The sequence below is a fragment of the Misgurnus anguillicaudatus genome, chromosome 18 (genome assembly GCF_027580225.2).
Source record: "Misgurnus anguillicaudatus chromosome 18, ASM2758022v2, whole genome shotgun sequence".
Taxonomy (NCBI): domain Eukaryota; kingdom Metazoa; phylum Chordata; class Actinopteri; order Cypriniformes; family Cobitidae; genus Misgurnus; species Misgurnus anguillicaudatus.
In genome coordinates, this window is record NC_073354.2 from 10,495,817 (window position 1) to 10,639,995 (window position 144,179).

At 37.2% G+C, this 144,179-nt stretch overlaps 5 protein-coding genes and 2 long non-coding RNA genes across 9 annotated transcripts in view; 3 read left to right on the forward strand and 4 right to left on the reverse strand.

The window, feature by feature from the left end:
* Positions 1–18,161: 18,161 nt before the first annotated feature.
* Positions 18,162–28,307, reverse strand: calm1b (calmodulin 1b). Its single transcript, XM_055186403.2, has 6 exons — positions 28,162–28,307; positions 24,077–24,107; positions 23,841–23,984; positions 22,181–22,287; positions 21,909–22,044; positions 18,162–19,101 (listed from the first exon to the last, which is right to left on the reverse strand). Exons 1-6 carry the CDS (start codon positions 28,162–28,164, stop codon positions 19,073–19,075), a joined length of 450 nt encoding a protein of 149 aa, XP_055042378.1. The 5' UTR covers positions 28,165–28,307; the 3' UTR covers positions 18,162–19,072.
* Positions 28,308–31,001: 2,694 nt separating this feature from the next.
* psmc1b (proteasome 26S subunit, ATPase 1b) lies at positions 31,002–36,114 on the reverse strand. 2 transcript variants are annotated; one of them, XM_055186789.2, is made up of 11 exons: positions 36,018–36,114; positions 35,010–35,063; positions 34,832–34,928; positions 34,548–34,672; positions 34,279–34,464; positions 34,069–34,197; positions 33,796–33,892; positions 32,638–32,827; positions 32,397–32,548; positions 31,533–31,687; positions 31,002–31,284 (listed from the first exon to the last, which is right to left on the reverse strand). In XM_055186789.2, exons 1-11 carry the CDS (start codon positions 36,018–36,020, stop codon positions 31,150–31,152), a joined length of 1,323 nt encoding a protein of 440 aa, XP_055042764.1. In that variant the 5' UTR covers positions 36,021–36,114; the 3' UTR covers positions 31,002–31,149. The 2 variants fall into 2 exon arrangements, with proteins under 2 accessions (XP_055042764.1, XP_055042763.1); XM_055186788.2 differs by lacking the exon at positions 36,018–36,114 and adding an exon at positions 35,821–35,844.
* A 1,834-nt stretch (positions 36,115–37,948) lies between these two features.
* kcnk13b (potassium channel, subfamily K, member 13b) lies at positions 37,949–44,311 on the reverse strand. The gene is made up of 2 exons (XM_055187291.2): positions 43,649–44,311; positions 37,949–40,902 (listed from the first exon to the last, which is right to left on the reverse strand). The coding sequence occupies exons 1-2, from the start codon at positions 43,986–43,988 to the stop codon at positions 40,007–40,009; spliced, it is 1,236 nt and encodes a 411-aa protein (XP_055043266.2). The 5' UTR covers positions 43,989–44,311; the 3' UTR covers positions 37,949–40,006.
* A 9,249-nt stretch (positions 44,312–53,560) lies between these two features.
* Positions 53,561–67,035, reverse strand: tmem30ab (transmembrane protein 30Ab). The gene is made up of 7 exons (XM_055186284.2): positions 66,571–67,035; positions 66,328–66,447; positions 59,915–60,022; positions 59,210–59,297; positions 57,452–57,598; positions 57,161–57,367; positions 53,561–54,694 (listed from the first exon to the last, which is right to left on the reverse strand). The coding sequence occupies exons 1-7, from the start codon at positions 66,814–66,816 to the stop codon at positions 54,501–54,503; spliced, it is 1,110 nt and encodes a 369-aa protein (XP_055042259.2). The 5' UTR covers positions 66,817–67,035; the 3' UTR covers positions 53,561–54,500.
* Positions 62,345–63,589, forward strand: LOC141350544 (uncharacterized). The gene is made up of 2 exons (XR_012358590.1): positions 62,345–63,047; positions 63,364–63,589. It is a non-coding gene; the product is annotated as an uncharacterized lncRNA (long non-coding RNA).
* Positions 67,036–83,140: 16,105 nt separating the features above from the next.
* On the forward strand, positions 83,141–87,073 carry LOC129429071 (uncharacterized). The gene is made up of 3 exons (XR_008639124.2): positions 83,141–83,198; positions 83,554–83,610; positions 86,645–87,073. It is a non-coding gene; the product is annotated as an uncharacterized lncRNA (long non-coding RNA).
* Positions 87,074–103,555: 16,482 nt separating this feature from the next.
* Positions 103,556–144,179, forward strand: part of ches1 (checkpoint suppressor 1) — a 48,800-nt gene continuing 8,176 nt past the window's right edge. The window contains exons 1-5 of one of the 2 annotated variants that reach the window (XM_055185904.2): positions 103,556–103,765; positions 104,432–104,554; positions 123,703–124,256; positions 135,048–135,196; positions 141,377–141,435. In XM_055185904.2, the coding sequence (XP_055041879.2) occupies positions 123,717–124,256; positions 135,048–135,196; positions 141,377–141,435 (748 nt within the window). In that variant the 5' untranslated portion in view covers positions 103,556–103,765; positions 104,432–104,554; positions 123,703–123,716. The remainder of the gene's footprint in view (positions 103,766–104,431; positions 104,555–123,702; positions 124,257–135,047; positions 135,197–141,376; positions 141,436–144,179) is intronic. The other variant, XM_055185903.2, reaches the window with a different exon arrangement.

The following is a 144,179-nucleotide window of genomic DNA, read 5'->3' on the forward strand; positions in this document are numbered from 1 at the left end:
GACATCATAGTTGCTCATAAGTTTGAAGTAATTTTACAAGAATCAAACTAAAAAAGACCAAAATGCAATGAACAAGACTTTTCAAATATATTAAAAAAAGACATTGCCCTTATAGGAAGTGCCCCTTACATCACTGCTCATATAATATTTAGAGACATGTCTTGTCTGTTCCAACAGACTTGAACTGTTTAGCAAGGAAGCATGTGATACTAAAATAGAGAGTTAATTAACATTTAATCTCTAGTTCAACCCTGGGTCAAACAGATAACCTAGATGAGGCGAGCCATGGCCGGTGAACAATACACAACATGTTGAAGCTGTTGAAACATAATCTTTCAGTCATGCTGATAGAGGGAGTACACTATGCACACCTTGGTGTTGGGACGGTCCCCCAGTCAGATGATACACAGGCGGATGACAAATCTTGCTGGGTTGTTTCAAGCATTAACAGGGACAAACCCACTTTAATAACTCTAAAGAGTTGTGTTAAAAACAACACAATTTGTAACTAGACACATCTCTGTGTTATTATTGGAATACAACACATTTTGTGTTACTTTCAACTTGTGTTGTCTCATTTTACACAAAATGACGGGTTAAAATGAGACATAGGGCAGTTTCCCAGACAGGGTTTAAATTAATCCAATACCCCCCCAATCAAGAAATCACTTAAATGGGACCTCCCTGACAAAGTGAAGTAGACCAAAAGATCCTTAAAAGCTGCACATCATGTTGACATCCAAAGAAATTCAGGAACAAATGAGAAAGTAATTGAGACTGAGAGTTTCAAGACGAAAACCGCTGCTAAGCAAAAAGAACATAAAGGCTCATCTCAGTTATACCAGAAAACATCTTGATGATCCCCAAGACTTTTGGGAAAATACTCTGTGGACTGATGAGGCAAAAGTTGATCTTTTTGAAAGGTGTGTGGCATAAAAGTAACACCGCATTTCAAAATCACTATACCAACAGTAAAATGTGGTGGTGGTAGTGTGATGGTATTGGGCTGTTTTGCTCACTTGCTGTGATAAATAGAAACATGAATACTGCTGTCTATCAAAAAATCCTGAAGGACAATGTCCGGCCATCTGTTCATGACCTTAAACTGAATTGAACTTGGATTCTGCAGCAGGACAATGATCCAAAACACATCAGCAAGTCCACCTCTGAATGGCTGAACTGAAGAAAAACAAAATGAAGACTTTGGTTTGACCAAGTCAAAGTCCTGACCTCAATCCTATTGAGATGCTGGGCCTTAAAAAGCGTGGTTCATGCTCGAAAACCCTCCAATGTGTTGATTTGCAAAAATGAGTAGACCAAAATTCCCTTTATAGCGCGGTAGCAGACTCATTGCAGGTTATTGCAAATGCTTAAATTGTAGTTGTTAAAGGTGGCCCAACCACTTATTAGGTTCAGGGGGCGAACACTTTATCACACAGGACCATGTGTGTTTGGATTTTGTTTTACCTTCATAATAAAAACCTTCATTTAAAAAATGCATGTTTAATATTTACATTTGTTTCATGATCTAGTACATTAAAGGCGGAGTCCACGATGTTTGAAAGCCAATGTTGATATTTGAAATCACCTAAACAAACACGCCCCTACCTCAATAGAATCTGGACCTTCTGTTGATAGACCCGCCCCACACATACGCAACCCGGCAAGGATGTCGGTTAGTAGACACGCTCCTTACTGCTGATTGGCTATAAGTGTGTTTTGGTAGTCGGCCCGTCTCCTTTTCCAAAGCGTTTTTCAAACATCGTGGACTCCGCCTTTAAATGTGACAAACATGTAAAAACAATTTTTGACAGATATGTCAATGCATATTTTTTTAAATGAAGGCAGCTCAAACATCCACTTTAGTCTGGGATTAGGATTAACACTGTCCTGACAATTGCTCCACAATGTGTTAAATAGCAGAATACAAACAAATAAAAATCGATGGCTTAAGTAAAGCACTTCTGTGATTTAAAGCAGTATTTGAAAAATGACATGCAAACCCATAAAACCTTATGCCATGTCATATCATCATGCCACATGCTATATGAATTATATGTTTTATTTTTAACAGTTTGTCGCTATGACTAAAGCTATAACTAAATTGTTTATATAAAGTATAGCTGTTGCCGAGCCTATTCCATACGGCCCACCGTAGCCTCGGGCAGCCTCCACATATCTTTGCTTGTGCTTCTGACTCTTACGTAATCCTGACAGAAAAGAAGAAAGAAAGAAAAAAACAGCATCCCTCTCCTTTTTCACCTGCTTGATTGAGGGTTGCCTGGCCCTCCAGGGCAGGAGGAAGTCCATAGACTTCTGTTGTTAAGCACCACTTAAAGATAGGCTGGATCTGAGCTTTGTGTTTACTTAAAATTGCAGTTGAATAGAGGAAAATGTCAAGCAGCCTTTTCGAATAGGAAATGCTTAGAAAAAGTGAATCCGGTGTGAATAATGCTTATGGGTTCCATTTTATAGCCTTACAAGAAGACACATCCTGATGTTTAAAGGCACATGGCTGAATTAAATGGATGCCAGTCTACTTTATCTCCACGAAGTGAATGCAAGTCTTTTATAGGCAGTTTGACAGATGCAGATAGTCACTGGTTTAAATGTATGAAAGGCAATGATGTCACCACCAACCTAAAGGATCCCATTGAGTCCAGATGTCATGTAGTTGCATGTATTTCATTTTTTTTTGAAAATATTTTACATATTAAGTTGTAAATATTAACAAAAACCATGCATTTTATACAAACATGAAACATATCAAGAAATTTATCAAAATGAATAAAGGCTGTCAAAAAAGATTTGATTATGATTGGTCAGTTGCAAAATTTCAAAGTCTGACCAATAATACATCTCTCATCTGGGTACTGTGAGTCATCTTGACCGGTACTTAAAAATTCAGTGAAGGTGACTTGACCTCTGCAAGTCATGAACACAAACACACATGCGGATGAGTGGGCAGCCATATGCCTGGGGCAGTTGGGGGAAATGTATCTTGCCCGAGGGCACCTCAGGCACATGTATCACTCCACACTAAAAATGCTGGGTTATTTTCAACCCAGTGTTGGGTCAAAAAGCGACAAACTCAGCCTGCTGGGTTGTAATTTAACCTATGCTGGGTTGTATTAACTCATTGTTGGGTCAACTATTTTCTGGGTTAATTTAACTCATCGGTTTGTCCCTTTCTGGTTGAAAATAACCCATCATTTTTTAGAGTGCAGTGTTCGTTTTCTCATGCCAGCAAAATATTTTAAAATCAACTTGTCTCCAATTATTTATTCATGTTGCAAGTGACCATTTAATCACTCTGTTCTTCGCCCTAGGGCAGGGGTCTTCAATGTTTTTTGGGTCGTGGACCCCTTAGATGAGAGAGGCATGGAGCAGCGACCCCCTGATACTAAATGTGTAGCCTTCGCGGCCACGCACGTGCACAACTTAAAGGGGACATGTAACCTTTTTTTGTACATATATTTTACGTTTTTAGCAAAAAAATAGCTTGTGGTCAAACATAATTTGGCGGCCCCCCTCCAGACCCCCGGTCGAAGACCCATGCACTAGGGTCCTTATCACCTGTCTTTTTAATTGCAACCAGCAGGTTGTTAACCCTTACTGTTACCATTACTGTAGACTTCCATTGTAAGTGTAAGAAGTCAAAAATATTTTGTGGTAATTAACAGAACCCTGCCAATGAAGCTAAAGTACTACTGAACCCAGAACAGTGTTTTAAAGGTCCCAGTCCTGCATTAAGAAATTGCATCAACAAGCTGCAGCATAAACTCTTAGGGGCGGTTTCCCGGACAGGGATTAGCTTAAGCCAGGACTAGACCTTAGTTTAATTAGGAAATATAACTAGTTTTATCAAACATGCATTACTAAAAACTTTACTTGTGTGCATTTTGAGGCAAAACAAAGGACACTGATGTATTTTAAGCTATATGTTTAACATTTCAGATCCAGTAACTCATTAGAAATTAAACTATTTAGTTATTACCCCCAACAGCAGGCTATAGCATGAAACAGTAACTTATCTATTTGTAACTTGTAAATTCTGAAACAATGGCTGAAGGAAATCTGACAAGCATCACTACAGCAGACATTTTAGACTGAGGTGTACATTTCAGACTGCTAGCTCGGGTTTTCCCTCGGTTGCTTGTCCCACCGTTACATTGAGTTCCTGTAGCATCATTTATTTATAAGCCAGAGACCATGTTACTTCTGAGAGCAGATGTGTCTCAGAGCTATTAAGCATAAAACAAAAGTCAAACACTTTGCAAATGGTCAGGATTAGTACAGAGTACATTTATCCGATATTATAAACATCTCCATGGAATATTTGGTTATTTAAATGTTAGTTAAACTGATGAATTAAAGGTGCATTGTGTAACCTTAAGGATATCTTGACAGAAATGCAATATAATATACATAACTATATTATCAGTGGTGTATAAAGAGATGTAACCCATGCTCCCATATGTTTGTGATGACAGTGGTTCACTGTATGAATTTAAATCCCCCCCAAAAAAATTTCATTAAGGGAAATCTAGTTGTACTGACACATGTTTACTTAATATTTTATAGACAGATCCATCTTTTCTATTTATTTTCCATTAAATTATATGATCTGATGAGTTTAAAGGTTCTTTTTTGTGTTTCTCCTACGATTGCGGTGAGCACAGGTGTCATGCAATTTTCTCCTGGGTCATAAAGTACACCCCATTTCTCACAACATACACGGATGGATGACTTGCTGATTTGTCCTGTGTTCAGTGGCCCCCGATGACTTCTCTTCCGAGGGGCGTGAATTCAAAATATGTGTTTGGAGTGTCATGTGTGTTCCTCGTCATGTCAAAATATGTGTTAGTTGCACCATGTGAACCATGTGCATCATGCGTCTTGTTCAAAAACGTGCCTGCTGCACACGCGTCGAAAGGATTTATGATAAAACACACACTCACGTTCACGAAATGCTCGGAAGACACTAACACTAAACTCTGATTACACATGAGATTAAGCGAGTATCTCTTTTATCATAAACCCCTTCAAAAAATGTTTAAATTCATCCATTCAAGGTGTTTTTAGTTGAATTTGATTGTTTTAACTCTTCTCTAAAATTGATAAAAATCAAAAAGTCATTAACATGTAAAGTAGTACTATGATATAATTTTTTCATTTAATATCATACTTTGTTTTGTCTATAATTGTATTATGTTATGCTCTGTTTGTTATATTTTCTAACCTTTGAAGGTGCAGCAGCCTCATATTTTGACATTACGCGTGAAGTTTACATGACGCGCAGAACACTTTTTTGAAATGACGAGCCACGTGACAGGGTACATACATGTTGTGATGAGCTTCGCATCGTGCACCCTCGAAAAGAAGCCACTGGCCGCCACTGCCTGTGTTTGTATGAAAATCTGATTTACTCACTTGTGTTTTATCTGAACTAGGTGAACATTTACCTCACGACCCCAAATGTGCCATTAATTTTTGTTAATGTTATTTATTTGATGTTGATGCAAAGAAAAGTGCACTGATTAAAAAATCTAATTTAAAGTTAGTTTGCATCAGTACTTTTTTTTACATTTCTAGTAATTGTTCACAAAATCATGATAATATTGATAATCGTGGTGATTTTGAAAAAAATACATGTTAACGTGTTACATAACATGTGAGCTCAAGGGCAGAGCAAATGCACAACTGCTCAGAGGTAACACCCAAAAACAGGAAGCATGTGGTGATTTGATTTGGGTCTTCTGGAGTGTCTGCTGAAAGCTTTTCACTTATAGTTGCGCCTAATGCTCACGCACATTAAAATACGTTTTACAAATAGCTCACACTGCATCAAAACTCTAATAAATTATGCTTTAATAAATACTGTATTACAGTGACAGTGGTCTGTTCCTCAATTTATTACTTATTTGTTGTGGCTGAATTTCACACAATGTGCAGAAAAAGTTGTACTTTTTTTTGGCAAATACGAATCCATTAAAAAAGAATTCACATATATGCATGATTGTTATTATTTTGATAACACTTTATAATAAAGTTGCATTGGTTAACTTTAGTTAATGCATTAGCTTAGCAGGATGGGTTTTATTATTTGCTAATCTGTTAGTTAGTTAGTTAATGCAAATACAATTTTTCAACTTTGAAAGTGTATTAGTAAATTCTGAATTTAACATGAATTAAGATTAATAAATGTTGTAGAAGTATTGCTCATTGTTAGTTCGTGAATGCATTAACATCTGTTAGCAAATACAACCTTATTGTAAAGTGTTATCATTATTTCATTGACTAATGCCACTTATAAATTAAAGCGATATCTGATTGCAGTTTAAAGTATTCAGCAAAATAATCCTAGTTTCAGTTTCCACTGTTTCCTGAAGAAATTAAGTCATCAAATCATTACATTTGCCTTTGCTACGTAGGAGAATTTGCCTTTCAAAACTTGTGTGCCCTCATTGTTTTCACAATGGACTAAAATGTCTCCATTGCAGTGTCATCGCTGCGTTTGCAATAGTGCATTATAGAATGTTGATGGGTTAAAACAAGGATTTATCAAGCAATGTGGTTAACATTGCTTGAAGAGAACTCATTTTGTTCTTTCATTTTTAAAAAATAATAGCCCCAATCTTTGATTATGATTGGTTGAGCTGCATTCAAAGCCGTAAATGACTCTAGAAACACACCCGTGCCTACATTACATCTGTATTGCTGCGACACTGGGTCTGTGTTACTGGCTGCATCTGAGTTACTTGGCAACCACTCTGTGGATTGTGAAGAACTACATTGCTCAGAAATCCCCAGTGTTAAATGAACTTTTTCCATGTTTAAGTCCTATAATTGGGTCCTCGGTGCTTCTATCAATCTAGAAAATGTGAAAAATAACAACCCACTAACTTCTCTGCAAGCATGTGAAAAATAGATCATTGAAATTTGGCTCCCCTTGTGATGTCAGGAGGGGATAATCCCACCCATTAATCTGCACTGTCCAACCACAGCACTGCCATTTAGTGCAGAGATCAGCTCATTTGCATTTTAAAGGACACACCCAAAAACTGCACAGTTTTAGCTATAATAAATTATTTATATGGTATTTTGAGCTTAAATTTCACATATGTACTCTGGGGACATCGACGTCTTATGCATGTTGAAATAAAGTGTTATTGTAAGTGTTAAATGTTTTTTCATGCATTTAATTCAAGATAAGAACAGGAGGAAACATATTAGTATTTTGCTATGTTTGTATTTGAAAGTTTTTGTTACATTAAGAGGTTATTGTGCAGAGAAGTAGAGCATTTAGGCTGGTAACTGGCTCTTTATGCTCTTGAATGTTGCTTTAATCAGAAGCCATTACCTTGATGATGATGATGTTATTATTGTCATTGCCTAATGTTCAATCATGAGAACTTTGATCATTGTTTAAAAATTAGGTGATACCAGTATAAGAAATAAAGTGAAGTTTATTTAACCCAGTTGAGGAGGAGCCTTGTCATGTAATCCATCCAATCAGCACAAGAGGTCTCTATACGTCTCTACAGTGGGGAAAATAAGTATTTGACACATCAACATTTTTATCAGTAAGGGGATTTCTAAGTGGGCTATTTCCACCAGATGTAGCCATCAAGCCAAATGTTGAATTCATACAAAGAAATCAGAACATTTAAGTATACAAGTTGAGTCATAATAAATAAAGTGAAATGACACAGGGAATAAGTATTGAACACACTTTATTAAATACTTTGTAGAAAAGCCTTTGGGTGATTACAGCTTCTAGACGCCTCTTGTATGGAGAGACCAGTTGTCTGCATTGCTCAGGAGTGATTCTGGCCCATTCTTCCACACAAATGGTCTTTAAATCTTGAAGGTTCCTTGGGCCTCTTTTATGAACCTTGAACTTCCGTTCTCTCCATAGATTTTCTATAAGATTTAGGTCAGGGGATTGACTGGGCCATTCAAGCAACTTGATTTTCTTTCTTTGAAACCACTTCATTGTTTCTTTGGCCTTGTGTTTGTCCACCCTCTTTTCATTTTCAGCTTTCTGGTAGATGGCAGCAGATTTTTATCCAGAATGTCCCGGTACATTTCTCCATTCATGCTGCCTTCAGTAATATGAAGTCTGCCAGTACCCCTTTCTGAAAAGCAGCCCCAAACCATGATGCTTATACCCCCAAACTTAACTGTTGGCATGGTGTTCTTGAGGTTTCTTCTCCAAACATGGTGTGTAATGACTGCCAAAAAGTTCAATTTTGCTTTCATCTGACCATACTATAGTCTCCCAATAATCCACAGGCTTCTCCAAATGCTCTTTTGCAAAATCTAACCAAGCCTCAACATGCTTTTTGTTCAGCAGTGGAGTCTTGCATAGTGAGCGTGCATGGATGCCATGGCAGTTCAGTGCATTGCTTATAGTTTTCTTTGAAACAACAGTACCTGCTGCTGCATGGTCTTCCTGAAGTTCTGTCCGAGTGGTTCTTGGCTCTTGGAGAACTCTCCTGATTATTCTTTGGACTCCTCGGACAGGGATCTTACGTGGAGCACCTGATCGTGGTGGGTGAATGGTGAAGTGATGCTCTTTTTCATTTCCGGATAATGGCCCCACAGTGCTCCCAGGAACATTCAGCATTCTGGAAATGCACTATAACCATTCCCATCAAAATGCTTTTCAATGATAAGATTACGAAAATCTTGAGAGAGTTCTTTGCTTTTAACCATGATGAAGTCTTTCCTGTGTGCCTCCTGGGTAATGAGAAGCCTTTATAGGCCATCATTTAGGACTAAAGCAGCTGAAATCAATTAGTACTGATAGGGGCAGGGTTTCTCTCTCACTACTGACAGATTTCAGGTGATCTCCTGGCTTTCTATGCCATTTTGCCCCATGTTCTCTTCATGTGTTCAATGCTTATTCCCTCTGTCAGTTCACTTTATTTGTTATGACTCAACTTGTATACTTAAATGTTCTGATTTCTTTGCATGAATTCACTATTTGGCTTGATGGCTACATCTGGTGGATATTTTGTGTCAATAGCCCACTTAGAAATACCCTTACTGATAAAAATGCTGACGTGTCAAATACTTATTTTCCCCACTGTATAGTCATCCCTCACCTCTGTCCCATGACAGTTTTTGCAGCATCCCTCCTCCACCCCATTGTATCACTCTCTGTTGGTCTATCGCAGTTAAAGAGGCGGGAGTACTCTGGGTTTGGGCTACTATTCTTGAACAGAACGCCATAGATGCTTTATCTCATTACCTTATTGATAACATGTCAATGCAAACTCGTGAATTTGACATCTGACAGGTAAAATAAATTGAGTTATGAACAATCTTCTCACTTATGGTCTGCACAATGTGTACAGCTGTATAGCTGCAGACACCACTGACAGTTGGATAAGGCTAAATCTGTCGTGTCTTTCACACTGCAGAATATTCATCAAGACTTCTTTCTAACCAAAAAAGCAGAGTCAGCACCATATGCCTTTAAAGATCTGCAGGCACCATCAAACTGAATAGGAAAGACAACTTTAAACCTTGATTGTTTGTAACTGAGCACAGAGAATCCATTATCAGCTCCTTTCACGAAAACATTTTCTTTTCTGATATTTTCTCAAGTCCTCCATTTAATTCACGTCATATGCAGACTGCTGCTGCTGATGTTAGTGTTTTATTACCACTGCAAAGCATCTGCCATACTGGCCGCCCTCTCCCTTCCAACAAATGTCCAAGGAATGCTGCAGTCATTTACGCATCATCTTCCCAGCATTCCCTGCTTTAGGTGGCATAAATCCAAGATTAAGAGTGCCTTGGGGAGGGGGGAGAGTACATCAGAGCGAGGAAATCCCTGGTAGGAAGATCCCAGCTCAGCATTTTCTCTCCAGCATGTGGTTTATTACAACCAGCCATGCTGACGCCGCTGTGATCCATCCTTCTCCCCTTCACAGCGGTCAATGCAGCAAGTGTAAGTGTTTGCATGTAAGAAGTATTCTTACTTGTGAGTTGACCAACGGTCAACCTGAAGCTTCGCTTGGCCTAATGGCACAGTTGAATCTTTCACATTTGTGTCAGCAATGTGTTTTTTGGGCGTAGCTGCCATCTCAGGCTTCTGCTTTTAAATTTTTAAAGTATGGATTTTTTTCAAATCATATTAAGGTTAGGGGCTGAGCCAACTTAAAAGCTTAATTATTGCTGGTGACAAAACTACAGTAGTCCAAGGGCTCAGAAGACACATTGTTGGGCACAGGATCACTGGATGGGAGAGCTTGTGTATGAAAGACCAAAAACATATCTTGTTCTGAATATAAGAGGAGGACAGACTAACGCCCACCCTGTGTTCACCCCAGCAACCTTATTTTCTCAAAAAATCATATTAATCCGCAGAAAATGAAAAAATTAAATCTTCAGGAGAACACCCGCATTAGAAGAAAGGGGGCGGTGCGGAGGGGAAACCATTGCAGTGCCGAATTGCTTAAACTGCTATGCGTATCTGGAGCGGACTGAGGATGATTTACAGACACAATTACTCTACTGAGTTGGTGCATTGCACACTGTGAGATGGACCAATCAGAAAAGGTCCATTAAACATATAAGTGTGGTAAAAAAGGGTATATTTTAAAAATCGCTCAGTGTACATTTCTGTTTGAGAAGATGATACAAAGATAGAGATACAAATAAAAAAAGGCTCTGAAACGAGGGTTTCCTCCGATGTGGAAAAGCCCGGGAACCCTCTGTAAACCGTTGCATCCCCCTCTTGTCTGCAATGCGCTCATCCTTTCATTTTATTCCCCTCTGTCGAGCCAACACTTCCCAAACCCCTCTCCCACACCCCTGCAGTTTTCCCGAGAAGGTTTTCATTTACTTATGCTCTGCATCATCAATAAGCAATGTTGTGCAGTTTCAGAACACACATACACACTTGAGAGTCATTTTTATTTATTTAGTATTCTACATAAAATCATCAAAATAATGTAAATAGCATTTTGTGAAAATATAACCTTGATCTCTTTTATATTGGTTTGAGAAGGCCATGTCAAATATTAAAATGAAAGTGATGTCAATAGCCTTTCACACATTAATTTAGGTAAATTGAACCATGAATTTACCAAAATGACTTTACCAGTAAACACAAAAATGTGCTATTCACACACGCAACGACGTTGCGCCTTTTTACCAGTAAGATATCATTCACACATCAGTACCAAACTGCCGGTAAACTCTGTCATGGGGTTTGAGGGATCAGATAACGAAGGTTTCCTCTAAACAGCCGCGTGGCGAGGTTGGTGTCGTCATGAAAAGAATGGTGGGTTATGATTTTATCTCCGCTGTCTGTATTTTCATTGTTTCTACATCTGTACAGTCATGATGCACAATTTAAAGGCACAACAGTCTGAACATAATGATTCATAGTCCCTTATACACAGTTAAGACTGTATGTGTAAAAGGGACTCAAGATTGAAATCAAAGTTTGATATTCTTAATCTCATAAATAGACTTTAGCCTGGATTTCACAGATACGGTCACATTTGTTTTTCTCTCATGGTGGAATTATTCTATTGACTTCTACTGAATTAATGGTATCCCCATCAACCTTACAGAAACATTTCACTGAGAGATTATTTAGTGTTTTTATTAAGATGATGTTCTCATGGGGACCGTTGACTTGTCCTCTCATAGATAATTTCAGGTTTAACTGTCCTCATGGGGGCTTTTGGTCTCTATATGAGCACACGCACACACAGGCACACATACACAATTTTTCATCCACAGACATGCTGAAGTGCTGCAGAGGATTCATGCTGCAAAGCTGGGATGTTTTTTTTATTTTTTCTCTTTTCACGCAGTGATAAATGCATTAATTATACACGGGATGTCTGTTCTGATGTGCTTGAGGGATGTTTTCCACTGCTTTTGTAATTTAAAGGTTTGTTTATTATGTCTGCTTCAATGCTGTTGGAGAAATGTAGGTCAGAAAGCTGCAGCACTCATCTTCACACACTATAGCACACACCAAGTGTCATGGCTATTGCACTTGATTTCGGGGTGGATTTTGATGCATTTTCCCCCCTAAAAAGTAAAAAATGAACTATTGTAACAATTTAGGTTAGTTTAAGCATAGGAACAATCTGCAATGTATGGAGGGATTCACATTAGAAGCATTATCTTCTCATGAATATTAATGAGGTGAGATAACATACAGTCCATGCTAAAGTAAATCAGTGCAGGGCACAGTGCAGTACATTAAAAGATAAGTCAGTTTTCTTAAAAAAAAAAAAAAAAGTACTTACCACCATGTCATCCAAAATGTTTTTTGAGGAAAACATTACAGAATTTTTCTCACTTTAATGGACCCCAACAGTTAACAGTTTTAATGCAGTTTAAAATTGCAGTTTCAACGCAGCTTCAAAGGACTCTAAATGATCCCAAACGAGGCATAAGTGTCTTATCTAGCGAAACGATTGTCATTTTTGACAAGAAAACTAAAAAATATGCACATTTAATCCACAACTTCTTTTCTTCCTCCGGCTGTGTGACGAGCCAGCGCGACCTCACGTAATTGCGTAGTGACGTGGAAAGGTCACGTGTTACATATATGAAACGCACATTTGCAGACCTTTTTAAACAATAAACTGCCACAAACACATTAATTATTATCATTCGACATACAACAACTTCGGACTGGTCCTCTTTCTCCACACTGTAAACACTGGGGTGTAGTTTCGATACGTCATCCATGACGTCTTGACGTGATGACGTATTACGTGAGGTCACGCTGGCGCGTCACAGGACCGGAGATAGACGAGAAGTTGTGGTTTAAAAGTGCATATTTTTTATTTCTTGCCAAAAATGAAAAATCTTTTCCCTAGATAAGACCCTTTTGCCTCGTTTGAGATCGTTTAGAGTCCTTTAAAACTGCAATTTTAAACTGCATTAAAACTGTTAAGTATTGGGGTCTATTAAAGTCCATTAAAATGAGAAAAATCCTGGAATGTTTTCCTCAAAACACATAATTTCTTCTCGACTGAACAAAGAAAGACATCAACATTTTGGATGACATGGTGGTGAGTAAATTATCTAGATTTTTTTTTTAAGAAAATTGCAATTGTTCAGTTTAGTAGTTGGTTCACAGTGATCTAAAATAAAAGAAACTCCTCGGTTTATCCTTGCCGGGCTGATGAAACTATGTGTCTTATGATGAAACCTATTACGAAATCTGTTCATAGTGTTTCGTTAATGTGTTACGGGGTGTCTGGCTGTTTTTTCATGTTACACTTTTCCATGCTGTATGCAAATATACACATACACACAGACATAGACTCACAGACACAACAAGCCATACTGCAGTCAGCAGTGTTATGTAAAAAAGCCTTCCGGCTCTGTAATGATTGTGCTGATGTAAGTGTCTGTGGGTTTCTTTATAACGCGTCTGCTTGTCCAGAAGCAATGTACTGATTCAAAACAAATACTATACAGCACTGTATACTCACACATGATCAAGCACACAATGTATGGGAAGAAACTGTGCCTCTATTGCGATTGTAAGTCTGATCTGAGCTCAGACTAAACAGAGAAGTTATTACCACAGGAAAAGATGTTAAAGGCTAAAGTGATGTTGCACATACTGCACATTGCACAAATAACATAACATGCAATGTTTACTTCTTATTTATGAATCTACTGCAGTTATAACCGAGACGTTGGTAAACACATTGCAAGACCACACAGACTGGTACAGCTTCCTTTATTCTGTAGACTAGCAAATGTTTTAGTATTAAGCAAGTTGTGAACACTGATAAGTGTTTTGTTGTACCCGCAGCTGATGTAGATACAAATGAAAGAGACTATAGCAAACAAGTTTTCTACGCAAACAGACAATTTGCATAAACAGTGTACTTGGTATACAGTGATCCATAGAATAGAAATAGTACTGAAGTATGCTGTTCAGCACATTGCTTTACTGTCCAAGGTGCACATTTTGCTTTCTGCAGTGAGAAATTTATTGTACATTTATTGGTTAGCAAAAACCAGAACAACCACTATATAATTTTGATCCATTTTCCTAAAGTCACTGTATAGATTTATAGAATACCAAGATTTTAGATACATTTTGGATTATGGAGTCTAAAATAAAATGCGAAAACACTTTACATGAAGGGATGTTCATAAGACTGACGTGGCACCTTCATAGTCATGACATGACACGTGTCATGAACATGAAGGAGATTTGATGCACATTTATGACAACTGTCATTAGGTGTCGTTTGTTCAATTATGTCGTTTTTAATGCGAATATGACTTTGTTTGAATTTTCTTCGTTATGACAACTTGACATAAACCAATACATCATAACTTGTCATAAATCTGTCATAAACATGACATAATTGCCAATCTAAAGAAACTACCTAGCTTTATGGGTTAACACAGTGCTTCTCAAATAGTGGGGCGGGACCCCCAGGGGGGGGGGCTCGAAGCGACACCAGGGGGGGCGCGCGAGACCCCGGGGAAAATACTTTTTCAGGTAGTGATTTTTTTTGCACTGTCACTTAAAGACATTACACCCCAATCACGCTGATAAGCCGCTTGAGTTTTTATTATTATTTATTGATTATATTTAATTTAATTTTTCAGTATCAAATGGTCAAAAAATATTATACTTTTAATAAGGATTGTTTTTTTTTCAGGCAAATTGATGCATTTTAAGTCTTTTTTTGTTACAGACTAAAAAATAATGTTAATAAAGTTATTCTTTGTTGTAAGTTGATCGATATTTCAATTGTTGTGTTTTCTTTAATGTTAATAAGGATACAATGTTTTGCAGATGTGTTATTTTATAGACAAATTATACTATTTACAGTCGCGGCGGAGAGTTGGGGGGCGCGAAATGTTTACTTCTTCCTAGGGGGGCGTGACAGAAAATAATTGAGAAGCACTGGGTTAACATAACATTAAACTGTCATTTAAATGTCATTGAATGTTAATACCATGTCAAATAATTTTAAAGACCTTAACAAAATGCAACAGACACGTCAAAATATTATACTTAACTATGTGCACAATACACTGAAAAAAATGATTCATTCAATTTACTCAATTTTTTTAAGATAAGTGGTCACAATCAATTTATTTAAGCTACATTTAAACAAAAGTTTTTTGTTTTGTTTTTTGCACATTTTTTTTTTGTTTAAATGTAGCTTAAAAATTGAGTGCAACCACTTACCTTAAAAAATTAAGCAAATTGAATGAATCATTTTTTTCAGTGTACATAAAAAAACTGACAACTAACAGAACTTGTTCTTCCTCACACAGAGGGTTGTGAAATTTTCTGACATAGAAGAAAAAACTAACAAAACATTTTATCAATTCAATTTAATGTAATAAACTTTGCAGCAAGATGGACCCAACGCTGCATTGCTCAACCCATTATTGTACTGTTTTCATTTAATTTGAGGTGAATTGGTCTCCAAATGCAATAAATTATAATTTTATAAATTATTATTATTGTTTAATTATTTAATAATTGATTATATTTGGTGGAAACTTAAAAAAAAAATTATAAACTAAAGAATATTCATGACATTGTTATTAAACTATTTGACAGAGTATTAACACTTAATTATATTTTAATGACAAATTATATTTGAAGAGTAAACGCCATTTTAAAAAAAATGAGTTACTGCCAAAATCAGCATTGCATCAGGTCAGTATTTAAAAGTAAATTCTTAATTTTACGAAAAATTCAATATTCACCGTGTTATTCTCCTTTTTCCCAAAACGCGACAAACGCCACTCCTCCTTTTTTACAGAATGCAATAAATCCACTCCACAAATTACAGCGCACCATTCCACTCAATGTAAACAAACAATGGCGGCGCGTTGAGTACACGGAATCCTAGTTTTCCTTATCTACTTTGTACTTCGTTATCAACAAGCAAACAAAAACAAAATAATACTTTAATGGCATTGATAAACCTGTGGTGGTTTTCTGTGACGGGAAAGATTGTAAGTCATCAACATCTAATAATTTACGTGAAAAGCACTCGGGAGACGACCGCTCACCCGACAGCATCAAGTTGCTTTCATGCTAACACATTGACCCCAGGGGATCTTATGAAAAACTTTCCATTATTTTACTCAAAGTTGACGAAAATCGAGCAGGACCAAAACATTTTACAGCTGATCGCTGTACAAAATGTTAAGCGACGACGTCAAGTATAACCGCAGCAATGACAGTGTTCTTAATATGACAAAGTAAGTGTTTTGATTACTGACATTAATGTTTTTTTTTAATCAGTGGATACCACTAGTCAACTAAATAAATATATTATGGCAAAGATGAATGCACATTTATACATTGATTCAATAAATTTATAGCATTTTGAAAAAAAAACTAAATTAAGGAAAAAATAGTTCGTTTTTAAAATAAATCTTTGAAAATCAAGTTATGGATTTGAATTTTTTATGTTTTTATAACCTAAAGATGCTATGTGAAAGTTTGTAACAGAAAATAGTGGTTTTCATCTTGTCACTTTCTTGATATAGAAAACATGTTTTTTTTACCAAAATTTGTCAAAATGGATTTATTGCATTTTGGAACCAAACTCTTAATTTGTACCACTGTAGTTGAGGTCAAGAAAAATATTCATGCCGCTGTTATAAAACTAAATGACAGAGTATTAACACTTAATGACATTTAAATGACAATTCAATTTGGTAAAAAGTGGTCAGTTATGTTGTCTTGGTAATGTCAAGTTGTCATGACAAGTTATGATGAATTGGTTAATGTCAAGTTGTCATAACAAAGACATCACAAACAATGTCATCTTTGCATTAAAAATTACACAATCGACAAATGATATTTAAAGGAACAGTATGTAGGATTGTGGCTAAAACTGGTACTGCAATCACACAACTGGTGGCCAATACACAACATGACAACATAAACATCAGTTGAGGGCTGCAACTCTTTTTAAATGACAATATCCTGGCAGGACCACTGTTGTCAGTGATATAAGTATTTGAAATGAAAATGATTTCTTAATGTCTAGTGACATATCAGGGCCATTTTATGATTAATTGATGAAAATTTCTTACATACTGTTCCTTTAATAACAGTTGTCATAAACGTGCATAAAATCTCTTTCATGTTCATAGCATGTTATGAATGTGTCAGTCTTATTAACACATTTTCAAGTAAAGTGTTACCTAAACATTAATAATTTCACTGATTTCAATCTTTGAAGCAATATTAAAGATATCAAGCTTATATTTTCACAGAATGTACTTTACATTATATATAGGATGGTTTTATAGAAAACAGTAAAAAAATGGCTTGCAGGTCACAATTGAATAGTCTTCCAAACATTGAGAAATGGGTATCTGCATTGAGTTTCTGTTATACGATAGGGTTTTAGTCTCTGTGTTAAGAGAAGGAAGATGGGGAGGCTGGTAAATCCTCTCCGCTTACTGGTGCCGACACACGCTGGTTCATTTTCACATGAAATATTGATATGTTTAATTTAACCCCAGGAGCTCACATGTCAAAATGTGTAGGTTTGGTGATTGAGATTCTCTCCTGTGTCTTGGCCTGAGTGCCCAGCCCTGGGTGGGCAGCAGTAGCCATTAAAAAAAGCATGAAGGATGATTGGCCAATAAATGTTTAATGGCTTCTTTGTTTTAATAGAAAGCTCCAATTTAGCTGAAACACAGGGGGTCTAGTGCCGAGAAGGAAACCTTGACCTCACTCCAGTTAAAAAAAACCCATGAAATGGTTTTATCTGATAGACGCGCGTTGCCACGATTGCGTGCCTGGCATAAAAGTTAACCTTCGGTCTATGTTTTTGTTGGTCTGGCTTGTGGCTAAACTGACATCTGGAATAAATACCTTTGTAACAATAAAAATGTTTCGTCATTAACCTTGAAAATGGGATTTGGTATTGGTGGAGGCACATTTTCTTATTACAGAGCATTTGATTGGACAAAAATCTATATAGGATGAATGATCATGTTTTAGTTGATTCATTCATAAAAAGTAACGCTTTACATTTTAAATGCTTATTGAATGTGACATATTAACAACAAGTCAAAAAAAACTGATTTCATGGTGTCTGTAACAAACACGAGAATAAAGCTTTGTGAAAACAAAATAAACAGCATACACATAGTCGCAAAGAACATGGTCACTTTATTTGAAGAAAATATTAAAACAGTAGCATGTACAATTGGAATGAACGCAAACTGAAGTATGTAGTGCAGACTCCTGCAGCAGATGCAACGCTGGGGAGAATTCACCAAACAGAAGTAAAGAAACAAGAGAAGAAAGTGAAGGCTCAGCCACACTCATCCAACCATCTAAAACTTTCCTCCATCATCTCCATCATAGCAAAGCACACCACGGAGGAATCGGCCGTCCAGAAAAATAAAGTTCATGAAAACGAAATAAACAATCAACAAAAATATAAATCTGAAACAATAAATCATGCCAAACATTTTCGACTTTTTGTTGCTTTTTTATTTGATTTTTTTCTTGTTTTTGATTTTTAGGTTTTATCTCCCACAATACACGAAAGCCCGTTCCACGTAAAACTTGATTTGACAAGCTTTCTCTCTATTTAAGGTTCCTCTTTAATTACAAAACCCCACAATACAACACTTCAGTGGACTGCACGCTCTGATTGGCTGGAGATGAGCTCCGGGCTCAAGCTGCATGCATGAAGAACAGAAAAAAACCAAGAGAACAAAAGGAGAACGGCCAGCCCAAACATTTCAAGAGCAGATGGAACTTAAAGAGTTCACCAAATGCTGTTTTTCTTCAGTTGGAAGGTAGTTACAGGTTATTTTTCTCTTGAATAAATGATGCTAGACTGATCTTTGGGGACAGGATCACTAACCATTTCATGCAGATATTTGACTTTTTTCGATTATTTTCTTTGTGGACAGAAGGATACTTTGTTTTAACATTGAATTATTTTAAACAGAAACAATATGAATAAATAAACATTTTTTTCCAAGAGGTAAGTAAAACATTTGACTGATTTTTTTCTCTTCTAAGAGGGCACAGCTGAAGGATGAGGCTTCATTTTGCAGTCATCATCTGTACAAATTCTGAGAAGAGAAGCAGAGGAAATAAGATTAGGTGGATGCTTTTGGCCAATTGCCGAGAAGTGCAGACAGCTGCTAAACGGTTTATTAATTTTTTCATTAGGAGGTAAATGCAAAATTCAATGATAATTAGCATCCTATTTTAGAATAGCATTCGAACAGCTCTAAGCTGAGATGTTACATGTGCACTGTATTGTTATGATGGATCTTTTATATTTTAAAAAATATTCTTTAATATTTTGGGCCCCGTCATCCACCCGACGCCATACAGCGCAATGCATGACGCAAGTGTCTTTTGCTAGTTTCAACTCGGCACAATGATCATTATCACATTTAGCGCCACATTGTTTAAATAGCAAATGCATATGCGCCCAATTTTGTGCCCATGAGCGTTCTGGTCTGAAAACAAGGTGTGTTCAGGCGCATTGTTGGCTGGGGTTGCAATTTTGAGACAATTAAAATAAACTACGCCATTGACCAATAAAAACCTGGTCTAAAAACAAAATAAAACGTGGTGATTATTTAAGAGGATAAAAAATGTATATTGTATGGTGGAAGAGAACCTAGTCTGCAACACCTCGACCCCGGGCACAGTGATATTGATGGAAGTTTGAGGGAAAGGGGGAGGAGTCAGGAGTGATGATGTTACTGAGCACCGAGGTCGAAGTGCTGCAAACTAAGTGGTCTTCCGCCATACAATATAGTTCTCATTTTTATCTGCTTAAAAAATCACCACTTTCTCGTGTAACTTCTCATGTAACAGTCTTTAAATAGGGAAAACATGGAAGTGTTTGGTGGCTTCTAAATTCATCCCTGTCTGGAGCCATAGGAATGAATGGGGCTAGGTTAAATGCTAACACATTCACAACGCGTTGTACAAAGATTAAGTGCACATATTACAATAAGATAGGTATGTATTAATTTGACTAAGTTGAGGTAAGAACATAGTAAAATATTGAAAAACTGTGGTGTTTTCCTTTAAAACATGTTTGGATATTTAACCTGACACAGTTAATGTACTGCTCATTAGCTATAAACATTTTTATTAAAATGATTTTTCGTTATTGGTAACAGTAATTTTTTTAAATTGTGCAAAAACTTTAATGTATTTAATATATGTGTAACACTTTACAACATGATTGTATTCGTTAGCAATAGTTAATGCATTAGCATGAACTAACAATGAAGAATACTTCATACACTTTTTATTAATCTTAGTTTATGTTCATTTCAACATTTACTAATACATGATTTTTAAAATCAAAAGTTTTAACCATTAACATTTGTTAATGTAGAATAAATTCACATAGAAGAACAACTAAATGGGCATTAACTAACACTAACATAGATGAACAAATCAAATAACACCATTGCTTATTCTTAGTTTATGTTAGCTAATGCATTTACTAATGTTCACAAATGCAAATGTATTGTAAAGCATTACGTATATTATACGTAAATCACGATTATACACTCACCTAAAGGATTATTAGGAACACCATACTAGTACTGTCTTTGACCCCCTTTCGCCTTCAGAACTGCCTTAATTCTACATGGCATTGATTCTACAAATTGCTGAAAGCATTCTTTAGAAATGTTGGCCCATATTTATAGGATAGCATCCTGCAGTTGATGGAGATTTGTGGGATGCACATCCAGGGCACGACGCTCCCGTTCCACCACATCCCAAAGATGCTCTATTGGGTTGAGATCTGGTGACTGTGGGGGCCATTTTAGTACAGTGAACCTATTGTCATGTTCAAGAAACCAATTTGAAATGATTCGAGCTTTGTGACATGGTGCATTATTCTGCTGGAAGTAGCAATCAGAGGATGGTTACATGGTGGTCATAAAGGGATGGACATGGTCAGAATCAATGCTCAGGTAGGCCGTGGCATTTAAACGACGTTCAATTAGCACTAAGGGGCCTAAAGTGTGCCAAGAAAACATCCCCCACACCATTACACCACCATCACCAGACGCACAGTGGTATCAAGGCATGATGGATCCACGTTCTCATTCTGTTTATGCCAAATTCTGACTCTACCATCTGAATGTCTCAACAGAAATCAAGACTCATCAGACCAGGTAAAATTTTTACAGTCTTCAACTGTCCAATTTTGGTGAGCTTGTGCAAATTATAGCCTCTTTTTTCTATTTGTAGTGGAGATAAGTGGTACCCGGGGGGGTCTTCTGCTGTTTTAGCCCATCCGCCTCAAGGTTGTGCGTGTTGTGGCTTCACAAATGCTTTGCTGCATACCTTGGTTGTAACGAGTGGTTATTTCAGTCAAAGTTGCTCTTCTATCATCTTGAATCAGTCAGCCCATTCTCCTCTGACCTCTAGCATCAACAAGGCATTTTTGCCCACAGGACTGCCGCACACTGGATGTTTTCCCTTTTCAATCCATTCTTTGTAAACCCTAGAAATGGTTGTGCGTAAAAATGCCAGTAACTGAGCAGATTGTGAAATACTAAGCCCGTCTGGCACCAACAACCATGCCACGCTCAAAATTGCTTAAATCACGTTTCTGACATTTAGTTCAGGAGTTCAGGAGATTGTCTTGACCAGGACCACACCCTTAAATGCATTGAAGTAACTCCCATGTGATTGGTTAATTAAATAATAGCATTAATGAGAAATTGAACAGGTGTTCCTAATAATCCTTTAGGTGAGTGTATATGGTGGTGTTTGGTAGCCTTTGTCATTGTTCAATACAAAAATGACCAAAAATATTAAACTAGCATAACAATGTAATTTTTTTTTAAAGAGACATCAGAGGAAAAGCTCTGGCCAACTCTACAGTGCTTACCTTCGTAGTTCACCTGACCATCACCATCTATGTCGGCTTCTCTGATCATCTCGTCAACCTCTTCATCTGTCAGCTTTTCACCAAGGTTTGTCATCACATGACGCAACTCTGCTGCACTGATGTAACCGTTACCGTCCTGGAGATGGTATGGGAAATTTATATCAAAGAAAGGATAACAAAACATCCATCCTTCACTACCACTACGTTAAGATTCAGGTCAATTTAAGTCTGAAGTAAACACACTACAGGAAAACAAAGAGGTTTCAACTTACTTTGTCAAATACCCGAAAGGCCTCACGAATCTCTTCCTCGCTGTCTGTGTCTTTCATTTTCCTAGCCATCATCGTCAGGAATTCTGGGAAGTCTATGGTACCATTGCCTTAGAACATTGGAAACAAGACTGCTATGTTAATACATAACTTTTATTAAGTACTACAATATTCAGTGTCTTTATTTGAGGTTTTTCAACCTTTAGTGATGCCATGTAGCCTAGGAAATTCTACCCATGTCCATGATGCAAACTGCAGTGGTGACCGGGCACGCTGTGTCATTCACAGTTTACCAATAAGCCATCAAAGAGATAAGCCCAAGAGCCATGTAACTCACTCTGGATTAGCAGAGGGATGACAGTCCTCCAGGGACCATGATGAATAATAAAAGCCAAGAGTACACAGTGATATGAGAAGACTCATCTAGATCCCTACAGCGGACCATAAAAGAGCAGTGGTCTGAAGCAGATCAAACGTGTAATAATAAAGACCAGGCTGGATTACCACCCCAATGTGTAGAAACACTGGTCTAGGATTAACTAGTCTAAATGAGCTATGAGTTGAGGTCTTCTGGACAGGAGCAGATGGTGATTTAATGTTCTGTGGTGTAAGTAAGATGACCAACAGATACACACAGAGTATGTAAGATGCCAACAATAAGCCACATTCTTAACATAGCAGGTAAAAAAGTCAAATCTTTGTTTGCTATAGGATGTAACCGCTGTACATGTAACCTTTAAAAGGTTCCCGAAAGGATCAGAATGACTACTCCACAACTCAAAACTGTGCTGGAATCAGCCATTTTTAGGTCACTTCCAGTGTCGATCCTCAAAATAATATCGGCCTAGGTTTCCCAGCAACTGAGTTTGATGAGTGTGTGGGAATGAGATGTACGACGAGAACGAAGAGTGGATTATGCAATTACTTTTTATTCACTACTCGCATTATTGACGTCGCGAACCCTAGATCGCGTCAGCAAAGAAGCGGGGCTGCGTCCCACAGGCCTATCGATTCACGCCACTGACGCTGCCAGACTTCGGAGCTTTTATGGTTTTTCCAATCCCTCATCGTCTCAATCTGTGGCAGGTGGCTGTCCTAGAGGTTCATGATATAGGGTTGATAAAGCAGTTTTGTAGTGTCAGACAGATACTTAGCGAGTGGATCGCAGGTCTATTGGACGTTGTTATGTCACACAGATGAGTAGATTAGATGAAATACTTTCAAAGACAGGCAGTTTTTCAATGACAGCTACATAAAAAAACTAAAAGCTCTTATTAAACTAAAGGCGAAAAACACTTTCACCTGTGACAGTTTAATGTCAAAATCATTCATAAATTGGTCACTTCCAAATTATTGCTCTGTGTAGCATCACTGGTAGACAAAAATTGTAGGGAGCACACAAACAAATAATAAATGCACTGCAAGTCGTTTTGAATAAGTCTGCCAAATGCATAAATGTATTATGTACTCTAAACGTTTGAGCAATCAGATATATAAACATTGGCTCACCCAATGGGAGTGGGTGTTTAGGGTGGGACAAACTGTGTGGCCAAACGACTCAAGTAGCAGTGTTTGGGAAAATCAGTTTGGTGGTGCTATTGGTGCAAATATTACCTCATCTCTTGTTCATTTATTAATAATTTCCACCATCAATTTTACTCACCGTCAGCATCAACCTCATTGATCATGTCTTGGAGCTCCGCCTCTGTAGGGTTTTGACCCAGCGACCTCATCACTGTGCCCAACTCTTTTGTTGTAATGGTGCCGTCACCATCCTTGTCAAATAAGGAAAACGCCTCCTTGAACTCTGAAATGGATAAAGGGTGGCAGCTGTGTTTACTAGTGCATGCTTCACAACACTCAAATAAGACGCATCAGATTATATGCATCAACACTCACCTGCGATCTGTTCCTCTGTTAACTGGTCAGCCTAAAAATTATAGTGACAAAAAGATTGTTACTTAGTAGATTTTTTATACAACAAGAAAAATTCTCCATACACAGTTACTGCTATTGTAAATTATTAAATACAGTTGATACAGACCAACCCCAAGTGTTTATATATACATACATACTATACGTGTTCTGCTCCCTAGATATGGTTCGGGTCTTAATCAACCAATCAATAATATTGATAATAAACTATTATGAAATTTGTTGTCAACTTAACAAACGAAGCACCTGTTTTAAAGTAAGGGGGAAATCCAGGTTTTAACAATGCCATATCATATGGCTTATTTATGTATTTAATAACAAATCATGTTAACTCTCATGAAGGTCTAAAGATGAAAATAAGTTAATATGTGGCAAAATTGATTTAGCAGCACATCCCTGAAGATTACAACACGATACGTTTTGTTTATTTATATTTGGAGATTTAAAGATGTTTTACAATTTAAAAGCTGCACAAACCTTTTTTCATTTAAGGCTTAAAATATAAAAATCAGAAAGATTATATTAGTAAAACTCTGTAGTAGTCTTTGGTTTGTGCACTTTAAAAGTACACATGAATATCCTATTTCAGTTCCTTATTTAGCTATAATAAGTGAAAGTCTAATTGAATAAATATTTAGGTTTTTATTCCGATTAGTCGAATAATCAAAAAAATAATCGGCCGCTTAATCGTTAGTTGCAGCTTTATGCTGCGTTTACACCAGATGCGGTAGAGGGGTGAAGCGCACGTGATTTCAATGTTAAGTCAATGTGAAGATGCGTTGACGCGCGTCTGAAGGTCAAATGCTTGCTTTTTCCGCGCGTCTACGCGCGAATGCATTCAAACTGCTCAAGCGGCAAACTAGGCGCGGTAGACGCGATTTTGACGCCTGAAACGCGGTTGGTGTTATGCAGCATAAGTCTCTTCTGTAATGTAAGTCTATAGTATTTTTCCACCTGGTGCCAAATCCGATAACTGAGAAATGCGCACCACTGATCATTAAGTTGCCTGACTTGAGGTATAGACTATTTTGCAAAATGTAAACAACACTGGTCCAGAAGCACTTCCTGTTTTTTTAGTTCACATTTATTTTGAGTCAGTTCTAAATGTTCTGTTGGTTGTATTTTGTTCTAATATTAATTCATATTAATTTTAATATTTTGTTCAGTGTTCAAAAATCTGAAACAGGAAGTGCTTTTGGACCAGTGCTGTTTAGATCTTGCAAAATGATCTATAATTTATCTCTGTATCACATTTATGACATATGATGAACAATGCTGTTAAATGCTTGAGGTTAAGGCTTTGTTTAAAATACAGATTGATATCAACCTCTTTTTATCAGATCAATTTTTCAATATTCATAGTATCTAGCTGAACCTGTTTAGACCACACGTGACATCCAAACTAGGGCTGTACGATACTGGGGAAAATGCAAAAACTTGCAAAATAATGTGATATATGATTAGGGCTGTCACAATGATTAAATAATTGTTTCAAATCAATTGTTTGACCTCATCTCTATGATTTCAAATCACCGCAATGACTGCACAACTCTCTAAAAAACAGAAGGGGGAGCTGTAGCGTATTATTTAAGTGTTGTCTGTTGGCATCAGATTACACTACAATGACCAGGGGGACCAAGCCTGAAGTTTACAATCCTGGGGCAAAAGCCCACTGCATAAATCTAAAGAGCTTGCTAAAGTGTATGAGGGCGGATAGAAAAACAAATAACCCCATTATGAAGGGGTGGAGTGGAGCTAATAGACCAAAAGCAGTCTTTAGCTTAATCATGTTTTCTAATTATTCTACTTCCTGTGTGTCCATTAAGAAACAATACTCGCAAGAAATGACATGAAGAGCCTTTCTAATGCATGAACACTGGATCCACTTGTGATTTGATTTCATTTGTAAAAAGTGTAAAAAATACGCTTTCCTGTTGCTAGCAGCTATATGGCTCATTTAATTCTCAGTGCCCATGTGCCTAGTACCCAGACAACCCCCATCTGCCTCCTCCCAAACCCCTGCCTGGGGGATGGGGTACACCAGAGGAACAGACACAGCTGTTCTGGGACTCTGCGACCCAGCACAGACCGTGGACAACTATCCATGGTCTCGTTATTTGAACCATTTCTCTTTTTTAATGGACAATAAATGTACAGTAGTGGTTGCAGATCGATAGAGAACATAAAAGGAACACATTTAAGCAAGTGTTCTGGGATTCAACAATTCCCAACAGTGAGCCATTTTGCCTAAACTTGTTTATAAGTCAATGCTACAGTTAACAGACTGATAGGAATGATAAAAGTTTTTAATATTTAACAGAAAGAACCGTTTATTGGTATCAGTCAGGTTAGATTGCCAGCCAATAGCTGTGCTGGTTAACAGTATTTGTTTCACATATCATGTTGAATTATTAAGTTAATCTGCACTTTGCAGCATCATGTAGCTTAATACTTGTAAAAGAAAGGAAAAAAAATTGGTACTGGAAGTTTGGGGTGCTAAAATGCATTCGGTCACAAATATCCTAATTGGTGTACCTCATTACCAATAATTTATTGAAAGCATGACCACAGAACAATAATGGAAACCAACCCACAAGAAATTTGAACCGCTACTATCCTATCTTCTATCTTGCACGCTACAACAAGATCCACAATCACTACAAGGTAAAGAAAATGAATGACCGAATTCCTTTGACTGTACGATGTGCACTATTAAACCAAGTCACCTGTCTGGGACTGAAATCCTGCTCATTAAAAATGCCCGGGCAAAACAATGTAGGTCAGTATCGACAGCAGAATCCTCAAGAGTCCCAACACATAATAAAGTGGGACCATGACATCATAAATTCAACTTGCACAGCTGTATAAGTTTAAGATGTTTCTCCTAAAAATATGTTCAGCAATTCAAACACATTGTTGCGATCTTTTCTAAAACTCTAATAGAGACAGACATGAGAGATCAGTAGAGCTATTTTCTCAGGCGATAAATCTGAAAAGCAGGGGTCTCCGTTTAATCTCTTTGCTGTCTGGGTGAAACAATTTGGACTGATCTAATTTGTGACTCGTCTTTTATATGGACATGCACATCTGGAGAACTCTCCACAGAGGTCTGGTTTACTAGAATGCACCACAATTGCATCATTTATAAATGGCCTAACACCACCTCTCAGCTTCAACAGCCAACAAAAGCCCGATGACAGATATGTTACCACGACACGCCTTTTATTTGCATAAGCTACAATGACTAGAGAGAGAGAATACAGGAAACTCTGCGGCCATTAACATAAACCTACACACCCATCAATGCATTTAACATTGTGGTGAGGTTGAAATACAACTGCCTGTTGGCGGGGAAGGCCTTTAAATGTCTGTAAAGTGGTTTGAAATGAGAATACAAGCCATGCCATTGAAATTCATTCTTTGGAGGAGCACGAATGGAGATGATGCAACAGAGGGTGGCGGAGGTACATCCTCATCTGAGACATCATATATCATCATCATCCCTTTCTCCATGCCCCATCCATCAAATTTCAAAACATCTGCATACACATTACCACCCATTCAACCCACTGACCCTGGACTCTTGGGATAACCAGTCCGTCTAATAAACTGATTCGTATAACAAACATATTTTCATGTAATGTTTATCTAATTAAAAAATCCTGGTGTCCCAATAATGGATATAATACGAACGTAATAAAAAAGTGTGTGAATTGCGGGAAAGTATCGTTTATTCCCATCGTTTGTATCGTGTGACCCGTATGTAAGATAAAGGATGTAAGAATTGCGCAGTTTTGGAATCAGGCTCCATTGTGACTGTTGCATCGCTAAACTTCACTTGAAATAAAAAACAAAACATGCAATACTAAAAAAATATTAAAATACGTTTTTAACTATACAAGACGATCACTAAAAGTTCGCATTAAAGTATTATAAATGCGGTTATAACGAGGCCGTTTGTAAGTAAATGAGGCTGACCTGGGTAAACAGGCAGTTCGAAGTAAAATATCTAACTATATAAGCAGTACATGACCAAAAATATTACGTACCATGTTTGTAGATAATAGAGTTTGATAATCTCCAAACTAGACTCAAGGCAGGTCTCTCCGGGATGCGCGGTCACTTGTGCAGCTCGAGCTCTGGCTGAGTGTACGCGGTGAGATTGGCACATGTATTCATCCGCCACTCACTTCCTGACTCGGTGCGAGCCGAACGGCCCTGCCTTTCCCTGTTAGCCAATGGCACGTGCCGTTAGAAAGCTCTTACACCGAAGTGCCCATTATTTCTACACTGATGCAGTAAATAGTGTTTGTTTTAGTGAAAATATATTTAAGCATCAAAGTGATGGATTAATACAACTCGGAGCCAAACAATACCTCTTTGCACACAAGTGCAACTCACTGGTGAAATATGTTAGCTTGATAACTTTTTAAAAGTCCAATTGGCCATTACTATCTCATGCTGGAATTTGTTGTTAAAGAGCTGAAATGTTTAGGTTAAGTTTATGTTAGCATTTCAATAATTAGAAATCTGACACCTGTGTATACATTTATGCTCACAGTTTATGTATTACAATTTTCTTCTTATGTGGTTAAAAAAAAATAATAAAATCCCTATAAAAGTACCATTAAATGTCATTATTAGAAACAGGGATTTTTATTAAGTATACAAATTAAGTGGATAAATAAATTCAATAATGCTTATTCTGGTAAAAAAATACTAAATAAATTAAAATGACGAAGCAGTTTAGTTGTTAATATTTTTTAGAATATTCTTTATTGACTAAATGTCTAATTTATTTATTAATATTTATTAATAAATACATTTATTTAAAAAACAAAACCAAGCTCGGTCGGGTCTGGCGCTAGTTACTGAAGGCGGAAGGATCCGCGTGGATTTCCCTCCGCTTCAGAATTTGCTGCGTCGTTTTGTTACAGAGCACCTGATTGGTTAACGCAGACCTGCAATATTATACACAATTTTAAGGGGGGTCATTATTGGCCGCCCTAGACCTGCAATGCACCAGGCCGTTTTAGATAGAAACCCCATTAAGGTGGAAATAATAACTTTGTTTTTAATATTTCTTTATATCTTTCTTTTCCACTTTTGGAGCCAGAATAATTGTTTGGCTACATTTTTATATCATTTCAAACTGTAGTACGAGAAAGCATCAGGTTCTTCCCACGTGTTCTGTACTTTCTATTGGCTAATGTATCATTTGTACACTACTACTCAACAAAGGCCTGATAAGTTGCAGTTCATTCATTCATAAGACCAGAGTTGCATGTAGGCCTACTCACCTATACAGGTACTTAAATAGTTTGACCCCAGATAAGGATTACAATTATTAGTTAATCTTGGCATTTGTACTGCCTGCTTTGGGTCATTAACCAGCACAATAATTAAGTAAAGTGGAATCTTATTTTATAAATGATCTCTAACAAAATTAGTTTAATATGTACAGCACAGCTTTTTCAAATAGACAGCTTATAATAAAAGCCTCTATTAACCCATTTAACATCATTATGTAAATTTACATGCCTATTAATGACTTATTTATTAACTAAAATAAATAATATTTATAATTGTACTAAAAACTCATTTGATTGACACCCCACAAGACCCAGTGCCTGTTTTATCTCTGCGTTCTGGTACACCTAAGTAACCTTAAATAGATCATACTAAAATGGTCACAAATGACACCTTAAGGTAGAAGATCACTTAACCTGGACTGGGTTTTAAATTGCACATCAGATTTAATGCATAATTGTGGGTCCCTTTACTAACCTGCAAAGTTTGCTTATTCATAACATGTCTTCCATAAACATTTCAAGAAACTGAGCATTTCGGACACTGTCAATAAGTCTGTGTGTACAGCTTTTGCGGTGTTTTGGTCTCTGCTGAATGTGCAGGCAATAGCATGCTGATTTAAGGAGAGTGATGGTGTGAAGGGCTGCAGACCGGCTGCTTTCTGCTGACTGGAGACTTTCAATATATGCTTGTTTACATCAGAGATGCATTTTCATTACGCTCCTCAAGCTGAGGACTGCATAGGTCAACTGAAGAACAAAGGCGTGCAGTCTTCAAACTGTTTGACTGAATTGACAAGTTTTATATTTTATTAAGCATTTTCATGCAGTGCACAGAACTGGCGTTCAAACACCATCAGTTTTTCTTGGTGGATCTTATGTTCATGCATTTTGTGTTAATACTGTAGCTTTCCTGTAATGTATTTAAACTAAATTGCAGTATAGACAACATGGGATAGTGTGTGATGGGATCATTTTAAATAATTAAAGGGCAAAGATTCAAGTCGAGAACGATCTAAAACACTGCATTAATGCCAATCTCTGCAGAGTCTGGAAGGGAGAAAGACAAACAGCCTGGCGCTTGTCCTTTAGTAATTAGCAAAACCACTTTCTTGCAGGGAAATGAATCATTCTTCTCTATCTGAACATACACTTTCTCAACAGGCAATCTGATACTGTCACTTTTTGTTGACTAAGAAAATTAAATGCAGGAAAAAGCTTTTCAGTAAACTTCTTTGAAAATATTATCAATAATGTTAAAATAAACAAACTGGAGTACCCCATTAGGGAGATTTCTCCAAAAAGAAAATACTCGAAATTCATAAATAAACACAAATGTTATTCTTTATAAGACCTATTTATCTGTTTTGTAAAAACTCAATATGAGCAGAAAAGTATAAAAAAGTAATACTATGGCAAATTACAGTAAAATAACATTTGTGTGACAATAACCAGTCTTTAATTCTAATTAACTTCTTACATTAATATTAGGTCAACCTCAAGATATTTTTTGTTTAGTTCAATTTAATTTAATTCATCATTTACATAATCCAAAGGCTATGAAAATGAAACAATCAAAATTTTTACATATATGACCGGCATTTATTTTTTAATCACAAAGACGCAAAAATACGCTGCCAAATAAAATTACATATAAAAAATGTAGCCAAATGTACACTTGCGTACTGCATGCACACATAAATTGGGAGAATGGACAATGGAGAAAGGTTAAAGATAGAGACCCTCAGGGGTGCCTTCCTGCTTCTTATACAAAACATTTTCTTTAGACTTCTTAAAGTCCTCGTTCGTAACTTTCATCCTGCGTTCCCTGAGGGCCATGAGCCCTGCTTCTGTACAGATGGCCTAAAATAAGAAAATCAAAAAGGTCACACAACATATTATACCGAATATTTTAAAAATAAAAAAGAACACAAGAGGGCAGCAAAGCCTAAAATGTCTGCAATGTCTTAAACAATACAAACAAAATACATGCAGCACTAAGAAGCTTTTTAATATGGCCTGATGCATACTCTGCACTTTTAAGAAAAATCAAAAGCCATATTTTCATTTAGAAAAACAGATAACAAACCTTATTTTACAATAATACAAACCTTAATATCAGCCCCAGAAAGGTCTTCTTTAGCCAGGATGAGATCGTCTAAGCTTACGTCTCCTGCCACTGTCATTCTGCTGGTGTGGATCTGGAAGATCCTTCTCTTGGTTTTTTCATCCGGTAATGGGAACTCAATCTTACGATCAATACGACCTAAAAGCACAAGAGACAGTAAAGAGCTGCAGAATGTTCTGCTAGCACATCTAAAATAAACTATTAGCCTTCTTAGCATATTTAAGATTTGAGATCAGTATGGAGTGCCTAAAAAGCAGGGTAGCTTCCAGTAAAAACTGTAATAAGGAGAAATGTTTGTCTGTCTGCCTCCTGGATATTAATTATAATGACATAAACAAAAATGATGTCAAGAATATGGTTATATCTTCAATGTGAACATCTCCCTCACACACACATCAAATTTAAAGGGTAGATTTCACAAGACTTTTTTAAGATGTAAAATAAATCTTTGGTGTTTCCAGAGTACATATGTTAAGTTTTAGCTCAAAATATCATATAGATAATTTATTATAGCATGTTAAAATAGGTGTGAGCAAAAATGTGCCATTTTTGGGTGTTTCCTTTTAAATGCAAATGAGCTGATTTCTGCACTAAATGGCAGTGTCGTGATTGAATAGTGCAGATTAAGGGGCAGTATTATCCCCTTCTGACATCACAAGGGGAGCCAAATTTCAATGAGCTATTTTTTCACATGCTTGCAGAGAATGGTTTACCAAAACTAAGTTACTGGGTTAATCTTTTCCACCTTTTTTAGGTTGATAGAAGCACTGGGGACCCAATTATAGCACTTAAACATGGAAAAGTCAGATTTACTTTAAATGAAAAGGTCTCGACATGAAATTCTTACCAGGTCTAATAAGGGCAGGGTCAAGGGTTTCTATTCTGTTGGTAGCCATAACGACCTTTACATCTCCACGTGAGTCAAAACCATCCAGCTGGTTAAGGAGTTCCAACATGGTTCTCTGAATTTCACGCTCACCTCCAGAATTGGAGTCATATCTGCAGAAAGTATCCAAGATACACCATAAACATCAAACAAGCCTTGAAATCACATGAGATGTAAACTCTTGTCTGCAACATCGATCTACCTTTTCGTTCCAATAGCGTCAATCTCATCAATAAAGACAATAGAGGGTGCGTGTTCCTCAGCCACCCTGAACAGCTCGCGTACAAGTTTGGGTCCATCGCCAAGATATTTCTGAATAAGCTCTGATCCAACAACACGCAAAAATGTTGCAGACGTCTGATTGGCCACTGCCTTGGCAAGAAGTGTTTTACCTAAAATCCAGAGATCAAAAACATTTGTTATGTCCGCATATCCTTCTACTTCTAATTGTTACTGTAGTTAAAGGAAAACACCAACGGTTTTTAATATTTTACTATGTTCTTACCTCAACCTAGACAAATTCATACATACATACCCTTATTCAATGCGCGCACCCAATCCTTGTACAGCGCGTCGTGGATGTGTTAGCATTTAGCCTAGCCCCATTCATTTCTTAGGATACAAACAGGGATGAATTTAGAAGCCACCAAACACTTCCATGTTTCTCCCTATTTAAAGACTATTACAGTAAGTAAGTTTGGTGGCACAAAAGAAAACATGGTGATTTTTTTAAGCGGATAAAAAATTAGAACTATATTGTATGGTGGAGGGGCACTTAGTTAGCACCCGAGGTCGAATTGCTGCAAACTCAGTGCTCTTCCACCATACAATATAGTTCTCATTTTTTATCCCCTTAAAAAAATTGCCACGTTTTATTTTGTGCCACCATACTTATGTGTAACTACTCATGTAACAGTCTTTAAATAGGGAAAACATGGAAGTGTTTGGTGGCTTCTAAATTCATCTGTTTGGATCCTAAGGAACGAATGGGGCTAAGCTAAATGCTAACACATTCACAACACGCTGCCAAAAGATCAAGTGTACGCATCTAAAAAAGATAGGTATGTATTTATTCATCCAAGCTGAGGTAAGAACATAGCAAAATACTAAAAAACTGTGGTGTTTTCCTTTATGCACAAGGTCATGGGTTGGATCCCAGGGAACAAACATGCTGATAAAATGAATAAAACACTACGGATAAAAGCATCTGCCAAATGCAGAAATGTAAACTAATGTTAACTAACCTTTCAATGTTGTATATTTGTGAAAACAGTCATTAAGTATTACAAACAACATCAAAATAGTGTTGATGAAATGATCATTATAAAAGTAAAATGATGATGATGATACCGGGACTTACCTGTTCCAGGTGGGCCATAGAGAATGACACCTTTAGGAGGCTTGATGCCCATTTCCTCATAATACTCTGGATGGGTTAGAGGCAGCTCAACTGACTCCTACAGGTCAAGATAACAGCCACAGGATAATTCTTGTTGAAGGGAATCACTTTAACATCCTAAAAACCTTTATGGTTTATTATGTTCACAAAGCTCACTGAAAAACAACAAACTATAAAACTTTAACTAGTGCTAGTGAGACTACTTTTCATTGCACTGTCACAGTAATTACGTACTTTAATTTCTTGTATCTGATTGTCCAGTCCACCAATGTCTGCGTATGTCTCTTGTGGAGCTTTCTCCACCTTCATCACTGTAACTAGAGGGTCTGTGTCGTCCATCAGCACCCCTATGACAGCATGGACCTACAAACAAGAATAACAGGTGACGGTCTACCAGAGTTTGAAAAAGGAATTTAAACATACTTCACCCGGTGGATGTTTAACCTTGTGGTTTAGTAAGACAGAACAGCCGGGCTCCAGCAGATCTTTGTCGACAAATGAAAGAATGCTGACGTAGTGCTCAGAGCCCACGGATGTGGAGACTATAGCATGATTGTCATCAATGATCTCTTCCAGAGTTCCCACAGACATTGGGGTTCCCCTGAGATCATCGACCTTTGACCTTTCCTCCTAAAAAAGAAACATGTATATGTGTATATTTATGTATGTGTATGTATGTGTGTATATTTATAGATGATGAATGGATGGATCACCTCCTGTTTTTCCTCAAGAGGTTTCATCTGCTCCTGGTTTCTGATGAACTCCTCTTCCATTAGTAGATAATCTTTAATTCTCTCCTGTTTCAAGAGCTTCAACCTGCACTGTGTGTGAGGAGTGACTACATACAGAGAAAAACACACAAAGCACAAAGCAATAACAACATAAACATAAATTAAATCTGTATTACAACAGACTACATATGTTTAATAGAAGATTATTATATTAATATAACAATATAGACATATTGTGGGGTGTAGTACTTTAGCACGTGCTGTACCTAAAGGAAGTTTGCTGGCAGCATCGGGTCCTTTGGACTTTCTCTTCTTCTTTCCTACTCTAGTTGGAATGGGCGGCTCATATTTCTTTTTCTTGTCCTGTTTAAATGAGAGTTGAAATAATTAAATAAGGCCACAAGGATAAGACAAAAAACATTGGCTGATGCAATAAACTGTCACCTTATCATCTTTCTTTCCACCTCCTGGTCCATGTCCTCCACTTTGGCTTTGGCCCTGAGATGAAAAAGAAAAAAAAATTTCAACAGTACTCATACAGACACAGCTTAGCTGTAGGAGTGCAATGGTTAAGGGATTGTGTGTTTAATCCCATGATTGGGGTACAGTATGCTAGATATTTATTGGAATAACCATCAAGCACAATTATTAAGATGATTAATGTTTCTGGTTTATAGTGCAAAACTTTAGATATGCAGTCATAAGAACTGAAAAGAAAAGTTTATGATGATCTCTGTATTTCAGGTTGTACTTTGTGTCTTTGCATTCAATAATACAATGTAAAACCAAGGGGCATTTATTAAAAAACACAGCACACAGCACAAAAATTTCCAGCAATATGATTCACACAATTTTTGAAACTCAAAAAAAAATGACTCTAGGTATCACGTTAAACTACAATATTCCACTGCCTAGATTAGAAACTAGTTCTGATAGAAGGAGAACCGTGAAAGGATGTTTGTGGTCTCTTAATTGCAACACTGCGCAAAACAAAAAGGCGATATGACAAAACATCGCATACTCAAAAAACGAAATTTAATAAACATTGGAAGAAATATAAATCCAAACTACTCACTGATTGGCCATACTTAAACGATAGATACAATAAAGATCTTTAAAATCATCAAATCATGGGAATGTTATCATTACAGTACAATACGGAATTTTCGTTTTTGACCAGGTTGCAGGAAAAATCAAACAACATTACACCATAAACTAAATTTGAGGATAAAGGTTTCTGACATATTAACGTTACGTGAGTTTTGATTGTCAGTACGATGTATGAATCGATGTTTTTTGTTACGATGTAGTTAATGTGCATCAAGACATCATTCTAACTTAAGTTCACAAAATGTATCCACATTATATTTTCAAACTACACCATCAATAATGAAATAAAAATGATATTAACAGATAAATAATTATTAGTAAATAAATTGCTGGCTCACTCACCATCTTCAGCACCGGTTGTCGCGCAAAATATACGTCACTACGTATACGTCACGGGACAAACCCAAAATACGGAAATGCTTTGGATAATTTGCGTCGATTTTTTTTATGAATTACTTCAACTTTACTAACAATCAGGGAATATTACAACAATAAATATATATCAGTATCGATCAGCCTTTTATTGAACCAGTTACCAGTCCAAAATACAAAATAAGAGCACAAACTAAACAAATTATAGTAATAAATAAATAAATAACTTTAGCAAAAGCACTGTAAGAGAGCCTTAACGTTACTTAAATTAGCTTTTATTCATCAAAAAGTAAATCAATTTAGGGCTTTCTTATTACTAACCAATTTTAAGTTTTACCTCATTAACCACTGCTTAAAGTTGCACCATCTACGTTTATGATTAAAAAACTTTGCAAGACAGATCAAGAAATTGATAACCAACTGTAAATCCTTTTTTTCCAAAAAGATACATAATTTGATTAGCTGTATTGTGAGGGGTGGGAGTATAATCTCTTATTTAGCCTATGTGAAGGTTAAGATAGCCAATCTTACTAAAAACTGGCACGTGACATTTAGTGGGGGAATTTATTATTTTAGTCATAGCTACAATTTTTATAAACCAAGTTACCCATTTGCCTTATATTAGTTTTAACGGAGCACCATGGATTAACTCAAAATATATGTGCTTATTTCAATTTCTTCAGCTTCTGTTTCTTATGGTATAAGGTGATTTATGTATACTTAAATCTCTTTACAAATGTAACATTTATATAAAAATTATATACATTTAAAATGATATACATTTAATAAAAATATATTAGCAGCATTTTTAAATCTTGGTTAATATAATTTTGTTAGTTTATTTTAGCGCATATTGCTTAATAGTAACAAATAACATTAACCGAGTGTTTTAATTGATTAGACTGAAATTCTCTCTTATGTCATGGCTACCCTTCGCCTTTACCAATTAACTGTATGTTTACCACACAATTTTATTTTAAGCAAATCTTAGAAATCTTACGAAAAAATTACAATTGAAAGTTCTGTGTTTTAAATTTGTGTGTGGATTTTAAAATGTTTGTGTTCTAAATGTGACCTCACAACCATAACTTACTCTTTATAAATATATGAGCTCATCATGGGTCATTTTCACCACCATCTGTTCCATTTCCTCTGATTGCCTCGTTGAGAGGTTTTGCATGGTTGCAGGGGGTCTTCAGTGCCAAAACTGCAGAGTCAGACACAAAAAAGTCGTGACTGCTCACAGGCACTTCACAGAGGTAAAGCACTCATGTTCAAAGTAATATTAGCCAAAGCATCCTCAAACATCACACATTCTCTAACCAACCAGCTTATTAGTGCTGTACGATCGTATATAAGGTATCCTTCTGGTACTGTAAGAGTAATAGTTTCCATGGCAACTGACATCATGATATGATGTTGTTAAGCTTGCCTGTTTGTGTTGGAACACAATAGCTCTGGAAATGTGATCTAAAGATGTGAAATGAGCAGAATATTTCATTCTGTGATCTATTTCATCTTTACAGTATTGAATGCTATAAACCTATTTGAGTATTTTGTCATTACACACAGTACAGACACAGTCACAAACGAAACAAAGACAATAATTTGGTTAGAACAAGACTAATGGTTAACATATTTATTTTGTCAAAGTGTTACAAACTATAACGGTTTCAATTGTCTGGCACAGTATGTACTACTTCCACAGTATATATTTCTGCAAAAAAAAAAATGTAAAAAAAAAAGTTTGCTCCTGCATACTATGTCCTGGAGTTGACTGATCAAGACCCAAAGCTGTAAATTGTATTTACATTTATTCATTTATCAAACACTTTTAACACCAAGTGTTAAAAGTGACTTAAAAATCAGAGAGCATTCGAAATAAGGCATTATTCATGCAGTGCAGATATGTCAATGATTTATTGGACTGTCGATGAAATGTACAAGCACATAAGATATATATTCTTAATATATTTGATGTAACAAACAAATATTTTGTTCAATTTCTCATACCATCTTGTTACATACACTAGACAAGAGCATTAATCTCATGCTTCCTTCATTTGAAATAAACATTAAAAAAGAATATATAATGCCAGAGAAAAGTAAGAGTACTAGGTATTGGTTTTAGGACATGCTTACTAATATTAAATTGTACATTTCATTATTATTTTATTGTAAGTTAATGCACATTACAAGTTTTAGTTACATTAAAGTGATTGTAGTCACTAAGAAAAAATAAATATAGCATATTAACTGTCCACAAGTCTAAAAATCTCAAAATACATTTTTTTATGTAATAACACTGATAAAATAGTATTTAATTATCTTTTTCAAAATGTACAGTGACAAGAATAACTATGTGAACCTTTTAGAATTTCATAGTTTTCTAAAATAATATTTGACATAAAATGTGATCTGATCTTCATCTAAGTCAAGGGTATGGCAAACGTAATGTGACTGAAAATAATACGACAAAAATTCTGATCTTTCATGTTCTCATTAAGAACAACAAAACAACCTAATAGTGCTTGTGGAAAAAGTATGTGAACCCTTGAATTAATGACCTCAAAAAAAGCTAATTGGAGTCAGGTTTAAGCACACCTGGAGTCTCGTAAAGATTTTAGGTTTGGAGGTGTAGACTACAGCTACTTTGACTGATAAAAACCCTCAAACTTTTGGAGTTTACTCTGTACAAGAAGAACACGTTTATGCGAGCTATGCCTCGCTAAAATGGGAAGCATTGAAGGCATCATTGGAACTTGCTAACATCTCTGTTCATGAGTCTACAATACATAAAACACAGAACAAGCAGGGTATCCACGTTGGGACACCACGAAGGAAGCCCCTGCTTACTAAAAAGAACATTGCTGCATGCCTAAAGTTTGCAAAAGAACACATTGACACTCCAGCGATATTGGAAAAATGTTTTGTGGACTGATGAAACTAATATTGAACTATTTGGAAAAAACACACAGCGCTACATCTGGCGTAGAAAGGGCACGACATGTCATTATGAAAACATCATCACAACTGTAACAAGTATGGTGAAGGAAACACCATGATTTGGGCCTGCTTTGCTGCATCAGGGCCTGGCCAACTTGCAATCATTGAGGGAAAGGTGAGTTCAAGTCTAACAGAGAATTCTTCAGGATAATGTGAGAATATCTGTACATCAGCTGAAACTGTGTAGAAGGTGGGTGATGCAACAATGATCCAAAACACCAAAACAAGTCCACAACAGAATGGCTTCAGAAAAACAAAGTCCACCTTTTAGAGTGACCAAGAGCCCAGACCTCAACCCAGTAGAGATGCTATGGATTGACTTGAAGAGGGCCATATGAGACGTCCAACAAATATGACAGAGCTAAAGGAGTTCTGCCAGGAAGAATGGGCTAAAATTCCTCCTCAACAAAGTGTGCAGGTCTGATCCACATCTACAGGAAGAGTCTGGTCTGCTGCCGTTGGGGGGTGTCAACCAGTTATTTATTCGAAGGGTTCACTTATACTGCCATTTTGAATGTTGAATGAGTGTGTTCAATAAAGTCATAAAAGATCAAAATTTGATGAAGATCAGATCACATTTTATGACAAATTTATTCAGAAAACCATGAAATTCCAAAATGTTCACATACTTTTTCTTAGTCTTTGCTGTGGAGGTCCTATAGTTAGTGTTGAATTCAGCTTTAAGGTGCACTCAGTAATTGTTTCATTATTATAAAGAGAATAATCATGTGAAATGAACATGAAGAATACAGTCATACCAGTAGTCTAATAAAAGTTGTTATATTTTACAAGGAAAGCGCCACATCATGGTGAAGGACATGTTGAGATCACTTGACCCACTTTATGTTGGTAACCCTACAGGAAGCTGATGATGAATAGCATATTTTCACAATGCTGGAGGTTAATGTTTATGTCATAACAAAGTGCGCTTTTATTGTAACTAAATGGTAGACTTATCTGTCTACACTTGTTTCTGCCAATCGGTTATTCATTATTCCCAACGCACCAACTCCTCCTGAGAACTCATTTCGTGAGCTGGACCCCAACTGTCGTGGATGCCCGTTGGCCATCTCTGACAGCTGCTTCTGCATGATGGCCAGGTTAACTTTATTTGCAGCTAGAAAGTCCTTCATGGAGATCATCTCTCCAGACATTCGGCGCCCATCGATCTCACTATCATTGACTACATCTGTCTCAATGGAGTGGTCACGCCGAGTTCTCATATGCCCAGGCACGACAGCATTTCTCCGCGGATGGCGGCTCCCTCCACCTGGGCAATGGCAAGGAGTCTCCAGCTTTTGCAGCAGCCAGTTGAGAACTTGCTTGATAACAATGGAAATGACATTAAACAGCGAGTAGATGCAACAAACCCCTGTCAGGATGAACAGGAAGTTTCCGACCCTGTAAGCTGCTTGAGCTTTGTACGTCTCACGCTGATTGCTCACCATGTCCCCAAAGCCAATGGTGCTGAAGGCCACGAAACAGAAATAGAGAGAATCCAGGTACCCCCAGCCCTCAGCTGAAGAGTACATTGCAGATGCACAGCAAGAAACCAAGATGGCAGCCACTCCTAAGATGAGCATCACGCAGTACACCGAAGGCTTCCAGCCAGCCAAGCTGTCTGTACGCCTTTCTCTGCTGCTGATGGAGGGACGCCGGAAATTTTGAGGTGGTCCGGCTTTGCGCTGTTCTCTGTGCTCGTGGCAGAACTTCAAGACGAATGCAATCACGGTGATGACACGTTCCAAGAAGAGGTTAAAAAATAAAATGGTGGCAGCGCAACCAATGAGGCCATAAAAGATCAGGAATATCTTCCCTGCAATAGTTACAGGTGTTGTCATCCCAAAACCTAAACCAGCAACACAAAACAACAACAACAAAGTTAAGCTCATGACATATCACAGCAAATAAAACATTGATTTAATCATTAGCATAAACACAACAAATAGAGTTACAAGAAAAAACTTTTTATCTGTGAAAGATTTGGAAGAACCTTTGTGAGACAAGTACACAAAAAAGTGCAACATTTTTGACAAATCAACATATTGTTACTTTAACTTAAAAATTATGTTAAACAATTTCAACTTGACTTTTCACAAGCCAAAACTTAAAATAGTGGGTTGAATTGACTTGCAAAACTTGTTTTACCTTCATTCTGCATTTTTTTTACAGTGTACTGATGTCTTAATGTCAAAGAATTGGTTGATCCAGTTAATTTAAGAGGACATATCATGAAAATCCGACTTTTTCCATGTTTAAAGGTGCAGTGTGTAAATTGTAGCAGCATCTAGTGGTGAAGTTGCGAATTGCAACCAATGGTCACCCCTCGCTTTTGAAACGCATAGAGAAGCTACAGTAGCCGCCACCAGAAAAACATGTCATTGATGGAGACACCTTAGTAACTTTGTCCGTTAGGGGGTTCTGTAGAAACATGGTGGCACAAAATGGCAACTTCCATGTAAGGGGACCTTCGGTGTATGTAGATAAAAACGTCTCATTCTAAGGCAGTAATTCTCAAAGTGTGGTCTGCGGACCACTAGTGGTCCGCCAAACCCCCCCAGTGGTCCGCCAAAAGATGACCTAAACTAGGCAAGTGTTTATACAATCGTCACTTATTTAAGTAGATTTTAATGCACTTGCGAAACTGTGATATCAGTTCTTGCCTTTCTGTTTTAATAATGTAAAAATGGATAGATGGCTAAACCAAAGAGGAGTCAAAAGAAGGATCAAGCATCAACTGAAAATAGCTAAATCGACAGATCTATTAGTTTTGTAATGTACTAGTTTTTGTTTCATGTGTAAAATCCCTGTAATTTCAGTGATTTTGGACATTAAGGGGAACTTTTTTCAGCATTTTATTGTTACCATAGTTACAATCATAGACTTCATATACCCACCACCTCAGTTTTAAACTAATGACTCTTTGGAATGACATTAAGTGGGACCTAGGCTTTTATAGTATGTTTAATTGCAGTTTTTTCATATGTGCAGTTTTTTTGTTCATATTAAGCTGTAACTCATTTTACATTTACTTGTTCAAATGAAATAAAAGTCATATAATAATTTCTGAACATAGCATTGCATTTGTGTTTAAATAATTTGTTTTTGACTTGAAACAGTTGCATATTAAACTTAAATTTAGCTTATCCTTCCTATTTTGTTGTTTTTTGGGGGCAAAAAGGTAATAAAAACGTAACGGTTCATTATAAAAAGGTCTTTATACACCCCTGATAATATAGTTTTGTATATTATTTTGCATTTATGTCAAGAGTTCCTTTTAAAAATTACATACTGCACCTTTAAGTGCTATAATTGGGTTCCCAGTGCTTCTATCGACCTTGAAAATGTGATAAAGATTAACCCAACTTAGTTTTGGTAAACCAGTTTCTGCAAGCATGTGAAAAAATAGGTAATTGAAATTTGGCTCCCCTTGTGATGTCAGAAGGGGATAATACCGAACCTTAATCTGCACTATCCAACCACATTAATGCCATTTAGTGCAGAGATCAGCTCATTTGCATTTTAAAGGACACACCTAAAAACGGCACATTTTTGCTCACACCTACAAAGTGGCAATTTTAACATGCTATAATAAATTATCTATATGGTATTTTGAGCTAAAACTTCACATTGTTACTCTGGAGACACAAAATATTTATTTTTAATTTTAGAAAAAGTCTTGTGAAATGTCCCCTTTAAACTGGTCTGCATGATTTATAATTTAATGGAAAATAAAACTGCAAACATTTCTTAGGAATGATATACAGGTTTGGAATAATATCAAGGTACGGTAAGTGAAAAATCTGGGGGTAAATTTGTTCTTTTACACTGCCATATCTTCCTATTTATACACTCACTGTACATTACGTAAATTAATCAATTATATAAATACTTATATTTATTCATATTTGCTTGTCACATATGAAGCAATTTTTTCTAAATAATAAATATATTGTTTTAGTAATTCAACAGATCATTATTGTCATGAAAACACATATTGAAACCATCCAACAACAATGACCTTAAATCAGTTGCAGAAAAACAAATAGATCACAGCATCTGTGCCACATATATTGCTGCAGATTGCTGGTAGGTTGTAGCTAATTAAGAACCGAGCCTAATTGTCCCATAATGAACAGACAGCATGTGCACCAACTCCCACATGAACCCCTGACTCCAACCCCATTTTCCCCTCTCTAACCACTAAAGAGGTTGCCATTGGTGACAGTACCTTTCAACGTATTTTATTTCAATTTGTTTATTATTCATTTTACCCATTTCACATAGCCTGATACATTACACATAATCCTTTAGTCACAAGCAGACTGTTTGATTTAAGAGAGATATTATAATTATTCCACAATAGAGATATTTCACTTGGTACAATTCTGTATTAATATCCAATAATTTTCTAAAAACTAATAATGCTTTAAATCCACGCCTGTAGATCGATTAAGATGAAACTTCTTTGGAATAAATCTCAGTTGTATTAAACGTTAAGAACCTGTTGCACATTTTATAACGTACTAAACAAACACATATGTTGAATCTGATTCTCATTTAAATCAAAATTTACTTTAACTATTCGGTCTCACCTATGGTTGACACAACAGTTCCGACAAAATAAAAAGCCCCCGTAAAATCCCATCGAGGTCTGGTCGAGTCCACATGAATACCGGCCACATTTGCCTCCTCATAGTTCCTCAGGAAGTTCTTCAGGTCGTCTTGACTCAGGTTGTACTTCTGAGTGAACTGCTCGATCCTCTGAGCCCATCTCTCTTTGGCGACCGTCTCCTTCGGATGCTCCAGAGCTGAAAACACCGCCGCTCCACATAACAAGTAGATGATGATGAGCAAAGCCAAAATGAGAAATCTGGCATTATCTTCATTCAGGGGACCGATGCTGTTGCAGCAACACCCGCCGCGGCAAGCCATTGTTTTACAGGAATATTATAGGAACAAATGCGCGTGAGGCGCCACCACATTGTCTACAATTCATAATAGACCATTCATCTCTTCAGCAGCTGCCTTGTGAGTTTCTTCTCTCAACATGATGCTTTTCCTCTCCTGTATCGTGGTGGGCTCTCAACCTCTCCGGGAGCGCGTGTAGCTCAGTGCGTGATGAAGTTGGCGTCAGAGGTCTACACGCGCACAAAAGTACTGTGTTGACTGTCATGTTGGCATGAACGTTGTTTGCAATTTTTGATCCGAATACGCGCTGTGGGAACGCGTCGCTGCGATCAATAGCTATGACCTTTTGCATCTGGTTGGGAAATTTTCAGCATTTACTCTGGGATGTCCAAAAGCGCCTTCTGCAAATGTCACAGTTTGGACGGGGAAACGAAAATGCATTATGCATGTAGGACAGACGGACAAGACACCATGTATTTATAGATTCGGTCCGATCGATTAGTTTTAGAGAGCTTTCTGAGAGCTTTAAAGTCGCATGCGTCGCGTTATTTTTAGTAGTCCTGCTTGTCCTTAGAAACTTTTCAGGACATTTGCGTATTAAGTGCTTTTTAGTGGACCAGCAGACACTGAATACATTGATTAAAATGTATCCTCTTTATTTTCTTTTAAATATATTTAAGGTTCTGGCTTTATGTGCACATTTCTGATGACACCTTTCTTTCAGTTTTAATGTGAGAGTGGCAGCACATTTGAATTCATCAGACATTCCTCTTTAACCTTCAATATGTTTCAATTTTTAAAAGTTTTCACAGATGTAATACATTGCATGACTTTAACCGTTTCTGATGATACATACTGTGCAACATTTCATTTAAATCAGGCTAATAGCTTAAAAGTTTGAAAATGAAAGTTTTATTATAATTCAATATGGAAAACAAGTATCGTTGATGTGTATTCAAATTTGGTATTCAAAAATGTGGGTTTGCCCTCAGGTCATGATTATAATGACATATACCAACTTTTGTGTCAATACCAAAGCGTTGCCAAGATACAGCCTCAAGTCTATTCTGGCAAATTCAGGTTTATCGACACAGTATATGAGAACAGTTTGGTCAATCCAAAAGCTTTATGTCAAACGTAAATTTATGTCAAGAGTGTTCCTCTACCAACTAAACATTGTGCATGCAAATCAAACAAAGAGTGTATATACGTTTTGTAAGGCATAATGGAAAGATTCAGAGGAGGAAATGGTTTTGTTTCTTGCCTACATGGCTGTATATTGATCAAAATGTAAATGAGCTTATTATAGCACAACCTATACAGGCAGGAAGATGTCGTTTGCCTGAATAGCGGAGGGAATTTGGGACCATCCTGACAAGTCATGCTCTCTGCTTAATGCAGTATATACACTCACCTAAAGGATTATTAGGAACACCATACTAATACTGTGTTTGACCCCTTTCGCCTTCAAAACTGCCTTAATTCCACATGGCATTGATTCTACAAGGTGCTAAAAGCATTCTTTAGAAATGTTGGCACATATTGATAGGATAGCATCTTGCAATTGATGGAGATTTGTGGGATGCACATCCAGGGCACGAAGCTCCCGTTCCACCACATCCCAAAGATGCTCTATTGGGTTGAGATCTGGTGACTGTGGGGGCCATTTTAGTACAGTGAACTCATTGTCATGTTCAAGAAACCAATTTGAAATGATTCGAGCTTTGCATTATCCTGCTGGAAGTAGCCATCAGAGAATGGGTAAATGGGGGTCATAAAGGGATGGAAATGGTCAGAAACAATGCTCAGGTAGGCCGTGGCATTTAAACGACTCATTCCATTTACGCCATATTCTGCTTTTACCATCTGAATGTCTCAACAGAAATCGAGACTCATCAGACCAGGCAACATTTTTCCAGTCTTCAACTGTCCAATTTTGGTGAGCACGTGCAAAATTGCAGCCTCTTTTTTCCTTTTTGTTGTGGAGATGAGTGGTACCCGGTGGGGTCTTCTGCTGTTGTAGCCCATCCGCCTCAAGGTTGTGCGTGTTGTGGCTTCACAAATGCTTTGCTGCATACCTCAGTTGTAACGAGTGGTTATTTCAGTCAAAGTTGCTCTTCTATCAGCTTTAATCAGTCGGCCCATTCTCCTCTGACCTCTAGCATCAACAAGGCATTTTTGCCCACAGGACTGAAGAGGCAGTGAGGCAAAAGAGTCCAAGTGCACATGACCCATTATGGAAACGAGAGACAAACGTGGCAGTGACAATATCAAAATAAAAGACATGAACATGACAAGACAAAACCCTGACAGGACAACAACAGGATGTCAGCTGCTATACAAAATATATGATAACAAAGTGGAAAAATATACAGTACAGTAAAATAAGATAATAAAATAAGTCCATAACTAAGTTGCCATGTACTGTCAAAATCATGCACTGCCTGTTGCCATCATTACTTCAATGCTCGGCTTCCACTTCGACAGCTGTAATTGCACACTATCCAGCAAACTGTCTAACTGTCCCAAGCCCTGAAGGAAACTGGTGTCCATGGTAACAAGAACACGAAAACAGCTTAAGAATCGGTAATGCGATGAACATGGTGAAAATGTATTAGAAAAAAAACATTAATCCGTGAAACCTGCTGTGGTGTTGGCATCTATTTGCTTGATGTGAATGCAATTCAAGCAGAGCAAGGACATGTGAAAGGCTTTGTACAGCATAAGTCAAAATTATAGCACCATGCAGGAGGAAACCAAGCATAACTGTGAAACCACCATACTGCGGTGCTCTCACATTTTTCTACGTTTTCCACTGACATTTTCTCTTTTAGAATATGTAAAAACGTAGGGAACATAGTGTACGTATCACTTTAAAAAGATACATGCTGCCACAGAATGTACTTTTCTAGCTGTGCTGCATGAAATTGACTTTCTTTTCATTGTGAGAGTATATGCTTTTTTCAATGTTCTGTCAAACTTCAGTCACAAAAGTTATTTTATTCAATAAAGTCACACAGCACTTATTTACATACAAATAGCTTTTTGCTTGGTCTTCTACATATACAGTGATAGGTAGGTACCCATACTGTGAAACATTTCGTTTTTCCTAAATTCAGGTTCAGACGTCGTTTCCTTTATGTGCGATATTTGGATATTGCTCTGTCCTTTGGGAGCGACACTGTAAAATTCCATCTGATGTTTGAAACCTCAAACTCCCAGGTGGGTGATGACTCTGGTAGGACAAACATCAAACCGACTGCATAGGGGATGAGGCAGGGCCTAAAAACAGCAACACGGATTTAACAGAGAGGAAATAGAAATTTAGATTTTATGATATGTGATATTATTCAATAGACATTATACATGCATAAAATGTAGGTGAAAACCTGCCACTCTGCAGAACATAAACAAAAAACCTTTACTCCACGGGGAGTGAGGAACATCAGTCTTTCCCTTCAAAGCTTTGAAGTTTTGTCACTTTACTGCATGGGCCATGGGGTTGTTCAGATAGAAGTGTCTGTGGATGAAAATGGGTAAATTGATATGCACATAATGCATAATTAAATAATAATGCTTTTTCATAGAAATATCTCAATTCTGCTGTGTTATTTTTAACCCAATGCTGGGGAAATATTGGACAGAACACATGTTGGGTTAATAAATAAACCAATGCTGGGTTGTTTCTACTCATGGTTGAGTTAACAAGGTTTATTTATAACCCAACATGTGTTCTGTCCACTATTGCCCAACACTGGGTTAAAAATAACACAGCAGAATTTAGAGTGTCATTTTTTCATATACTGTAACATTTGAACATATTGTACATTCCAGTAAGACAGAAAATAGTATTACTGCTCACAAAATCCCTATGTGCCAACCAATCACAAATAGACAACTATAATTGTCTCAATACTGCTGGGAAACACTTTAAGCTCCCATTGCACAAGATGGTAAATAATGTGTTTTCTCAACTATATGGCCTAAGACCCATTGAGGTGCATAAAAAATAACTATACCGAAAGACATCTTAGTCACATTTGAAAGTAAACCTCTTGCTGGATTTCTCTTTATTGTCATACGGATTTAAAGCCTTTGGTGAAATTATACTCCGCTTATTTTAAAATATAACATATACATAAAAATCATTTGTGTAAACAATTCATTAAATTCCAGTTTGTGCATCAGGGCCGTGCATGCTATAAAGAAATGCCTTGTATAGGGTAAAGAAGTTTTATGCAATTACAGTTGATTGCTGAACTTCCACCTTGACTCTGATGTTAGATCAAATGGAAGGGTGCTGTGATTGCAAGCCTAAAGTTGGACTCAATTCTTAAACACTAACAAGGGCCATTAGCCCTAGCCTGGTCCAACCACTCTCGTACATTTATTTAATTTGTACAGAGAGTCTGGCCAAGCTCCATTGCAAAGCGTCATTTCCGTTAAGGAGGCCGGAAACAACAAGTCCGAATACTCAGACCAACAAAACTTGGCAAACCTGGTTCTTGCTCCGGCTTTTACTTCTGTATATTCGGCAGTTTTGCAACAACGGACCGAATAGCTTTTCTCACGTCTTTCTCCGCTGTCATTACTGAACTACAACTCAAACTGACGCACGCCCTCAACTGCATCGTTCTTAGCCACCCCCATCTGTTAGCTGATTGGACCTGCAGATTTTTGCAGGAGAAAACGAAACTCTACACTGTACAGCAGTCCCAGAGACGTAGTACTGAAGCGAAATAAAAATTAAGCGGAAGCACGTAGGAGGGCGGAGCCAGGCTACATTAGCCCCTGTTTATTTTTGAGCCGTCCATTAGGCCTCCAAGGTCAAGATGCAACACTTCTTCAAGGCTTAGCAGTGCCAGTAATTTCATGCACAACTATGCCTTTAATTCATCTTGATCAAATTTACTGCTGCCGTTTTTCTCAATGCAGGTTTTGGATGTTGATTTTTCAAAACACTGCATTTCTACATTTCGCAGATGCTTTTATCCAAAGCAACTTATAGTGCATTACAAGTTATGCATTTTATTAGTATGTGCGTGCCCTGGAAACCCATGTTCTGCCAATGCAATGCTCTACCAATTGAGCTACACACTAAACAGGTATGAAAACAATTTAAGATGGAGAAGCTTTACAGTAACTAAACGACCTTACCATGGTCACACAGGTACTTATATCCTGTTGAAAGCAAGGCATACATTTATACAGATACTTAAATCAGAAGCCTGTAAAAACAACTGAGTGAATAAATGTTCTCAGATGCAAAGTCCTCTACGTCTGACATGTTTTCTTGTAAATTATTTTTTTTTATCAGACTCTTAACGGATTTTGAACAAACCGTATTTCTGAATGAAGTGAAAGTATTTGATGAACGCTATACGTGCAGAGAATAGTATTTGTTTAGCTTTTTTTTCATCTGAACTCTTCAAATCAAATTAAAATATGAAAGGGAGACATATGAGGGTAGAAAGTAAAACAGAAAAGTATAAAAAAACATTTCTCCAAATCGGTAGCATTTGTGTCCCCAGGGCATTTTAGACATTATATTATAAATTGTACTTTTTTGCGTTTTGTGTAGCTCCATATTTCAACTTACCTTTAAATATTTTTTATTATTAAAAATGAATATTTTAGATAAAATACACCTTTTAGTCATGTCCCCAGGATTTTACTCAGTCCTTCTGACACGTACTGTCAGAAAAAAACTGTACCTTTTCTGTTGCTGGGGTGGTACGCTCAAAGGTTCATTTTTGTACCTGCATGGATACAACACATTGAAATGCGGTACCTTTTGGGGTACAATATTGTGTATACCCTAAGGAACAATTTTGTACCAGTTAAATTTTAGGGTTACAAAACGGTTAACCGTTATATGGGTACATTACTGAGTACAATACTAAGGTAGACTTGGTAATGTACCCAAAAAGGTACAGCATTGTATTATGTTTAGTGTACCAGTAAAGGAACCAAACGGTAACCCAGCAACAGAAAAGGAACAGTCTTGTACCTTTTTCTGACAGTATAGAAATACCAGGAATATTCCACCAGTCACATTTTCAACAGGAATATGCAGGATCTTCTGAAGGCCTTCCGAAGATCAAAAGTAAATTTTCTCTTTTTCCTTTCTGTATATTTTATCATATTGTACATTATGTAGACAAATTTTCAAATGACGAGCCACAACCGACGGATACATGTTGTGACAAGCTTCACATTGTGCGGCCTCGAAAAAAGTCACTGGCCGCCACTGCCTGAGATTGACCAATTTTTGAATAGTAAAATATTAGATTCAGTGGTGGTTTCCAGGACAGGACTTATCCTAGTACAAGACTGAGCTGCCTCAATTTTAAAAACACATTGTTTTGTCTCAAGATGCATGTCAGTATTGTTTTTTTGTAAGGTATATTTGTAAATACTTAAATGTCCTAAAATAACTAAGGCCTAGTCCTGGTTTAATCTAGACCCTGTCTGTAAAACTGCCTCTCAGTGTTAAAAAAAATATAAAAACTGAATTTTAACAAGTGTAACCTATTTGGTGGAATGGCTCAAGCTATGGGGAATTGTGTTGATTTAAAGGGGACATTTCACAAGACTTTTTTAAGATGTAAAATAAATCTTTGGTGTCCTCGAAGTACGTATGTGAAGTTTTAGCTCAAAATACCATATAGATAATTTATTATAGCATGTTAAAAATTGCCAGTTAGGTGTGAGCAAAAATGTGCCGTTTTTTGGGTGTGTCCTTTAAAATGCAAATGAGCTGATCTCTGCACTAAATGGAAGTGTCGTGGTTGGATATATTGCAGATTAATGGGCGGTTTTATCCCGTTTTGACATCACAGATGGAGCAAAATATCAATAACCTATTTTTTCACATGCTTGCAGAGAATGGTTTACCAAAACTAAGTCACTGGGTTGTTTATTTTCACATTTTCTAGGTTGATACAAGCACCGAGGACCCAATTATAGCACTTAAATATGGAAAAAGTCAGATTTTCATGATATGTCCCTTTTAATAATTAGAGAAACATGGTCTGCAGTGTATATATGCTTTTTTCTTCATGGCTCATTCAACATTATCATGTTCTTGAGAAAGCAGAATACAGATGATGCATCAGATGGTGACTTTCCAGATGTCACCGAGGCACATTGGTGTACGCTGCTTAGAGAATAATGTATGTGTATTTTACAAATCCCTTTGTTTCCCATCAAGAGTTTCTAACGGTAAACTCACAACGAATCCATTATACTAACACTGAGTAATTGCTATCATGACCTTGCTACGCAAAAAAATGAAGCATTTTCAAATTCGTCAAAGACTTTTGGAGCTTACTAGCTATGTGTTTCACAGGATAACAGATGCATGTTAAGATTCAGTCAAACACAACATGTGTGTGTACATGTTTACTCCTTCACAGTAATAGAAGATTACCCTGAGAGAGGACGAGTCCTCTGGCAACTGCTTAATGTTACTCTGGGCAACAATGATTGCATGCGTTCACATGAATGAGTGGGGTGGAATAGCTTACAACTCTTGTTTAAATGTGACATAAAGAAACAACACTTTCTCAGGAGCCACATAATATCCTGCACTGTTTTTCTGTAGGAGTCATTTAAACTGGGCCCAATTCTAGCCTGGCAAATAATATATTTCCCAGAATTCGGGCCTATTTATGTCCACATGGGGTGTGATTCTATTAAAAACTAATTAAATCTAATAAATTTTAGCACCATTAATTAGTATAAACAAAAACAAGCCTAGACTTTTTTATGGCTGCTCTTACCAATAATTTTATCACACATTTTATTGGTGTTTTGTGGTACAATATCTGTGTTGTAGAGTTTTCACATGTCGTGCCATATCTTAAACATTATCACAAATTAATAAAAAAATATGCATATGAATGAAATGTTACTTGAACTAATAAACTACATGGACAGATTAAGCATATATATGCGTTTTGTACTTTCTTTTGCTTAATTTCTACCTGTCGGTTTAGCTGTCATTACCAACACGCTCTGCATAAAGGGACTTTCGCACTGTTTTTCATCAAAAGTTTATTTTGTAGCCATGGTAACCTAATGACATAGTGTAGCACATGGATTTCAAGTTGCAAGACTGATGCCTTGATGTCCAGAAAAGTGAGTAAATCTACTCTTTATTCTTTGTGTTGGGCATGTACACTTATTATGCGTCATTACCATATGCGTTGTATTTAAACATTTTTTAATATTTTTGTCACTTTAATAGTTAAAATGTTGTACATTACATGTAGAAAGCTAGCTACACTTGCTTAGTCATCATCTTAGCTAGTAGAGCTAGTGTTTTGACAAAAATGTCATTACCAGCACAGTCATTACCAGCACCATACATATTTTTGCCAATAAATTATGTATAAATTACAAAGGCATCCTACAATTTCTGACAATGTTGGACAGTCTAAATGATCACTGTATTAAAAAAGTTTTGATATAAATAAGCTTATATTCCAAGCCAGGGTAGATTGATGAATCAGAAATTTAGATACGTAAATGACTATAATTAATATTGCAAGTACAAATCTCATTAAGTTCAAGATAAATTAGATTCCATGCGAATAATTTATCTGATTTATCATTTAAGTTTTATTTTTTACATATATTCGATGATGTGATGGTAAAGACACATTGACTTGACATAGTTAGGAAAATGGCAAAAAAATCATATATTCCCTGATCTTATGGTCTCAACCAAGCTCATAATGTAGCTCCTGACTTAAGGACTGACAATTTGATGTATACCAATTAGTCAAATTTGGAATTTTAATTTTCAAAATTGCAGCAACCCAAGTTGGCACTTAATCTGAGAAATACCCACGCATATTTTCTGCAACTTTCAACATACAAGATTATTAACTGAAGACTGTTACTAATTGAGAGAAACACAAAATAACTCTAAAGAGAGAGAAACAAAGAGTTTTTAGCTCCCACAAGTCATGGCACACATCATTATCTTTGAATTTTATTATAATGAAAGGCTTAGAAGTGAACATCTCAAACAGTGTTGATGTTGTCTTGGGTCATCAATGGTTTCAGAGGCCTGATGGTGTAAAGGCAATAAAAGAGAGCAAACTGTGGGAGGCTCATAATTAATCCACGCAGTTCTTTTCCAATAAGATGATACGAGCAGATGGTTTTTTATGCAGTCTTACACATCAACAGCAGGACAGAACAGATGTTGGTTACGGTGTAATAATTAAGATGTTATTAAAATTGTTCCCTAAATATATAAATCTGAAGATACCAGAGGAACAAATTGTATAGATCAGATTTATAACGTAACAGATGCTTGCATTGCTGACTGAAGTGGAAAGTTTTGGTTTTTGAAATTAACAAGACAAAGAGTTTAGTGGCGTTATTACCACTTTTAAGTATAAGTTTGGTACCTTCTACTATGTACAGTAAACCCAGTGCTTTTAAGGTCAACAAAATCAATATATTCAAGGACACGTGGCATTTGTGTGTGTGGATACTTGCATAATCTTCCTCATTTATCTCCATTTGCTGTTCTACAATGCAAAGGCCATTTTAACAAGCAGTAATGATAAATTCAGGGATTTCAGTATTTAGACATTTTATTCATCCAACAATAAAATGCACACTTCCTAAAAACTGATGGCTTGTCATATTCTAAAGTGCGTATATGTTAGAGGCCCGGCAGACATGCTTAAATCATTAAATCAAACGCATAATAAAAAAAGATTTCACAAAGAAAAAGCTAGAGACAGTTTCAATTAAACAGACACAAAACGTTTGGTCCTTGCAAGCCGTAAAGTACACACAGCGAAGCACAAACATCTTCAATACCAAATAACTTCAAGTCCTCAAGTTTGATTAAAGCTACCATAACCTGGCACTACAAAGTAGCAAAGCTATGTTATTTGCCTTTACGTAGGAAATAAGTATATTGAAATTGTCTCCTTTTAAATTTAACAGTGAAAAATAAATTACTCATATATTATGTTGACCTGTTTTTAAAATCACTTTGGCCAGAAATAAAACCATCTCCAAGAAACACAAATATACATTCATTTACATATACAGCATCATTCTCATGGATGTAATATCATCACACTGACCTTAGTCATAAATAGACACATCAACGATCAAAACATCTTAGGCCAGGGGTGTCAAACTCGGTTTCTGGAGGGCCGGCGTCCTACAGAGTTAAGCTCCAACACACCAAATTTTTTTGTAATCCTGAAGACTTTGATTAGCTGCATCAAGTGTGTTTGATTAGAAATGGATCTAAACTCTGCAGAGACCCCGGCCCTCCAGGAACCGAATTTGACACCCCTGTCCCAAGCGAACAAGTACACAGATCTACATGCTTGAAATGAACCATAAACAAAAACCGTTATCCTGAGAAATAAAGTAACAGAACATCCAAGTGGTCAAATGCTCTCTTGCACCTCTAAAGCAATACACTGTGCATGCTATTCGGACACACAGACATTGGAGTTTGAACAGTGGATGTCCACCATGTGACATGCAAGCTTAATTAGGAATATCACAGCTGTTGTTACGGTTTCCGTATTTGTGATGAATGAAGAGGAGCACTACGCCAAGGAAGAAGCAAATGGAGCCCACGGTTATGTATGCGATGCCCAGGAAGGGGTTTTTCCCACCCATCCAGGAGATGGTGCTGAGGATCACTCGCTTCCTGCCTTCAAAGCTGCGGACGGGATAATCTGAGTGCAAGTGGTTGAGGAAATGAGCAAAAACTAAAATGAAACAGTGTTTTGCATTTTGTTGAGGTACGTCAATATAAAAGTCTTTTGTTTAGTAATATAAGCATCAGAAGACACGCCCATGCGGTGTAATGTATATTCTACATAACACCAAAAAGCATTTTCTTCATCTGGCAAGCTCTAATCGGATTGGCTGATATCATACATTTGAAAGTAAAGGCACACAAGTGCCTGAAAGACAGTGGTGTTCAGATAACTTCATAAATCATTTTGCCAGATTAGTGGTATCAAATCTTGGTTTTAAAACTAAAAACATTCAATATTTAGTTTATGACATTTATAAATAACTTAGTAAATAATAAATCAGTACAGCAAAGTTACTTTTAAAAGTAATGCATTACAATATTAAGTTACTCCCCCAAAAAAGTAACTAATTGCATTACTTAGTTACTTTTCATGTAAAGTAATACTTACGTTACTTTTGCGTTACTTTTTCTTACTTGGCTTGATCTCTATCAGGTCTTGCAGGTGTTTTTTATGATCGCAAAAAAGTCAAGCTCTGGTCTGCCATCTCCGTTTCTGACTCAAACTGTTCCCGCTCAGGCACACAGAGTGATAGATGTTAATATGTTCAGTTTAATTCAGTACATTATTTTATTTTTAAATTAAATTAATTAAACTGAAAAGTAACTCGCATTACTTTTTTAAAAAAGTAACTCAAATATTAATGTGTACATTTATAAAGTAATGCGTTACTTTACTCGTTACTTTAGAATATTATTATTACGTAATGCGCGTTACTTGTAATGCGTTACCCCCAACACTGTTCAAAAGTAGTATATAAATTGTGACCCTGTCTGTTAAATTCAGGCTAAAGTCTGCTAACCTATTTATGAGATTAGGAGCATCAAAGTTTGATTTTGTTTACTGATTTCGGGTTCAGTTATTGATTTCGGGTTTTCACAAAATGATAAAGATTAATTTTTGGGGTTTTCTCAGGATCACAATTTTATAAATATATTAGGGTTGCACTGACATATCAGACTATTATTGTTATCAGCAGATAAAAGCAATTTTTTCACTATTGGACATCGGCCGATTGTTTAGAAAAAAAAACACAAACTCTTTCTTTCTCTCTCAACAGATATTATTTCAGAATAGTGAAAACTTGTATCTTGGTATAAGCACGTTTTGTACTACTGCCTCCCTATGACACATCGCATTTATTGTTTCCAAATCTTTGTAAGTCGCTTTGGATAAAAGCGTCTGCTAAATGTAAATGTTTAAAAACAGGCAATGATCAGGGCAGATTATAGGGTGGCAAACTGCATTACAACTGATCCTGTGGTGCGTTTCCCGAACAATGATGTAACTCGCTCGCTGCTGAACCACCCTTAGGGTGGTCCTTATTTTTCAACTTTTAAAAGTTCATGCTCTCACCCTACAAATCTGTTTGAATAAATACATAAAAAAAATATGACAAAATTTTTCCAATATTAATTAATATTTAGAGGTTGCTCAAGACCTTTGAAGTTTAACACATTTGCGTATTATGTGATACTTTGTGCTAGCATGTATAATTGTTTAATAATATATACTTATGGCAGCAATGACCATATTTGACCATGCTCCATGAAATTAAAGGTCACGTTCCTCAATATATTTTCTTTAACAGAATTCCCCTTTCAAAGCCTACAGCGAACGGTGGGTTTGGACTACAGCCCTCTACTTTCTGTTTTAATGACGTCACTAGAACAGTTTTTTGACTAAACTTCGCCCACAGGAATACGTCAGTCGCCAAGCTAAGCTAATGGCAAGCTAAGCTGCTATCGAATCACAACACGCTAAACAAACAGAACTCGATAGGGCCTTCATAGAACAAGGAAGACATCATCCTGTTTTGAGGACAGTGAAAACAGCGCTATACAGATAAGTAAATTGTGTGAAAAATACCACGTTTTTTTACACGTGAAACATCAACACATGTTATATTATGATGCTTTTGGGAAACGCACCCATGTGTGCTTATTTTAAATTGGGTGACAATGACAACAGAATTGTAGTTTGAACGCTCTCAACTTCTAGGATTTAACGAGTAAAAGCAACTTTCAGTATCTGTAGATGTCATTCTAAGTAATCGAATATCGTTTCGGGGAATCCCTAAAATGTGTATAAAATTACCTACATATCTAGTGGCAGAACGACTTTGAGTTAGGTTTGTGAAAAATATAGTGCTTATAGTCTCTTGAAAATTAATAATTAAAATTATTTTAATTTCAAATAAATTAAAAATTTAATTAATTAATTAATCATTTTAAGCAACAATAAAAAAAATCTCTGAAATACTTCATTTCCTGTATGACTGTTTTAAGACTCAGATGGGCAATTTATAAACATTTGCGAAAGTATGTACTGTATATTTAAATATACACATATAAGTCCTACAAGTATGCAGCGCAAGGATACTGTAGATGACCTCCAGAGTGTAATTTCCTTTGGGTAATGTGGGTGACATGTTGTTACTCTTTTGAATGATGCGGTAGAGCTTCCTAAAGGTGGGCAGGGCAGCTGTGCGCATCCACACAATGAAATCCTCGTTTATGAAGCCATTGTTTTCTGCGTCTGTGTCCAGTTCATAAACAGGTTTGCGCCAGTTGATTGGCTTTGCTGTCTCTGGAAGATGAAGATTGTTTTAGTTGTAGACTAGACAATGACTATTCATCATAGTACATTCTATTTGTAGAAGGCAAATTTTACCTAGAAATACAGCTGTAAGATTTGGGTTACTGCCCCCAGGGTTTCTGAACTTTACATGCTTGTCTGTCCACCATGCAATTCCTTTTTTGATCAAGGGAATTCGGGTTTTATTTCCGTTGGGATCGATGAAATACAAGTCCAGTGTGTCTAAAGCAGAAAGTGGAACAGATTACATATTGAAATTCACTTAAAGGAATAGTCTACTCATTTTCAATATTAAAATATGTTATTACCTTAACTAAGAGTCGTTGACACATCCCTCCACCATCTGCGTGCGCGCACGCAAGCGCTGGAGCGCGGTGCAACGCCTCGACAGCACTCAGCCTAGCCCCATTCATGCAATGGTACCATTTATGGCGCTTTTCCATTGCATAGTACCCCACGGTTTGGTTTAGTTTGGGTCGGGTCAGCTTACTTTTGGGAGCTTTTCCATTAGGTGCAGTATGTGGTACCCGATACTTTTTTTCGTACCACCTCGGTTGGGGTTCCAAGCGACCCGAGCTGATACCAAACGTGACGCGAAAACACTGTAGATCACTGATTGGTCTGAAAGAAACGTCACTAACAGCGTCATCGCTAGCTTTACCTGTGCTAGGCTAGCTTGCGCTGTCTCGAGCAAACATGTTGTCGTCTGTGTTCTGCTATAAGTTCCCAAACACCCTTTTAGGGATGAAAAACCTCCACAGGTTGAGAATCAGGGACACCATAACAGTTTTTTCCAGACTTGCAGTTTGTGGCGGAACATTCGCGACGAGCACGTCAGCATTATATATGCTTAAATGCAACTTCAGTGAGACTCAGCGGAGCGCCCTCGGCTGACGCCGCGGGTGTTTGAAACTGTCATGTGATACAGAGGTAGTGATAAACGCGATGTGCAAACATCTATTTGTGGTGGCCAATTTTAATTTTGTGGCGGACTGAGAAATAAATAAATAAATAAATGTATGGGAATGTACAACAACGCTCTCCTCTCACTTGTATGATGTCACAGCTGTGGGCAGCGCAAATATAACGACACGCCTAAATCCCTCCCACTGCGAAGTGATACTAAACTCGATGGAATAGCTAACCACGCCAAAGTGAGGTGAGCTGACCCGACCCAAACTAGACTAAACCGTGGGGTACTATGCAATGGAAAAGCGCCATTAGAGATAAAGTTAGAAGTGACCAAACACATCAACGTTTTTCCTATTTAAGACGAGTAGTTATACGAGCAAGTTTGGTGGTACAAAATAAAACGTAGCGCTTTTCTAAGCGGATTTAAAAGAGGAACTATATTTTATGGCGTAATAGCACTTTTGGGAGTACTTCGACTCGCCTGAAAAGTCCGCTCCCCTTCTCCCTCTCATAATGGGAGAGGGAGGGTGTTACTGCGCCGAGTCGAAGTACTCCCAAAAGTGCCACTACGCCATAAAATGTAGCTCCTCTTTTAAATCCGCTTAGAAAAGTGCTACGTTTTATTTTGTACCACCAAACTTGCTCGTATAACTACTCGTCTTAAATAGGAAAAACGTTGATGTGTTTGGTCACTTCTAACTTTATCTCTAAATGGTTCCATTGAATGAATGGGGCTAAGCTAAATGCTATCGAAGCGTCGCAGCACGCTCCAGCACTTACGTGCAAGCACACAGACGATAGAGGGATGCATCTACAACTCTTACTTAAGGTAATAACATATTTTAATATTGAAAATGAGTAGACTATTCCTTTAAGACGACACATTTCTTATGATGGCATGTAGTCGGGTATAAATCTTACCATTAAACATGCTATTAGCAATAGCTCCACATGGGGCAATAGGCTTGTTGTCATTAGTACGGTACGGCTCACATTCCTTGCTTGGTTCCTAAAATTTTTAATATGACATTAAATTTAACAGTCATTAACATACGATGTCATTCACTTGCAAAAAAATTCCATTTTAAATATTTCTAATTTATTAACATAACTTTTTAGATATTTTCTGTATTTTCAATAAACTTATTTTATAAGTTTATATATTATAAACTTATCGACAGCATGCATTAATTGTGACCTCTTATACAAGATGTTGTTTACATCATCATAAATGAGCTTGTTTGATGATTAACTTTGAAAGAGTACAAAATTCTTAAAATTTAACAATTGTTTGGCATCCATTGGGGCACTTAAGTACTTCCTGTGCTCAAAAAGCAGTTCAAGCCATTTTGACAGTTTAAAGTATGTGACATGACATGTATTTTTCAATGTCATTTAGTTAAAGTTCATTGACAGAGACATTGACTGTTGATGATTGACAGAGTAATAATAAGCGCAGAGAGGTTTCTAATTCCATGTTGCCAAACCATGCTGTCATACAGCACGTTACGCTGTGTTGCAAGCCCTGGGGCCGTCCCTATACTTTATAGTCAAAAATCTGAACACAAAATTTGAATTATTTAGTTTCTGTTTAGTTACCTGCCCTTGAACTAAAACTTGTTATACCTTTAGTGAGCGATCATCTCCATTGAGCTGGCTGTCATCTCTGGACTTCACATATCGGCGATGGTTTTGGTAAAAATTTGAGAGGCCGTAGTACATGAAAACATTACTCTGTGAAAAAAATATTAGATAGCATTAAAATGTGATCTGGCAGACCATTAATTACCTGTGATAGAACATTAGCTAAAAATCAATCAATCAATCAAATCAATAAATAAATAAATATTCATTTACTTGTTAATCTAAACTAGTGGTTTTAAATTGTATTATTATAAATGTAAATGCAAGCATTAAAAGGATAGTTGACCCAAAACTGAAAATTCTGTCATCATTTACTCACCCTCATATTGATCTAAACCTGTATGAGTTTCTTTATTCTGTTTAATTTAAAGATAATTGATGGTAACCACACAGCTGGGAGTACCCACTGACTTCAATAGCAGGAAAACAAAAACTATGAAATTGTAAAGCTAGAAGTATAGTCCCGTTTTTAAGCATACGCGAGGGTCCTTATGCGGACCGCCTGATTTTTGTTACCACCCTTACTTTGTACGTGTAGGTCGCGCATGAGCGTAGGTGAGAATGTGGTATGTAGCCCAGAATATGCATTGCATTTTTTCACAATCGTGTATGCGTCAAACGTCTGCATATGTCAAATAAACTACGCTTTGCAAGACAGTGTGCGGTCCACCGTGTGCATACATTTGCGTTCACGTAAAAAATGACTATACTCCCAGGCTTAAGGGCACCGTCAACTGTGTGCTTACTAGAGTGGGGTAATGTTCAAATTTTAACTGGTACCTGAAATTCGGTAACGTTACCTTTTTCTAGGGATGCACCGAATCCAGGATTCGGTTTCGGATTCGGCCGAATACTGGTCTTTTTGGCGGGGTTCGGCCGAATCCTAGATTTTTTTTCCACCGAACCGAACCCTAGGCTTGCGCTACGCTGGTCGACGTCACGCAGCCGTTGATTACACACATCGGGTGCTGACGTGGAGATGAGCTTTTTCTTTCGGTCAGCTGGACACACCAAAACTTTTAAACACCGCTGAAAACGCCTTGAGGACCCCAAATGCCAGCTGTTTTTCAGCCGAGCGCTTGGTAGCTGTGATGCTTCAGCTGTGAGCCGGTTGGTTGCTGTGGTAATGTCCCGCCCCTCCTCCACTGTAATTGGACGGCCGTGTGAAGACTGACATTGATGAGCGGAGCTTCTCACTCAAAGTTAAATATAGTTTTCAGTATGGTTTTCAGCGCGGAGCTGCTTGCTTATTGGAAAAACGAGCGTGTCGCAACGCATCGCTTTCATTATGCATAGGCTTATGGTAATTGTCAAAATAGTTTTTCCAACTTGTCATCCTGGCATAATGTACAGTTAAAATTAAATAAAATGAAAAATACACTGCTGTGGACGTTTTTTACTTCATTAATGTGTTTTACTGTGTTGGAATAAGGATGCGAGTAGGATTCGGTATTCGGTTTCGGATTCGGCCGAATCTTAAACGGTGGATTCGGGATTCGGCCGAACCTAAAAAATCTGGATTCAGTGCATCCCTACCTTTTTCTGTCCTTTACTCAGTGTAGTAATAAAAAACATTTATTTCAGTAAAAAAATTATTATAACCCTCTCGATTTTAAAATTAGTTTTTTGTTTTGAAATGTTACACATTAAACAAAATAAATCCTCTTCCTCTGAATGTCCCTACAACCTGCAGGGCATTGTGTGAGCACAAATAATTACAATAGAACAAACATATATATTTTTATTTTTATTAACATTACTTTTTCATGTTTTCAGGCTGGTCTTTTCTGTGTAATACTAATATAGATTAATCCTTATTGCAGTTCCAAAAGTTATTTAGTCAGGAGTCAGGACAAGTGAATGATTTTGTTCATTATCCATTTTTTAAATCTATATAAGAAACAGACAGCATCAGCAGTGTTTCCCATACATTGATTTATTTGTGGTGGCCCACCACAGAATCAACATTGGCCCCCACAAATAGAATTTTCCTGATTCCCATTTACATTTTTATTTCACTATTTAAAATAGCTTAATTCGGCTTAAAATAAAATTTGATATGTAATACAGATCAAATACAGATAAAGATCAAAGAGTAGAAGTGAAACATATTCAGGTGCCAACACTAGATCAAACGCAAACACGACATGATGACGTCATATAAATGCTAATTAGCATGTGACATCATCACCACCACAGTCTCTCAAAATCCTGTGGGAAACACTGATCAGGTTTATACAGAACTGTAATTTTAAAGCGTGCACAGATCCAGTATACTGTTACACAACCGTTTTTCAATATTTTACCTCAACTTAGACAAATTAATACATACCTATCTTTTCTCAATGCGTGCACTTAATCTTTGTACGGCGTGTCATAAATGTTTTAGCATTTAGCCTAGCCCTATTCATTCCTATGGCTCCAAACAGGGATGAATTTAGGAGCCACCAAACACTTCCATGTTTTCCCTATTTAAAGACTCTTACATGAGTAGTTACACGAGTAAGTATGGTGGCACAAAATAAAACTTTTATTTGGAGCCATAGGAATGAATAGCCGTGTTTGCACTATCGGGCTTCAAGCGGGCGTGCCAGTGCCTGCCGAGGCCTTCGGCGTTTGCATTGTCACTTCCGGGGCATGATCGTGCTTCACTGGTGCTTCGTTGGGGCTTAAGGCCCGGCTTTTCTGGCCCGCCGAATTCCTTGGGCCAGAGCGGGCTTCTCGGGGCTAGGGGAGTGGTAAAGGTCAAAGGCGGAGTTTATCTGAGTCTCTGGCAAGATGCGCATCCATCTGTCTGCAGATTTAAAACTTAAAAATAATCGGGATCACCAGTAATTTACTGTTTAACGGAAGATGCCTGCTATGTTTGTACTTTGGACTGTAGAAAATGATCTGCATATGTAAAAAACAAAGACGCGTTACAACGCCGAACTCACCATGCTAGGATCCGGCGCACACCGCTACCGGTTCGGGAGAAGTTTATAAAGTTTCGGGCACAGAACAAAGTGTTTAAAGTGCAACAGTGCTGAGAAATTAAAGATGTGTGTTGGATCATCATTTCATCGTCCATGTATTAAAGAAGCGATCACTCGAGTCACAATGGTATCTACAGTCGGTGAGTAAACTTGCTACATAACGTTTGCATACAAAACACTTAAAATACAATACATAATTGCATAAGTGTCTTACATGGGTGTTTATTGTGTTTTTTGTGTTATATTGTCATCTCTGTTGAATTTTTTAGTCAGCCCTTAGAAAAAGTAACCATGGTTTTATTATATTAGTCATAGCCATGCTTTCCGGTATTTTGGAGATTAATTTAACTCTTAAATGAATATAGCAAACTTTATATGTGGGTATACTGTATGTGTATTTACAAACCCTTTATACAAAACGTCACATGTGCTGCTTTATTCTTGTCCGTTTTACAGAAAAATGCCAACATAAAGCTTTCAGTTTGTCATCCATGAGTTTTTATTTTGTATATGAGAGATGACACAGCAACAGATGCAAGAGCAGGAGATGAAACGAAGATGATGATGATGAGACGACAGGAGCCATGGATGTTGAAATCCGTCCGGAGGAGATGTCTTTAAATACACCTGTTTGTGCACTGATATAAACTTCATATGTAAATAAAGTATTGCGCTATTATTACTACGGCTGCTTGTCAGTTTATTGAAAATGATTGTTTAATAAGTTTCACATTTGAAACACAGAAATGATAAGATGCAACAAAATGGTAAATATAACCATCATTAACTTAACCACTGTAACATAGCTTTTTAAATACTTGTGTATATTCAGAGTTGATTCTTAACGAGTAAATTTTCTAATGATTTCTCAAACGTTTTTATTTTTGAGATGCAAGTAAAGAGATTTTCAGTCCTATTCAGCTATTCGGGGCAGTTCTTTATAGACAAAAGTATTTATTGATTGACACATTATTGAAATAGCTATTAGACAGTTACCTTGTGTTTCATGTGATGCTCAACTATTAACGTTTTCATGATTAAAGATATCACACCTCTTATAATGTGTAAGTATGTTTACATCGCCATAGAATTATAATTACAAACTTAACGTTACATATTTAGACACACATGCATACCTGTATTTTAAAATAAGATTATTTTACATAAATGTAAAACTAGGACTCGTTATATTCTTTAAAATATTGTGTATATAGTATAATGGCACATTAGGTAGATGAACGCTTTATTTGTAATTATCCTACTTCATAAAGTTTAATATTGCTTATTGATCTGATATTGTCTCGTCGTGAGATCGCTCGTGTGCAGCCAACATAAACTTCAAGAGTAACACCGCCGATGGAGCAAACATCTCTATCTTCTCATCTTGGCTTTCACCGTGCAAACAGCCGCCTCAGTTATTTTCATGTTTGTTGTATGATGATGCGATCTAACTCCCGTCTCCTGTCAGATTGAAGTGACTTCCTCACAGTAAAACAGGCGCAGTTGTGTGACGTTACATCCAGGTAGGCGTATTAAGGGCGGGGTTTTCTGAAGCGCTGCAGCGCTATTGGCTTGACAATGCAAACGCGTCGTGATTTTGGCTACACAGCTGGAGGTCTGAGGCTATTGGCTCCATGAGGCCCGTTTGAAGCCCTGGCTCGCACAGGCCCGATAGTGCAAAAGCGGCTAATGAGGCTAGGCTAAATGCTAACACATTCAAGAAGCGCTGTACAAAGATTAAAAGTGCAGGCATTGAAAAAAGGTAGGTATGTATTAATTCATCCAAGTTAAGGTAAGAACTAGGGCTGGGATAAACAATTATTTTTTAAATGATTAATCTAGCAATTTTTTTGATGCATCGATTAATCTAACGATTCATTTTATCAGTCCGATTTGACTTCGATTCTCTCCCCATTAATTAACCAATAGCAATTTATACATGTTGATTTATATATCTGAATGGAAACATTTCAATATATGTTTATTGCTCTTAAATTTTCAAAATAATGCATTCTTAGTCAGAGGTAGCATTCATTAAAGTGTTTGCAGCGCATACTGTGCAGTTTAGTAACATTATAAAAATCTCAAGTTCACATTACTTTATCTTACATCCATTTATGAGCAAAACCTCTTCAATGTGCCATTTGATGGTCAGTGTAATTTTTATAACTGTGATTTGTTTAATCCACATTGTTTTCGTGCTGTTAACATGGGTGCTGAAAAAACACGCGCCGCTTACGCACTGCTCACACTTGCTGTGTGAAACTGGCGTGGACTGGAGCCACTCACGTTGCTACTACGCTATGGCGCCACCATTTTGGGTCTGACGAATCGACGCGCATATTTTGCGTTGATGCGTTGTCCCAGCCCTAGTAAGAACATAATAAAATATAAAAAAAACGGTGGTGTTTTCCTTTAACTGCTTATATACACTTAACAGGTAGCATAACAGACAGTGTTTATGATGGTAATCACTGCATTTTTTAGTAATTTTGTGTAAATATGTCTGTTCAAGCGCAAGAAAACAACTCTTAAGCCTTGGGATGTGGCTTTCCGGGGGCGTGCTTCAGATTTGTGCACACACACAAAACACCTCAAACAGCGCGTGAGTAGCAAATTGTGGTCTGTTACATTTTTATTCTTGTGCTTAAATGCAAAGGCATAAAAGCACGTGAAAATAATAAACGCTTGTCTGCCTACCTTCCCCAGGGAACACAGATGCATTCTCAGGTATCGAAATTAGGTACTGACTGATTTAAAGAACCCGTTCTTTCAGTGCTTTTGAAGCTTTGACTGTTTACAGTGCGCAATATAACGTGTTCATTTTTCACGTGTAAAAAATGCGGTATATTTCACATAATTTACTTATCTGTATAGCGCTGTTTTACTGTCCTTAAAACGAGCTGATGTTCCTTGTTCTATTAAGTTCCTCCTTTAAAAATACATAACGAGTTTTGATTGTGTAGTCTGTTTAGTGTGTTGTGATTCGATAGCAGCTTAGCTTGCCTTTAGCTTAGCTGGCGACTGACGTATTCCTGTGGGCGGAGTTTAGTCAAAAAATTGTTCTACTAATGTCATTAAAGCAGGAAGTAGAGGGCTGTAGTCCAAACCGGCCGTTCGCTGTAGGCTTTAAAAGGCGACCCTTACCTTTATTTATCAAAATATCTTCTTTTGTATTCAACAGCATAAAGAAACTCATACAGGTTTAGAACAACATGAGAGACAAGTTATGGCAAAATTCTTTTTGGGGTGAACTATCCCTTTAAATGACGTCAGTAAAAATGCTAAAACTTTGACAGCCTTATACAAAATATAAATGTTAAAAATGGGGCTTAATTTTTAACATATTGAACCCCGGAACATTCGCTTTAAGTTGAGGCAATACAGCATTATAAAAAAAATGGCAAACCACACACTCACCTCGAAAGCCTGGTCTAAGCTAAAGGCAATGACACATTTGCATGGAGTCGTGTTGTTCCAGCTGTAGTTCATAGAGCACTCATAACACGGGCTCGACATGTCAGTCCCAGTATAATCGATCTGCAAACCAGAGAAACATTCATGCTAAACACACACGCTTTAAAAAACGAAATACTTCATATACACATAATTAAAATAAAGGCCATTTTAATGTTAAATGACATTAATATTACAAGCTCAGACCTCGAACTCTTTGATATTGTTGGACGTGACGTACAGGCCGATTCCTATGGGGATAAAGATGAGGCCGATGACGAAAAAAGCGGGTAGTACAGTCCCCGCGGTCAGGATGGGCTGCCAGGCGGGCAAGCGCTGCTGTTTGAACGCGGTGTTGTCAGGCTTTCTAGTCCGTATTGCGGCACCGCCGAGTCCCGCCGCCCCGGAGATATGACCGTCTTCCTCTTTAGCACTGTAGCTGGACGCCATCATAGCTGTTACCAGCGTACAGCTTTAAAAATCGCTATTAAAATACACAAATAATACACTTCCTCGAGTATAGTCGTCTAACTCCCCTTGTGGTACGACATTTGGGTAAGTTAGAAACCTAATTTAGATATCTGAAATAGGAGTATAGCTCTGCAGCAGGCTCCGGTTGTAAAGTTGCCTGTTTTGGTTAAAGGCGGCGCTAGGAAGTGTCAGCAAGTGCTGTTCGATTCGCGAAAGAATCATTTGTTTGAACTGGATCTTCTGATTCAGCTGAACCGATTCTCAATGCTTGTGAAGTTTGTTTAGTAGTAGGGTTATTGCGTGGGGGGCTTGGCTCCCTGAGAACATGACCTCACAAAACAAACGCAGACGTTTTTTATTATTTTTATATTCATTGTAATATGAACATTACAAAAAAACCGCTAGTTGTCCATATATCTATCTTGGTCTGGAGGTCTGTCAGTCCTCATGGTGGTTATCTTGTTTATTTTTGATGTCCCCCCCCCCCACTTGCCTGTCATTGTTCTTTTTTCATTCTGGGTGAATCCTGGCTTAATTTACTATTTCAATCTGGAAAATGTTAGCTCGTAACATTTTCAACAGAATTACTCTAAATAATATATAGACTTTCATTTTATTGATTACAGTAAATTAATTGTACATTTACTTTGGGATTGTACGCTGTGCTAACTTAAGCTTATGAGTTAATGAGAAATAAGTTAACTTTTTACCGGATGAAAGACGATGACTGTCTGTGTGTTGTCAACACCGCCACCTGCAGGCCAGAACATGTAGTGTACTGTTTAACAACTCGACAGATTATACTTAAATCATATTTATCTAGTACAAAATAAAGATCCACAAAGGTTGACAACATCAAACTGTGACACACAAATGTACATTAAATACAGTTAGAATGACCACAATTTATAAAAAATAATTTTGCTTTTGTACTTATATTATTACAATTTTTTACATTTACAATTTCGTATTTAACAACCAATATAATTAAAATTATTTGTTTAAAAAAGCAACATACTTTGGTTCTGGAAACTGGGTGATGATTCTTTTAACCAGTTCGTTTAAAGAACCGATCAAATGATTCAATAAATGAATCAATTTCCCAGCATCTGACAGGCCAGGCGTGTCCTACAGTACCACGTGACAACACTGCAATTCAAGTAAAAAAATTAATAAAATGAGTAAAATAACATAGATTTTTACACTTAAAAATCACTATAATTTGATTTTATATATACTCTTAAGAGTAACAGATAGTGTGAACATGCAGCTTTACTGTCATTTGATGACATGTATTTACTTATTTTGTAGTCTATTTTACATATTTGTAGTGTAAAATTCCAAACAAATGAGTTTTTTAGGAGAAATGTACAACTGAGGTGCCTGTGGATGTACACTACAGTCAGAGACACAGATGTCCAGACTTACAGAAATGTTGAAAAGCTATAATGAATTTAAGTTGCAGAGATGCAACATAAATCACATAAAGAAATACACATAACAACATGTCAAAATATCAACACTTAACTCAAATTAAAAGCCAAAGAATATAAATATGTCTTAAGCAAAGACTTAAAATTTCATAAAATATTTGTAATGAAAAATGAAATGAATCAACACATTTTAAATAAACATTTCACATGAAAAATAAACCAATTAGCATTTCTTTATGTGGCTTATTCACTTACTATCTATGAGGTTCAAACAGGCTACATACACCATTTGAACCACAAGGTGGAGCAAGACACTAAAGCAATTTAACTGATACTGTGCCATAAAAATGTGGGAGACCTGCAGTAAGCTATTTATCAAAGTTGTTTCTACAGTTTGATAACCCTTTTTCAGGAGTACACCTTTAGATTTGCTCAGTTTTCTTATGGTCTACCATCTCCTTTAATGGTTTGTCAACTTAGCACTTGTGCTTTGAGATCTGGTCCTTTAAAGAGCACCTATTTTATTGCTAAAAACCATGTTATTTTGTGTATTTGGTATAATACAATATGTTTGCGTGGTTTATGGTTAAAAAACACTTTATTTCATACTGTACATTTGTGTAGCTCCAGATTTCACTCTCTTCCTGAAACGCACGGATTTAAAAAGCTCTGTGTCCCTGATTGGCCAGCTAATCTATACGTTGTGATTGGCCTGAATACCTCTGATGTCAGCCGGAAATGTGACGCTCCTTACCATGTTTGAAAGATTCGGTTGCTAACAGGAGTTAACTTACAAACTGTGATTCCGAAGCGGGATGAATTATATTAATGTCAGTCTCGAGACGATAACTCGCGTCATCGTTTACTTTGGGGTTTGTACCTTTTGCAAATCGTTAACATAATACACACTTACACACCAAAGGAAATTTACAAACGTGAATTGGACAATAGGTGCTCTTTAAATTCAATCTCTTCCTCTTCAGATTCTTGAACTGTGTCTCTTTGAAAGCTCTTCATCTTTGTCCTCTGTTTCATGCAATTTCTTTTAAAGGCCACATGCTCTCTGATTTTCTACACTGCTGTGCTTACTAGGTCTCTGAGGTCTTTTCTTTCTTGGAGTTTTCTTTTATTCGCTTTTGTCTCCATAGTCCAAAGGGCTGACCAACTTCATACTGTCATTCCTCATGTGCCAGCTTGGCAGACATCTACACACATTCTTGAGCAAACATGACTGCATTTGTTTGAGGATTACCTCCAACCTATTGAATCAATCAGCAGTTATGTTTAGTTTTGCTGTTGACAGCCTCAAGAAGGCGTGTTGCTGTTTGTTAAAGTCCTCTGAGTTTAAAGCTGTCTTATTTACCAAATGATTTTACCTATCCTTTATATACAGTCTGTTTAGTTTTTTTTTTTTTTTTGAGCTTTTAAAACCCACAGATGCAATTATAATCTGATTAATAATCAGTCAGATACATATTTGATCTTAGCCATTTTTTGAAAATGACTGTCAATATCATATTGATGAGCACACTTCCATACAGGGAAGGGTTAAGAATGATTTTGAAAGTGCTGAATAAGCTCGATACTAAAATAATCTCTTTTAGGTCTCATGTGGAAAATCTTGTTTGGTTGCCCGGTGGTGTATCTCTAAGTAAAGTGTCATATGGCAACTGCAAGGCTCTTGCTGTTTGTTCAGCCTAAGCTGAAAATTCAATGTGAGTGTAAAATTCCATTATGGCAAAAACACTTTTCTTGTTTTGATATTTGGAGAAATTGGATACACTTTGTTAACGGTGATAAGAGTCAGGCAAAAAGAGCTGATATAAGCTAAGGGCAATGTCCTATGAAATGAGTCTTAGAAAGAACTTAATCTTGAAACATTTTATATTTCATTTTTGCAGTATTGCAGAATATCGCTGTATTTCATTACTTAAGAAAGCTTTTATAATTATTACCTTCTAGCAAACGTTTCTTCACCGGCTATTTGAAATTAAAGAGAGAGAAGCGGCTCATGTTTTTAACAAACTTGTGATGTTTCTTGTCCTCTTCTTATACTGTTTTTAATGAAAGGCAAAAATGCCCTTAAAGGGATAGTTCGGCCAAAAACAATATTAAACCCATGATTTACTCACCCCCAAGCTGTCCGAGTTGCATATGTCCATCGTTTTTCAGACAAACACATTTTCGGATATTTTAGAAAATATTTTAGATCTTTCTGTTGATTAAATGTAATGTTACGGGGTCCAGCAATAGTCCACGACCTTCAAGTCCAAAAAAAGTGCGTCCATCCTTCACAAATTAAATCCAAACAGCTCCAGGATGATAAAGAAAGGTCTTCTGAGGGTAATCCGTGCGGTGTTGTTGTAGAAATATCCATATTTAAAATGTTATTAATGTTATTAACTACCTTCCGGTAGCGCCGCCATCTTAGACTCAGGAGAGAGTATAAGCGTAGTGTACGCACTTTTCTTAGTGACGTATGACAAATTCGGAGGGCGGGGGACAGAGCAGCAACAGAGAAACCGCTGTATGCTGCGTAAGCGCTCATCCTGAATGCGGATGACTCTAAGATGGCGGCGCTACCGGAAGGTAGTTAATAAAGTTAATAACATTTTAAATATGGATATTTCTACAACAACACCGCACGGATTACCCTCAGAAGACCTTTGTTTATCATCCTGGAGCCGTTTGGATTTAATTTGTGAAGGATGGACGCACTTTTTTTGGACTTGAAGGTCGTGGACTATTGCTGGACCCCGTAACATTACATTTAATCAACAGAAAGATCTAAAATATTTTCTAAAATATCCGAAAATGTGTTTGTCTGAAAAACGATGGACATATGCAACTCGGACAGCTTGGGGGTGAGTAAATCATGGGTTTAATATCGTTTTTGGCCGAACTATCCCTTTAAAAATTACTTTAAAAAGTATACTTATAAAACCGTAAAGTTCCCCTCAGCAATATTTTTTAAATGCCATTTTCCACTTTGCATTTATAAACTGCACTGTAAAAAAACGTTGCTGCCTTAAAATTTTTTGTTAAATCAACTAAGATTTACAAGTCATGTCAACAGAGATGAGTTGTCATAACTTATAAAATATTGTTGAGAAAAGTCAACTTAATTTTATAAGTTATAACAACTCACCTGTAGTTATAACAACTCATCTCTAGTCAAGATAAATAATAGCAAGTTGAAATGACTTGTAAATTCGAGTTGATTCGACGAAAAATTTTAAGGCAGCAAAAAAAATTTTTACAGTGTGTCTGCAAACTATTCCTTTAAATTTTACAAAAAACAAATGTTTTCTTTCAAATGCATAAATCATGTAACATTTTAGCTCATCTAGATCTTGCCGGTGTCCTGGAGGAACAGGAACAGATAATATATGAAGACAGACAGATTTTTGATGGATGCATGATAAGGTCAAGAAAATTACACTGTAAAAAAATTTACTTTTATAAACTTTAAGTTACTTTTCTTACTTTAGGTGTAAATTTAGGGTGAATTATTATTTTTTAATTACTTCAATTGGTAACACCTACACATACAGGTCCATAAAGTCTTAAAGGAAAACACCACCATTTTTCAATAATTTATGTTCTTATACCTGAAATTAGACGAATGAATACATCCCTGTCTTTTTTCGGTGCGTGCACTTGATCTTTGTGCGGCGGGTCGTGGAGGTGTTGGCATTTGGCCTGGCCCCGTTCATTCCTTGGGATCCGAACGGGGATCAATTTAGAAGCCACCAAAATTGCCACGTTTTATTTTGTGCTACCATACTTACTTGTGTAACTACTCATATAACAGTTTTTAAAGGGACAGTAAGTAGGATTTTAAGTGTTTTATTAATTAAAATCAATGTCTTTATTCATAAATATGTTCTCATTGGTGTCAAATGACCTCTGCCAGTGATCTGACTTTTCTTTGTAAGCTTAGAATTAGGTAAGTCCAAGAAGGCTTCCATGTCGTTTCGCCGTATTGATAAACTATAATAGCAGAGAGGGACAAAAAGCACTAACCAACCAACGGGTTTCCACAACGCGTTTTCATTCAGAACATGTGAACCAGTAGCAACGGACAAGGTTGATTAAATATCAGTGATCACATAACGGCTACCGTTGCAACACGCATTTGGAAAGGCGAGGCGCTAGAGAGCACTGTTTGTTTGAATGCAAAATACAATTTCACCACTAGATGGGGGTAAATCCTACTTATTGCCCCTTTAAATATGGCAAAGTGTTTGGTGGCTTCTAAATTCAACCGTTTGGATCCTAAGGAATGAATGGGGCTAGGCTAAATGCTAACACATTAATGACGTGCTGTACAAAGATTAAGTGCACGCATTGAAAAAAGATAGGTATATATTAATTTGTCAAGAAGTTGATGTAAGAACATAGTAAAATATTGAAAAACAGTGGTGACTTCCTTTAAATGAATAGTAAACCCCAAAATGGTGTCACTATTTATTCACAGTCATGTTGTTTGAACCCCCTATATCTTTCTTTGTTCTTCAGAACACAAATGCAGATTTTTTTAAAGCGTTGCCTCTTTTATTTTGGGATGGTCGACACCACCCACTCTCAAAGTAACCAAAAAATCTCCAAACAGCACTTTTTAAAGTCTTGTGATTAATAACAATTCTTTAGAAAAAACAAGTCTTTAGGGGTTCAGATGTCATGGGTGTTTGTAATCTCTGGTAAAGTTTACATTTTTGGGTGAACTATCTCTTTAACAAATCACTTTTCAAACCAGTCAGAAATCTCACATACCTCTTCAGAGAAGCATTCAAGCATGCTTAACAATCCAGCATGGAAACACTGTCTTCTTCTTTCTTTTTCCTCACAACTTTTTTGCTTTCTCAGCAGGACATATTGAAATGCTAAACCACCGTGATTAATCAGCCGCTTGTAGCTGTAGACGCTGTAAGCTGCTTGGCCGAGAGAGACACAAACAGACAGCAAGAGGCCCATGTGCTGTCAAAGCCTGAAAGAAATATGCTAATAAAACAAGAACTGTTCATGAATAGCTATTTAGTCATTGATTCCTACTGAAAAAAGAAACAGACAAGCAAATCAGTAAGCTTAAATACTGGTGGTGCATTGAAACTATACAACCTCTTCAGCTTTCCTCTCAATCGCTCCGTTATTATACTTGTAAATACACTTTCACCTTATTCTGCATTCACACCGTATCCAAATTACCATAATTATGTGTTTCTGAACAGTAAAAACCATTAATGTCTTCATCGAACACATAATTACAAGTTAGAAACTTGAAACGTGACCATTATGACGTCACGTAAGGGAAACCAAAAATAGCAGTTAGGTAACTTTACACACATTACTGATTGATATTGTTAAAGACATTTTTGTATTATTATGCCATATTGTGCCATCTTTGACATAGAAATTAATCATTTCTCTGAGCTTAAACCACTTCTGGTGATATTTGTAACTCAGATAAAAACGTTTTATTGACTTATTGTTGCAAAGAAACTTATTCTAAGGCTATAGAAAAAGACCAAAACCCTATCGGTTAAACTTTGGTTTAGTTGGATTTTTTTTTTTTTAAATTACACTTGTTGTATTGGATCATTTATGATCATTTTGATAAGACTCTGGTGTTGACTGCAACCCTAGTGTGGTATATGAAAGGGGATTAATTTTGTTTTCTATGTCCTTTATGTGTAAGAAATAAGGCACGAGAGGCTGTGCTGTATCGTGGAATAAGTCACAGCTGAATGGTATTTTTAAGCACAAAGTGAAATTGAGTGCTGACAACACCTTCAGCCATGATTTATTCACCATACAGCACTAGCTTTTCGTACCTTATTGCTTATATAAAATGGTTACCACACAATACAAATATTAAAGCCTTTCTTCCACTGGAAAAAATAGTCTCTGACCAACTATGAATAACAGAATGTTTCTTCACATGTTTACCTTGCTAAGGGTGCTGCGCAGTGATAGACAAAATCGTTGGGTGCGGCTGTCATAGCTGTATTTTATCATACATAAAACTCAGCTACACTCTAAAAAACATTGGGTTAAAAACATCCCAAATTTGATTTTTTTTAGCACAACGGCGAGGTAAATATAGGACAGAACAGATGGGCTAACTTGACCCAATCAAGTTGTGTTGTTAATTTTAACCAAGCAAATAGGCTGTTTTTTAAGGATGATCTCGTTTTTATTAAACCTATTGTTCGATTCACAAATTTTAATTTCCTTTGTGTGTAAGTGTATTACAACACACGATGTAAGTTATCTTCTCCAACGAAAATCTCTTTTCTTGGACTACAACAAACACACGGATTGTAGGCAACTTTTTACTTTCTTGGCCTGTTGACGTAGACAAGACCGACATTATCATAATTCCTTCGCTTCGGACTCACAGACTGTAAGTTAACTCCTATTAGCATTGCAGTTGTGAGCAGTTGTCTTTTAAACATGGTAAGGAGCGTCATATTTCCGGCTGATGTCAGAGGTATTCAGGCCAATCACAACATACAGATTAGCTGGCCAATCAGGGACACAATGCTTTTCAAATTGACGAGTTTTGTACAAAATCCATGCGCTATAGGAAGAGAGTGAAATCTGGAGCTACAAAAATGTACGGTATGTGGAAAATAATGAATTTGATTTGATTTGTTTTTTGAACCATACACGTTGTATACCGAATACACAAAATAACCTTGTTTTTAGCTATGAAATAGGTGCCCTTTAAACATTGGGTTAATTTTACTTCATTAATGGGTTAATATTATTATTTTTATTTAATCTTAATTTTATTTTGTTACTTTTTGCAGATGTCAAATACACCACATTAAAAAAAACATGCCAACGTATTCCCTTTACTTTTTTATAAAAAACATTGCATGTGCTGTAATACAGTTTGCCTCAAAAAAAAAACTAAACACTTAGAATAAAACTACATTTATTAAAAATACATTTATTAACATTTATTTTACCAGATAAAATTATAATTTTAGCATATACTCTTGAAAAGTGTTGACTGGAGTGTGTCCTGATGATGGTCCAAAATGCCACAGGATAAGCAACTAACTCTTTACCTGGACACAAAAAGATGTTCAGAAATGTATTGTGAGAGCTGCTTAAGCAGTTTATGCACTGGTTAAACCTTTTTTTTAATTATCTGAAAAAGCAGATATGTTTACATGACATTAATCTTATCACTCATCTTCCTTTATTACAAAATGTTATTTGCTTAGGTTTTTATAGGCTATGGAGTAAAAACCTGAAGTAAGTCATATATTTATGACGAAAATGTCAGATTTTGATTAAAGGAGGTGTTTTAAACATCCAAAAAAAGAGTAACCAACGTATTTACGATCATGTGGGTGCAACTTATCAAACAAGCTAACTGCTAAAGACCATTGCGGTGCATGTACGTTTCACGTCATGTAAACTGGACTGCAGGGGCGGATCTAGAAAATTATTTATGGGGTGGCAAGGGGGTGGCATGAGAACTACGAGGGGTGGCAATGAAGTAAGCATCCTTGCATGGTTGTCGTGGATACAAAAAATTATATACTGTATATACTATATTCGGTGTATACACTGGACCTCAAATTTTTATAACATAAAAACAGGCAACAACAAATGTTCCTATAAGTACCCAAGCAGCTACCTTTAGCATCTCTACTGTAGCACCCTTTGTCTTAATACACACATCTTACCAATATCTAAAAACACTGACTGTAACCATGATGAGCAAGGTTGAACATAATGGTATAAAGACTGTTATATGAATAAAATAGGTTTGCCTAGTTTATATTAATGTAAAACATATTTAAAAGGCACAAATCTCTTTCTCTCATAACCCTCTTCTTTAATCCTTTCACTCACTTCATGATGGATTTCTGTCTTTTCACTTCTTTTAGCTATTAGCCATCCATATGTTTCAATCTTTCATGACTTCATCTACTCCTTTCCCCACAAAATATTTTTATGTTTTATTTGTACCTTCCACTCCCCTAGTATATGATTTTTCTATTATTTTTGGTTAAAAAATGGATATCAGCCTTCTTTTCATAGTATCATTAAGTTTTGTCTTTCAAGCTTTCTAAACATACACAACACTGAATAGTTTTGTCTCCTTAATGAAGACTATATCATAACGAGTGATTTCATATATGCACGTATGGAATATTTTGATTGCTGCAGTAGCTAACAAGACATGACGGGCTAACTAGAAAGAACTGCTTAAAAGATATTTACTGCTTACACAAACGTGCAGTTCAGTTGTTTTTATATATTAATATTAAACAATCAACAGTTTAACTTTTGTATTTTTATCCTGATGCAACATTTATCTGTAAAATATGACCGTATTCAGTACTCTGATTTGCTGATTTGATGCTCAACTTAATCACTTAAAGACACTAAAGAGAAACCACTAATGTTTTGCCAGCATGTGATGGTGTGAGGTGCTTTATTAGATCAGAATTACTTGCTACAGACGTGAAGAGACTCTCTCTTCATGGGCATAAGTTGCACATTCATAAACATTCTTGCCTTTCACTTCAACGATGGAAAAGTAACGTTTGTGCTTTTTATACTTTGTGCTTGCGTCCGCTACCTTTGTTTTGAGCTCGTTGTATTTTCCATCGCTCTGTTGTCGCGGGTTTGTGCGACTCGGATCACGGATGGACTGCAGCGCGAGAACCGGGCTGCATGTGAGTGCCTTGGATGGGGTGATGCATGCTTTCACGGCAGTTTCCAAAAGTTTCCAACCACGCCAGAAAAGTTCGCTAGATTTGTCCTAGTCGTTTTAAATAAAGTCGCTAAAGGGGTCTAAAAAGTTTCTTAATATAGCGACCAAGTTGACAAGACTGCACGGACTTTTTTTACACTGTAAAAGACTTTCTGCTCTGACTGACTGTTCGTGCTTGTATATGAACTCTGCTGCCTCTGGTTGGCTAACGATGGAAATTAAGCCAATCACAATCAGCTATGTGGTTGTCCCACCCCCTCTAAGACACACACACCAATCATCGTCAGATATGTGTCTCCCACCCCTAAACACACGCAGAGAAAAACTACATTGCCTTTCTGGTTAAAAGAGCCTACTCGGGTATATATTATATATATTAGGATACCAGCGCTGGGGTGGCATATGGGGTGGCAATGCTTTTATTTAGGGTGGCAACTGCCACCCCGTGCCACCCCGGTAGATCCGCCCCTGCTGGACTGTTGTCACACATATTTGCTTTTTAAACAGTAATGGTTTTATGCATAAAATATTGATTTATTTATTGTATTATTTATTTGTTGTAAAAAGCGCAGCCTCTTCACACCTGAAGTAAATTCAAACAGCAGTTAATTTGACCCAGCATTTGGGTTGATGTGTTGCGGGAGTGGTGAATTCATTTAAATGTCAGTAAAAATGGCCCAAATATTAGCCCAATGACTGGGTTACACTAAGGTGACCAGATTTTTAAAATGAAAACCGGGGACATTTCCTAGTTAAATGTTGAAAAATCATTAAAATCTCATTTGTTGTTATCTATGAATTAAAAAAATGGGAACACATTTTTTTTTTAAAGTTTTCTTTTTTTATTGTTGTGGGTTCACTGCAAAAAATGACTTTCTTCTTACTTAATAGTAGTTTTGTCTTTTTTCAGTACAAATATCTAAAAAATCTTTAAACAAGATGATAAGCAAATTCTTGATAAGCAAAACCCCCTAAGAAAAATCTAGCTTTAAGACAAAAAATAAATAAATTTAAGTGAATTTGTGCTTAAAACATGCAAAAAATATTTTTCTTGAATTAAGTAGTGGTAGATTTTTTTTGATTGTTTTAAGCACACATTTGATATTTTGGTCTAAAAATTAGACTTATATTCTTAGGTCATTTTGCCCATCAAGAAAATGCATCTTGACTTAAGAATTTTTGTATTTGTACTGAAAACAAGAGAAAAATACTAATAAGAAAGTCATTTTTTTGCAGTGTTTCTAATTCAATTAATTGAACAATTTCTGTAGCCTAAAAATCAATTTTCTCCCATTTTTTTACACAAGAGACATACCTCATCAAAAATGACTTCTAAGGTACTACTTTAGCTGATTTCATAAGATTGTAAACGTGAAGAACAGAAGAAATAATGCAAAATGTAAACGTATTTAGCCTACATAAAACAAATGCTCCGTAACATACTGTGATCAGTTCACTTCATTGGTTTATTATTTTAATTTAACATGAGTAGTTAGTACCTTAAGCCCCCATAACTTTAACTGTTTTCATATCTTATGATAACTTGATTGATGATAATGATGCTTTCTCATTTCACGTATTTTGTGAGATCAGGTTGATTACGGGACTGATGAATTCCTCAATATAAAGATTTGAAAAGAAATTAATTATTTCTGATATGGTCATGTAAACGGTACCAAGTCAAATCCAAGATTTTTCATCTCCCCTACAATAAATTCGATACAACATGAATTCCTGATGATGTTGCTGAAATAAGACCCAAGGTTACATCTTGTAAACAAATGCTTCATAATTATAGCATCATTAAATAAAGAAGGCATAAACATTTGAACAATTAAAAATGTTATAAGGAGGACCAGGACATCCTGAGCTCTAATCTAAAGGATAATGGATCCACCTGTTGTTGTCTATTTAGGTGTGTGCTAGTGTAGCTAATCCATTTTAACCTCTTTAGAGGCCATTATGTCTACTCTCTGAGACAAGACTAAATACTATGGAGCCTTAGGAAAATGTTGTAATGATAATGCTGATTATGGTGAAGGCTTTGTGGTACCCCAGTGTAACAGGTACACTCTCAAACCCATCTGTGATGTCAGAGGAAGTAGATGTGGAAAAGTATATTTTAATGCTTTTGAATCACAACTGAACAATGCTAACCAGCCAAACCTTAACTCTTTTATATGTAACCTTCTTGAAAAAAACTGAGTCAACATAAATATCAATCTGCTAGTTGGAAATTGGGACATTAAAAAAGGAGAGAGAGCGAGAGAGAGCGAGAGAGAAAGAGAGAGAGGGAGAGAGTAATCCTTGTGAAGATCATGAGTTTAAATGAGTTGTTTAGCTATTACACATATAGTGGACAAGATCAGGTTGCATGTCTTAAAAAGGAGAAAGACACAAAGGTCAAATCTGACTGCAGGAAATGACAAACCCGTGATATAAATGAACGTGGCGATCCGATGCCTACTCATCTTAGGTGCACACAGGTTTCAGCATGCCTTCCCTGAGATCCGTCTGGCCGCGTTGCACTGTAAGCTCATGCTGGTACAGGTGTCTGCACCCACTTTTTTCGGCTACACTGCCAAGCAGATGGACTCACAGCGTAAAAGGTTCCTGTGTCTTTGGATGCGATGAGAAATGATGAGTCAGCCAGGATGTGGCCTGCCTTCAAAAATACCCGAGCCTGGCAATGTCCTTGCCACCCTGAGCACCTATCCACATCAAAACAAACTTCAGTAATGTGCCATCTTTCATTAAGCCCCCTGTGAGTGATGGATTAACCCTGAGGACAGAGTCATATAGATTATTGAAAAAGAGTTTGCCTTCACTCATCCTGTCATGGTTCTTGACACATAAGACAGAACTGATGAAACTGTATCATTATTCTAAGAGGGTCATTTTTAATAGTTTATACAAAAACTTAGTGTCTTTAGTTAGCCACCATGACGCCTTTCCAAACCCACATGTTGCTATTTTCTCTGCGGAGCAAAAAAAAAAAGAAATTTGCTCAACCATGAAGTTGTGTGATCTCCTTACTATTGAAAGAGTAGACATCCTTCATACTCCCGATATGAAGGCATCAACACTCTTTACAGCAAAGAAATCATAATCTTTTACATTTTTCTACAATGAATATAAAACTGTGGCAAATAACCATGTACACCTTTTGTGAATGAGCCCTGGCAACATTTGGCAGCCCCCTGTTACTGAGGTCTTTCTTGCTGCCGTTTAAGGGGTGTCTGGCAGTTTTCCTAGCAGCCTTATCTGATGGTACTGGGCATTTGTTTATGTTAGCCTAACAAAATTCAATCCCAGCAAGCTTTTCTATGGCAGTTAGAGAGGGGCCCTATAAAGCTGGGGCACTGGAATGCCTTCTTGTATTTTCTTCACTAAAGCAAACTTCTGTGTTTTTTTTATAACTAGCATTTCAAATAATTATAGGGATAGTTCGGCCAAAAATGATATTAAACCCATGATTTACTTACCCCGAAGCCATCCAAGATGCATATGTCCATAATTTTTCAGACGAACACATTTTCAGTTATTTTTGAAAATGTTTTAGATCTTTCAGTTAATCAAATGTAAAGTTATGGGGTCTACGTCCTTCAAGTCCAAAAAATGTGCATCCATCCTTCACAAAATAAATCCAAACGGCGATAAACAAAGCCCTTCTGAGGGTAATCCGCACAGTTTTGTTGTATATCCACATTTAAAACTTTATAAACGAAAATAACTCTCTTCCGGTAACGCCGCCATCTTAGTCGCGTCCGCATTCAAGATGAGAGCTTGCGCAGTTTACGGAGGTTTCTCTGCTGCTGCTCTGTGCCCCCGCCCTCCGAATTTGTCATACGTCACTAAGAAAGTGCGTACACTATGCTTATACTCTCTCCTGAATACAGAGGAGTCTAAGATGGGGCACTACCGGAAGGTAGTTATTTTCGCTTATAAAGTTTTAAATATGGATATTTCTACAACAACACTGCGCAGATTATTGTCTGAAGGACTTTATTTATCATCCTGGAGCCATTTGGATTTAACTTGTGAAGGATGGATGCACATTTTTTGGACTTGAAGGACGTGGACCCCGTAACTTCACATTTAATTTACTGAAAGATCTAAAACATTTTCTAAGATATCTGAAAATGTGTTTGTCTAATGGACATATGCATCTCGGACTGCTTCGGGGTGAGTAAATCATGGGTTTAATATCATTTTTGGCTGAACTATCCTTTTAAATCTTATTTACAGCTTGATTGGAAATGACACACAATAAAAATATTTGGTTCTCATTTGTGTTACATGTACTGTACCCCAGGCGTGGTCAGTTCTGGTTAAGGTAAAGATATACTTTTCTTTCTGAGCAAAGAAAGGTGTAACTGAGATGGTACCCTTTAGGTTCTAATATGTAACATTTAGGTACAGATATGTATCTGTGAGGTACTAATATGCACTCTTTAGATACAAATCTGTACTTTTTGAAAGGATATGCAGCTACAGTGTCAGGGGCAAATTTCCCATCTCAGATGTATCCTTATATTCTTCAAGTCGAGGTGATTTTACCAAGTAAGAAGCATTCCTGTATCATCATCATTTGTTGGTCATGAAACAACATTCTTTCAAAATATATAGCCTAGTCCTTACCTAAATCCTACCCCTAACCCAAACTCCATAAAGTTGGTGATGAAAAAAATTTCTAACCCAGTCTGATCCTTTTTTTGTGATTGGTTGATAGAAAGAAGAACCCACAATGATATTGATCCAAGAACATGCCCAGGCTACGCTGTGAAATCACATTAACCTATTGTCCAAATGAAGCCCTAAGAAGCACATATTACTAATAATAAATACATATTTGATGTATTTACTGTAGAAAATAAAAACATATATATTTCATGGAACATAAAATAATTCATTTAATTAATAGCAATGATTTTTGGCATAAAAAATCACAATTGATCATTTTGACCAATACAATGTATTTTGGCTATTTCTACAAATATACATGTGCTACTTATGATCCAGGTTATGATCCAGGTCACATATAACCAAATGACATTAGAAATTGATTAGTTGATTCTTGAAAGTAGTTGACAAGATCTGAAAAGCATGAAGCAGTTCCTTTCATTCGTAATCTTCAACGTCAGACTCTTTATTTTTTAGAAAGAGTGAGACCTTCAGAGTCCTAGGAATTACAATTTGCCTGAGTTCATGAGGAGGATAATGTTAATACCACTAATGCTTTCAAAGCAGGAGACAAAATAAAATAGCTTTGTCATAAAATCAATCTCTCTTTATGAAGAATTCATTGCTCGGTGTCGTCCTGCTTCTGAAAGCCATGAAGTTGTCGATTAGTGTAGAATCTTTACTCGGTTGAAGACAGACTGTGGATAAGAGAAATAGTATTGGGGTGAATGAACCCCTCTGTCTGTGAGGATCTGTGTCAGTTTTGCTGAGTCTGGGTTAATTGGTCTGAGAGAAATCAATAACGTCGGCTAATTTAGCTCCAGATCTCACTTACTTAGTGACATGGAAGGGATAGCTGGATAAGATCACAAACTTTTGAGGGGGACAGTAAAGCACAAACCAGAGCTCAGCAACATCATTCTCTTTAAAACAAATGAGGTTTTTTTTACCCCATTGCTTCTGTTTTAGTTCAAAGCATAATCATGTCATTCAAATTCAATGTGACACTGTTTCTCATTGTCCAGGTAGACTCAGGATCATATTGATTAAGCAATTCACTTTTAGTTTGTCTAAAGTGTATCCCAAATAAATCCCAACTGGGTGATCAAAGATTTTTGCCACATAAAACATGAAATATTGAAAAAAAATAGAAAAGACAGAGGATTGATATGTTAAACTTGTAAGTATCAGTAACATACAGTATTTTGATGGACTTTCTGAAGGCTCTAGCACTTCTTGTGACCCCAATATACTACAGAAATATATACATCAACATTTTCTTTTAAAGCTCCCTTTTTGTCAGTAAGTGGCAGTCGTGAACTAAAGAAAGATTTAATGGAAACAAATGCACAAGCAAAGCTTATCCCACACAGGTCAGACCTACAGTAAGAGCCACACCAGTGATATGAGATGAATGGGCTTTATTAAATTAATATATTTCTATTTCAGATTGCATCATCTTTCAGAGGACATATGAAGTGTCTTTGCAGACATTTATTTGACAGGTGAGTTATTGTCTTAGAAGTCCCACAGATTCTGACTTTTGACCATTGCTGTAGTCTCATTCTTTCCAGCATTTCAGCAAAGGCCCGCCCACTTAGAAAGGAAACCACAGTAATAAACTTAGAACGTACGTATTTACTCACACTCAGTTATGAGTTCTTGTAAAACATTATGAGATTTTTTTTAATCACTGGAGAGAGATATGTGAAAAACCAAGACACACTGTAAAAAATCATATCATATCAAAGTTATGTCATCACAAGTCAAAACTTCAAGCAGGAGACGGCAGCTTAGATAATAGTTTTATTAGGTTGATGAGTATCAAACTCTTGTCTAGCATGACCTTCTCCTTTGCAGCCACAGTTGCCATGGCAGCCAAGTGCGATGCTTTTGCCAGGGCAGATGGGTGCAAAGGTATGTGTTCATCACACGCACACACTGCTGAGAATTGGTGTTTGTTACTATGGTGAGGATTTCTGAGGTCTTCCATCTGAAAATTGGTCAAGCGAATATATAGAATTGATGAAATATGAATATAAAGCTAATTCAACTGCAGAGATGTGAAAAATTATACATTGTTGGCAAAACTTACATTTAAAGGAGTCATATGATACAATTTTATGCTTTTCTTTTTTGTTATGTAGCTGTTTGTGCACATATACAATCTCTAAAGTCACATAACTTATGGCGCTTTTCCATTGCATAGTACCCCATGGTTTGGTTTGGGTCGGCTTACTTTTGGGGGCTATTCACTGGGTGCAGGTCGTAGTACCTGATACTTTTTTAGTACCACCTCAGTCGGGGTTCCAAGCGAGCCGAGCTGATACCAAAACGTGACACGAAAACACTGTAGATTGCTTCACTACCAGCATCATCGCTATAATGTAAAAGATTAGCTTTACCTTTGTGATAGCTTGCGCTGTCTCGAGTAAACCTGTTGTCATCTGTGCTTTGCTGTAAGTTCCCAAACTCCATTTTAGTGATAAAAAACATCCACAGGTTGAGAATCAGAAACAACAGTTTTTTCCACACTTGCAGTTCGTGGCGGCACATTCGCGATGCGCATGTTCGCATATATTCTTAAATGCAACTTAAACGAGGCTCAGCGGAGCGGGCCGACCGACGCCATTGGTGTTTGTACAGAAACTGTCATGTGATACAGAGGTAGTGATAAACATGATGTGCAGCATTTATTTGTGGTGGCCAATTTTAATTTTGTGGCGGACTGAGAAATAAATGAATGTATGGGAATGTACAACAACGCTCTCAATTGTATGATGTCACAGCAGTAGACAGCGCAATGCCAAATATAACGTCACACCTATAATCCCTCCCACTCCGAAGTGTGATGGAAAAAGCTAACCAAGCTAAAGTGAGGTGAGCTGAGCCCACCTGACCCAAACCAAACCGTGGGGTACTATGCAATGGAAAAGCACCATTAGTGTCTCAAATCACAAGTTTTGTTCTATCTAGAAAAGTTAATTGATACAAACCAGCCTAAAACACCTTGATCAAACACACCCCCAAATATCTGTCATTGTGTGGGGTTATCTTTGCATAATGCCACCCAAATCTTTACACAAAGAAAAAAAGCATTGCTTCAATTATCGTTGTAGTGTTGCCGCTGCCACCACTATGTTGTGGAGATGCTATGTGTTTCTTTGTGAAAGCAAAAGTAACTTATTTGGCCTTCCAAAAGAATTAAAAGTCAGTGGTTGCGTTTTAAAGTGCCCATCTTATGACTGCTTTTCCACAAGTTAAATAGGTGTATGAGTTCCATAAAACATGTTTCAAAAGTTGTTTGCTCAAATAGCTTGTAGGAAAAGATTGTTAACCATTTCTAGTAGCCTCTGTTTTAGTGCATTTCAGATTGTGCCATCTAAGTATCACTAATCAGTACACTCCATGAGAAGAAACGTATGACACATAATGATTCGAGAGTAAATTGTGATGTAGCAGTCTCAACAATACACTCGTTTTGCCCTCGACAACGCTAACATATTCCCGTTATTAAACATTTTCACACGCATTATTTTCGAAATTACAGAAACTAAGGAGATGTATACTACTTGTGGACCACGTGCTAATTGCTAGAAGCTAGCGGGAGGTCCGGACCGTATCTTGGGAAAGTGATAGAGACTCAGGGGTACGTTAGGCTCGTCGGAAAAGACGGGTCAGTAAGGCCTGGTCTTGGTTAGTTTGGCAAAACACTATTACTTAGTAAGTTAATGTAGAATTGTAAAATAAAGCAGTTAAACATTTATTTTAACTTTCGAAAAGTACGGTAGCTGCTCACTGGCTTTGCAGGAGAAACCACGTTGCAAACTAATTAACATAGCGTTCAGCCACATCGTCGTTCTCAATGGCAAATGACATGCAGAATATAAAGTTACTTCTTACCTTTGTGTTGATATAATGATCACGAATCGAATCCAGTCTGGTTCAGATGTGTGAATAATCCACGAAAGTCCAATAAAATACATCCAATGACCATTTTTGTCCACAAATGCGTATAATCTGTAAAATATAGATATATAGTCTGTTGTTTACATCAGATTTCACATGAGCATCTTGTATAATATTGCCTACAATCTGAGGACTATTTACGTTGTAACACATATAACGTATGTGTGTATAACGTATATGAGATTACACTTTAGGTTCCAGTAACGTTAAACACATAAACACGCCTTAAAACTTTGTTTTTAAAAGTAGGCAGGAGTATAATCCATAATATCCAAATAGCGCTGTTATTTCGGTGAGACATGATATCAGCGAAGTGACTGCTCGCGTGCTCTCTTGCTACCTTGTGTGTGGAGACCTGCGAGTGGGGTGGTTAAATTTAAACAGAATGTGACAACAAGGCTTGTTACGTCACAATGGAGCTGAGTTTGAAACGGTGCAACCTGAGACTCAAGGCAGAGGACCTTCAGAAACCTGTATCTCACTCAAAACAGCATGGGTGGATTTTATTCCAAGTTTATATGCGTGTGAAAACACAAGAGACACAAAAGAACACCCCAAAACCCAGAAAAAGTGAGTTTTTCATAATATGGGCACTTTAAAGAGAGAGAGATAGAGATGCATATGTGAATTACCTGCAAAAAGGCCATACGGTAAAAAATAATGTTTTTGAATCTTAAACCATGGTAAAACATTGTATTACACCAAATATACAAAATTATGTTATTTTTTAAATAGATCATATGACCCCTTTAAAGTCTGTAAGCAAATTCTAATGCCTTTTCTCTCAGATCTTGCCCTTTAAAAACATGTAAGCCATTGCAGTGTCAGCAGACCTGACAACAGGCAATGAATATTTCTGATTAGCTAGTTTTTTGTTAGAGTGATAACCCCCTTTGGCATTTATAACTTCACCTCAATGTAAAAATGTCACTTACAAGAACACTAATATGCTCTTTAAAATGTAATCCATTTTATATTACAGAAAGTAGCGTTATAATGGCCAATGGTGACCATCAACGTCCTTCACGCTTTAAGTCGGCATGCATTTAGACACCCAGAGCTCCCATTGCTGCTCATAATAAAGCAGCTCACAGTCCTGGACATCCATCTATCCATTTAAAGCAGCAGAGTTTCTCCTTGAGACCTTGAGGTGTCAGTTATGGTGGCCGATCCATCAAAGTCTAAAGTGAGTGATGATGTCATCACCACAGGCCATGAGTGAATGGGATTTTTTCACACTTAACTCCTTCAAAAATGAAAAAGAAACATCTCTGGACATCTCAAACCTTCATAGGAATACTTCACCTAATAATGAAATTTCTTACATAATTTTTTATGTTTATGTAATTCTGAACCCAAATAACATTCATATAACTATTTTGTAGAAGTTTAAAATAATAATAATAAACTTTATATTATATACTTCTCAAAGTGCTTTACATGGGCTCTCTTGTTTTCTTATATTGTTTAGTTATTGTTTTTGCCCTAAACTAGTTTTTAGTTTATTTGTGTCTTGTCCATTGTCTAGACCCTTTTCCAGCCTGTTTGTTTGTTCTATTTTGTTTTGTTGGTTTCTTGTGTCATCCAGGATTTCATCTCTCTTCCTTCTGCTCCATTCACCTGTTGCACATCCTAATCATTTCACCGGCGCTGTCGTATACTGGATTACCAGTTGGCCACGTAACCGAATTGGATTACTACCAGCATTCCACCACGGGGATCATCATCATCTCTGACTCCCATTCATCCCGCCACTGCCGTACACCGGATTACCAGTTGGCCACAAAGCCAGACGTATAGATCCAAGGGACTGGAACTCTAACAGGTTACTAACAGGTTGAGAAATGTCTAGAGTGGAGCACCCTGCAGGAGCCTCAGAGGAGCAAACTCGACTTGGTTTCGGGCCGCCAAGGAATAGTGCCCCTTTCCTCTCCGACCTTCATGATGAGGCAACCAAAGTGTTGGTGACCCCCCCCCCCAGAGCATTTGTGCTGTTGGGTCAAAGATCTATTTTAAAGTTGACGGGTTGGAAGCCCAGCGAATTTCATGATCCAACCGCTATCATATCGGATTGGATGCTGAGGGTTATTCATACGGATACCCTCTACAGTTTTGACGCAGACCTCCCTGGTTCAATGGTGTGATAACGCCAACGGTACAGGCTCAGGAAGAGTCAATATTTCTCAGGCAAACTGCTCAATTTGGCACCCAGGCCAGTGAAAACTTCACGTGTGGAGTGTGTGCAGGAACCGTTGATGGCTGCGGTGCTGCCGCAAAGTGTGCTCAATACGCTTACACAAGCGCATGTCCCCACTACGAGACGGTTGTATGCGCTTAAGTGGTCGGTGTTCACTACATGGTGCAGGGAGGAATGGGTTCGACCCGGTGAATTGTCCCGTGTCAGCCGTTCTATATTTCTTACAGCACTTAAACGAAAGTTTACATCGTATGTTTCTCCAGAATCAGCTAGCGAAGAACGTCTAGGCTATATTTTGATAGTTTGCTGCTGTTTTGCCACTGCTTGGCACTGAACCGCGTCATAGCTCTTTACCATAAAGGTCGCTCAAAACAAAACAGGATAGATATGGGAGGCATGCCCTCCATCCTTCAAGTGTATGTTTATGCCATCGTGGCTTTTCATGCTGATATCTGAGGGCGCTCAATGGGCAGACACGAGCTGGTAATGAAGTTCTTACGGGGTGCACAGCGCCTCAGACCTTCTCACCCACCCACCGTGCCATCTTGGGATTTGGCTTTTGTGCTGAAAGAGATAGCTCTCCCCCCTTTGAGCCTATCCAAATGGTGGGTTTGAGAGAGCTCTCTTTAAAGACGGTACTTCTGCATGCGCTCTCTGTGAATGTTTACAGTTTGGACCTGTAGACTGCAATGTCACTCTAAATGTTTGTTAGGGAGGCAGCTATTTTGCTGGCATACACAAGCCATTGAGTGGAATGCCCTTTGGATATTAGAGCCCATTTTACGAGAGCGATCGCATCATCATGGGCTCTGGTCTAAAGGCGCATCTATCCAGGATTTATGCTTGACTGCTGGTTGGTCATCTCAGAACACCTCTGCTAGGTTTTACAATCTGGATGTCTCCTTTCTGGCTTCCCGAGTGCGTTTTTATAAGTGTTTCCTATACGTCTAGTGCCTGACTTATCAGGTTATACGGGGGTTATTTTGTGAATACCTTAGCGCCGAACACCGTCTGTTGTTGGGTGTTTACATTTTATGCTTACTACAAAGAGTGCCGCGTTCGCTCCTTGCTTAGTGGTTTGGATTATCTCCTGCAACATTTTCTTCAACTTTAGTGCTGCCACGGCTACAATCCACCAAACACCTGTGATATAGTTCAGCTCTGTCTCATGTATAAACGACTGCCCCTTCCATTCTCTCTCTTTCAGTTCCCTCAACGGTGCCTCTCAATGGCCCATTTCACCAATTACTGTTTTCATTGAACCAATTGAACCCCAATTGTCTGCTTTCTGGGAGATGATAATTTGTAGCGAACCGCGGCCGACTGTGTCTCCCATGTACTCCAGCAGTTTAATTGCCATAATTATGGAATTACAACTGCAAATGAACTGCCCTGTCGCCACAGCACTGAGTGAATGGAGATCTCACTGTGGCTCTTTTGTGGAACACTAAGTAGGACAGTGATAAGCCTCGCAGGACGCTGCAGTAAAAAATTGAAAAGACCTTATTAACCAGCTAGTTAACTGCCCGTCCTCTTTATTTTATCTGACATCTCCTTCATCTTTTTATTTGCTTCTACTACAGCTTTCATTCTGTGTAAATGAATGTATAACACCACCCTGGAAAATTCATACGCCAGATTTTGGAAAATGTTTGCTGGCTTCTACTCTCAGCCTCAGACATCACGGACCGTTGGCTGAACGTCTGATGCATATGGCACACTTTAGCTGCTTCGAAAGTCTTCCTCTGATTGGTTGACTTCTGATACAGGATTTTTGAGAAACATGTGTGTCGCATTTTTTAACAGTCCATCTGGAAACAACACAAAGCCAAAAAGTAAGCAAGATTCACGGCATAAAGTCTTTAAAAGAGTTAGTGGGATGTAAAACGTGTTTGTCATTGTTATTATGAACTCCATAGTTTCCAGACCTTCAGTTATTAGATAGTCACTTGCTAATTAATGGTATAACCTGCTGGTTATTTGTTGGTGTATGGTAGTTGTCTGTCTAATGTGGTCATAGTTTGGTCTGCCAGCTGGTGCTCCAACCTGAAACAACACTTAACCATACAAGGTCCATATAAGCTTTATGATCATTTTGATCTTTGCCATGATATCTAATGATGGCTTTAAAACATTGTTGTTGATTGACCAGGTTATAACCATCTTGAAACTGCCAATGGCCTGCTTGGAACAGTTAGAAACCAGCTACCATGTTCCAAAACACAGCTACCATTCAAAAAGCTGGATTTTCCAGCAGGGCAATGATTTAAACAGCAGCATTTACTGGAAAATGTTTTTGGTGTTTTTCAAATTTGTGGAAGGAATTACTAAGACGTTCATGCTAGTGTTATGAAGTGAAATGCCAGTCTTGTCTTAATGTCTTCTGTCTGGTGTTCTGTAATAAATGATTTTTCTGCAGTCTGTGTACCCTGAGTCATTGCAATTCTTGAATGCATGAAAGTGAAGTTTTTTGAAGATTGGTTGCATTACGTGACACAATGTGGGAAATGAAAATCATTTAAGGTGATATTTTGATATATTTTTCATAGAAGGTATGTAACTTTATTAAGTCCAAAAATTATACAGAAACATTTTCTATTCCAGTTACAACCCTAGGATTTGTCCTTTGAATGAAATGGTCTATTTTTGCTCTATGAATAATCTGCTCTGATTGCTCTGAGGCTCATGCCAGTAGCACATATTAGTAAACAGACCTTATATGTTTGAGCCTGTATCAGACAAAAATACAGATTTTGAGGACCAACTTATTGTTCAGATATTGTTAATGGACGTTTCTGAGTGGTAAGTTCGTGTTACATAACTGTAACGTCAACAGTAGAACTTAAGCCAAACTAATGTGACCAGATTTTTTAAATGAAAACCGGGGACATTTCCTAGTTCAATGGTCAAAATATCATTAAAATCTCATTTGTTGTTATCTATATAAAAAAAATGGGAACAAAACATTTTCTGCAAAATTGACTTTCTTAGTATTTTTGTCTTGTTTTCAGTACAAATATCTAAAAAATCTTAAATCAAGATGCATTTTCTTCATATGCAAAATCCCCTAAGACAAAAATCTAGCTTTAAGACAAAATATATTAAACTGAAGTGAATTTGTGCTTGTTTTTGCTAATTTAATATTTTCTTAGGTAATTTTGCTTATCAAGGAAATGAATCCTGTTTTAAATGTTTTTGAATATTTGTACTAAAAACAAGAGAAAAATACTAAGTAAGAAAGTATTTTTTTGTGTGTGTTTCTAATTCAATTAATTGAACAATTTCTGCAGCCTAAATCTATTTTTTTCCTTTTTTTATTCAGTGCACAGAAATGACATATCTCTTTAAAAAAATACTTCTAAGGTACTACTTCAGCTGATTTCATAGCATTGTAAATGTTAAGAACACAAGAAATAATGCAAAATGTAAACATATTTAGCCTACTCAAAACAAATGCTCAATACCATGCTGTGATCAGTTCACTTCATTGGTTTATTACTTTAATTAAACATGAGTAGTTAGTACCTTAACCCCTGATAACTTTGATTGTTTTCATATCTTGATTTATGATAACTTGATGACGTTTTCTCATGTGTCTCGTAGTAAATTCTTCTTCGCTAAATCAGTGGCATGCGTTTAAGAAATCAGTGTAGCTCGCGGCCCCCTCTGCTGGTGAAAATAATCATTACATGATTGCTCCGGTCTGGTACTACAAAGACTACATGCTGATCGTGTATTTTAGTGTATTTGCTGGTTGTTTTGGATGTGCTGTAAAACGGGGACATTTCCGGCGACAGCTCCAGTCGGGACCAGAACACCAAATAACGGGACTGTCCCCGGAAAATGGGGACGTCTGGTCACCTTAGCCTAAACCCTAGCATATAGCATTAATTAGCATGTGGGGCTAACTCAGAAGTCACAACTTTGTTTTTAGTATTTTAACAACTTTATAATTAATTGAATGTGTAATTCAATGTTGGGGGTGTACATCTCAACTGTGACGTCACAGTTGGTGTTATGTTGAGATTGACCGGTTTTCCCCCAGTCTTTTTGCGTGTACAAGGTTTACATAAAAATGAGGAAACAAATGTGTTTGAGGCTCACGATATTACCATGTACAGAGCTCTTATTATTCATCTATGCCTAGGTAATTACAGTTTTACATTCTACGGCACCTTTAAAATCATTTGCATTTAAAATCTAACATAATTGGGCACAAAATAAAACCTTTTTATTGCTCATGGTTGCCCATAACGTCTCCCTAAGGGCAACAGTAAAAACTTGTATATATACAGTAGTAGTAAAATCTGTTGATCTTTAGTGTGTTTGTGGAGCTGTACTTGAACCTAATTATGCAACTTAAAATGACATTTTGGTATGTTATTCAGAAAATGTGATTTTTTTAACAAGGTTAAAACTGGGAACATACAGCCAACTCGCAATAAACATTCATACAGTACATGAATTAAAATGTGTAATTTCAGTATGTCTAGGACCTTCAAAAGAACATACATTTAAGATAAATATTAAAATTAAGATATATAGGGAGAGTGGGTATTTTACTTATTCTGATAAGGTTATATAGAGGTCATCTTGAGCTGTGATGCCTGGAATAACATTTGATCAAACAGCTGCATAACACAACAAAAATATATTTAAATCTTGAAGGTTTTGCTTGACCTGAATCAGGCTGTGCATGTCCTCAGATGAACAGATTGTGTGCTCTGTGACTCTACTATATGCTCATTTTAATCCTTGCTATGTTATCTGATGTGGTCTGCCATCCAAATCGTATTTGATATTTTATTTTTTGAGTTTTCACTATCATGCATAACTATTATTTACTTCAGAAACTGTAACCATCCAAAATAAGGTACTGTTCAAAGACTCAAAAACTGAAATGATAAGAAAAATTACAATGCACCATCATAAACAACTAAAATGTAACCATGTCTTCCCATCAAATGTGAAACATTTTTGAATGGCTGGAAAATCCTGCTTAATTCGCATCATACCAAATTTGAGCATTACTTATAAAAAGACATTAATTATGCATCTGCTTTGACCTTTTGTCCTTGTGAAGCCAAAACAAACCATGCACACAACCCTCGTGCATTGCAGCACTTTTTGCATTTGAATAGCGTATCATTTTCAACGCTGAAATAGCCATGTTTGCGCTTTTTCCCCTTCCACTCCACTATTCTCCTCTTTGCCTTAAAATAGAATGCAGAAGAGGGTTGTTGCTATGGTGATACATCCACTGGCTTTTGCGAGACATTTATAGCCACGCAATCCACGGGGGGATTTAGCTCCCTGTAACTTTCTGTAATTTCCAATCTAATTATATCCCGCTGCTGTGGCTGGGCTGGAACAGCGCATGGGTGATCTGGGACTGAGTTTTTGGCTCGCGGCCCCCCATATGGTGACTGTGCAATGTGCCGTTACCCGTGAAAGAAAGGGCTTCAGCGTGAACTGTCATTTGATCACAATGAATATCAAAACGATCACTTCAATTTGAAAATGTTTCTTGGATGTACGATATTGGGAACGTTACCATCCCATGCTTTATTCCATATAAATATGTAAATATGCAAACTTTTAAGACCATTCACACATTTGAATGTTTGTGCAAAAATGTACAATTCAACAGATTAATAGAATTATCATTCATCTCCGGGCTGCATGAATAAAGCATCACATATTACAATTTTTGCATTTCTCAGACCAAGCGAAAAGCTGTCAGACATGTCTATTAAGGCCATGGATATGAGCTTTACACAATTTTATCTTGTTCCTCTGTGGACCGTAGAGCTCAAGCGTGCACCTGATAAATGTAGTATGGAGGCCCGCTGACCACAACATCCTGTCATTTTTTGGTTCATTAAAGCCTCTGATATTCATTTAATACGACTCCTCCGTGAGCAGCTGTGTCTCCACAAACTCATTACCGCTCACGGCCACCAGTGATCAACAGAGCCGACTGAAATCCGCAGGCATGTCTTTGGCATTTAGTTACATGAATGATGTGACGATTTGTAATATAAGTTACATTAGACATATTGTATGGATTACATCAGACATTAGACATTTCTAAGTGTGCTTGTGCAATACACACAGTCAGCAGCTGCTAAATTTACAGAGTAGGACAAAATTGAAATCCAAGCCAAATATTTTAAAGGTGAAGTATATATCATTTCTGTAATAAGGTAAATTGCAAAAATAATGTTAATTTCAAACAGGATTCCTGAATATCCATATTAACCCCCCTTACATAGTTTGGAAAGAAAAATGGATAGTTCCACTCAAAATTAACTATTAGTTGAATCAGTGTTGTTATGTTAAAGGATTACTCCACTTTCTTAAAAATAATAAAAACGATAATTTCACCCCCATGTCAGCCAAATGTTGATGTTTTTCTTTGTTCAGTCGAGAAGAAATTAAGTTTTTTGAGGAAAACATTCCAAGATTTTTCTCAATTTAATAGACTTTATTGGACCCTAACAGTTTACAGTTTTAATGCAAAATCAAGGGCTCTAAACGATCCCAACCAAGTCAGAAGGGTCTTATCTAGCAAAATGATTGTCATTTTTGGCAAGAAGATAAAAATATGCACTTTTAAACCACAACTTCTTGTCTTGCACTAGACGTGTGATGTGCCAGCACGACCTCATGTAATGCTGCGTAAGCACGTCGAAATGCAATTAACTTAACGTTTAACAGAGACAAGTAGCCTACCACTGAACCTATAGGGTTGGCATTAGGGTTGTGCCGATAGACGATAGTATCGTTAATCGACGATCGTCATGCATATCGCTGTTAGCGGGCTTTCATGACGATAGTTGGCGAAAGTTATTATTGTTATTATCATCATAGTTTCACATTAACATGCACATTGCGTGCTTTTCATAGCATGAGAGGGTTTGTGGGCTTCACTTTGCGCGAGAGAGCTTGAAACGCCCCCGGATTCCTTTTCGCACCTGGACTTAATGCGCGCGGACTCTTGCTCGGTCCTGAGCTTGTAATACGCGCAGCTCTGCCATTTCCTTGTACTAAAGAGGTTCACTGTTAGACTTAACTGTAATTTCTACAGTTAGTTACCACAAAATGCCTAGTAAAATACCATAATTTTTTTCCCATTTCATTACTGTAATATTCATTGCATTGTGGGTATTAACATTTAATTTACAGTGATTTACTGTATGTTTTGAATTTGCGGTAGACTGCTGTAAAACAACAACAGTAGTGCTACTGTAGGTGAATAAAACAATCTTATAAAAGCATATAAAATGTAAAAATAAAATATATCTATAAAATGAAATACATTTTATTTGTTATGCTTTTAGCAGTGAAGCAAATTTCAAAATGAGAATTGTTTTTCAGCAGTGTAAATCATTTATTGAGAATTGTAGGTAGAAACAAGAAAGGGATTATGGATAAATGCTTGACCATCGGATTTGAATTTGACCTCAAGACTTCAAAACAAAATTTCGCTCCTCAGACTTTTATAAGGGACTCTGTGGCACTGTGGTAGTGTAACAGACCTATGACATGGCTGACCTGGGTTTGATTTCCCTTCAAGGCAATATATTTTTAAAAACTAGGTTACAGTAAGGGTATTATACTACTGTAAAATGGAACTGCGGTAAAGGCATCATACTGTGAAAAACATGTACAGTTATGGTACTGTAATGGGGCAGTTACAGTAACTCACTGGCAACATGTTGCCAATGAGTTACCGCATATATACAATAAAAAGTCTAACAGTGTTGTTAGGCACGTAGGGGTTTAAGTGTTGCCCTTGGAGTAAGTCAGCTTCTTTCTTGTCCACCAATCAAGTGACTTGTCATAAATTAGAAAAAAATGAACAAATACATAAATGAGTAAATGTGCCCCAACCCCCGATACTATCGTGTATTGGCGATCTCACAGGCTAACGATATAGGAAGATCTCACAATGGGGCATATCGCCCAACACTAGTTGGCATTCTCATAATTCTAATGGGATACTCGTATCTTCATTAATATGCTATCTCAATATATAAATCATAATGGAGAAAAACAGCTATAATAAACTGCATTTAATCTTGTCTGTTATGATCTCATATAACACTGAATGATATTTAATTAGTGGTGTAAATAGTAGCAATGTTTCTGCCAGAGGATGATGTCATTCTCGGCAGAAGCTAAAGACGAAGAGGGCTGGGGGTAACGATAGAGCAATTTTTCAATAAAAGCATAACATTTAATGAGATATTTTAAACATTAAATTTAGATTATGTACCAATGACAATGACAGCAGCAGTATTAAATCTTGTCTTAAGAACTGAAAATTGTAATATAAAGAAATCCACTGGGTTTAGTGAAATGTGACACTTCAGCCTTTCTGTGCTTGTTTAATAGCCATGGAAACAGTTAAATGTCAAATCACCAAATAAATGCATTATGCATTTATACATGTCATTTTATAATTTATAATGATTATGCACATTAATGACATTTTATTTTCATTACATTTTACTCACAATACATTCAGCCTTTGAATGAGATTTATTATGTGTCCAAGCAAAAGCTTCTTTTCGTTGAAAAGCGTTTTCCTCTAATTTCAATTTATATTGGTCCCTCACAGGGGCCGATATGTTGAGATCACATGACCAGCTATATCTCTTTTAAATTATTTTATCAGACACTGCATGAAGTAAAAAAATAATTATTTAACCAGAAAGACCTCACTGAGATTAAATTAGGAGTGTCCTGGCCAAGATAAGCAGCAAAACAAAGAGTTTCAAACACAAATAGACAAAACACACCAAAGGTACTAAAAAAATAATGCCTACTATGGCAAGCCATTTTAACTTTTATTCGTTGAGTTCTTGATATCAACAAAATAATTTTCAGTAGTTAAAATTTTAATTCTTGATATCAGAAATTAAATTTCTACTAGTAACAATGGCAATTGTTGATAACAATTAAATTTACACTAGTAACAATGATAATTCTTGATATGTGTAATTATATTTTCACTAGTGAAATGTCACCATAGACTGCCATTCAAATTCAAATGTTGATATCAGGAATTACATTTCCACTAGTAACAATGTTAATTCTTGATATCAAGAACTTAATTGTTGATATCAAGAATTGAATTGTTGATATCAAGAATTAAGGTTGTTACTAGTGGAAATGTAATGGTTGATATCAACAATTGCCATTATTACTAGAAAAAATTTAATTTCTGATATCAAGAATTACATTTTTAACTAGTAAAAACTGAATTGTTGATATGAAGAACTCAACAAATAAAAGTTAAAACGGCTTGCCATATGCCTGCATGCAAATAGAAACTTAGTGAATGGCATTACTACCTTAAAACATTCACCTGTGCACCATATTTCCTCCATGCCACTAGGAGGCACTATAACAATAGGATTACTGTAATCAAAGCTAAAGAAAATTTTTACGAGAAAACTCTAAAATCTAAATTGTTTCCAGTTGTTTTTTCTTCCACTTAATATTTTCTGGTAATTTAATATCAATTAACGCCAGCTGAGTGTTTAGCAAACAAACCAAAGGAGAACAAACATATAAACAAACAGCAGATGACATCAAAGCTCCACAATTACATGTCAGTGACCAGATTGGCTAGTTCATTAGTCTGCCATGTTTATCTCAGCAGATGGAAATCATCATTATTAAGCTTCTGCTGTATGAGCGGCATCAAATACACACTCGTACGCAAACACACACTTCTCCCCTCCGCAAGCACTGCTTGCTTCTCCCTACCTCATTGATTTTGTTTATTGTTTGTCTCTTGGCGCTGCGAGGCCTTTTTTAAAACACATTGTGGGAGCGTTCCAAATTGTTCTATTAAGTGGGTCATCTTTTCCGAGGGACCCAGGAAAGACAAAGGAGCTTTTGTGCATCTCTTCCTGTGAGGCAAAAGCCCCCTGCCTTTATTCTCCTTTTGTATGTGCATTTCCAAGAGTTTCTGCAATAAGATCTGATTATTAATGAAAGATTGTTTATGTGAGAGTTTATGTGCATGTGTGTACCATTGTGATTTCATTAGTTCAAGGGAAATTATGGCACGTGTCTGTATGCCAAGACGAATAAAGTCCTATTCTGCATGCAATCTGTTTTGAAGGTTGAGTGTTTAAAATGGACATTTTTGCCCCTGGAGCTTGAGTCTGCGCCAGTGACTCAGCCCTGTAACTAGTAAATGACTGAAGTCACTGAATGTGTGGGGTACATGTGCTAACCAGGGCACTTCAGTGTGGAACAGAAGAAAATGGTTTAAAGGTGCCCTAGAATGTAAAACTGTATTTATCTAGGCATAGATGAATAATAAGAATTCTGTACATGGTAATGACATATCGTGAGCCTCAAACACGAATGTTTCTTACTTCTTACGGAAACCTCATGCATGCAAAAGATGACTGGAAAACAAGCCAATCTCAACATACTGTAACCTACCTGTGATGCTGCGTTTACACCAGCTGCGGTAGAGGCGTGAAGCACAAGTGATTTCAATGTTAAGTCAATGTGAAGACGCATTGACGCGCATCTGGAGGTCTCGCGGCACAGGTGAGGCGTTTGGCGCGGCGTGGAATGGCGCAAATTGAGCGCCTGGCGCGGTACGCGTGAATGGTGCTTTTTCTGCATTTTGCATTTGACGCGAATTGCTGGTTGACGCCCGAAGTTGAAAAATTATCTTTGGCGGAATTTCACGCCATGTTAACCAATCAGGAGCCTGCTTGCTGCTGCCACTCATTCAACCTTGATATTGTCCGTAAGCAGTCACCCGGAGCTAAACGACACACGTTCTTATTTCTATAGAGACAGGAATTAAAAAGGACCTTGCTTGGAAGAGTGTCAGTGAGGACATTGGGCAACCCGTGACGTTTATCGACCCGCGCCGTTTATTTTCCCCCTATAGTAAGGTTACCAAATACAAACCGGTAACTCTCTCGATAAATGCAAATCAACATCAGCCATCTTGCAAACAGACAACCGCATAGCACTTGCCCCTCCCACAAGAAACGGATTTTGCCTCTGACGTGCGTCAAATGCTTGTTTTTTTCCGCATCTACTTCGCTCTACACGCGCGAATGCATTCAAAGTGTTAAAGCGGCAAACAAGGCGCGGTAGACGCGATTTTGACGGCTGAAACGGGGTTGGTGTAAACGCAGCATAACAGTGCCTGTGGCGTTACAGTCGTGATGTACACCCCAACATTAAATTACACATTAAATTAATAACAATGTTGTTACATTGCTAAAAACAAAGTTATGACTGCTGAGTTAGCATTATATGCTAGTTAATGCTATATGCTAGCTTTTAGGCTGAAGTTCTACTATTGACGTTACAGTTACATTTTGCAGGTCCATACTGAAAAACACACACAAACGTACCACTCAGAAACATCCAGTAACAATCTCCAAACAATTATTTATTCCTCAAATTTCATATCTTCATCTGAAACAGCCAATCAGAGCAGAGCTCAACATTATTATTCATGACCCTTCTAAATAAGGTAATAATAGACCTCAGGTGGGTTGTATATGGACATATAAAGCTGTCTCTGGAAAATTTTTGCACTTAATAAAGTCACATGCCTTCTATGTGGGTATCAGAGAACAATTAAAACATATTATTTCAATGCATTCTTTGGCACCTTTAATAAAACTCAATTTTAATTTTAAGGTTACATTTGTTGAAACTGGAAAACTGTTACAGTTTCTGAAAATGGCATTAGCATGTTTTGTCAAGTAGGCCATGCTAGAAAAACATTCCTGTTAACTATCCTATCAGATTTTAGGATTAGAGTTTTGGGTTGAGATCACGCTATATGGGTTGAGGCTTGGGATTAAAGGCTTAAACTACATTCAACTGATCTTTTTCTCCGATTTTAGGGTTGTGGTTTGGGTTGGACTGTGATTGATGCGAATTTATGAGAAGCAGTTGTCATATGCATGTATCGTCACAAGACATAATGACATAAAGAGCTAATGAGACTCAACATTATCGATGTACCATCATATTTGACTGCCCCTAATGTGTTGGGGAACAACATTGTAAATGTGTTAGGGAACATCTTCAAACGCCTATCTTCAAAATGATCCAAATGAATGATTTTAAAGGACAAATGTACACATGACCCTGGCAGGAAAGACTGAGAGGTGTAAGGTAGTGCTATTAAAAACGGGAACCTTTAGAGCTTTTTTATAAATTAGTGTGGTTTCTCTTTCATCTTTTTTTTTAATTACACAGTTGTTTTTTTATAATGGTCGGTCACCATTTACCAGATAACCTGTGTCTCATAGGCATTCAATACCACAAAATAGTGAGTGTGCTATGACTACTGTAAGTTTGTGATTTGTGTCTGTTTGCGATATGTGGACAGGCATGTGGGCATTACACGTTGGTTGCTCTCATCTATCTGATTAATGGCTGAGAAGGCAGAGACCCTTTTAGGCCCCTCAGACTTTCCAAAATAAACAACTCGTGCACTCTGGATTACTATCGATCTGAGCCATGCAAGGGCGAGATCTCTTTCTCTACTTTCGCTTTACCTGTAATCTTTCCTTTTTCACTTTATCTCCAACCTTTCAATTTATCACTCACACAATCATACTGTCTTTCACCCCGTAATTGTGGTTCAATTGATGTCTTGATCATCCGAAGTTTCTTTTTTTAGGTAACCCCTTTATTTATACGACGAACGCTGTTTTTAACTACTGTTAAAGCATTTAAAACCCACTAAAAAGAATTATGACTGCCAGTGGATGTATAATGTTATGAATGTCTGCGTTGATTTACAGCGCCCTTGGCATCTTCACAGAAGATTGGTATGCTGTCGTCTAGCGAAGCCTGTTATTACAGTCTCCTGAGAAACGTAGAAATGCAGTATGGAGAGATGCCTATATTTTATGCATGTTGTTTAAAATACACAGTGTTTTTCTACTCATTCCTGGCATATTTTCCCCCATACAGTGTCTTGAGTGGTCAGTTGCACACTGACTTCACACGCATGCCTTTTGAAAAGTAATAAATACATAGTTAGAAAAAAAAGAGTTACAGTTTAGGAAATCTAGTTTACATGCTACTTAGTGGCTCAAATGTTGTTCTGTGTAGTTGTCTGTTTAATTCAATGATAGTTTATTCTTAAAGTCGCAATGAAATTAAAATGAAAAACTATATATATATATTTTTTAATATTGTGGTATTATTAACAAAGGACTTATCTGTGAGCTTCATTATTTTTAATGTGTGTGCTCATAATCTTTAATCAAAAATGCAAATCTCCTCCCCTCCTCAAAACGATTTCTCTTCCCTTCCGGTCATAAGTATGGCAGGCAAGACCCAACTTCAAATAATCCAATCAGATCTCGATGGACAAATTCAAATCCAGCCCTGCCTAATTTCATCTCAAAAGCCGTTTCATTCGGATATACGTCACCACGGGGAAAATAAGGCAATCGCTACTTCCGTTTCATGGCGACTTTAAAGGAATACAGTAATTCAGACAAAAACTAAAATTCTTTAACAACTCAACATCAGGCCATTCCAGATGTGTTTGACATCCTTTCTTCAGTAAAAAGGTGCAATGTGAGACTTTTAGAAGACTTTTAGAAGGATCTCTTGACAGATATGCAATATAATATACATATTATCAGTGGTGTATAAAGACCTTACATAATGAACTGTACTGTATGGCTTTTATTACCTTATTATGAGCCGTTTTTATCTTCATACACTGCAGGTCTCCTTGGAAGTCGCTGTCATGTTTCTACAGTTTCTTTAGCCCTAAACGGATAAATTGTTTTACAGAGGGTATTTCATCCCTACCTTGGCCGTGTCTCAATCTGAAGCTGCAGCCTGCGGAGGTCGCATATGCAGGCTACATACGTCCATGTTACAACAACTTATGATTAACTAAAAATAATAGTCAACTTTATAATTGTTAATATTATTAAATAAGACAGTCTTGGTGATATATGCAACCTAGAAATGCGACCTCCGGACGCTGCAGCCTTTGGATTGCAAAACGGACAATGTCATTTGTTTTTCCTGTGGCACTTACCATAGCTTCTCTTTGACCTTGTTCACACTGTCAGTCCAAATCTGATTTTGGTGCATATTCTATTCACTTTTAGAACGTGTGAACAGCCAAAAACCACAAGAAATCAGTTTTTTGCTAATCAGTATCAGGCTACATCCAGAGATGGTTTGAAATCCTTTTCAAATCGCTTTTCTGGAAATCCACTTCAGTCTGACCGCTCGAATTGTATTTGTGTAGCTTTTTGGTTACGTCATGCTGTCGCGTCACGTAAAATGTAAACGTGTCAGATGTCGAGGCAGATTGTCGTGCCAGCGCGACGTCATTGCCATAGAAACAGTGCAGATAATCCGTCAAAATGCTAAAGGACGCACAGATCGAATCTGAACAGTTGTGATACACAATATGGAACGTGTCAAAGAAATTGGATTTGGACTGACTGTGTAAACAAGCGCTGCATCCGAAACGGCATACTTTCATACTATATAGTAGGCAAAAACCACTACTTCGCCTACTATAAAGTATGGAAGTAGGCGTTTTCGGACGCAGTGTAGGTCTCTGTGTTTCGAAATTGAAGTTGGTTGCAATTCGCAATCTCACAGCTAGATGCCACTAAAAAACTCACACTGGTCCTTTAAACAAAATAATTAACAAAATAATTTTATATTCAAATATCATCGTTTTAATTTATAAATGATACAAAATGTTAAACTTTGAAAAAGCACATACAGTCATAATTAAGGTAATTAAAGTCACCATGAAAATAAAAAAATTGTCATTTGTTTTGGAATATTGTGGTATTTTTTTTACAAAAGACTTTTCTGTGAGCTTCATTATTTTTTTAAATTCATCATTTTTTATATATTATATATAGTATTTTTATATTAGATATTATACTTTTTTATATTATTTAAAAAAAAATTATTTTCTTTCGGTCATATGGTATGCTAGGTGGGCGGGGTCCCGGAGACGATCGCTGTGATTAGCAATTAGCAACTTGACCCAACTTCAAACGATCCAATCAGATCTCAATGAACAAATTCAAATCCAGTCCTGCCTTATTTCATTTCGGAACCCAGTTTCACTCGGATATACGTCACCACGTGGAAAATAAGGCAATCGCTACTTCCGCTTCATGGCAACTTTAAAGCGACTCTAATGTGTTGATAAATATCTTCTAAAGCAAAACAATAGCTGTATTTTATTTTATTTTATTCATTTTATTTATTTATTTATTTTTTTTTTTATAAGGCCCATGAACCTTTTTACTTTATTACGATTTTATTTCCAGACAAACTGTTGAAAACGTGTGCAAATCATTGCTTACGGTTTTACCATTTTTGCATCGATTTTTCCATTTTTTAGTAGAAAGAGCATTTTTTCCTGTTTCATAGCCATCCAATCATATTACAATCAGCACTAAAATGTTCTCCATATCAACATTAGATCTGTCATCAAGCCAAATCGGTTGTCCTCAAATCCCCTAGTCCTGGCACATCAATGGTTATGCCACCTGCAGTCTCTTTGCGGCTCGGGTGAGAGCAGGGGCTTCCCCCTGAGCCAGAAACAGCGACGTCTGCGTGGACAGGATGAGCACTAGGACCCAGCGAAAGCTGCATTTTCTTCCAGGGGTTGTCTAAGCCTCAGTGCACACCCCTGCCTTGGAAAGCTGAGAAGGAGAGAGAGAGAGGAAAAGAGCAGAGGAACGCAGCGGCTCTGTTGTTGTGGTCAGTTTACGAACACTGCTCAGGCAGAAATGGAGGGGCTGAAGTACAGGAACTGACCCACTGTTATCAAGAGCAGTGGAATACGTGTGGATGGTCTTATTGAGAGTGGATCAGCATTAAAAGGTGACTTGGTTGTTGATCTTTTGGGCAGTGTGCATGGGCGCCAGTGCATGAATATGAGGGTGCATGCTTTTGTGGGTCTGTGTTTTTATTGCGAGGGTTTTAACAAAAGGAGGTGTTTGGGGTGAAGGGATACGTCTGAAGACAAGCAATGTGGAAATGAGTCATCACTCCACACGAGTGGAATACTTGTGTGTGTGTTTGTGTGTATAGCCGGAGGATCATTTCACTGTTTATTGGTTGCTCTTTCATAGCTCGGAAGGATTTATTGAGTTGCCACTTCATTTACATATCAACTTTGTATTGTTTTGTCCCAAAACAAATCGTATGGGGATAAATAGACTCAAGACAATTGCCGACATAGACCGCAAAGCTTTAAAATGTTTGAGGATACTAGCATCAGACAACGTGGTCTTCGTAGAAATGTTTAAAATTAAATCGTGACTTTTGATTACAGACTTTAGTGTCTGAGCAAACCTGAGTATAATTTGAGACACTATTTTTCCTCAAACTATTTAATACACGAAGATTAATTTGTGTTTCTCAAGGCAAGAATACTTACAGTAAGTCTCAATGTGATCTGCTGTCATTGCTGACACTGGAGAAACAGTTGAGCAATAAAAGAGATCTCATTTGTAAAACTCATTTTCTTTCGTGTGTGTTTAATAGGAATAAACTGAAAGGATAAACAAACAGGACTGAATAAGTGTTTGCACAAAGAAAAGTTTGCCATGGATCAAAGAAGGAAATTCCACTGCAAGATCATTAACTTCTCATCTGTTTGATCATCAGGTTTGCATCGCTGAGTGTTTTTAGTGAGGAGTAACTGTGGTGAGGGCAGGCTTACCACAGACTGCTTGTGATCTCTGTGTTAGCCTGGACAGATGGTGGTAGGCGTGTTTGTATGTGTGGTATGTTGTGTCTGTCGGGCGGAAAACTAGTTAAGAGAGGAAGATCTGATCTAAGCACAGCAACAGCAGACCGAAGCGTTGCTCGACTGGCTCAACAAAGCTCGATTCTCCAGCTGATTTTTGCCACGTGTTTGAGTCGGTCTGTGCACCCACTGCATTTATGGTCGAGTGATGTGTGCGAGTGCGTTTCAATAAGAAGCATGTAGAGTCTCTTTATGGACTGAGAGTGTTGACTGTGCTCAGTTGTGGATACTTGTGTTACTGACTCAGTGTTATCAGCTTTCAAAAATGTGCTGGTCCACTCCATTCTTGGTTTTCCTGCTATCTTGCCTGTGTGTAAATCCTAAAGTGGTTCCTCTGTTTGTTTGTCTGTTTGTTTTGGGGAATGGGTTTGTGTGCGTAAGAATCAAGAATGTTTATAATGCCTGAGCTATCTGTTAATGTTTCAATTGAATGCTGAAATTCCGTTTGTAAGCCACTTCACTTTTTTTAACCAAGCATCTATACCATTAATGCAAAGAGTTGCAGAGTTTAGCTCCAGCCCTGATCAAACCCACCTGAGCAAGGTAATCAAGGTCTGCAGGAACATAGACATTATATACGTAGACGCCTCATAGACTGACCATGCATATTGGAGATGTATGCTGCGTCCGAAAACTCAAGGCAGTGACTCGTTGCCTCGCTGCCTCCTGAGGAAATGACTTCGGAGGCATGAAGGTAGCTCAGAGAAAGACTTTCGGACACACTTCTAAGGCAGCGTGTTTGAAATTTAAACAGAGAGCGCCTTTGTGATAACTAATCACATATTTGAAAACTACCATACTAATTTCTCGCTAGAAATGCAATTAAAATGTGTAAAAAGTGAAAGTATACCTTTATTTACACTAAATTGGTGGTCCAGTCGCGTTCTTGGCCGCCATTTTATTTTTTCGAACTCGACCGGACTCGACCAATCACATTCTTAATGTACGTCCACGCATAGGTATCTCAGGAGACAGGAAGTAAACCAAACATTGAATTCGGACATGCCTTGATGCCTTCCTGCCTTGGAAAGCTTTAGAGCAATTTAGAGTTTTCGGACGCAGCCGTAGTATCAGCGCGGCCGCCATCTTGGATGGGTCCCCAATGTGTTTCCCCCTTGTTTTATTTCTACTGAGGAAGGTGTATCCCCAACTACAATAATCATAACTCACCGAATTTGGTTACACATAAGTAACATTAGTTACGATGACATAATACTATAAATGGTAAAATAACCCAAATTATTGTTCAATCTTGCCTTGCGATCTGATATCAATACTGCGCCGGTTATTGCAACCGCAAGTTACACAAAATATGTGCATAGTTGCTAGCTCTCCGTTGACTCTGGTGCTAGCATAGAGTGAGGAGACCCAACCAATATGGCGGCGACGCTGGATTGCGTTCCAGCACGTCATGAGGTGTCTACATAGCCTATATAATGTTTATGTTCAGGAATACCAGAAACTTGCATGCGGGTGGGTTTGATCAGGATAGTGGATCGAAGGGCTGGAGCTGAGAACCTCTGAATTAATGTCATGTGACTAATTACTAGTGTGGTCGATTGGCCGATATGAGGCCGATATAACACAAATGTAATTACAGTAAATAAGAGACAAACAGAAAATTGGTGAAACTACATAAAAATGTATTTATTATAACATTATAACATTTATAAATATACCCTTTTAAAGTATTTAAAACATATTTACAAAATTGCTAGAGCATCTGTATCTCAAAACAGAGACCATACACTAATGCTAAACCCGTAGACCTTTTAAAAAATGTATAGTAATGTTGATATTATTAATGTTTGTAGACAGTAGGCAATCAACGGCATCACGCCCACGAATTAGTGCGCGTCGAGGGGTTAAAAAAGAGAATGTTTCATTTGATTCAATTTTAGATGATGGAATATGCAGAAAGAATAGAATTTGACCGAAAGGTCTGTTGCTTTATAGCATATTCAGGTCGTGCATCATGTTTTTGAAAAGTAACTTAGTAAAGTAACTAATTACTTTTGAAAATCAGTAATCAGTAAAGTAACTAGATTACTTTCTTGGAGAATAATCAGTAATCAGTAATTAATTACTTTTCCAAGTAACTTGACCAACACTGCAGAATACACATGTGACAGAAGGAATTGTGTAACTTTTAGAAGGATCTCTTGACAGAAATGTAAAATAATATTCAGAACTATATTATCAGTGGTGTATAAAGGGCTTAGATAATGACTGTATTGTTTTTATTATCTTAGAATGAGTCGTTTTTATCTACCTACACCATGGGTCTCCTTACATGGAAGTTGCTGTCATCATTAGCCCTTGGCGATATGACCAAAATCTTGCAGAATATCATGTAAAGATTCGTTTTATATCATGATGATGATATGGATCACGGTAGAGTTTTATTAATCTTTTAAATAAGGTTTTAATGTTATTACAATCAATATTTAATGCCATAGAATTTTCTTAATTCTCACGAACCAAGATAAAAAACAAACAAAACTCAAGCTCACTGAAAGAATGATAATAAATAATAATGTATATTATTAAAGGTAGAAAAGTGATTTTCTCTCAATGCTGTTTGATTAACATGAGTGACAAACAGGAGCAAAATTAGGTATCTTCTCCTTTAAGACCAAAGTCTGGATCCAATATACTGTTACACACGTGCTTTCTCTTTTGGCTGTTCACTTTCTCTTAAGACCAAAATGTTCTACAGAGCATGTTCCGTCCCTAAGTTGTCTCAGACGATGACGTGTTTGTCCTGTGGCGTTTTGAAATAATGGGGTGAGCTGTTGGTTGCAATTCCCAATCTTACCAGTAGACGCTGCTAAAAAAAATTACACACACCACCTTAAAGATTTACCCGGGTCATAGATTTTTCGGTATTCTGAAACTGGATAGTAAGGTGTCCATCAAGTACACACTTAAAAGTACACTCTTAAAAATAAGAGCCATAAGAGAACCATTATTAGTTCTAAAAAATAAAGCATTCAAGAACCATTTCTTTCATACCTTTTAATAATTTAACTCTTTCCCTGCAAGCGTTTCAAAAAAAGTTGCCAGCCAATGCCAGCATTGTTTATAATTTTCACAAAAATTAATGCCTGCCAGAAAATGTTGTTCTTTAAATATACATAAACATACAATATATCAAATGAAAGAACAGACCTTCTGCTTTCAAATCATAGACTTTAAAAAAGATGGACGACTCGACGTCGCCAAAAATGACCGACCATGGATGCGCCATGTGACGTAAAAACGTCACTTTGGAGCCAAGCCATGCATCAAACTTCCGCCCAAATGCTCGCGCGACCAATTCAACCACGCCAATCATAACGACACACCCCGTTTCTATAGCATCAAATTACTAGCTAAAATGAAACTTATCAGAAAAATGAACACTTGAACATCATATCAGTGTGATAACAACTAGTGATAGACTGATATATCGGCTGGCCGACATATTTGCTAGTTTGATGGGTGCTGTGTTCGCTGTTTTTTTCCCCGCCGTTATTTACAGACTTATTTACAGATTTATAGTTTTTTTATGTTCAATAAATGTTACTTTTTTAAATTGAGACTTGTAACATTTAGCATCATTGTGTAATTTTTATGATGTAAATTGAGTGAGCAAAAGCAGTATCGGCTCAAAATATCGGCGCAAGAAAATCGGCAGCATGTATCGGTCATTGGCTAATGCTGATGAAACACAAATCGGTATTAGCATCGGCACTAAAAAAATCCATATCGGTCGATCCCTAATAACAACTACTTGAAAGGACCAAAACCATCTTTTGGCAACTTTTATTGAAAGTGTAAATATTTTTTTTTATTTAGAGCAGAGTCCCATTCGTTTGAATGGAGAGGGTGGGGTTTATGACTTGTACTGCAGCCAGCCACCAGGGGGCGAACAAAGAGCAAGCGGCTTCACTTTTCAAGACTTATGAGGCACACCCGGTTCAAATAATCAAACAAAAAACAAAAACATTACTTCCTACCTTTTTTTTGTTCTCTCTTATCACTTCTCAAATATGAGTAGGTTTCTTAACAAATAGGAAATTGAGCAAAAAGCTGAGATGATAATTCAATTTTTGTCAAGGTCTTTTGTTAGAGATCTGATGCAGAGTGATCCTCAAAACATACACAGTGTTTAAACTGTTTGCCGTAAGGGAATACTTCTGAATTTTTAAGTTAGGTAAGCGCATCACCTGGTGGATAATAGCGGAAATACGGATTGCTGGAAAAACTCGTCATTTGCAGGGAAACGTTTTTTCTTAATTGACGAGTTAATTTGTGAAAGAGTTAAAGAATCGTTTTCACCACAAAGAACCTTTTGTGAAACAGAAAGGTTTTTTGGATGTTAATGGTAGACAAAAATGTTTCCTCTATGGCACCTCTTATTTTTAAGAGTGGTCCGGGTACTTTCGCCTATTGTTTTTGAATACTATCAATTCAGAAAAAACTACTCACCTTGCATACTGATTTGCATTTTATATAGCATGAAGGTGCCTTCGAATGCAGTGACAGTCTTAAACCTTGAACTTGTGACCGAGCCGTGACGTTAAAGGCAGTAGGAAAATATTTCTCCATTTCAGTTAGATTTAAAATCAATTAACATGCCATATTATTCATATAATATAAAATTTCATACTGTATTTTCATTATTGTATTCATATGCACAGTATATGCAGTATTATACAACATGCATTGAAACTAAATTTATGGCAGGTACAACACTGCAAATATTGTAAAACAAAAAGTATGACATTGTAACTTTTCTGCCACATTTTCACAGATTATGATGTCATTCTCCAAGATAATTCATTTAAGATCACAAAACCAGCTGCACTGACATGAGAACAGTCTGAACACTGTGTTTCCTCGCTGTGTCCTTGAACCTGCTTGAGAAGAGAGCAAAGCTCCAAGCGTGGTGTTTAGTTACAGGGGCTGATGTCATGATTCATGATGTCATGCTGTTGTATGACCGATTGGTCTGCTACTTTGATTCTGATTGGTGGATGGCTGTTTTGGGAGAGTGAGTCAGTGACTTTTTATTTATCATTAATATTTACTGGCGGTGGCTGGTGAATGTGGTTGGTGCTGTTTGACGGTGGAGTATCTGTGTGTATATTTATAACATTTAGTTCACTTTGGAGGTATGTCTTACCCACAACCTTCAGTCAGCAATCAGCATAGTATTGTAATGATTACCTGTAGTTATCTTTATAGCTGGAGTACACGGAGCAGTAAAACAGAACTGATTTCATTTATAGCATCTCTTAGTGATGATGTCATTCCTTGTGATGTGATCGTCATCGCCGTTGGTCCATTGTGTCTTTTTGTAAAATAGCATAAACATGTTTAGTTATAAGTGGTGCTTTTTGTAATTTGCCATTCTTATTCTTAGCCCCTAATCCTAAGTCACTTTGATGCTTAAAGTAACTTACCATACATCAGTTACACTGAAAAAAAAGATTCATTGAATTTAATCAATTTTTTTAAGGTAAGTGGTTGCAATCAATTTATTTAAGCTACATTTAAACAAAAGTTTTATATTTTATTTTACTTTACTAATCTTTTTTGTTTAAATGTAGCTTAAATAAATTGATTGCAACCACTTACCTTAAAAAAATCTATTAAATTCAATGAATCTTTTTTTTTTCAGTGTATGCAATACACATCAGTTATACCTCAAATCATGTTGTTTGTTGAAGAGAGGTGTTAATACAAGACTTGCATGCTGAAAAGCATTTAGAATGGCTTGGCAACAGCACTGAGCAAATTTTGCATGCATGCAATTTATATTGCAATTTTACATTTGAGAGGACATGCACAAGGGCATTGCCCTGAAATAGAACCGTGGTGCTACCACATCAGTAATTAGGCTTAACTTATATTTTGGGTTTATGTACCATAGTATTTCCTTCGAAGCTAAATATGAAAAATTCCTTCTCTGCATGTCTTTGTCCCTCCTTCCATTTTTTTTCTTTTTACTCTCTTGTGGACTGTAAAAGTGACGGTGTCAGCTCACTTTCAGAAGAAGTATGAGCGCACCGTCTGGAAGATCTTTCAGACTCTGCACTTCAGAAGAAACCACATGGGCCAAGGAACAGCTTGAGCTGAACGTTTCACTTTTAACATCAAAAGACTCTAAAAGGTGTAAAAGTGTATAATTTTTAAATCCCCTTTTTCCGTTTGATGTACTGAGTCAACTGTAAGTAAGCAGCTTCATTGTCCCACGGTTGCTCTGTGGTGCTTTTAAAATGTTGCTCTGTTTATTTAAACTGAAGTTGAGTAGGATAGAAACATTTATTATAAAGTTCTCGAGGTCTCATAATTGGCCATTTATTTATTGTTGTTTACAGTGATTAAGTTATACTTACTAGCAGATGTGTTTACCTAGGGCTGCACAATTAATCGAAAAGCTAATCGGGATTACAATTACGAGAGAAACAATTACATAATCGCCAAATGCCTCAATTATAGCTGTCCATATGTGCTCATTTCTGTGCATTTCAGCAGTATGTTTGGGCACCAAATACAGTGAATCAGAGATTTTAAAATTTATACGTTGACGTGTCCTTTTGCCATTCGTTTTGGATTTTTTTTTACTAACAACAGCAGCTGCTTTACAGAAAGTTATACGTTTTTTTTACAATTTTACGTATTTTTGTAAAGTCAATTAATCTGCAATAATAATAATAATAATAATTTGTCTTAATCATGCAGCCCTATGTTTACCTATTTTATCCTTAAAAATTTATATAAATGAGTAGGTCTATTATATTTTTTATCTGATTATTTTGATAATTAATTAAGTAATAATTTTTAGTGCACTAATTATTTATTAACTCCATTCCAGGATTATCCACTCTGACAGGCGTTTAAGTTGTTAAAAACTGTTAACATTATACATATAAATGATACATATATCATGTCCGGATCTGTGCTTAAAAAGCACCTATTCATGAATATTAGCTGACGTCACTCACATCTTAAACTTGTCTTCCGCCATTTTGAGTACCTGAAGTGGTCGCAAAAGAACTAGAGGCTATGCCTTCAATATGTTGTGAGCATCAAAATCGCTATTTTTACAACACTAAGAAGGTTTGACACAACATGATACTTTACTCAAAGTATTCACATTCAGAAATCGAGTCTTTATGTCTGGCAAAGATGGCGAGCGGACACCATAACAGCCAAAGTCAGTTGTTCAAAACCTTTCTTTTTAGTAAACTCTGTGTACACAAACAATGTTTTCAATGCTCGCGTTCATGTGTAGAGATCCAGGTGATACTTCGAGCAGTTTCATGTTGTGTCGAGCCTTCTTAGTGTTGTAAAAATAGTGGTAGTTCGGTAGCAGCGGACAGCGGCTGGAAGAACGCATCAGGGATCGAGTAGGCATCACACCCTAACCAAGATTTATTTTTAAAAGTAGCATTTCTTTTTATGACAGTCTAGGTGCGAAATCTTGTCTTTCGTAGCCATTTCCCGTATCCGTAAGAATCATACACAGTAAAAGATAAGAAATCCATAAATCGTAGCAAGCTAGCCAATGCTTGTCAGTAGCCCACTGGTACTCGGCAGGTACTCAAGAACTGAAATGATGTAAAAGGTCACATGACTGATATTCATCAATAGTCCGATTCATGTTTTAAATTTTCCTTTGGTGTGTAAGTGTGTATTAGTACATGTTAATGATATGCAAAAGGTACATACCCCAAAGTAAACAATGACGCGAGTTATCGTCTCCAACGTAAATCTCTTTTCTTGGACTACAACAAACACACGGATTGTAGACAACAGTTTACTTCCTGGGATTGGTGATGTAGACAAGACATTACTCCTGTTAGCAACCGAATCTTTCAAACAAGGTAAGGAGCGTCACGTTTCCGGCTGACGTCAGAGGTATTAAGGTCAATCACAACATACAGATTATCTGGTCAATCAGGGAACACAGATCTTTAAATCTGCGCCTTTCAGGAAGAGAGTGAAATCTGGAGATACAAAAATGTACGGTATGTGGAAAATGTGTTTTTAACCATAAACCACGGGAACACATTGTATTATATCAAATACACAAAATGAAATAGGTGCTCTTTAATTGAAATGGATCTTCAATTGAAACATTTAAGATGCGGTAACTATATCTAGCATATTTGATTTTATTTATGCAGGAACAACATACAACAGCATTGTTTTCACTTCTGATGTAAAATGCTCGAACCCTCGTTTGTAAACGTCCGCTCCTCTGAATACTCGAAACTGTCAATTTTAATTGTGGAATTCTTTAATCAAGTACTCAAATATAACCAAGCAATCGTAAATTGAAGTCACAATATTACTGATAGTACAATAGTACTGATATCTGTGTGACTAAAAATTGTGATTATGGCTTAACCAAGCTTTGGTTTGTCTTTTTTTCAGATTTCTTCCATCTATTTGGGGTTAGGAAGAACCAGTAAATATAACAACCAAATATTTTTCTAAGATCATGTAGCAGTGTATTTGTCCATGTTTGTGTACAACAGGTTCCAGTTACACAGAATTTACTATTATGGTGCAAAGAACAAAAAAAATTGATGTCCACATTTATGGACATCCAGGTCTTAGGAGGTTAATTACACTTTAAAAAATACTTTGTTGCCTTAAAATTTTTTGTTGAATCAACTCGGATTTACAAGTCATTTCAACTTACAGTTATTTATCTTGACTAGAGATGAGTTGTTATTACTGCCGGTGAGTTGTTATAACTTATAAAATTAAGTTGACTTTTCTCAACTATATTTTATAAGTTGTGACAACTCATCTCTGTTGATCTGTTGATTTTTGTTAAATCTGAGTTGATTTAACAAAAAAATTAAGGCAGCAAAGTTTTTTTACAGTGTTAGATAAACTTATTATCAAAGAAAATAAATAGTATCACTAGTGTGCGAATCCCAGCAGGCCTCACATAACGTTTGGTAAACCAATGGTGCGTATTTACAGTATAGCAGGATTGTGTGTTTGATATTCTCAATGGAAGATGGTGAAACTTGTTTGAAAACAATTCTGTTTGGTGTCACGAGTGCTGGGGGAACTAAAGATATCGCCTTTAATTCATCTGTGTTTCAAATTAGCTAGCAGACAGTGAAAGTGTAGGAGGAAGTGTTTGGAGTTATTTTAATGAAACACCTCAGGTGTGCTTTCACGTAAAGGACAGTCACCTCAAAGTACACGTTGTTCGAGGGCAAGCATCTGCTTTCCTGGCAAAACAATTTCCACCAGAAATAAAATCGCATTTATGGATCTAAATGACTTTGTTCCCTTCGTGCAGAGTTTATCATTACACATGCACACAGATTACATCATCGCGTTCTTAGGTACACAGGTCTGCGATGATAACCACCACCAACTGTTTCCCAGTTTTCCAGATCTCCAACTAAATAGGGTCCTCTTTCATTGGGTATCTCTTTACGTACTCTGTTTTATTTATCCAGCCACTTTTTCATGAGTGGGTGGGTCCCTCTGCTCCTGTATGTCTGCCTTTGGTCTGTCTGGACCATGCGTGGGCCTGTTTTTGGCAATGCAAAGGGGAAAAATACCTTCCTGTATGATGTCAGGGCTGAAACACACAAGAGCAAACACAGTCGGAGAGGGGCCCTACGAACAACGGCAGGAATGGGAATCGCTGCATTAGAAGTCGCTGCTTATATTAAGAGTAGTGCGCCATTCATACCTTAATAGCACTTTTGGCTGAGGCTCTCTGGCCACACCATTCATAGCACTGGTCATTTGAGATCTGGCTTCTGATCGGGTTGTAATGAACAGCTGTAGCGGTCATGAGTGCATGATGGGTCTAGTTTCTCGCATGCGAATGCACCTGGCTTTAGTGACATTTCTATGGACAGGACCACTACGGCATGAGTCGACGATATTCTTCCTGATGTTAAATGTATAGAATGAATGCACCTACATTGGCATAAATTGTTTGGCTGACACAAAAAGACCTACAAGAAATTGGAGGGTGTTTTGACATTTTGCTTACTGATTGTTTGTAGGCATCACACGGATATTTTGAAAATGTGGCTCTTTGTGAATATGCAATCTTTTAGTTATATCCTTTTATTGTGTAGGTAGTCATTGTATTATGGAAGGCAGTACATTACTATGATAATGATAAGTTGATGTAGAAGAAGACCAGTTAAAGGCCAGTTTGGCAAGGTTGGGAGACTATAGCTATCTTAGGACAAATTAGACCAATGAATCAGCATATGCTGACATGCAGTACAGTTTTTACCCCGACCCCTTTCAAGAGCAATCATGGGTCAAGGCTTTACAGGGTAACAGTTTATGAACACTTTATTTTATTGTACATGAGAAGCCCTCGGTAAGGGCAAAGAAATCTTTTTACCCCTTTATTGTGATAAATAACTGCCCAAGATTCTTATGGATGAGAGCAAAGCTGATCAGGAAGTGTCGGGTTGAGATCGCTAGCAGCGGTTGGATGCAGACATGCTGACTCCTGTGATTCATGCCATGAATACACAAAAAAATCAGGTATTCACGAAAGCATGCAGCTCATACTCCAAACATCCTAGACTGTGTCCAGAATTCAACGGATACATTTGATTTATGTGTATCGGGTGCTGGACTGTCAACTCTCACGGTACTCTTCTCAACTTCCTTTCCCACCCCTCCTCTCGTGCTTTGTGCACAGATCCGTGGAGGCACGGCCTCTCCCTGGAGCTTCTGTCTAATCATGGTACCATCATCCTTCAGTCACATTACCCTGGCAGAGCCTGTCAAACAGCAGACGCTGGAGGACACGTTGACTTTGGGATGCTGCTAAAGACTGGAGGATGTTGTTTCTGGTGATGGCGAATGGTCAAGTGCCAGAGTAAAAGTTGGGTAACATTACTTGGATGTTCTTCCTTTGGTGTCACCTGCATGAACTAACTTTGGGCTAATGGCGAGCAGCCCGTCCTCCTGGTTTGCTAAAGATAAGTCTTGGTGCCACAGAGGTTTATAACAGTGACACACTCTTGCAGTGGAGATTTGCCATTGGCCCTTTTCGATTCACCTCTGTGCCAAAATCTGTGAGTTTTTTTTTTTTGTGAAAGGCCTGGCAGTCCTATAAACACTCTTAAAGGGATAGTTCACCAAAAAAATTAATTCTCTTATCATTAGTTGTCAAAAGCTTTTATAAATGTCTTTGTTCTGTTAAACTCAAAGGAATAGATTTTGAGCAATGTAGTGAAACTAAGCAGTTTTTGAGCACTATTGAGTATTTTTCCTACTATGGAAGTCAATGGTGCTCCTGCTTTTTGCTTGATTACAAATATCTTCATTTTCTTCAGCAGAACAACAAAATTTGTACAGGCTTAAAACAACTTGAGGATGAGTAAAGTATGACATAAGTAAAACTTTGGTGAACTATCCCTTTAAAGGTGCATTGTGTAACTTTTAGAAGTTATATATAAAATACATAACTATATTGTCAGTGGTGTACACTCACCTAAAGGATTATGAGGAACACCATACTAATACTGTGTTTGACCCCCTTTCGCCTTCAGAACTGCCTTAATTCCACGTGGTATTGATTCAACAAGGTGCTGAAAGCAAATATTGGCCCATATTAATAGGATAGCATCTTGCAATTGATGGAGATTTGTGGGATGCACATCCAGGGCACGAAGCTTCCGTTCCATCACATACCAAAGATGCTCTCTTGGGTTGAGATCTGGAGACTGTGGGGGCCATTTTAATACAGTAAACTCGTTTTCATGCTCAAGAAACCAATTTGAAATGATTTGAACTTTGTGACATGGTGCATTATCCTGCTGGAAGTAGCCATCAGATGGTGGGTACACGGTGGTCATAAAGGGATGGACATGGTTAGAAACAATGCTCAGGTAGGCCGTGGCATTTAAACGATGCCCAATTGGCACTAAGGGGCGCCTAAAGTGTGCCAAGAAAACATCCCCCACACCATTACACCATTGCATTGAGAAATTGGACAGGTGTTTCTAATAATCCTTTAGGTGAGTGTATAGAAATACCATGCTTTATCATGGTAATGGAAATAAAGTGCTGTACGCAGTTAGTTATACTGGATAAAAAGGATCACAAGACCATGTTTCAGGGTCCCGTTATTGTTCAGGTTAATGGCAACAACTGTGTTCATAAAGACAAAAAAAGCCAGGGGCCCTTCTGCAAAATCATTTCTTATCATGTTGCTAATGTATGCTGTGAATTTAGGGGCCCAGGGCCAGCGCTGTTTTAAGCCTTACTTCTGAGAGTAGAGGTCTCCTCTATGCACCAGACTTCACTCAAAGAGCCTCAGGCTCATTGTGGTCGGGTCACCTTCACTAAGCTCAGATCACACAAGGGAACCAGAAAACCGAGAAACAAGGGAGTAAAGCAAAATGAGCGATTTGAAACGTTTCCCTTCCATTGCTAATTGCCTATGGGTGTGAACGGTTCATATGAAACTGACTTGCCCGAGAATCGGTGCGTTTGTGCAGCCGTAAGGAAAGCCCCTCCGGACATCGAACCTTCACCTTGGTGTCTTTGCTTATAGACTTTTCTGAAATTGCTGGGTGAAAAGATAGACCATATATACTTTGATCTTGCGACGGACCAGCTGATTGGATGGCTGTATGTACATGCCCTGGTGTGCCCTAACACGGTTGTCATGGGAACTGAGGAAATGGAAACTAAACAAGTCTTTATTTCGGTGCTGGAAAGGAGAGAGAAACTCTGATCTCTTTTTATGCCCGTGTTGACTTCTAGACAAAGGTCTGTTATTTGTACTCTTCGTACCAGAACTGAACGCTGAAGTCAGAAGTGAGATGGACCTGATTGTTTGAATCCCATGTGTAGTTTGCTTTTGTGAAGAATCTGTGGCTGGTTTTGGGCAATGCAAATTTTTTTATTTAAATTATGTCCATTGAGACTTACACATCATTGACTTACGGTACACAAAAGTTGAAGTTAGTCCCTGTTCAGTTTCATAGTACAAAGAAAATGCAGCATCTTTACCATTTATTTTACAAATTTTCAAGAAATAATGTCACATGGGTGTCAGTCGACATGAGGGTGAGTATACAATGATGACAGAACTGAAGAAATGTTTGTGAACGATAAGAGCGTAAAGCAAGTTTAGTGGCAGCCCCAATAGGACCCAGATCCAGTAGTTTGTTGTCATAGCAACAAAAATTTAGCTGGCCCTTTTCTGTCACATGTAACGTTTTGTGGCAGTGCCACCATGGATACGCAACAAGCAAAAACTGCGTAATGCGTGTGTATGTATCTAAAGAAAACCTTCACATCGTCCTTCTGCCCAGTTTGGCTCTATTGGCCTGCCAATCCATTGCATTCGCAATCGATTGTCTTTTTTCGGCTAATATGTTTTCAGGCCATTAGACGATATTATATCATGTTTCCTTCCAAATGGATCTGTCATTCGTCTACAGTTTATTCCCTAATGAAGAGAGCAGTCACGTACGCTTGGTGTATTTTCACGGAGTATTGACTGTAGATCACAGAGCTCATATTTATAGCCATTTAATTTGATAAGCCTGAGAGAGGGCGATTTTGACATATGTCGCCTGTAGCATAAAGCTCTTCATTGGCATTGACCCCACCCCTCTTTGTGAAGGTAAGGGGATAGCTTAATGTACGTCTTCATCACGTATCAGTATGATACCGAGACATCTCTGACCGAAACCAAATCTCTGAACTTGCCTTTCCTTAGTGTGATGTTGATATGATGTAGCTCACGTTTGGATAATTTGCCTTGCCTGACCCCAGGGAATTTCTGCTCCAGATTGTGAGGCTGGCTAATATCTCGCTCTGTTCCCTTGGATACGGATGCTGTATTAGCCATGCAGCGCTAGCATGGCAGCTGTCAATCAATGCGAGTGAAGAGCATTACAGCTTTGACAGAAAGGCACAGGTGTCAAAGCAGCTCTGAGGCATGACTGCACATTTTCTTCAAGGGCTGCTCAGCTGCATATGCTTTTATTGACTGATTGAATCGCTTTGTCAAAGGGTTGGTGCCCGTGGCGTATCTGTTGACATGATATGTATAAATAGTGTGTGGGGGTACGGGCTGGCATGTGTGAGAGAGTGTTTAAAGTGATGGGCGATGCTGTAGGGAGAGATTACTGGATTACCTACTGTGACTCGGGCAGTGTGTGATAAGTTCTTATTTAGATAAACATCTTCAGATAGCGGCAGGCCTACTTTCTGCTAAAATACAACTTTCCACTAACCTCACTTCACACGCCACACAAACAAGTGAAGCCCACACAAATGCATATGCTGCTGACAGAAGTGGTTTAGCTTTGCCATATGTTTAACTGTGAATGATCGTGAAAGGTTTTTTTTGCGGCACGTTTTCTTAAAAAATGCGATGGAATATGCGGGATATGTATGCAATTTTATGCGATGAAATTGCGGGAACTTGCCAAAACTGTATGAACTTGCAAAAACAGTTTGCAGCTTTTGCAGCTTTTCATTGATGTTCACGTCGCGAAATTACGTCACTTTCTAACGTTCCCATGACAATAGGTGACATGGCTGCGCTTGTGTGTGTAAATGCAACATTTTTCAACTTTCTGCTAAGATATATATTACCTTTTTTACTACAAAAATGCAGAAAAGTCATGCAAGCCCTGCATATTTTGCGAGCAGAAATCTGCAATTTACGCGGCGAAAGTGCGGCGTATTTAAAAAATGCGGGCAACGCATAAATATGCGGACTTTGGCTGATTATGCATTGAATCATGCGATCGCATAATTGCGTTTTCTGGAAGGACTGTTTAATAAAACCAACCTTATCTCGCAAGAATTTTTAAAAATTTGACTTGGTTAATTCCTATGAATTTGTTCACTGTGAAATTTGTGATTATCAGATAAAAGCTTTTAGGCTATGTTTACATTAATGCGTTTATGCTTTAAAACGCGTTACTTTTGCTACGTTTACGCCTTTCATCTACACTACATCACCGTTTTCGACCCTCATAAACGGATTCGTTCGCAAACGCTGAAGACCCTGTTTTAGTTTGAGAACTCAGACGTTGCTCTGAGTGTAAATGAACGTAGACGGAGTCTTATGTGAACGAACAGCTGATATTAACGTGACAGCGCATCATTTTCAAAGTAAAATTATTTTTTTGATGTAAATGTTGGTTTGCAACGGAGGTTTTGCCAAAAATAGTAAACATCTACCAACCAGCTATTATAAACGCTATATCGGATTGTTTTAACATGTATCCTTATAGATAATGTCTGTTTTATATTAATGTTTGAGTATTGTTGGGTTTAATGTGTTTATGTTTTGTTTAAATTTAGTTAGCTTACGAAAGATAGACTGTAATTTTATACGCCATATAGGCGTTGCAAAGGCAAATATGAAGGGAGAATTGTAATGGGTCAGACATTATTTTCCAGTTTAATGTAAGTTTTGTTTGCTACTTTAAAATGAATTTCGTTTCAGATAATTGGTCTCTTAATTTTAATCGATGTTTTGTTGATAAGTTTTGTGAATATAAATTAATAAAAACAATAAACTCAACGTCATTAATATAATGCTCGTTTAGACGCTTGGCTTTTAGCTATTTGTGTGTTGCTAGCGGAGGACGTGCACGGACCTCGCACACTTTTAAAAATTAATGCAATAAGCATTTCTGGTAGGCTAAAGCAATACTTCACCTCTTACTATGTTTGATTAAAGTTTGCATTTGCTGAAATTTATTTTTGCTTCAAGTTCGCTACTGTTTAGAATGCTTTCTTTTTAAATCATAAAGACCTTTCTGTTTAGTCAGTGCTTTAAGTGGCCCAAAAGAGGTGCCGGTACTCTATTTTATTTTTATTTTTTGCTGACTCGACTCCTATATTGAAGGGGTTTTATATTCAGCAGTCAACAGACGACCTTGTAAAAAATAATAAATACTTTTATAAGTTTGTGGATTTGCTTGAGCTAGAAATAGCTACTGAACATAAATAAAATGTGCAAAAGGATTTTGAAAAAATACCATTAGAAAGAGCTACTGTAGAGCTTTTGAACATACATAAAATGTGCAAAAGGTAGATATGTAATTAAAATTTTCAGCATGGTTAAATGCTAAAACTAGTTGTTCAGATAGAAAGAGCTTGAAAAAAAAACTTTAAAATGACACCAAGACCATGTCTATGGGTTCAAGAATAACAAAATACTGGCCATTTGAAACTCGAAAGTCATTTATTTTGTCCCATTGTTTTACATTTTGCGGGTGGTAAAACTACTGTGCACGTTGTTCAAATTCATTGAAATTTCGTTTACTTAGCAATTAAACTAAATGTATATTACAATCTCAAGAATGTTTTCTGCACATCGCCTGAGGAAATCCGAAGTTACGTCGTGAGGAACCAAACTGACAGCCGCGACAGCGGAGATTATCACGTACCTACAAGGCTTGTGTCTGACCTGCAGCTATCATTCTGGCTTTCAGGCAGCGAGTCCTCTGATTCTGACCTTGTTCTTTCACTTGAATGCTTTCTTTTTAAATCATAAAGACCTTTCTGTTTAGTTATAAAATCAAAATTAACCTATTAATCATATTAATATGTTGTAGGGGGGAAATAGAACAGTATAAGACTTTCCCAAACACATTTTTATAGGTTCAAAAATAGTGTCTGTTATAGTTGCCAGCAAAGGACTTTTTGTCAATATCGCACACCCCTAGGCTGCGTAAACGTGCAAAGGTAAGCTATTATTAGAGTAATAAGTTATTTTACACTTATATGCGCATGCCCAGTTACGTGATTGGTCATGTTTCATGCGTTTATGGTGGTGTATAGTGTGGATGAAGATTCTTTTAAAAATGCCAGTATAAACGAGGATCGTTTTCATTTTAAAATGCCGTTTTAAAACGCAAATGCTCTAATGTAAACATGGCCTTAATGTAGACCTTTTACACCCAATGACACTGGGTTGAAAGCAGATCGTACTAAACCGTGCAGATGAGATGGTACAAATTCATACGAATTACCACTTCGTAATATAGTTTGTGTTGAATGAAACTATAAAATAGATTAAATGGTGAGATACACTGTTAACGTAACACTTTATGATGCCATTTTGGCACCACTTTGAGGTTTAAGAGTCCCACTTTTTATTGATTAAAATACAGAACTAGGACAGAAGATGGGGGAATGGGATACGGACACATTCATAGATCAAGACAGTTAGATAATGGCTTGGTTTCACAGACAAGACTTCGCTAAAGTCAGGACTAGACCTTAGTTTAATTAAGATGTTTAAGCGTATTTTATAAACACGCCTTAGAAATGCTTTACTGGTGTGTATATTGAGACAAATCAATGCCACTGGCATATTTTAAGATCTGTCAGTGTAAAGCCTGATTTATAGTCGTGTGTAAGCTCTACGCCACAGCTACGTAGGACCGCAAGTGCTGTGATTGGTCCACCAGAACCCCTCCCGTCAGGTAAAAAAAACTGCGTCATAGGTATTTCCGTTTGCGACGGTGAAAACAAAGATAAGCCAAGTTTAGGAGTGATTTAACTCAAACTGCAACAAAAGTTGCTGTTTATTTACTTCCATCATTGCTGGTCTTCTCAAATCATACACAACAAGTAGCCGTTTCTTCTTCGTTTGTGGGTTAACTTGCCAAGCTGCTTCTTCATTGACGGAAGCGCTGCTACTGTGGTTACACGCATGGATACTGCCTACCAGTGGTCTGCGCGTGTGTTTGCACGTCGACACGGACGACGACGCAAAAGTATAAATGAAAACCGACGTGGAACCTACGCCAACGCGGCTGCACCGTAGGACCTACACACGACTATAATGAGCCCTTAAGTTATTTTCAGTTGATACAGCTCAAACATGTGTTTTAGTCGAGGACTAGCCTTAAGCCTTGTCTGTGAAATTAGGGGGATGTGTATTAACTGTTAGCCTTTAAGAAAGCGGTTGTATAGCTTGTTTTGGTTTTCAATTTATTTTAAAGTTCAACATTTTGATTTCTGTCCCACTAAGGTAAGAGTTTTAGCATTAAGGCCAGGTTTCACAGACAAGGTTTAAATAAAACCAGGACTAGGCCTTAGTTAAATTAGGACGTATAAGCATTTTTTATAAACATGCCTTAGAAAAAAGACGTTACTGGTGTGCATCTTAAGAAAAATCAATGGTACTGTCATATTTTAGGAACTGTATATGCAAGTTATTTTTTGTTGAGGCAGCTTAAACTGTGAACCCGGGTTTAAATGTTAGGATCTCACTTTTATTCTTTATGGAATAATTCACCCAAAAATGAAAAATGCTCTTATAATTTACCTCATGCCATGCCAGATTTATATTTATTATCAGCCTTCAGGTGAACACAATTAAATACTGACTTAAACATGGGATGCTCCATAATTTTTTTTTATTGAATTTACAAAAGAAATTTAAATTATGAATCGTTTGAGAACATGAATGTGACCCTGGACCACAAAACTAGTCTTAAGTGGCACGGGTATATTTGAAGAGCTTGGTTCCAAAACGTGATAAATAGGAAAAAAATAAAAAATAAACTTTACATTATTTTACGCGAAGTCAACGAAAATCGCTACACATTTTTACCGAAATTAGTCAAAATGGATTTATTGCGTTTTGGAACATTCATTTGTAGCAATAGCCAAAAATTAATTTTATGGGTCAAATTTTTTAAAATGTTTTATGCCAAAAAATCATGTGTCAGGAAAATATTTTGTAAATGTCCTATTGTAAATATATAAAAACATTTTTGTGAGTGGATGCAGTTGACAAGGTCCAGATTTTCAAGTAGTTTTTATATCGTCCAAATATTTTCATTTCCTAACAAACCATACATCAGTTGAATTTTGGATGAACTATTCATTTAGGAATACCAACACATTTCACTGTTTTACTTTGTAGTCAGTTTCACCTGTCATCTTTCACTGTGATCCCATTCAAGGTTGTGACTTCAAACGTATTTATTTCTCATTCTTCCAGGAGCTGAGGGCTGCATGGGTCCGGTGGTCATGCCCCCAGGGAAGAAGGCTGAGGGCCCCAGCAGTGGGAGTGTAGCACGGGGTCTGAGTCAGCTCTACCAGGACACAGAAGCAGCCGATCTGTCTCTCGCCCTGTCAACATCTCTAAGCCGAGCGGAGGACGAGGAGCTTACCAGCCTCAGCTGGCTGCACGAGAGCACAGATCTTTTGACCAGCCTGGGTCAATCTGGCCTGCGTAGCGTAAGCCCCCTGCAAGATGCCAACGGCAGCCGCGAGCCCTCTTCTTCCTCACCATCATCCTCTCCTGAGCCCAGCGAGCCGCCCTATCATCTGTCTACGGGTCCCAGCCGAAAACCTCCGTACTCTTTTAGCTGCCTCATTTTCATGGCAATAGAGGACGCTCCCTCAAAGCGACTTCCTGTCAAAGACATCTACGGCTGGATACTAGAGCACTTCCCGTACTTCGCTAGTGCCCCTACTGGCTGGAAGAATTCGGTGCGTCACAACCTGTCACTTAACAAGTGCTTCAAAAAAGTGGATAAGGACCGCAGTCAGGTAAGGACTTGTTTGTTTGAGACTTGCAATGTAACACAGAATGTAAATGATTTTCTGTCAGCAGTTCAGCAGCCTGATGGTTATTAAATACTTTTTGTGCTTTTTACATGCTGATATAATGTATACCCTTAGTGCACTGTCGCTTTTAATTCAAGTTTATTTCATAATTTTGCATAAGCTTTACCCTTTAAAAACCACATGTTATCTTGAGTACCTATAGAGTAGCATTGCATCCTTCATATCTCCAATCTTTAGTTTAATCAGATTTATAAAAGACAGATCAGCTGTTCCGATTCTTTCCGAATAAACCTGACCCCCTTGAGGCATACCTCAGGCGGAGCGAGTCACAAGCAAGCAACACACACAAAACATTATACCACTATCTCTGGATAATGTATGATTCACTACATGTTTGTGTTGTTTACATTTATATGCACTCATGCAGTTTGACTTACCGCCTGCGACCCAATTGGCACCACCCAATTTTAACAAAATCCAGCGTTAAACAAACACACATGCACAACTCTGCTGCTATCCTAGATAAACAAACTATATCCATTGTTTCCATAAGGCTGGGTTCCTTTGGAAGGTGAACAAGTTTAAATTTACCTCACAAACAACAACACACTTCTTTGTTGACATTCATTTCGTGTCGACTCTTGGTTGGTGTGTGCCTGTGCTTTTAATGCCCAAATAAGGAGTTCCACTTTACTTCCTATACAGAAATTGTCCATAAACAAATACAGCAAAATTGTTACTTATGAATCCCTTATGTTTAAAAAACTTTCTGAAACTTGTACAAACCCTGGCAAAGTGCATTCAGCACAAAAATACTCACAAGTTCAACTTCTTTTTTGACACTTTCCCTATGTTTAGCATGAGTAATCCAACTCTTAAAGGAACAGTATGTAAGAAATGTATATCAATTAATCATAAAATGGCCCTGATATGTCACTAGACATTAAGAAGTCATTTTCATTTCAAATACTTATATCACTCACAACTGTGGTCCGGCCAGGATATTGTCACTTAAAAAGTGGAATTGCAGCCCACAACTGATGTTTATGTTGTCATTTTGTGTATAAACCCCTTCAAGGTTTGTAAACATTGAATGACTATCGGGTGCGCGTGCAGCATGGGGTCAAACTGTTCATACCATCCAGGCTTTATAATTTAATCTAACAGGGCTGAAAAATGATGACTTGCCTCAAATGAAGTGAGCACTACAAACACAAGCCTCTTTGATATTTGCATTGTTCCAGTCTGCACGTTAATTGTTTGCAGCCGCAGATGTTGTGTTTTTTTGTTTTTGAGATTTTGCATGAATCGCGAAAACTTAACGGAAGACCTGGTGCGATTTTCACAGCCCACGACATAAGTAGGCATTTTTGACGATACCGAATAATACGCAACTCAATCTGCTGTAATGACTTTTCTGACCCCGACATGCGCAGTGGGAACCGCCTGTGACGTGAACCGTGAAGGGGTCTATTGGCCACCAGTTTTGTGATTGCAGTACCAGTTTTGGCCACAATCCTACATACTGTTCCTTTAACTCATTCCCCGCCAGCATTTTTTGTGGTTTTCACAAAAGTTTTACAAAATGCATTCCAGGATTTTTTTTCTAAAAATATATAAACATACAAATACATCACATGAAAGAACAGACCCTCTGCTTTCAAACAAACAATAATGATAAAAAAAACACAACGGGAAAAAAACTTTTCATCCTATCTATATATATTTTTTCCCTCTGCTTATAAACTCTTAAATATGTTTTTTTTTAATGTATTTTTGTGAAGGAATTCTGTTTTCGAGATCAGATTCAGAACAATTTTCAAAACATACACAGAGTTTAAAATTAGTAAATAATTTTTGCTTCAGTTTTTTTATAAATTTGGGTAAGTGGATCTAGTGGATAATAGAGACAGAGTGCAACGCGTCATAACCTGAAAACCACGTCCACCAGGGGGGACAATCCAACCGTCTCCATTGACTTTGTATTGCGAGAGGCTGCCTTCTTGTCATTTCTGACTTATTACAAAAAATATCAACTTTTTTCTCCTTAAAGGCTGGGTTTTACGGCTCGACAGCTTATAAAAACTGATTTCTGAGTTTTTTGGCTTGTTAGCTGTACACCTTGTCACACAGCAGCTTTTAGGCATTATTCTGTTTTTTGTTATAAGCAAGAAATGACAAGGAGGCGGCCTCACGCAATACAAAGTCAATGGAAAGGGTTGGATTGGTTCCCCAGGTGGGCGTGGTTTTTAAATCAGCATAACTGCGCTCTGTCTCTATCGCGGTATTACAGATTAACATAAACCTCATCCGGAACACTTTTTTAATGCAAATGTTTTCTCTTAATTGAGAAGATAACTCGTCAATGGCGGGAAAAAATTAAACTGTCAAAGTAAGTCAGAATGCATAAAATAACTTTACACTGTAGAAAATTCCGTAAAAATTACAGTGTTGCTTGTGTTGCATTTTCTTCAAAGTTAAGTGAACATTAAACATTTGCAAGTCTTTGTCTTTAGAGAGTAAAACTAAAATAACAGCATCAAGCAAAGCATTCTGGGAACCAAAATCTGAAGCAAAAAAAGTTTGATGATGATTTCTGGTTCCCAGAATGCTTTGCATGAGGCTGTTATTGTATAGTTTTATTCTGTAAAGATAAAGACTTGTTAATATTTAACATTTATTTAACTGTGAACAAACTCTTGCCAGTAAATAACATAAATTTAAATCTACGGTAAATTACCGGCAACCAGCTGCAAGTAACACTGTAATTTCAGCGGAATTTTTTTACTGTGTAGAAACCCCCCTCTTTAAAAAAAAAGGGCGGATACTATAAACAGTATAGCAACAAGTATAAAATAATTGATAGAAAACTTTTTTGTTAGATATAAGTGTAAAAATAGATATATATTTTTAGCATATGTCTCTTAAAATATGGTAAATGGTAAATGGACTGCACTTATATATAGTGCTTTCAACGGACCCATGGCCATCCAAAGCTCTTTACATGACAAATATGTTCACATAATGAATGCTAGTGGACTAGAGTAAAATGTACCCACTGACTTCCATAGTATTTGGTTTTTTTATAGAGTACTTTAGAAGTAAAAAGGCACCATCAACTGTGTGCTGAGTATCATTTATCAAAATGTATTTTTGTATTCAACAGATTAAAAAAAAAACTCATACAGCTTTAGAACAACATGAGCATGAGAAAATGATGACATTATTTTTTTTGGGTGAACTATCCCTTTAATATGGTTAATTTTCACAAATGTGAAAAAAACCAAACTGTGAGTTATAATAAAAATACAATTATGCTTTCTGTTTAGATATGACAGATGAAAATAAAAGACCTCCATGCATTTTTAAGACATTTTTACTGCGGCTGAATGTGTTTACATTGTTATGCATGTGTGCATGTAAGAGTGTGTGTTTGTACCTGTATAAGCTGTCACGCTGTCATTTTGGTTCTTAACAACGACCAAAAGAGTTTGCCTTGTATATGTGTTCCCATAGCAACCACACTGTAGTTGACATAAAGCATGCAGTTTCTCTAGCAACAGCCAAACTGATTGGTTGTGTTGCTATGTGTGTGAGCAGATCAGTGCATGTGGGTCAAATATCAGGGAAGTGGTATGAAACAGTTATTTGTTTTGATGGGTAAAGTTTAGGTTGGCTAGCTGTATGCATTAGTAGAAGTAATTCTGGTGTTGTAACAAACTAATGTCTTTAAATGATTCATGCTACAACTTTGCCCGCTAATGTCGTCTAAAATGAACTGGAATGAAATGAATGCATTTGTTTGAATGCACTTGAAAAAATGCTGGGTTGTATTTTAACTCATTGTTGGGTCACAAACGGACACATTAAGAAATGTATAGGTTAATTCAAACCAACGCTTGTCCCACTCTTAACCATGAGTTAAAGCAACCCAGCATTTTTTCGAGTGTGCATTTCAGAATTATGATCGATCGAAACAAAAACTGTGAGTGTTTTGTGTTTCAGAGTTGTCCATGTTTTTTAACTTAAAGTCTCAGTGTGACTTGTTTTCTGTTCAAACATACTCAATACATCAAAAGTCTCTGGGCTTGATTAAAATTGTATTTAACCTCATTGAAAGACATACACAAACATCTCAAAAGAGCAGACTGGTGGGTCAACAACAGACAAAGTATTATGATTCACAGCTTGGACATTCAATGCTGTGTGTTAGTCAATAGCAGATGTTTAGCAGACACTAAAAGCTTTAATTCTGGAGACTTTGCTAATCAATTCCAGCTTTCTAACAGGCTTTAGAGCTCCATCCGAGCCCCACAGGTTAAAGATAACATATACAAGAGCAAATACAATTTTCTAACATCTGTTTCTCTGTGTTTACACTTTTGATACATTTCTTTTTCTTGTTGAAATCCATTATAATGTTAGTCTAGGTTTCTTGTATAAGAGATAACCTTAATGTGGTATTAGGTGGTATAGTTAACTTGCATGAGAGTAAGAAAATTATGTGATAACTGTCATATTACATTCCAGGTGTGTATGACATTTAAGCTGTAGATAAAAAATAAAATGGCGGGCCAATTGCATTTCTAGTGAGAAATTAGTATTTTAGTTTTCAAATATGGGATTAGTTATTGCCTCATGAGGCAGCGAGGCAACAAGTCTTCGGACGCAGCCTAGGTCTGTCTCATTTCAATGGCTGAATCATCCGGTGGTCACATTCCCAGGCTGCATACGTCATCTAGGTTGTCTTTTCTCAAAAAGCAAGTGGGACACTTTAAATGCGACCTTCTTTTATGAGAGGATGCATGAAATGCTTCGCTGCTTCGATTCAATTTCTTGCGTCGCCGCGAACAACTTCATTTCTTTAAAGTATGATGGCGATGGCAGCTGTAAGTACGAGAAAAGATATAAGATATATATATGTCACTTACTCTCCATAACATGTACATACTCTTCTGCCATAGCCTGCTATTTATTCATTATTCATTGTACATATTTGCACTTTATTTTTAATATTCAATTGCACTTGTCAATTTGCACAGTCTTACTATTTACCCTTCAGATGCTAACCGACATTTCGTTGCTGTGTACCTGTACTATGCAATGACAATAAAGTTATTTTTATATCAAGTATTAACTCTTAAAACTATTAAGACTATTACAGAAATAATGCAGTTTTCTTTAAAAAAAAAAAAAAGAGCACCAATAGGCTTTATGCCCAGCTGCACTACTTCCTGAACTTCAGCCAGCTCCTTGTTTCCGGTCTGCCATTATTGGACAAACTGATTAATCCAGGTGTGCCTGACCTCAGTAGTCACAACCACAATAATCAGACACACCTGGATTAATCAGTTTGTCCAATAATGGCAGACCGGAAACAAGGAGCTCTTTTTTTTTTAAGAAAACTGCATTATTTCTGTAATGGCAGACAGGAAACAAGGAGCTGGCTGAAGTTCAGGAAGTAGTGTAAATGATGAAATCTGTCATTTGTAGCACTTTTACAGACAGTGGGATCAAGTATAAAATAATACTGTATATAATGTATATAGTTATATTATGTATACAGTTAGAAATTTAGTTATATAATTATTGTCTTATTACCCTACAACTTAACTTAATTATCACGAGGGTTACAAAAAAAGAACTTTAATGAAACACTAATGATAAATAGACACAAACATCTAACGAATGACATAAACTGTTAACATAAACAAGATCGGAACAAGCCTGGAACAAAGGCCGGGGTATATATACCAGGGCTTTGAACCAGATTTTCTTCCCATTGGTTCGTTCCGAACAGAAACGGTATTGTAACGTTTCCAGTTTTCAGTTCAACACATAATTGACGTTCCTGAACCGGTTAGAACAAAAAAATAAAGTTCCCGAAAGGGTTAATAATTTCATGTCAGCCGTGGGATACAAATAAGTAGGCTGATCATTAGGACATTAAACTTAAATTATTAGTCTACATATGTTAATTAAGGTTACTGTCTCTTTAAGATAAGCACGGACCTGGTTTCTACCTCTAATCTATACATACACTTAAGACATAAATGTTTTTATTAGAAAAAGAATACTGTGGTATTTTTGAGAACATTTTGTTTGTATGTGTCCTGGCAAGAACAGAAAGATTGTTCGCTTGCTTTTTGAAACGCGTCTCTCCGTGTATACACTTTTGAGTGCACTTAAACACGCGCGCTCACACAGATGGAGGTCGAATTCCAAACGGCGCTTCGGGAAGAAGATGCAGCATAAACAATCGCTCCACATAAAGTGAAAATTACGTTGTTTTTCAGTGCTTTATTCGCCAAAGTATTTTAATGGACTACAGTATGAGACACAGTAGCGCAACTTTCTCTCAAGTTTATACATCAAGAGTTCTGATCTTTGAAGGGCATAGGGATAATCACGTTTAATTGGAGTTGGACCGGACACATTCAACAGCATCTGCATCTGTACGTACAGAAAATTGCTCACTTTAGCGCCTTTTTTTTTTTTTTTTTGAAAACTTCTGGTTTCGTTTCTGTTCCTTGCAAAACATTAAAAGTTTCTGGTTTTCGTTCCGTGAACCGGTTCAAAGCCTTGATATATACACATGAACAAAGGTGATTACACTTTTAAAACGAATGTGTTAAATAACACATCTTGTGTCTAGCCAAGGACAACACATCTGCGTTGTCCTTAACGTAACACGTCTCTGTGTTATTTTTGGAAAAACACACTTTGTGGTGTTTTAACACATCTTGTGTTGTCCCTTCTATTTATCTGAACTCAAAATCAACAAGAAATGACACATATTGTGTTAAAATAACACATAATGTGTTAAATAGGATAACACAAAACAGTGTGTTAAAATTAACACATCCTTTCCTAAAGTGTACGATGATGTTGATAACGATTAAGCTGGGCTCAACATAAAGGACTGCCTGGTGACCCGGGGCCAGTGTGAGAGATGCTCGGACCAGTTAACCGTAGTGTCACTTGCCCGATCGGGCCAGTGATTCACCCCTCAGTCACTAAAATATATTTTCTGCCTGTGGCTGTTTGTCTGTATGTATTCTTATACAATGTTACCACTGAGTTAACGTTGTGAACGTTAACTTCTCAGCAATGTCATAAGGTTCCTTCTACCTTATTGGTTGTTGTAGATGCTGTTGTGTGTGTTGCGTGTTACGTCAACTGGTAAAGCAAAAAGACGTTAAGACGGCAGTGCCCTCTGATTATGAGGCCAAACAAAAACGTTTTTTTTAACATCTTGTAAGCAGACATTTACTGGAGTAAAACACCACGAAAGAAATTATCCGATTTATTTACAGTTTGCCATCAGTTTCCAGGTAAAGCAGACAAATTGGGAGCTTTTTTGTTGGAACAAGCAAGTGCCCGGTGGCCGTAGCTAGAAGTATAGTTTCATTTTTATGCATACGCGAGGGTCTGCGTGCAGTATATATGTGACGCAAATTTTGTCATTAGAATAGTACGCGTGCCGTTCAATATTTTATATATATACCAATTACTATGTTTTATGATTCTGTTTTCATGCAAAGACTTTTGCCTAGTATGGACATTCACAATGAGTATGGTATACCTCATCAATCAAATGCAAACTGCTTCTTTTTTAATACAGAAAATGATTTATTGTAGCTAGCATCTGCTTCATCGTTCAGCACTGTAGTGAAAGATGAGCCTATGGGTCTAGACTGGTTTTAAACGGCACTATTGTCTGTGTAGACTAAGAATACTCCTGCCAAACCTTCCAACCAGACACCAGCCCCTCCATCTCTCTCTTCTGCTTGTTGCCTTGGAGACGAGTGAAACCACAGGTGCATGTCTGCCCCTCCCCTTTTTCCTGCAGCGAGTGATTGTGTGGCTCTCCCAGGCAGGTGAGGCGGTGCAATACCCAGATGCTGGAGCCGGGGAATGATGTACTGTACGTCAAGTTGTGATGGTGTGTTGGCAGTGGAAGTTATGAATGAAGTCATGGAGAGTGTGTTTGAATTAGCATGCATCCTGGTGGGTTGCTAATGTTTCATCTGATGCATTTTTCAGGGGGCATCTTTTAGGGATAGTTCACCCAAAATAAAAAATGCTTTCATCATCAAGTTGTTTCAAACCTGTATAAACTTCTTTGTTCTGCTTAACACAAAGGAAGATATTTTGAGGAATGTTAGCACCATTGGCTTCCATAGTGTTTTTCTTCCTACTATGGAGGTCAAGGCTGGTCCAATACTGCTTGATTTAACTATGCCTTTAAATAAGACTGCTACTGTAAGTTAAAAAACAACTAGTCATTCTAACACATTACTAGTTGATTATTGTGATCCGTCCCTAACAGTGACTGTTTTTTTTTTTAATAACAATAACACCAGTGCTCTTTCATCATCTCGTCTCACTCATTTCTGTGCTTTATGCGAGAGCCGAGATCAAAGGCTTACTGGTTGAATTTCATGGCTTGTGAGAGTTGTGTTCTTTTGGTAAAGTGAAGTGCGGCTCTGGAAGCCTCTGATGGAGGGCAGACAGCTTAATTAGGTGGAGAATGGCTTCTTTGATCTAAAAATACAAGCTAGTGTTGCCTGTTGAGGCAATTTTAAAGGTGCCTCTGTCTTTACTAGACAACAAGGGTATTGAGTCTAATCCTTCACCCTGCAGTTCAATCTACTGTCAGCTTAGCAAATGTACATCAAGGTAAAAGGATGTGAATATTTCTTTCAAATTTGGTTTACAGAACTACCTGAGTAAACATGACCCCCCCCCCCCCCCCCGCCAAATTCCTTTACAGTATCTTCCATTACGTAGACATGTTCTTTACAAAGATGGAGTGTTTAAAGGGACACTCCACTTTTTTGGAAAATATGCTCATTTTCAAGCTCCCCTAGACTTAAACATTTGACTTTTATCGTTTTTGAATTCATTCAGCCGATCTCCAGGTCTGGCGATACCACTTTTAGCATAGCTTAGCATAATCCATTGAATCTGATTAGACCATTAGGATCACACTCAAAAATAACCAGAGTTTGGATATTTTCCTATTTAAAACTTGACTCTTCTGTACTATTAATCAAGGACTTTGCTGCTGTAACATGGCTGCAGGAGGCGCGATGATATTACGCAGCGCCTGAAAATAGTCCCCTGGCTATTGAAAGTTACCAAGGGGACTATTTTCAGGTGCTGCGTAGTGGAGTGTCCCTTTAAATACCTGTTCACACCAAGAATGATAACTATAAAGATAACTATAGGAGTTCTGATATAAGCATCTGCTAAATTAATAAAATGAAAATGTAAATCAGCTAAAAACATCTCTGAATTTGATTGCAACGATATTATTTCTTTGTATCGCTATTGTTATCATTGTTGTGTGAACTCCACTATTCTTGGGGAGTGGGGATTAATTTGCATATTCATTGTTCTAAATTAAGCACAAATAAATTATTTTCACGAGTAAATGTGTTTATGTATGTCATTTAGGGATGTTCATATTGACCGTTTAACCATTAACCGAAGGTAAGAATTTATGACCGATTAACATTATCAGTTAAAAGAAAAAAATATTTGTTAAAGCACGGTGCGTGTCGTCATGAGCCGACAGACATTTCGCCACTTTTCTTTCTTTAATTTGTGAATGTCATGTAAATGACACAAATTATTGCTGTCTGATAAAGTAATCATTTGTATGAGAAATTTGTATGGGTGTTTGGAAGCTGAACGGAGACGCGCGCGTGTCCGCCGAAGATGACGCGGTCCGTCTCCGTCTCGCGCACATCCGGACAGACGTTCGCTGATGGCCTCTGACCCTGACTATAAACATCTCTGTTTTGGCACAAACGGAGAAAGATGACGCAAAAGCCAAACTTTCTGAAAAGCGTCCTGCTTTAGAAATGACCACTGTGGTAGATGAAACAGAGACAATCTGCCCTTTTTGGATATAAATCCTCTCCTCTGGACTGTTCGCGTGCTTGAATATCTGATAACGTATGAATCCTGGTTCTGTTGTAGATATGTCGCTGCTGTTTGCACATTCAAATTAAATCTTTTGTTTTTACTAGTTCACAGACAACCGTCAACTGTATTTTTACTCAATAACAATTTCATATTAAAATCTTATAAGTTAACGGTTAATGTTCGGTTTAGAAGCTACGGTTGTCGGTCGGGAAAATGAACTGATATGAGCATCCCTAATGTCATTTTAATAATCAAATATATGTTTTAAGGGGTAAAACTATTGACTTTAATAAAACTTTACAGTTATTGATATTGTCCTTGATGTGAATAAGCCTTAAGGCCGCGGGGTATACCTTTTTTCCGCGTCCGCGCAGCTTTTCGAGTAGGGATGGGCGATATGGCCTAAAATCCATATTGCGTTATACATTGCAGCCTCTTGCGATAGCGATATGTATTGCGATATAATAATTTCAATAGACTCGTTTCAGAACAGGTTATATAGACCCTTACAAAAGCCAAACTGCTAAAAAAGTAAGTAAAAGTAAACTGTTATGGCCAGATTAGTCTTGTTACCTCTCTTAGCTGGAACCGCACTGTCCACGCGATCTCAAATTTTGGGCTGCACGCGGACGGTCATGTGACGTCATGCGGACGTCCCTAGTATACTTTCGGCTTTAAGAGTCCCAGACCTTGGTGCTAATATCGTAACTGTAGTCAAGGGGTATGACCATTGGGGTTCCTATCCTGAAGTCCCCAATTTATGTTGCATTTTTTTTTATCTATTTACTTAAAACAAACCTCTTTAACATAAACCTCTTTCTTTCTTTGTATTTCTAGAGCATAGGAAAAGGTTCTCTCTGGTCTATTGATCCTGACTACAGACACAATCTGATTCAGGCGCTGAAGAAGACTCCATATCATCCGTATTCTCCTCGGCTTCCAAAACCTTCTACCTCCCCATCTGCCTCTCCTCAGCAATACCACAGGTAATGCCTCAATTTATCACTCTCACTTTCTTTTTTTATCCTTCCATTTTTTTTCCCCTTTTTGCTTTCTATTATTTTCCTCTGTGTCTACCAGTTTTTGCTTTCTGGTCTTCATCGGTTTGTTTTCTTTTGTTCCCTTTATTTATACTTTCCATTTTATGTGCCCCAAAAATCTTAGTGCCAAATGTTCCATCTCTGAAATAAGAACTTTGAGACCACAAACATTGCATCCACATAAAGCCAATGCTTCCCCTTTCCGATAATTTTTTTTTATCCGATCTTTTTTCCCCTCCGTAAACACTGAGTCGTCCCAATAAATGTGTAAGGTGTGGCAGTCAAATGGCAGAAACAATGCCTTAAGGGGCGTTTCATAGTGAGGACGCATGTCATAGTGTGGGACGCGTGTGTCATCGCGCAACAAGTTACCTTTCAGCTCTCTGACACGAGGGTTTTATATACAGATCAACATTAAGAGAAATGTGGGCAAACTGGAATAATGCAGCGATCAGGGAGCTCCTCACTATCCATGCTAAAACTAAGATCGATCGCCCCCTTTGTAGAACAGCGCGTGTCGTGCCGAAGTTCACGATCAGAAAATAAATACGTATTGGCGGTACACACGAAGACGCAAGGTTCTCGGTTTCAGATTTATCCACTCTGGGTCCCGGTTTCAATTATTTAAAATTATAATAAATTATATTATCATTTATTGTGTACGAACCCTAAACTATTAAAAATTATATTGAAATACTTTTTGCATTTTATTTCAATGTTGATATTAAAAATATATTTTTATTTTAAAAAGTTAAGGAAATATTTATTTAAAGGTACATTTTGTAACTTTTTAGAAGGATCTCTTGACAGAAGTACAATGTAATATACTTAAATATATTAGCAGTGGTGTATAAATACCTTACAATATGATCTGTATTGTTTTTATTACCTTAAAATGAGCCGTTTATATCTACATACTCCATGGGACCCCTAACATGGAATCGGTGTCATGTTTCTAACGTAGCCCTAAACGGACAATCGGTTTTATAAATCGCGTTTTGTCAGTACAGACAATGAAGTGTTTGTCCTGTGGCAGCTACCGCAGCTTCACTATGCGTTTTGAAAGGGAGGGGTGGACTGTGGACTGAGCCATTGGTCTCACCACTAAATGTCGCTAAAAATCTACTCACTGGTCCTTTAAAGGAATAGTCTACTCATTTTCAATATTAAAATATGTTATTACCAAACACATCAACGTTTTTCCTATTTAAGACGAGTAGTTATACGAGCAAGTTTGGTGGTACAAAATAAAACGTAGCGCTTTTCTAAGCGGATTTAAAAGAGGAACTATATTTTATGGCGTAATAGCACTTTTGGGAGTACTTCGACTCGCCTGAAAAGTCCGCTCCCCTTCTCACTCTCATAATGTGAGAGGGAGGGTGTTACTGCACCGAGTCGAAGTACTCCCAAAAGTGCTATTACGCCATAAAATATAGTTCCTCTTTTAAATCCGCTTAGAAAAGCACTACGTTTTATTTTGTACCACCAAACTTGCTCGTATAACTACTCGTCTTAAATAGGAAAAACGTTGATGTGTTTGGTCACTTCTAACTTTATCTCTAAATGGTACAATTGAATGAATGGGGCTAAGCTAAATGCTATCGAAGCGTTGCAGCGCGCTCCAGCGCTTACGTGCACGCACACAGATGATAGAGAGATGTATCAACAATTCTTAGTTAAGGTAATAACATATTTTAATATTGAAAATGAGTAGACTATTCCTTTAATATTACTTTGTACACCATGAAACTTTATTTAAAAAATGTCACTACCAAAATCGTGTATGTTTTTTAGTTCACTGGCTGAAACTGATTTTAACCACACCCCTACATTTTTAAAAAGAAGTATTTCTGTATACCTTTCATAGCTACCGAATGAGTAGATGGGACCACCATTTTGAAGTAAATGTGTAAACATTCGGGAACATCAGTACCAAACATCTTTTTTATGCAATTAAACAAACATTTAGTAACATTAGCTCAGTGTAATTTTTGATACGATTTAGCTATGATTTGTACTAAGGTTATCTACTTGTTGTTTATTTTGCTTGTTATCAGAAATAAACTACTCTAAAGTGACTTCTCGCTATTGATTCTTTGCGTAAGTTTACCGGAAGTTACGTGTGTTCCACGAAAGCCGCTTGTTTATGTTGTTACTGCTGAAAACGTCTTTAAAATACAAATAATAAATGTATATTACTCTAATGTTAGAGACTAAACAATTAGTTTCATTTCGACTTAAAAAAAAAACGTATTTATATAGTTTTTGATATTTTATAGATAATGGCCGGGAAGAAATACTTTGGACTGTAAATGAGTCAACAATGCAGTCATGTTGATAAATCCCTTACCTTATTGTTAAGGGAGTGTGTTAAAACAAATTGTCTTTACCTCCAAGAAAGAGATTGAAACAAAGAGCAATGATATACTCTGCTTTCAATGATGTCCTCTGTCATGACCTTGCTGTAAAGAACTCACTGATCAGCTGTATGAGGGTTTGGGGTAATTTCCTCACTCATTCCTAAACCCTCCGTCAGCATGTGGACCTGTTCCTTTGGGGAATCTGTGGGATGTAAAAAAAATGGCACGTGTTTGCCCTTCCTGAGCCGTTCCTCCTCTGCTGTTGCTGTGACGACCAGAGCACCTCCATGGCAACACATGCATGAGACAGGTGGAATAGTAGCACAAAGCTATTTGTGAAAAGAAGAAAAAACCGAGATAGGACAGACAGTTAGTGCAAAGAAATACATTATAGGCTTAGCAACACTAAGCTCCGTAGCAACAGTAGAGGCTGGGCATCTGTTTTCTTGCATTTTCCTTGATTGTTCTTGTTAGATTTTTTTCCTTATGGGGTGTAAGCTTGTGGTCTCTAAATTTCTTGTGGGAACTGAAAATCACTTAGTGTGTAAACAGTGGTACAGTTAATTATACAGTTACTCCATTTACAAACACAAAGCTTATTTTTATTGGCTCTTTTGTGGCACTTTTATCATTTACAACATAATTCTTAGAACCAAACTAATTAGCCTTGGAAATTATTCAAATGCTAGAAATGACATTTCACCATCTAGGCCAATTTACCCAATAGTGTATTTCGACAGCTTGTGAGACCACATAAATGCGACCTCCAAAATGAGCCGCAGATCGACACAAGCGTGTTTGTAAAATTTAGCAGATAAATGTACATGCTTTCCATCTTCAGTTGCGCTCTTGCATGTGTCTGGCAACCCAAAGGAGGGTGGAGAAAGTACAGTCTCTTTTTAATTTAGACTGTGATACCAAGTTCAGCCCCTATAGGTCAATGTTACCTACAGCTATAGACATGATATACAATAGCCGGCCTGTATGAGTAACCCACTTCTAGCCAGAAAAAAATTGAATTCGGTTCTTGTTTTTGCTGAAATAATATTATTTAATTTATTTATTTAAATTGATCTTTGGGCTATGGTTAGACATCTATTAAGTTTTCACTGATGAACCAAATTTTGCCTTTGGCTGTTTCTCAATTTCAAGAACGCAAAGAACGGACTTGCGTTCTCGTGGAGATCGGTCTTGCCAGGTGACCTCGGAAGAACGAACTTAGAAGGTCGCGAGTACACAGAACGCACTTGTGAGAATTGAGATGTGTGCCATCTTCCTGTTGGTCACCTGACCTCCACCATTGTTTTGCCGCAATGACTTCTGGGGCGTAACACGATTTCAGCGCGCAAGTCTGCACTCGATGCATCCTCGATATAAAGAACACATCCGGGTATTTTCATGCGTCCTCTGTACTTGCGTTCTTGAGATTTGGAATTGAACTTCGACGGTTAATGATGACGTAGAGCGAGAACACAAGGACGCAAGATCGCTGAAGACCGCATATTGAGAAACAGCCTTAGTTTTAGCCTAGACGTCTGAGCTGTTTTTGGATGGCTAGATGTCTTTTAAGTGCAAAATTGCTTGCTGGGATGGTTAATACAGTTGTGTTCAAAATTATTCAACCCCAACTGAAATTGATTGTTTTGGCCGGTTTGACATTGATTTTGATCATTCAGTCATCCTGCTTACAATAACATCAAAGAGGCATGTGTAGGTCAGACAAATATAACATAACATTTATAATGAAATAACCACAAATGTCTTTTCTGTGCTCACATCATTATCAGTTTTATTCAACCCCCAAGTGACATTCAATCTTAGTACTTAGTACAACATCCTTTTACAGTTAAAACAGCTTTTAAACGTGAAGCATAGCTTGACACAAGTGTCTTGCAGCGATCTACGGGTATCTTCGCCCATTCATCATGAGCAAAAGCCTCCAGTTCAGTCACATTCTTAGGCTTGCGCACTGCAACTGCTTTCTTTAAGTCCCACCAGAGGTTCTCAATCGGATTTAAGTCTGGTGACTGCGATGGCCACTTCAAAATGTTCCAGCCTTTTTTCTGCAACCATGCTCTAGTGGATTTGGAGGTATGCTTGGGATCATTGTCCTGTTGAAAGGTCCAACGTCTCCCAAGCCTCAGGTTTGTGACGGACTGCAACACATTGTCATCCAATATCTCCTGGTACTGAAGAGAATTCATGGTACCTTGCACACGCTGAAGTTTCCCTGTACCTGCAGAAGCAAAACAGCCCCAAAGCATGATTGACCCCCCACCATGCTTCACAGTAGGCAAGGTGTTCTTTTCTTCATAGGCCTTGTTTTTCCTCCTCCAAACATAGCGTTGATCCATGGCCCAAACAGTTCTAATTTTCCACAGAACACTATCCCAAAACTTCTGTGGTTTGTCCACATGACTTTTGGCATACTTCTTATTCTTTGGAGACAGCAAGGGGGTGCGCCTGGGAGTTCTGGCATGGAGGCCTTCAGTACGCAGGGTGCGCCGTATTGTCTGAGCAGAAACTTCAGTACCCACATCTGACAAATCTTTTCTCAGTTCCTCAGCAGTCACACGGGGACTTTTTTCCACTCTACGCTTCAGATAGCGCACGGCAGTCGCAGTTAGCATCTTTTTTCTGCCACGACCAGGAAGCGTTTCAACAGTGCCCTTTGCCTTGAATTTGCGAATGATGCTTCCTATGGTGTCTCTTGGTATGTTTAACATCTTTGCAATCTTCTTATAGCCATTGCCCTTCCTGTGAAGATTAATCACCTCTTCTCTTGTCTTCTTGGACCATTCTTTTGACTTCACCATGTTTGTAACCACACCAGTAAATGTTTAGAAGGAGTTGAGTATCACAGTCATTTTAAAGCTGCCTAATTGGTGCTTATTAGGCTTTATTGCTGTTCCCTGACATCCATAGGTTTTTTTTTAATACCTGATTGAAAACACTTCAATGAACCTCTGTTCTTCAGAGTGGTAGTTCTTTAAGGGGTTGAATAATTGTGTCAATGAAGAATTCACAAAAGAAACATTTACTACTATATTACAAAACCAATTGATGTCATTTTAGTTGCATATGGTTCTTTAAGAAGTCATTGTAGGATTTCATTCTGAATACAATTACAAATGTACACTAAATTCCCTAAAACCCTTAACAGCATTGGGGGGTTGAATAATTTTAAACACAACTGTAGCTGGTTCACACTATCACACGTGGTGGACTACAGGCTGGTTGACCTTAGTCCTGGTCAAGGTGGTCTTTCATTTCTGTCCAGACAGACCATTGGCTCAGTTGGTAAAGAACTTGTTGAGCTGGTGTACAAGTGTGGCAATTTGTTAGTGCATTTGTAATTATTATTATCAAAAATCTTGTTGTATCCATTACTGTGCTTAAGGATATAGTTTCAAGGATATAGGAGAAAGTCCAGCACCTAATGGAAGGGATATGTACACTGTAATAGAAGCCATTGAGATCCATTGCTTTGAACTGTAATCAGTGATCATAGTGAATAATAGGATTTCCAAACCTCGCCGGAATGTCTGTATTGGTTTGATCGATCTCCAGTACTCCAGTATCTCTGTCTGTGTGTAGTCTGCATTCCAGAACATCAGATTGGCATTCCTTTCATTCCCTCTTTTAATGTTTGACTAGGATTTTAAATAAGTTAATTGCTTTCTTAAAATGTTTTAAATGTGATTTTCACACAAGTGTCTTAAATTTAAATTCTCTCTCTGCCCCTCTCCCTGTTTTTATCCCACAGTCCTCCACTATGGCCAGGAAGTCCACTCTTCGGAAAAAATGGAGGAGTGCTGTTGCAAGGTGAAGGTTTTTTGTCATGCACACCCTATTTTTATAGTTTGTAATTTATGTTAAATGCATTTCTATGATAAAAGCTTAATCAAATGGAACATAGTGGCTGATAAAAGTGCTCCTGTATAGTTCAGCGGTAGAGCAGCGCAAAATGTTGTGGTTTTAAAGCCAGGAAACACACTTACTGATAAACCTTAATGCACTGTAAGTCACTTCGGATAAAAGTTAGCCAAATGCATAAATGTAAATGTAAAATTAAAACTCTTATTTGTTTGGACAAAACCACCATCAAATATTAAATGAATTTTGTCAACTTTTAAAGGGGACATTTCACGAGACTTTTTAATATGTCAAATAAATCTTTGGTGTCCCCAGAGTACATATGTAAAATTGAGCTCAAAATACCATATAGATAATTTATTACAGCAGTTAAAATTGCCACTTTGTAGGTGTGAGCAAAAATGTTTATGGGTGTGTCCTTTTAAATGCAAGTGAGCTGATCTCTGCACTAAATGGCAGTGCCGTGGTTTGATAGTGCAGACTAAGGGACGGTATTATCCCCTTCTGACATCAGAGGGGGAGCCAAATTTCAGTGACCTATTTTTTCACATGTTTACCAAAACTAAGTTACTGGGTTGATCTTTTTCACATTTTCTAAGTTGATAGAGGCACTGGGGACCCAATGATAGCACTTAACCTCTCGACGCGCACTAATTCGTGGGTGGGATGACGTCAGTTTTTTTTAATGCTGCTAACAATATCTATATAGCCTACTGTCTACAAACATTAATAATATTAACATTACTATACATTGTTTAAAAGGTCTACGGGGTTTAACATCAGTGTTTGGTCTCTGTTTTGAGATACAGATGCTCTAGCATCATAAATGTAGTATTTTGTGACAGAAGTCCAGATGACAACATGCAAAATATAAACAGGACTTCTTACCTTTGTGTTGATATACGATTGCGAGTCGAATCCAGTCTGTTTCGGATGTGTGAATAACCCATGAAAACCATCTAATAGAATATATCCAACGACCATTTTTGTCCACAAATGCGTATAATCCATGAAATATACATATATAGTCTGTTATTTACATTAGATTTCGCATGAACGGACTATTTATGTTGTAACACTGTGTATGAGATTACACTTTAGGTTCTAGTAAACACGTAAACCCGCATTCAAACTTTAATAAATACAAAATATCCAAACAGCGCTGCCAAAAATCGTGACATCATTTGACTCACTCGTTCCTCCAATGACTTCATGAAAAATATTGATAGACAGAACGTGTAGCCAATTAGATAACAAATCCAACAATCTTTGGTTGACGTTTTTTGCCTGGTGTGGAAACAGCATTTTATACGCTTACATAAGGATAAATAATAATAAGAACGAACGTGTATGCATGTAAACAAAAGACTTATTTTGGGGCTGACTGGCACTTAGGAAAGGCACTAGTCTTACAAAAAACCCTTGCAAGAACCTCATTTTTGGGCCTGTTGACCTCAAACGTGAAACATAACCTCTTCAGACCTGTGGCTTTGGGATCGTTGGATTTCTAGGTTTCACACACATATTTATCATTACGTTTTTAAATAATAAAAAAGATGTTATGCAAACAAAATGTATTCCAATATACTTCAGCCTCCCTAACTTTTTTAACTTAAAATAATTTTGAAACCTGGAAAATGAAGCTCAAAGTGCCTTCTCTCTAATGACAGAGAGTTATGCTTATACTCTAAATGGTTTGTTAAAACAACCATTTTAGTGAAAGTAGGTCTTTTCATGGTTTGGGTTGGAGTGGGGTATGTCCCCTTTAAGAGTTTGATAGCATATAGATGGCTTCCAAACAGACCTGAATGTTCTTGAATGAGTAGCACAACTAAACAAAAACTTGATTGCATGGGGTTTTTAATTCCTTTTCTTCCATTTGTTTCTGTAAGAGAAAAAACTACTCTTTACAGCTCAAATAGTTGCTCTGAGCCTCTAGATTACTTTCGTAATCTCTCAGGTATCATTTCTTTCTTTCCACCGATTCTCTCATTGCCACAACTGCTCAATCTTTCAGTGCATTTGTTTCTCTCTTTCACTCCCAGTTGGTGTCCCAGCAGTTTAAATGTCCATTCGATTCCAATCATTGCGCTTCCTTACCACTCCACAGCGAACAGCTAAATGGAAGGAAATGGATACATTATCTGTCTGTAGTGGCTCCTCTCTCCTTCTCGTCTGCTCTTGATAATGGAATAATGGAGGCGGAGCTGCCTGTGAAAGTGTCTGAACAGGCCTATTGGCTTTTGAGTGATGTGAATGTCTTGATGGCTGTCTACATAAAAGCAAAGAGCTCGGTGTGCGTGCTAATGCGTGTCAAGTGTTCAACTGGACATCAAGACTGATTTGCTTAAGTTTGCTACTACAAAAAACTATGGTCTGTTTATATTTGACCCAACCTGGTTTGAAACAAGCCAGCATTTTTTAGAGTATATATAGTTTTTCGGTCTGTTAAAGGCACAATACACCTGAAAATTTGGTTAGCATATACTGATCACTTACTTCTTGTTATTCCAGTATGACTTTCTTTTTCCATGGAATGCATAAGGAAAATGTTTCATTAGCTGACTGCTCACATCTTCCTTACAGTAAATGTCTAGTTTCCAATAAGTGCCACAAAAGTAGTCTGTATGACTCCATAGAAATTATTTTATAGATTTATGCGAGGAACACAACTAAATATTTATAAGATATAT

What these genes read in the sequence shown, in the direction of transcription:
- calm1b (XM_055186403.2), bottom strand. An exon ending in AACAGAGGAACAGATCGCAG is followed by an intron (nt 23,985 to 24,076) that starts GTGAGTGTTGAT and finishes TATCCATTTCAG; the next exon opens with AGTTCAAGGAGGCGTTTTCC. An exon ending in TGGTCAGGTGAACTACGAAG is followed by an intron (nt 19,102 to 21,908) that starts GTAAGCACTGTA and finishes TTCTCTTCTCAG; the next exon opens with AATTTGTACAGATGATGACT.
- psmc1b (XM_055186789.2), bottom strand. An exon ending in TGCCAGCAAACTTCCTTTAG is followed by an intron (nt 34,673 to 34,831) that starts GTACAGCACGTG and finishes CTCTGTATGTAG; the next exon opens with TCACTCCTCACACACAGTGC. An exon ending in GACGCTATTGGAACGAAAAG is followed by an intron (nt 32,549 to 32,637) that starts GTAGATCGATGT and finishes TACTTTCTGCAG; the next exon opens with ATATGACTCCAATTCTGGAG.
- kcnk13b (XM_055187291.2), bottom strand. Translation starts at nt 43,988, where the DNA reads ATGGCTTGCCGCGGCGGGTGTTGCTGCAACAGCATCGGTCCCCTGAAT. An exon ending in AACTGTTGTGTCAACCATAG is followed by an intron (nt 40,903 to 43,648) that starts GTGAGACCGAAT and finishes TTGCTGGTTTAG; the next exon opens with GTTTTGGGATGACAACACCT.
- tmem30ab (XM_055186284.2), bottom strand. Translation starts at nt 66,816, where the DNA reads ATGATGGCGTCCAGCTACAGTGCTAAAGAGGAAGACGGTCATATCTCC. An exon ending in GAGATGATCGCTCACTAAAG is followed by an intron (nt 59,298 to 59,914) that starts GTATAACAAGTT and finishes TAAAAATTTTAG; the next exon opens with GAACCAAGCAAGGAATGTGA. An exon ending in CACTCTGGAGGTCATCTACA is followed by an intron (nt 54,695 to 57,160) that starts GTATCCTTGCGC and finishes ACTTGCACTCAG; the next exon opens with ATTATCCCGTCCGCAGCTTT.